Source organism: Xiphophorus maculatus, chromosome 8 (assembly GCF_002775205.1).
Source record: "Xiphophorus maculatus strain JP 163 A chromosome 8, X_maculatus-5.0-male, whole genome shotgun sequence".
In the NCBI taxonomy this organism is placed as follows: domain Eukaryota; kingdom Metazoa; phylum Chordata; class Actinopteri; order Cyprinodontiformes; family Poeciliidae; genus Xiphophorus; species Xiphophorus maculatus.
In genome coordinates, this window is record NC_036450.1 from 18567684 (window position 1) to 18685690 (window position 118007).

The 118007-nt window shown below is 39.1% G+C and overlaps 4 protein-coding genes across 12 annotated transcripts; 3 read left to right on the plus strand and 1 right to left on the minus strand.

Moving 5' to 3' along the window:
* Positions 1-9390: 9390 nt before the first annotated feature.
* Positions 9391-67609, minus strand: LOC102223543 (nascent polypeptide-associated complex subunit alpha, muscle-specific form-like). Of its 5 annotated transcripts, none has more exons than XR_002753164.1 (4): positions 59407-59763; positions 46386-50125; positions 43264-43484; positions 9391-10334 (listed from the first exon to the last, which is right to left on the minus strand). XR_002753164.1 is itself a non-coding variant. In XM_023338504.1 (4 exons), exons 2-4 carry the CDS (start codon positions 49340-49342, stop codon positions 10145-10147), a joined length of 3222 nt encoding a protein of 1073 aa, XP_023194272.1. In that variant the 5' UTR covers positions 49343-50125; positions 67530-67609; the 3' UTR covers positions 9391-10144. The 5 variants fall into 5 exon arrangements, 4 of the variants coding, with proteins under 4 accessions (XP_023194272.1, XP_023194273.1, XP_023194270.1 ...); XM_023338504.1 differs by lacking the exon at positions 59407-59763 and adding an exon at positions 67530-67609 and having other exon boundaries at positions 43264-43338; XM_023338505.1 differs by having other exon boundaries at positions 43264-43335.
* Positions 67610-67622: 13 nt separating this feature from the next.
* LOC102231309 (BCL2/adenovirus E1B 19 kDa protein-interacting protein 3-like) lies at positions 67623-76231 on the plus strand. The gene is made up of 6 exons (XM_005798653.3): positions 67623-67805; positions 72715-72865; positions 73046-73130; positions 73401-73474; positions 74059-74205; positions 75489-76231. Exons 1-6 carry the CDS (start codon positions 67763-67765, stop codon positions 75535-75537), a joined length of 549 nt encoding a protein of 182 aa, XP_005798710.1. The 5' UTR covers positions 67623-67762; the 3' UTR covers positions 75538-76231.
* A 12047-nt stretch (positions 76232-88278) lies between these two features.
* Positions 88279-105290, plus strand: LOC102223797 (thrombospondin-4-B-like). The gene is made up of 22 exons (XM_014468639.2): positions 88279-88550; positions 92030-92230; positions 92762-93012; positions 93118-93220; positions 93376-93458; positions 93543-93594; positions 93677-93828; positions 95038-95175; positions 97441-97518; positions 97629-97781; positions 97874-97978; positions 98046-98153; positions 98703-98862; positions 99590-99708; positions 100391-100443; positions 100524-100717; positions 101661-101839; positions 102795-102843; positions 102925-103121; positions 103229-103401; positions 103646-103785; positions 104471-105290. Exons 1-22 carry the CDS (start codon positions 88472-88474, stop codon positions 104527-104529), a joined length of 2826 nt encoding a protein of 941 aa, XP_014324125.1. The 5' UTR covers positions 88279-88471; the 3' UTR covers positions 104530-105290.
* A 778-nt stretch (positions 105291-106068) lies between these two features.
* Positions 106069-114125, plus strand: LOC102224054 (urea transporter 1-like). 5 transcript variants are annotated; one of them, XM_023337976.1, is made up of 10 exons: positions 106069-106153; positions 107651-107769; positions 107856-108045; positions 108225-108353; positions 109760-109889; positions 109982-110047; positions 110136-110283; positions 111411-111676; positions 111760-112006; positions 112160-114125. In XM_023337976.1, exons 2-9 carry the CDS (start codon positions 107655-107657, stop codon positions 111967-111969), a joined length of 1254 nt encoding a protein of 417 aa, XP_023193744.1. In that variant the 5' UTR covers positions 106069-106153; positions 107651-107654; the 3' UTR covers positions 111970-112006; positions 112160-114125. The 5 variants fall into 5 exon arrangements, with proteins under 5 accessions (XP_023193744.1, XP_023193746.1, XP_023193743.1 ...); XM_023337978.1 differs by having other exon boundaries at positions 111411-111545; positions 111627-111676; positions 111760-114125; XM_023337975.1 differs by having other exon boundaries at positions 111760-114125.
* The last annotated feature ends 3882 nt before the right edge of the window (positions 114126-118007 follow it).

Sequence of the window (118007 nt, forward strand, 5' to 3'; positions counted from 1 at the left end):
CATACTCCATAAAACCATGGATCATTGTTTAAATTTGTGTGAGATTATACAACACATTATAAAGAAATCTTTGTGTGTTTAGCTCTTGGTGGTCATGGCGAGTGATTCATTTCCTTGGCCTGGTCAAGGCCATCAGCTAGCCTGCAAGTTCAGGAACTAATCAACTGAAATTTACAAATTCACATATTCACCATTAGACCATTATTCAGGTGTAGAAAGCCAGTCATGTTTTATGTTTTGTTAGTATTTTCTTAGACATAATTTAAACTCCTTCTAATAACAGTATTTAGGCTTTCTGTGTTTCTAAATGTCTAAAAATATTTGTGCAAGAATATGCAAAGATTCTGAAGAAAACACCTGGCTCTTCAAATAAATATCTTACATTGTAATATTGGTTATTTTAAATTGGATTCCAAAGTTATCCCACACCTGTTCAACACAATGTCTTATGCAGCCCTTAACTATTTTTGTAACTATTAATTATAAAAAAACAATTAGGTCTTGGACTAATCAATAGTATCAAGGTTTATCAAGGCTTTATTTCCTAACAAACACACCATGGTTTAAAGTGTTTTTAATGAGATATCTGAAAATGTGCCAATGTAAATTCCCTTTCCTCTGGCCATATGTAGCATCGAGTAATGTAGTGTAACCCAGTAACTGTTTTTTTTTCCCTCTTCTTCTTTTTTGCTGAGTTGTGGTTATTTTTTGCTGGGTTGTTTACATTATAATTAAATGCAACTATTATCAGACTTTGGTGTTAATAGTATTTAGCCCTAAAGTAACCAGCCTACATAGAAAAAGGAGAGATGTCACACAAAGTGTTTACAGAAGTAATTGTGGATCCAAAATCAGATGAAATACACTTGAGATGGATGTTACTTAACAAAGTAGCAAATACATTTCCAATTTAGTACCAGCTATGAAAGTGACTTATAGTCTAACTATATGGAGTAGTGGTGTTCATTATGACTATTTATAGATTTTCTAAAAGTGGTACACTTTTGGTAAAACCGAATGATAATTACAAAAAAACAAACAAACAAAAACACATGCCACCATGTTTAAGCAGTTTTCTATTAGTTCCTCATTAACAAGGTCTAGTTCATTTATCATAATTGGTCTGAAAAGTAGTTTAACAATGTACATTATTTGCTGTTAAGCATAATTTGCATTGTCCCGTTGCCTGGCATCTGTTTAATTCCTTCCTGGTGTCTTGTTTTCCATAATGATTGAATTCACACAAGAACTCCTCTCATTTACAAAATTGATTGCTTTTATATGAAAATACTGAAACTTTGCTCAGTGGTCCATGTAGACTCGTTTGTAATTACAGTGCATTTCAGCTCTCTCTGGCAACTTCAACCCACAAATGAAGCAGCTGCCAGCTGAGTCAGTGTTGTTCTGTGACGTATCTCCAATGAACCATTCTGACTCCAACTTTCTCTTTGTGTATGTATTTTGAAACAAAAAAATGAACATTTTTTGCCATCCATCAAAACCAGTAGAGCGTATATTGACTTTTAATCAGGACTTCGGGAGAAGAATGTAATGTGGATTCAAAGCATGGAAGAAGACAAAGAGGAAGTGGAGGAGGAGCAAGGTTACAAGAATAATACGGTAAGGAAAAAGAACGTTTGTTGATTTTTCTTTTTTTGTTCTACCTTCTTATCCTTTATTGTCCTTCTTCTGCTTTGATGCCAAGTCTCGTGGTGGCTGTTACCTGATTATCTGGCCAATCAGACTAATCAGAAGAACCACCGCCCCCAACTAACCAATACGCCCACTAAACCCAGAGAGCAAACGCAATTTTCTGGTGAGAACGTACAGATGTGTTTACTGCTCAACATGCTGCATTCAAGGGCCTGCAAATAAATGGCATTGCTAGGTGATCTCTCGATTTGTATGCACTGTTGTGATACAACAGTGATCCACTGTTGGATCCACTGTTGGATCACAGTAAGACTGTTGGATCAACTGTTGTAATGTCTTACAACAGTAAGACATCACATGATTTTTGGCAGGAATGTGTCACCATAGTATATCTTCCTTTTGTTGTCATGAAGCGGGGTGTAGAGGTGGTGAGGCAGACGCAGCGGACCCAGGTAAGAAGAAAATGATGATTTTTTAATAAAGAAAACCAGGCAAAACTACGAACAGCAGGAACAAGGACACACTGACGACACTGAAGCTAACATTGACGAACATTGACGAGGACCCGACGAGGAACAAGGAACACAGGTGGAGTTAAATACACAGGAGGGTAATCACAGAGACGAGACACACCTGGGAACAATCAAGGGGAGGACAGGACAACGAAGAGACTCAAGGACACAAAAAACTCTAAATGAACACAGAAAACACAGATCCTGACATTTGTCTTATATCACAGCTAATTGAATGCAGAAAAGAAATCTTCTCATCCCAAGCCAAGGAGCATGTTATCGCTTGTATTATTTTACTCCACAGTAAGATGTGAAAAACTGCTAATGTTGACAGTTGATAGGAATTGGAGGAGGATTACCAAAATCTGTGATGCAACACACCCCAAAATCCCAGATAAATATGGCTTCATCTGCTTGCATAAAATATTATTCTTAGAAGATGGTAGATTGTTGGGCTTGTTTTTCCTCTGTTTTGTTCTCCACTTGTCTTAACAAAAAATAGGTTTTCCTTACATATTCTTATATTTTTATTACATCTTATATTTTTATTTTTGATACCACAACAATGCAAAAATCATTAAAATGTAAAAAAAAAAAAAAAAACTGGAAAGAATCTGATGAAACACATTTGGTTATTGCAAATGATGGTCTTCCTCTTTGTTGGTCATACTACAAGCTGTGGCTCTTGTCTGAATAGGCTTGGACGTTAGTGTCACAGAATGCTCTCTGCATAAACGCTGTTCCTCAGTTAAAGAAAATCCAACTAATGCTGCAGCACCTCAAAAATAATTATCACCAGAGAACCAGTGAGAATGCACCAGCTGTACAAAATTGTGTATGAAAGCAAGGCTGCAGCTTCCTTTACCAATACAGAAGCATTTCATTTTCCAGTTTGCTTTGCTAAATGAAGGCATCACTATGGCTAATTATTTTTGAAAAAGTAGCAGATGATCTTTTCTGTCAAACTTTGTTTTCCTCCCAGATATCCAGATTGGTATTAATTTTAAATATTCAAATATACCAGCAGTCAGTGATCATTAGCTGATGACTGGATATATAGAGTTTCTTATTCTTCATGTATTGTCACATCACCAGCATAAACTTCAATATATTTCATTGGTATTTTATGTGACAGACCAGCTAAAAGTTCTGCAAAGTTGAAATCTTTGGGGAATGGGGGAGGGCTAATTAAACATCAGAACAGTGTGAGATATTTATTCTGCCCCCAACTTGAGCAAATTCAAGATCAAATTTGAATATTTATCAGATAATTCCAGAATAAGGCAAAAATACAGATCAGAGCTGGGTCCAGGATGAAATAGCATATATGTACATTATTTTTTGAGAATTTTCTCAATGCTTTCAAAATACTCTGAGAAATTCCCTTTTTTGTTCTTTTTTTTTCATTTTTCCTTTTACTTAAAATGACTTTAAAGAAAATGAGTTGAAAGCAATGTAGCTTTTCATCAGCAGACAATCGAAAGACGTACAAATGAAAATTCCATCATTATGTACCTTTATCACCAGCGCATTTCAATGACTGATTTAGAAAGAAAAGAAAGCAATAATCCTGCCTCTGGGTGCACGAGGCAACCTGTCACAATATCTGCTGTTAAAAGATGTGCCAAACATCCATTGTGTCCTTGAATAGGAAATTACGTTGGAGTGTTTCATGATGCAACATGCAGTTGCAGTCACTATCATTTTCTCCACAATGGAGAGCAAAACAAGCCAGCAGAACAAAACAAAGGCAAAGCACCTCTTGGCGAAGCAGTCACAAGACTTTGAAGTTATCTAACATTTCTTCAGAGAGACCGACTTTGATGTTCAGAAAACTCCTCTTGAACAGTAACATATTCCCCTGGAAATAATTGTCAAAAATGTTCGTGAGCACCCTGACTGCCCTGAAGGCAGAATAGATTTGAACTGTTGTTATTCTTTGTTCAAAATGTTCTGCCCCCCTTTAAGCTCTTGTTTGGAATTATAAGGTTTTTATAGGCTTGTTGAGTTGAGAAATTCATATTTAAAAAAAAAAAGAAAAAATAAAACTCTCATCTGTGATCAGAAACAAACATCTTTGTAGTTTTGTTATTTTGTTCAAGTGAATAAATCAGGAACAATCTTTTGGTGGACCAAAATGATGTGGATCATGCATGTCGACAGAAACTGTCGACAGAAACATGTACGAGACTTTCCAGGTGTTAAACAATTTTTAACACTTGGTCTAGTATATATATTTATATATATATGACAAACACATTTTGATATGGCATTTTTTTGCTGTGCACTCACTGACACCTCATGCTGTGATAGTAACATCATAATTGATGTATTTGGTATTTTTTATTTTTTGTTTGTTTTTGTGGCACTATTGGCCTTTATTCATTAGTCTCTGGACATGAAGCAATAAAAGACCCACGGATGGGAAAACAAAACTGTAGACTCTGCATATGGTGTACCTGCTCTAGCACTGAGCAATGTGGCGCCCCCTATGAACTAATTTCAAACTATCCTAAGTATGAAAAAAGGTCAAAAGTACCAAAGGTTACAATAGAACTCAAAGATTGTTCTTTGTTTCATTTTACTAAAACATATTTAGTTCCTATGTTGTTATGGGAGTAACGCGTTTCAGAACAACATGTTGACTTTGCTGTCAATATCTCCAGCAGTGCACTTAACTAAAGCTAACTGTTGAATGGAGGTCCTTCTAAAATTTTATAACAATTAGAGCAATGTTTTGGTGAGTAAAAACTTTGAGGAGTTGATTAACAAGTTGTTTATTGAATTATTACTCAGTTTACCATATATAAATGTGGACTAAACCTGTTATCCAAATCAATTCAGAGAAAACACACATGCTTGTTTTTTTTTTTTGCACAAAGGGAACTGATCACTTGACATCCATCCATCCCCTATACCTGAGTGTTCATGGTTACATTTTATCTGTTCATATCTCATATGTCTTTGCACTGTTTGTGCTGAAACACTGTGGGAGTGGTAAATAGGGTATTGACAGTCGATTGCTCTTTCCTGAATCAGTGACAAGGGAGAGCACAGGGACGATCTAGTTAAGTGTTTATTAAAGCGGCACTTGCAGTTGGCTCAAAAAATTGGCAGGTCATTTTGAAATTGCTATGTTTTAAGGGGCAAAGCTAGGATTTGTCTAAGTGTACTTTGCATTCTTGATCAAAAGTAATCTCCTATTTATTAGCGAACCAATGACAGCGACATTCAATAAAAAGCACCGTGTGGGTATCACACTGGAAAAGTTCCAGCCCAGTAAATATTAACGTGACAGAGTTTGACCAAGCCACATGGCATTTGGGTTTGAAGTTTTCCTTCTTTTCCTTTTTAATTTATAAGTAAATAAGCAGAAACTAGCTCTTGTTTGTAGTACTAAGAATTCACTTTTAGGGGTTTCTGTTTGAAACAAAGAATAACTTCATCTAATCGTTTTGGCTATTACATAACTTTATAAAAGTCTTGTGTGTGTTTAACAACAAAATCTGTTTGAAATACCACTAAATGAAACCCAAGTGTCAATACTGGTACCTTTAGCACAGCTTAAGAACCACTGCTCCTTTGCAGTTCTTGTTATGTTATTGAGTATACAACAGTGACATTATTAAGACACTCAGAAAAGGGTTTCTGTTTCATCAGTTTTTGAATTAGCATTCATATAACACTGTTTTGCCACCTGGCTGGAGGACAGGCTGAGGAGCCTCTGCCTTCTCCTTCTGATTGACTGTGTAACAACCTGTTTGGCCGTAATGTGGTAAAGTGAAACATAATACCTTTGTAGCAGCCTAAGATCAATGACTCACGCAATATTTGCTGTGCAGCGTCTTCTCAGCATGCATGGCCTGTTGTAGCTGTTTTTACTTTTCCATTATGCATGCTGGTTGGTGCTGTGGGACATGGTTTTTCTCCTTCGTTTTCGGCCGCTCTTTGACTCATCATGTTGCACAGAATTGCGTGAGCCAACTTTGACCCTTGATATTTTTTTAAAAGAGCCCACAAAAAAAAAAAGAATAAAAAGCTTTTTCTCCGGTCTTCTGTACTTTATTTCTGTGTGTATTTTTTTCCAAGTGCGTTGTAATGACCAGTCTGGACCAGATCGGCTTGATCTGATCCACCAGAGTCGTGCCCTGGCAGTCAAACTTCCTTTCTGCGTAAAGCTTTTTCTATACCATTTGTGTGTGTGCAAGCAGTCTAGAGCAGCATTGCTGACAAAATAGTTACCTGTCTCACCCCAGAACGCGCCGACACAGACACACGTTTCCTTTCTTTTTGTGGATTCCAAGCCAGTCTTCTCTGGCTCCTTTGTTCCCTACTCTAGGCTGGGCTCACATCCTCTCTGCTCTCTGTAAGCCTGCTCCGCTCTGTCATCAGGATTACAGGCTGTGCTGTAGCAGATTAATGACTGACATCTCTACACTCCTCTCAGCATTGCAAGGCACACACGGAGTTACCAGGACACGGCAGCCTGTGCTGCGATGGAGAGAGGAACAACTGCGGGGGAGATAATGCATTGTGTTGGTCTGGGAACAATATGTTAGCAGTGAGATTCGACGCAACTTTGTGTGGGCGTGCGCGTGTGTGTGCACGTGTGCCCTATTGTGTTGCTTATTTTGAAGCCGCGGTACGTTCAGCTAGAGCTTTCCAACCTCCACACCTTGGTGCAGCACAGCAGGTTAGAGTTAAGTAGGTGAACCAGGCCTTTGTTGAGACAAGCTTAGATTGATGCATGGGTGTGTGTGTGTGTGCGTGTGTGTGTGTGTGTATTCACATGTGTGGTCACACAGGGATGTGTATTCCAGCCTTGTGAGCCCTGAAAAATGACAAACAAGAAACTTATAAATCCCAGGATCACAAACTTCTGCCTTAAATGCACGCCTGAAACCTCTTTCCTGTCCAATTGCTTTTTTTTTTCTTTTTTTTTGCCAAGACAGAACATTTTGCTTTTTATCTATTTGTTTAAGTCAGGGAGAAAAAGTGACAGCAGTGCAAGCAGGCAAACAAACCGAAAGCGAGCGCTTTGCAAAGTTTTGAATTAAATTAGGATTTCATACCACCTCAGAGCCTTTGAGAAGCAGCTTATGTGTGTCATGAATTACTAAGTAGCAATATTTGGGGCTTCTCACTGCCATCAAACAGCTGAGGCTTAATTTCCTGAGATTTGCCCTGGAGTGTCCATGAAAGTGGGCTGTCTGAGCTGCAATCTGAGGAATGAAAAGCCTCTTTCGCTTAAATTATGTCAAGAAATCTTCCTGGAAATCATAATTAGACTTAAAATTATGAAGTATGATCAAACATACATTTATATTTCAATGGGTTGTACTTAAATGAGGACTAAAAAGGAGATATGATGGATGACTAATGTCTCCCAAACCATTCAAGTGTTTTAGAAAAGAATAATCTGAGCCTTTGCTCGTGTAAGCAGTTAGCTACAATGGAACAAGAGGTCATATTTGACTTTAAATAACACATCACTTGTTCTCATGTTCTTATACAACACTTTGTGTTGTTATCAGAATCTTTCATTAAATGACTTTGCTACCAACTAAAGACGAAGGTGCAAGAAAGTGAACAGGTGAAACCATGGGAACCCCTCAAGACTCTTTTCATCGGTTCATTCAATGCTTTCTGAGTATGATCTGATATTTACAACCAATGTATGGTGTAGAATTTGACATAGACATAACTGTCTGTTTTTCTTCCCTAAATTTAAGAATCGACAGAGCATATGGGGACGGAAATGTAATGCTCCATCAGTACCTCCAAATGGAGCAACATTAATCAAAAAGTAGATCAGGCTGCCAATAATTGAAACATTCAAAATTTGAGTATGAGTGAATCTTTGTCAGTGCATTTCCATGCCTTACTATATGGCATAATGTTATTGGATAATTGTCGTTTGAGGAAAACTTGAATCAGTTCTGTAGCTCTGGTGCACATCTGTGATTTATATGACAGCTTATATGACATAAAGCTGTTGACATGTTTAAAAAAAACCTGCAGCTGATAATGAAACAACAGTGTCAAATGTGTAATAGACCATTGCAATAACTTGACTTACCAAAAGCGCAAGTGAGATAAAAGTTGAAGATAAGAAAGTCAGCTTTATCTAATTTCTAATCTGATAAATTATTTTATTAAAGTAGGTTTTATTTATGACAAGAAAACTTTATGTTCCATGTTGTAAAATATGTGCACTGTGCAGGATAAAAGAAAGAAAAATACATGTTTAAAGACAAAAAACAAGACTTGATGTCCTCAAAAAAGTCTCCTACATTGCTTTAAGCAAAAACAAATGTTTGTGTAAAACACCAGCATATATGGCAGCTTAAAAGTTAACATACATGACAGCATGTAATCAAGTTCGCAGTGCAATTATTTGAATCAGTTTAGGTGAGCTTATGACAAGATGATGTGTTGTATCCTCTCAGAGTATATCAAGTTATTCAGCTATTGATTATTAGAAAGTGATATGTGTGTTTATCTGAAGCGTGCCGCTGTTCCTATCATGATATTTAGGACTTTGGTTTTGTATTTTGCTGCATTTTAGTATTTTAAATGTACTTATATTCTGCTCTTTGTTCCCTTTGTCTTCTGTCAGACATTTCTTCTTTCTCCTCAGTTCAAATTCACTTACTTGTGTTCGCTCATAGCTGCACTCACTTTCTAATCAGCCACCTGCTCCTTGTTTAATCAACTCTTCAACCTAAATACCTCTGTTAGTCAGCTCTTGGTAAGATCTTCCTTTTATTCCAAGATTCCTCCTTGTATCTTTAATTTGAACATCTGTTTTTAGTAAAGTTGCTTATTTTCACCTGCATTCCTCCTCTGCATTTTTATGCCAGTAAATGACAGTTCTGTTTAAACCTTGATTTTGGATTAAAATGATGTATATTCATACTGTTCATCTACGGTATTTATGAGTGGAGGCTGCTGATCATTGTGGCCTTCCAATTCTAAAAACTCTCTATACAGATTTGCTTAAATAAGTTAGTAGCATTTAACTTAGTTCAGAAGCCATTACACAAATTGCTGAAAAATATTTTTCATTAAAGTAGCTGTTTTTCAATGGTTAAAATAAAAATAAAAACATGATTTGTTTTAAAGCAGTAAACATTTTGGTTATTTTCACTTTTGTCATTAACTTTCATGTTTTCCTTGTTTGTTTGTTTTTTCTGAGTGAATGACCACACATCCACCAAGCAGCTGTGGTAAAATACTTTTATAGAGCATTAATCCATATCTGAAATAAAGCATCCAAGCAGCTCTGATACATACAGAACTCAATTCACCATTTTTATCAATTCACATATACTTTCTTTGTAAGTATGTGGGATTTTTTTTTGTATGCACATGTAGACACATGTAATATTTCATCAGTTACAGTATAATGAAAGTTTTAAATCGGGTCATAATAATTTTTTTTAAATGTCACTTGATATAAAAGCTGGTGTGCTGACCCTCATTAGTCCATAAAAGAAAAATATCAGTCTCTTTCTCCCCTTCCCCATAAATTCTACTAATTTAATCTTTAATAAATATGCTCTCTTATCTGCTGTATTGCCCCTTTCTCCCCATACCTGGATAGTATATATTCTCTTTATGTCTCCTAATAGCTTCCTGACAATGAGTTATATGGCAGACTAAACTTTTGCATTTCCTTGAGTTCAGCATTTTTTCCCATCCTGCACCTGGATCAAATTTGTAAGTGCTGAAGATGCATTAAAAAAACAACATGTGCAGTCTAGTGAAATCATTTCCATCATGTCTAACAGAAACAGATTAAAAACTGTTTCTCCCTCATAGTGATTTGTTTGCATCTTAATCCTCCTGGTAGTTTCACAGTTTTTTAACCCCTCCCCAAATTTTTTATTTATTTATTTTTTGTAAAGAAGCGTGTGCAGTGCATTACAGTAACAAAATGTCTTTTTTTTTTTTTTTTTTCCCCCATCCCCTGACGCTCAGAGGAACCAAAAGCACTTCTTCCGGTTCTTCTTGGTGGAGGCAGGGGGTCGCATTAGTTGTGGAGAGTCTTGCTGTTGAGGTGTTGTGGCCTGGGAGGTGGGAGTCTGTGGTGAGCCCTCTGGAGGGTCACCCACCTTCCAAGTTCGTACCACCTGCCCTTCTTGCAGACGGAAATCGTGCTCCACACTGAAAAGAGGATTTTAAAACAAAGAGTTAAATATCAGCATTTCTCTCTGTTGGTCACATGAAGCAGATAGAAAAAAAATAACAAAAACATTAAAATAATCTTCTAAAAACTTCCCCAGGATCAATTATACCTTAGAATTACAATTTTATATGGAAATGTGTTTCAAAAAATGCATACAGACAATGAAAAAAATTACATTGTTACTCAATGTCGCATATTTAGAAAACACTTATCCAAGAAAATTAAAATCCCTCTCTGAGTCTCTCCCTTTGGGGTTGAAGCACTTTTCTATGCTTCCAATTTGTGTGAAAATATCTCTCTTCAAAAATAACTTACAGTACTGTAGAAGCATGTGTTATAGTTATTATTACAGCAATAGTTTATTATACACTATATTTCTCATGGGTTTTTGTGTTCAATCTCTCTAAAGGATTCATAGCTTGGTGCAGATTTTTTAATATATCTCATTTTTTGTCCTTGCGAACATTTCTCCAAGTCTTGTTTCTGTTTTGTATAGCTCTTTGAAATGAACCTGTGCTTGAAAAACAACACTTAAGTAATTCTGAGTGGTGCTGAGTCATGATGCACAATGGAAAGTTTTTGTATTAGTGAGGTTCACCTTGATCAGGAAACTACTTCTGAAGAAGAGTTGGGAAGAGTAAAATCTTTCAGGTTGCCTTTCGGTGTACATACAATACACATCCATTGGCACCAGAGGTAAAGATGTGTACAAATTCGAAAACAAATCCTTTTATCGAAGTAACAATCTGTCATTGAAAAAAAAAGTGAAAATATAACCTTAACTTTAAGTGCATTTATTCAGTGTGTAAAAAGAAACCAGGTTTAATTTTTAATTAAAAATAATAATAAAATTTAAAGGCACCATTGCCACAATTAGTGGGACCCCCTATTGTCACCAATCCCCTTTTTGGATAGTTCTTAGTCATCTCATGCAACATTTCACAAGGCTGTAGAGAACAGAAGGATCTTTGACCATTTCTCCTAGTTGAACCGTTCTTGATCCTTACCACCTCTTCTAAATTAGTGGATGAGACTGACATGGCCATGACAGGTTTTATGTTTAAGCCATTTCTGTGTAGATTTGGCCGCATATTTCGGATTAATATTCTAACAATGTAATAACTCCTCATTTCCATTTCTTTTAAAATTAAAACATTCTTGGTTTCTCTGGATTGATATTTAAAATCTCATGTAGTTACAAACATGCTATGCCGTGATCTAACAGGTTTCTAGAGCTAAGAGAAATAGTCAAACAGTATCCCACCTAGCAGTATAAACCTTTTTGTTGTAAACAAGAATCTAGTGATCTTTTGGAATAATGAATGAAGTTGGTGACACATCTCGACGGGGGACAACAAGCTAATGTAGCGCCCTATCAATAACTTACTCGCTGTTGACGATAAAGCAACAGCGATAAACATCAATCTCAAACTCCAGGGGCTCTTTGTCTGTGTGTCTAGGTGAGGTGGTTTTAGTTACTGAAAAGCTAAAACTTTTCAATCTCATTTGACTAAGTTAGAATATCGGTACCTACCATCATAACTTTAGATTTGTAATGGTAAGGCAGAAATAACTTTCCACCTGACTTTGTGAGCCCAAAGTCCCAATCTATAGGATAGCTCACCAACACTAATCTTTGTTTTATTTTTCTGTAATTTTTTTTTTTAACCAGAAAAATATTTTTTTATGGACACTGTGATGTCAAAATGCCACACTTTTGCATTTCTCTAAAATAAGAGATTTTTTTTCTCTCTACTTTGCCAGTTAACAGTTTTTGGTGGCTAGAAAAATGTGGATCATCCTCCAGTCATGTTTGACCAAGTTTCACTTTTAAAAAACACCTTAATAATTTTTCAAATTTGAAATATTAACAGGTTTTAGACAGTGGCCTCATCCTCGTAGTTATTTTCTGATTTATGAAAATCAACAAAATCTCTTCCAATGTAGAACTGTGCATGAAGTGAATATGAGTGTCTGGTCTGACTATGTTGTCTACTGTGTTGCTCATGCATGGCATGTCAAATCACCTTGTAACTCACAGAAACAAGCATTTCTTCATGTGTGATTTTACAATGTTAAAAATGAAATGTGAGTCTTTTCATACATCTAGTCAAAACAAACAAAATATCATGAAATAATAATGAAATCTATAAAATGTATTAATGACAATGCATGCAAGTTTCCCAAGATTGCATACTCTGCAAGTTTTTTCTTCACAGGCACAAAAAAAACATCACGTAAAGAGAGACCGTTGTGACATTCAGAAGTGTCTGGCACAATTTCACCTACTTTCAAGGTGTAAGGAGTGGGACACCTTGGATGTCTACTTGAAACAAAAGCCTTTTTTGAAAATCTAATTGAATCCGGATTCACCCCACCTCTAACCCTGCTTGCAAAATTCAGAAGACATGCTGGGTATCCTGAGGAAACCCGTTCGCTCTTTAAAATTGGGTGATGAGTCCCGCCCGTAGCTATGGTTGGGACACAACTCCAAATTGCTTTGATGTAAAGAGCAGATACTCGTTTAGAGAAAGGGAGCAGAAATTAGGTTATTTTAATGTTTTCCAAGTCATGCGGGGCTGAAAACAAAAGTAAAAAGAACATAGCCCATAACCAAACATCTTCTCAAAGAGGAGTAACAAAAGCTTATAAAAAAAAAACCTGAAGTGCATAGAAAAACCTTTGGGATCAACCAATAACCATTGGGTAAACGTCTTATATTTAATGCATTCTGCCCCAATCCTAGTTTGTTAAAGTGCATTTCATATTTTCCTTATATTTCCTCAGTTCTGTGAGGGTTTTTTTAGAAATAAAGCACAAAAATGTGTCTACATGAAGCAGTTCCTAACTGATGTAAAGCTGACTGTTCAGCCGTATATCTTTCAATTGTAAGATAAACTGATATGTTTTAAAACCATATTGGTTTAAAAAGGAACCAAAACAATTTCCACTGCTGGTTCAAAAAAAGATTGAACTCATTTTTGCCCAGAATCACATCTATTTATACTAAGAATCTGGAATTGCAAATAGATGAGTGAGGTTACTGCTTTAAAACCTTTTTCGACATCAAGTTCTCAGAAGGGTTGAAATCTGGACTCTTCAATACATGAATGAAAATGAAGTGTATTACACTCCCAGCAGTCTTCATTTACAGTTTAGGGCTGATCATTTCTGCGTAAAACACATTTATATTGGTCAAATCTTGGAAAATACAAAAGGAAGACATTGATTTCTGAATAATTTAGAGCGTTTTAAAACCTTGCTTTTTTTTCCACAACTGCATTTCTATTTCGTAACACTTTTTGAAACTTATGTCTGCTTGAAAAACAACACAAATAATTGTGAGTGGAGCCGAGTCATGATGGACAATGGAGAGTTCTCATATTAGAAAAGTTCACCTTGATCAAGAAGCCTATTCTGAAGAAGATGTGGGAAAGAGCATGGAGTCATGTCATAGCTTAGATGCATGTGTGTTGCTTTTTCCGTATGTTCCTTATAACGTGTGTGTGTGTTTGTGTGTATTGGAATATAATTCCAAGTTTTTCTCATTTTTTTCCGATGAAGGAAATGTATGTGTTTATACTGAAGTGCACCAAATGTTGTTTGTTAGAAAGTTTGCTGCTTTTCAATAGATACAGTGGCATTTGTCACTATCCCAGTTTATTTGCTTAATTTACTGTTTGGTCCTTTTAAAAGAAAACACACTTTCTTTACGTCTCTTTTTTAAATTAAATAATTGAGGTCACAAGAGCAGTCAACTTTATTTTAATTTTTTAGGAAATGGATTTTTGCCGAACCTAAAGGGAAACAATCATTCTTTGTCTAGTCTGAAAAGTTTGAGATCCATTGTTTTAGGAAAAAAATCTTTTTTCAATCTTGATCTGAGGTTAAATATTGATCTTTTAATTGGATTGTTTTAGGATTTTAAAGCTGTCTAATCTAGTTTTTTTGTTCTTCTGGCTAGTGATTACTACATTACGTTACCTCTATTTTTTTTGTTCTGCATCAGGCAATTAGTGAGTATTTAACTCATTATTGATAGTTGCATGTTTGCTTGACAAAGACAAATTTTGCAATCCATTCAATACTGAGTTGCATCACTTTTCAAAGGGTGAGATGGATACTCAAGTGGGGAAAACCAGTGAAAGACACTGATGAATCCACATCTGGTACCTTCTACAGTCCACAATGAAGACTTTGAAGAAGAAAATCAAGTGCAGAGAGGCTGAATATCATCGACTAGTTCCAACAGCAGAGATTCTGGGGTTGCAGTCGACGCAGACACCAAAAGAACAAGTCAGCAAGGTGCACTGATAGTCACGTGGCACCATAGCTTTGGGGCTTCACTGACAAAATGAGATGTGAGCTCTGATGCGCTGCCTTGGAAGCCATCAGTAAAAGGTAAGCAATAATAAACGAATGCATTTGCAACACAGGAAGAGGAAAATATCAGCTTGCTGACTTAGTTTTGCCAGCAGTTACATGTTTAGTAAGCATTCCCCCTATTAATGGATTCTTCTTTCCTCTTTTCCTTTTTTATTCACTTTTCTTCCCTGCTATTTTTGCTTATTATGCAGTGGCCTAGTTAGCTGGTGTTTCTCATCACAGCGCAGATGCTGGAAATAAAGAGGACTCCCTCGGCAACGATACAAGGGAAGAAATGTTGCAGAGGAAGCAACGAGGACGGAGCTCAGCAGTAGGAACTGAAGTTTTTAAAGCAAGAACAATGAGGACGTTCACATTCACATCCATCTCGCTCCACAACTCCCACACCCGCAGTCACTCAACCACTTTACTACGGATGCCCACTGCTACTCTAATGCGCAGCAAACCTAATGAAACCTCGAACTTCACAGAGCGGCACGATACGAGCAGAGTGGATGTGGACAAAGTAAACAGTGGGAAAGTGTGTGGGTTCAAAGAGCAGTGGAGAGGATTTCTTCCCTTTGCAATATTTACAGCAGGTGAGGGGAGTGGGGGGCGGGGAGGAGAGACGTTCAGCTAAACTCCAGTCTGGCAGTCAGGACTCCTTCACAGTGGAAAAAATAAAAAATCCTCCAAAGCTGTGTCAAACGAGGGAACAGTGTGTGGGAAAACAAGTCATGGAAGTTATCTGTGGGGTTGTGCTGCAATGAAATAACCCAAATAAATAAAATATACCATTCTGTCATCTTCACTGCCACTCTATTTGTGCCTCTACACACCCCGGCTCCCTGAAGATCTCCTCTGTGACTCGTCCCCAGCCTCTACTGTGTTCTCTCTTTGTGAAAATGAATAGCCTCGGACCATGGTAATGTGTGATCAAGGCACAGGGGCTCCGCGGGGGTCTGGGGGTGGGGGGGTGCTTCCTACCCTCAGCCAGAACTATCTACTCACTGAGTTCACAAACTGTGGCAGGCAGGAAGCTGTGAACCTTACATAGGTCTCCCCACTGCTCCTCTTTAGAGCGCTGCTCACATCTCTGATTCTTTTGCTCCGGGCTTTCCACAAACTCAAGTCCTGCCTGCGGGCAAGTTAGCTGTGCAAATCATGCAACCTGGTATTTTAGATGCAGACGTACCATGATCCAAAACATAAACAACATTCATCCAAAGGGCATATAACAGTAATGTTTAACAGTAATGTTTAACATTAATGAACGAAACAAAGGAATTTTTTAAATGAATTTCTTTTTCAGTATATATATATAGATATATCTATATATATATAGATATATCTATATATATATACTGGAATATACTTTTTTCTTTCTTTTTTAAGAATTAAACATTTAATGGGACGTCTTAATACTTTCACATGACTAGAGATTGCTCAGCCAAAATGTAAATAATTTATATTTGAGATTAACTTAGATAGATCATGAGAATGAATGGTTTATGAGTCTTAATCTCTCTCTTTAACAGCTTAGTGTTGCTGCACATTCAAGATCTTTGGCAAACAGAATATGTCACCAGCTTTTAGCTCCTGATTGCTTAGACCGACCTTTCATCAGTGTTTGGTAATACTCAACACTGTTATGTAAGCTAGCTTCTTATTTTTCGTTTGTAAAGCTAGCTCAAATGGGAGGATTATGCAAGATTCAAGGTAAAGAACACAGAAAAAAAATGCAACATTACATGTGAATCTCAGAATCCATCTTTTTTTAGTTGAAAGAAACTTCCTTTTAAATGCTCTAGAGGTTGCATAACCCTGAATAAATTAAAAATATTTTTTTTTTTATGGATATATTATCAGGAGTTATATGTTTGTTTTTTTGTTTTTTTAAAACATGTAACTTATATTTGGATTTTGGCATTTAGGCACACCAGCTGGAACAGATGAACATAAGTAGTTGGAATAAATCTGATCAAACATAATCAATACCAAACATTATACTTTAAAGTGCTTCATTGGACTTGAGCTAATTAACTTTTCCAAGGCACCTTCTCTCTAATATTCATAAATATGCCACTTGAGCTTTAATATTATCTCATTATTCTGGCTGTTTCTCAGTCCTTAAAAAAACTGTGTGGGAGATTTAGCCATAAAATTTAGCCATAAAACTTTCAGAGTTAGTTTGTTTTTTTCTTTCTTCACTTCTCTGGTCATTACATCTTTACTCAATCATTAACATGGAAGCAAATTCACCCACATCCTGGATCATTTGTGACTTCCTGTGTGCTGGTATATTTCTCTTCACAAACCTAATAATAATCTCATTTATTCTCATGCCCTTGCTCCTTCGTCTATCAACTCCTCTGCTATTCTGCAATTCCTGGGGATGTGCACACCTCCAACCAAGCTGTCAATTTGGCAAACTATTTTTCAATATATTTTTTTACAAGCCTCAATGAATTAAAACCAGCTTTTAGAGAAGTTGTGCACAGAGACTCTCTGAGCGAAATACATGAAATGTGATGGTAATGATTGTGGTTGCAACAACAGTTTTGTCAATTCATTGTTTTTCATGGTTTGTAAAATGATAAGTTGTAATTAGAAGTTTTACTAATTGGTAATTGGGATAGAAAAAGTTCAATCTTTGCATTATCCCTCAGTCACTTTCCTAAACTCAAGTAAATGCTACTAATTCATCAAATGTATTAAGAGGTTGTTTGGCTGAAAACATGTAGACTCCATACATGAATATTGGTCACGCAAGGACTTGCTCTATTGTTTCTGTGCTCTGACACAAATCTGCATTTGAGTATAAAAATTAAAGTGAGTCCAAAGTCAACCCTCATTAGCTGAAGTTTGTTGCTATTCAAGTCAATGGCATGCTACCTTTTTCCTATCGAGTGTCCTTACCTTGTTCATTTTAGTCTATCCTTGGAGATTTAAAACACAAGCCTCGATCTGGTTGCAGTTGTTCAGTTTGGGAGACAGTGACCTTGCCCAGGAGCTTTACAGCGGCACATCTCAACAGGGGCTTGAATCAGCAGATTTGTGGCTATGCCACACTATGAAATTCAAGGTTGTTTGTTTATTGTCATTCAGTTAATTAAAGGTAAACAAACAAGCGAGAGAATTAGCTTCACCATTTGAGATGAACAACTTTACGTTAGCGGTTGAATTTGTATCGGCGAAGCTGCTGCTTGTGTTGGTTTGTCACTGTGCAGCCGGCAGAAAATATACGATACCTGCAGCACACTGCACTTTGTGTAAATTAGGATGTTAGAAAAAGTCAGAATGGATTTGGGCTACTGTTTGACTAGATGAAAATGATATTTTAAAACTGTATTTCAGACACAGTAACCGGGCAGGGCCTCATCTCTTTTTCATACTTCCATCCATAAAACATTCATTCAGCGGCACCAGCAGGAGATCATCATTTCTCCTCCGTCTCTCATTCTATGAAGAGAGAGTTTCAGCTGAAACATAGTAGGGCAGAGGCAATCAACATGAAATATCTTTCCAATTTTCTCTTCCACCATATAGGCTGAACATCCTTGGGGAAAAAAGAGCTTTGCATCTCCTCAGAAGAGCTTTCAGTCTCTGTTAGGATCCGTGACTGTAGATCATGACATGTTTTTACTCTCTGAAATTCCATACCCTGCTTACATCCTAACACTCAAATTATTTGTTCCCTCCTCATACTTTTGCATTAGAAAACTAGCCACAAAAAACAAAGTTGAAGCATTAGGGTTTAATAATGAGTTATTCGCCAGTGATGGAGTCTCCTTGAGCAAGATGCAAGAGTCAGACTGCTTCTAATTCGCTTATCAGATTGTACTGACTTAAAGAATGCATTGGATAAAATGAGGAAATGTATTCTACTGGAGCAAATCGTCACCAAACAGGCTGAGATTCTCTCTAACTGATGTCCTTTCCCTGGCCTTATTTTTCCACATTTAATCTCTTTGCTGATCTGCTGCAATTTAAAATCACAACGTTCCAAGGTGGAATTGTCTTTGGCGTTGCATGTAAACTTATTTTATTAAATTTTTTTTTTCAGGCAAACCTTGTAGAAAGATTCCCGCATAATCATATCCTAACATATTCCAAAATCATCTCTCTAAAAGTTTGGAAGGCATCCTTACCACATCCCCAATCCACAACAACTTGCTTCTTTCAATCCAAAGCAACTCTGAATCTACCAGTTTTTGTTTTTGGTTTGAGGCACTCAGTTTCTCCCAGGATACCTTTTTATTTTCTAAAAGGTCATGCGTGTTTCTGCTTTGCTCTATTAAAGGCTAACACAGATAAAGACAAAAAGGAATTTCAGAAAGGCTAATTGAAAGAAAAATAATTAACTTGACATGCATGTTTCTGACCGATAGAGAAAGTTGGGAGTGTGAATGGTGAGGCCGTGGTGCAATACTTATTTCCTTCATACTCTCCCAACTCTCTTTCTTGTTTCTGCGGATGAGCTGCTTCCTGACAGGCAGCGAGTAAGATGATAAAAATCATTTCTGACATGAGGTCAGTAATCCCCAGTTCTCCAAACGGAGGCATCTTCTGTTTACTGCTCTTCTACCTCTATATCACCCACCATATGTCTACTGACCCAGCTGTCACACTTCTGAAATTTACCTGCATTTATCCAAATGACAACAAGTCTACATGGGGCTGTAAGCTCAACCTCAAGGTAAATTTACTGCAGGTATATTTGCTGGAGACTTTTGGGACAGTAGTAACTCTCTATAGGAACGCATTTACTACGAACTCCTTCATGTCCAGCAGCAGCCAAGCCACCAAATTTAGCGTCCAGGGTAAAGTCTTTAAATGTGAAGTGAGAGTGTAACATCAACTCTAAACTCAAACAAAGGATTTGCTTCTGATTGCAACAGAGAAAGCGTGGCCTACCACAAGAGCTTTTAATTTAGACATTGTAAAATGCAGTGATTAAATCATTCGTACATCCATTATGGTCTCGTTTGGAACAGCAACGCAGCAAGACTGAAAGACACTGCCGCGTATTTAAAGGAGAGCTTTATCTATGCAGAAAAAAAGCATAGAAGGCAGGAAAAATCATTGATGACCTCCAACATGCAGGATTCAAATGTTCATGGCAGTTTCCAATATGACAGGAATATAACTTTTTTAACATGTTAAAAAGTGTCAATAATCTACAAAAGCAACTGGAATGATATTTTCACCAGGTGTCTGTAACATCCCCAGAAATCTGCATGTGCAGAGATACCAAAACTAATAGGTCCATAAATTAGGACATGCTAAATACAGTGGAACAATAAAGAGAAGAGGAAAATAATCATAAGGGTTCTCTAAAATTTATGAACTACTCACAGGAAGAGAAAGAGGTGGAATTAGCAAGTGCTATTGTTTCAAAGTAAATAAATGTGTTCAGCCATGCCATGTGTGCATGGTCACCACAAAGGACTTTACTGCAGAAGAAGAAGAAGCCAGGTGAAACTTGTTTAAAGTTTCCTCTGAAACATTTGGGCCAGCCAATGAATTGGTAGTTATTGAATAAAACAATATCAGGCAGGCTTTAGCATTTAAACACCGAATTTAAATCACAGGAATAGCCTGCTGAGGACTGACTTCATCCGATTATCCACTGGATCCTGACTGAAGATGGACGGACGAACGGACGCACGGATGTAATGAAATACATCTCGTGATGACAGCCTCAAGAAGCTAATATAAACTTTCGTTAATTAAGTTGTTATCCTGAAGAATTACATCACATCTAAAGATCATGAGATAATTAAAGCAGCATCTCAAACATGACACCCAGTCAGCATAACAAAGTTTTGTTGAAACACCATCAATCCCTGTGTACCCACCGAGTTATCAGATGAGTTTTCATCGAGCTCAAAGGGCCGTAATTTATCAAGCTCAAAGGGCCCAGAAAGAAATCTAATTAAACATCTGAAGATAGAGGACTTCACAAACATGATAGTGGACTCCGGCAAGTAGCACCAGAGATGGATTTCCATGATAGACTGAGAACAGCTTGGCTGGAAGACACCGTGGAGCTGAGGTTGATTTCATTACATTTCTTCTCATCCGTACGAGTAAATGACGCAAACCGCTGTTTGCTTAAAAAGACGAGACGAAGGACCTGAAAGGTTTGAGATCAAAGAAAATCCCCCGCTTTGTAAATAAGCAGGCCAAGAAAGGAATGCTAAGGAAGCCGAGCATAAGGACTGAGGAAGAAAAGGCAGATGTAGGCCTGCAGCTTACAGCCCATTCAGAGTACCTGCACTGGCTGGAGAACCGACCTGCTCCTGCATTTCAGCGCTCAGTCTCTTGTGTCATCTGGAGAGCTCACATGACGAAAAAAAGGAAACGGGTGGAGGAGGGGTGTACAAAGTGCATAAATGAGACAAGATTGCATACTCTGAACAAGAAGCCAGGGGGGAGCCTCGCAGTCGTGAGCATCCAGGGTTTGTTGAAAGGGATAAAAAAAGCCTGTTTGCTATGAATTCCCTTTCATGACTTGTTTACTTTAGGAGGTGGCTGAGCTCACATGCTGCTATTGTCTAAATGCCTTTGTCGGGGGTTGCTGTGTGCATCTGATTATCTAATGTGGCGTTTTAGTAGAAACAGTAGCTGAGACAGATATGCAAGGACAATGTCACGCTCTTGTAAGAGTTACCATGAACTTGTTCAAATATTTTTCTCATTTTCTTTGGATGTGCCTGCATGTGCATCACCTGTCAGAATCATGGTCTGCTCACATTCTGGCTTACTTTCAATCCCGACTGCCTCAGATAAAGGCAACTAGTGACACTTGAGATTTAGAGAACAAATTTCAGTTCAGTCTAGTCTTGTTTGCCATAAAAGTGCAACAAATTTATTGATGGAACCTGACTTTATGCCGTGTTTTGACTGTTGATTCTATGTTGCATTGTGTTTCTGTGTTTGATATGATGTAAAGCACTTTGAAATGCTTTGCTGCTGAAATATGCTATACAAATAAAATTTGATTGATTGATTGATTGATTGATTGATTGATTGATTGATTGATTGATTGATTGATTGATTGATTGATTGATTGAACAAACCTGCAAGAAAGAAAACTGAATCTGGAAGACTGAAAACTATTCTAGTGAAAAACCCATTGAATGGTCGGTGTGACTTGACAAAAAACTATACAAATTTAATTTATTTACCACTTCAGTCTTTAATTAATAATGATGAGGGGGAAAAAATAAGTTATTTAAATATAAAGTGACTTTTTAATGCAACATAAACTATTGATTTATTGGTTTTTAAATGCCACTTGAAACATAAAGTGCTGACTTCCATCTGTGATTTATTAGCGAATACTTTGAGAAGGGGCGCTTTAACAGTAAATCTTTTCCATGTCCACAGTTTGCAGACACAGCACTGTTTCTGGACTGCTGAGCAGGAAACTTCGAACCAGGATGGTTAATCAAGCCTTCTTTTGTGTGTGAAGAATCCCAGCACAAGTAATTTTGTTACAGTTGTGTTTGGTGTAAATCTCAAAACTACCACACGGTATTTTCAGTGCAGGAGAAAAAAAAAAAGCGTGGATTTCTGTTGACTTTTAATGAGAAAAACATTTACTTTTGAGCTCCCCTGGGGCTGCTGCAACCCAAATTTAGCTCAGCATATGTGTCGAGGTGTGCTTCCCCAGTCTGTCCCAACATTCTAGCCAGGATTTTCCCTCGGCAACCGCCCACGATCGATATTCACCCAGAGCTCAGCAAGCGGGCAAAACAAAAGAACTGCACACCTTCCCTGTTTATTGCAAAAGTTGATTCACTGTATATTGTTTTTTTTTTTTTTTAGAATATTGTGATGTCGAAGCAAAGGAGCAGCAAGTCAGTTGAAGTGAATTAGAAAAAAAAAAGCAAAAGGTGCTGGCTGGCTGCACACAGCGAGGTATTGAGTGACGGCTGCTGGAGCGGAAGGCTCTGACGGATGAGTGGCTGTTGAGGAGATGTGACAGAAAGAGGTGTGACGGCATGATGGCAGTTTGCCACCTGAAAAAAAAACAACAGCTACAAGATAGCATCAATCATTCCCATTTCCTTCTAGGACCACTGATGAGGATAGACTAACACACTGGGGCTCTCCTCACTGTTTTCTGTGAATGAGTATGTGTGGCTTGGTTTCACCTCTTCCAGCTTTTTCAGATGCCACAAAGTTAAAGGGCTACTGTGAGTTAGGTTACCAGGGAGCCACTGCATAGGTATGGAAGGAGTGAGGGTTTTAGGAGCCTGATTTCAAGTCTGTTACATGCAATATTTACTCTAGATATTATGATGCATCTTATGAAAATCCCGCAAAACTATAAACAAGCTGCAACAACAAAGCTGACCTTTTTAAACCCACAAGAGACGGAATTTTGAGACGCACTGATAATATATGAGCGTCAGGAGCAAATATATATTATAGGGTAAAATTAGAGATCCGCGTTATGATGCTTTATATAAGCAACTAGCAAAGCTCTGGAGATGATAAAGACTTCATAATACCATGAAAATATTTCTTTAAACAACCCACACCTGGCTTTCTTAAGGCCTGGGAACTCATAATGTCCAGCTGCTGAACTGGACAATTTGCAATGATAGTCCACAACAATCCAAATTTCTGCTTTGAGTTTTATCTTATATATTCACCACAGCATCACCATACTGACTTAGTAGCAGAACCACTGCTTTGCAGCTTGTACTAAGTATTTTAGGCCCCAACATTACAAATATGTCCAGTTAGATGTTGCTGTAGTACTTATTAAAAACAAAAAACACAACTGTCTCCTATAGTGGATCCACATACTGACTGTTTCCGGTAGGTCATCTTAAAATCATCCTCATGTAATGGCCATATTCCTAGGTCTCTGTCTCCAAGGGCAACACATTCTGTGTATCCCCACTCGATCAGCAACTTAACAACTAGCAAGGCAGCTTCTCCTTTATAATGCAGTGTTTTTTAATCGCCTGTACATCATCAACAAGGATTCTGATCTCTAGAACAATTCAAAACATTTGATAGTTGTGCATGCATCTAAAATAAACTTACTATAGTCTAAACTAAAAGCAGTGCCAAAATATATATTCTACTCTAAGATTTTTAAAATTAATGAAATAAAAAACTGTATTTTAACTTTGTACTGGTTAATGATTCCAAAGTCGGAGAAAAAAACAAGCTGGTTTCAGATTTGGATAAAACTACTAAGCAAAATCCCAACTCAAATATAGCGTTGTAACTCTCAACACCTAAACTTTTACGTTGTTTACCCAGACCAATGAAAGGGCTACTACAGTTTAAGTAACATTCACCCATTTTCCAGGACAGGCAATCTGTAAGAAATGTAAAGTTCTGTGTTTTGCCCAAAGACACTTCAACACGAGGCAGGAAGTGACTTTCCAAACAACAACTTCATGCCTTCATGAAATGCTGGTGCATTTCTTTGAAAACAATTTCATTTCACTGTAAAATAAAATGGGACGAAGAAGTATGCACTTTTACTGCTACTTAGTCGACAGAAGCACTACTCAAATGTTTCAGCAATAACATTACTTAATTTTATTCCATGCTATGCAGAAAATCAATCTCTAATGAATACTTATTTAATACTGATACACTTATTGATGAGGATTCTTCAGGTTGGTTGAAAACAATATACTATGAGTTACTTTCTGATCAATTTGGCTCAAGTTTATTCAGCCACTCATTGAGTGTGTACATTAAATTGAACATTAATCTCCCCATAATTAAGTACATCAAAATCAATATGACATATTCTGCCCTGATGCAGTACAGTCCAGAATTTTACACCCCTTTATCTTACTGCACAGACACTATTAAACTACGGCACATCAAAGCACCATATGCTCTATTGTATTAGAGCACAATATGTGCTCTAATACAGGACAAAATAAGAAACAATGCAACACAAGCTATGTTGGGTTATACTAGAACAGTAGTTCCCAAAGATTTCCTGGGCCCCCCTATGGATTACAATAAAATCCCCCCCAAAAAAGAAAAAAAAAAATCAACTGGGCACACACATCGCTCCACCAGACATAAACCTATATACATATTTTGTTTTCAAACTCCACTGAAGTTTATTTCACACTTCAGGTTGCAACAAAACAAACTACAAACCATGTTCGCAGTGAAACACTTTTGTGTAACAGTTTTTTTTTTTATTCATCCATACCGCTGCCTGTGCCCCCCCTGCAATGGTACTGTGCCTCCCCTAGGGAGCGCACCCCACACTTTGGGAACCACTGTACTAGAAGAAGATATGCAAGGCAGTAAAAAGGATTTCAAAAGTAGATTCTTTCTAGAAACCTACTCTGTATTGATTTCGTTTTACTTCCCGGAAATTCAAAAGTGTTAATAACTGGCCTGGGACGCATTACTTACTGATGCATTATTCCTTAATAAATTCAGGAGCCCTCAGTTTTTGGACCTCTATTGCAGAGTAAGGCAGCAGACGCTATTAGTAAGTTGAAAAGAAATCTCAGGTTCGGATTCAGCATTTAATATCCCATTTATTGATCGCCTCTGATAATGACAGAGGCTCAGCGCCAAGCAGGAGGAGATTGAGAGTGGCTGCATGGTGAATGAGCTTCGGGGATCTAATTTAGCCGTGAATGTGATTCGAGTGTGATTAGTATTTATATGACACATCATCCACATTAGGCACTGCTTTCCTGTTCCACATGCCACTCTTGATCTTCCTCTCCCCTCCCTGTTCAGAAGACAAGGCACAACGGTGATAGGAACCATCTGGCTCTCCGCTGCTGGCACGAGTTCGGCTCAGTGATTATTGCCAAACAGCATGAACAAGGGTTTTCACTCTCCCTCGCTCCTTGGTGTGTCTCCCTCTTCTTCTGTTTCACACCCAGCACTATTTCTCTCGTCGCCTAAGCAAAAACAAACTCACGTGTCGATGAACACAAATTTGTGGGGACGTACAATAATTTGGTGGTTACCCATCTCCGCTAAAGCATCTTGTTTTTAATGTATGAACGGCCTAGGCTGTTTTCTTCCTTGCAGTTACTGAGTCAGGAAAAGTACGACCCGAATAATCCTCTTTAGTTCTTCTTTCTTATTTTCTTGCCATTGAAATCTATTGCTGCTGCTGGCTGATCCTTTCCTCTCTGTAGTTTCATATGAATAGGAGTGATGCCTACAATGTACTTTCTGCTCTTCCCCTGCGAGACGCCTGTTGCTCCACGGCTCAGCCCTGTAGTAAAGATGGATTACTCCACAAGAATTGCGTGCCCTGCCCTTTATGTATTTCTCACACACCAGTTCTCCATTATCAGCTTCATCCGCAGGGGGAAGCAAGGAGAGGGGAGAAACGTGCATGCACAGACACATGGGTGCACGCATGGAAGCTGCAACACTCGAATCCACACAGGTCTGAAAGCTTTGACAGGGTTGTTAACAGAGGGTCGGAGTCACGAATCTGACAAATCTTTTTTTTTTTTTCCAGGGAGGCATAGATCTCTTGAATCCAGCTAAAGTGAAAACACAATGGCAATTATTTTTCTTTGTCTGTCTTGTCGTTAGTCTGTATTTAACTCCATCCTTCTCTGCTAATATGTGGATAAAGAAAAAAACAAAACTGCATATCGATTTGTCAGCTAAGGACAACCTTGGTTAGAAAGCATTTATGAAAAACATTTTGAAATCCAGGCAGTAAAGAAAAAAAAATGTCTGACAGAAAAAAACTAAAGGGACTTGACCTCAGATTTCAGTAGATTTATTAAATCGTAACTGAGTTGTTTTTTTGCTGCTACCAGCATCAAAGATGCACACTGGAATACATTAAACATTTAGCACAATAATTTGGTAGCAATTTAAAACTAAGTGGTGAGCAGAAAGCAGTGGGATAGCTGTTTCTAGACAGCTATTTAACAATTAAATAATGCAATGTAATTAATTTAGAAATCTAGGTGTGGTAACCATATTGAAATGCCTGCCAAAAAATAATTAAAGAGGAAAACTCAAAGACAAAATAAGAAAAATGAAAGGAGGAAGAAAAACTATTCTCTTGAACTATTGCAATGGTTGCGTAACATTTTGGAACAGGTAACCTGCCTGGCAATTATAAAATGGCCTATTTAGTGCAGTATTTTTGGAAGAAAACTGGTAAAATGATACAATGGGGGGGAAAATATACTATTGGACTTGTAAATGGGTCTCTCATGGGGTTTTCCACATGAATTTCACACCAAATATTGGAACCAAGCAAAGTATTCCACATAAACAAGCAAATAAGTTCATATGTGTAATGAATAAGCTGACAGAGAAATAGGACTGGTCAAGCTTGATAAAATCTATATTTTTAAGAAAAGCCTTTGTTGCTAATGCCGGCTTCAAGACATTTCTTGTGTGAAGAAATTTGACTCATGTAATGCTCAGGCCCACTGGGCCATTTTTCAAGGTGCTGAGAGTCACTTCATTGTACTGTAATATCCAGCTAATTCCATAGATTTTCAATTGCATTTAAGTTGGGTGATTGACTGGGTCGTGGTAGCAATTTAACGTTCGATCTCAGACATTTTCTGGGGCTCTGTGCTTGCTATCATGTAAGTTATGAAAAGTCCTGCCTTGTTTCCTCTGCAATAGATGAGGACAATGTTGAGAAATGTTCTTTGAGATTTCTCCATTCATGTTTCCTTCAGCCATGAGGCCTGTCAGTGCTGTGTCTTGAAAGACAGTACTTGCACAGTGCCGGTCCTCTTTGAAATTTGGTACGTGCAATGAAACACACCGAAGAGATTACTTTTGGTCCCAACCCAGATATATGCTAGGTTGTATCTTCCTAGCATTTCGTTGGCTTGTCCAATAATTCTGAAACAAACCTTAAGCAAGGTTTAACATGCCTTTTCTTCTACAGTGGAGTGTTGTGTAGTGAATAGCTATAGATCCCATGGTGGGTGATGCTAGTAGTTTTTTGCAGATCTTTGTGAGCGCTCTTTGGCTTTTGGACAACACTTCTGAATATTCCTCTGTGACAAATATTGTGACTAGCTACTGGATGTCACCACGTCACAATAACCTGATTTTCTTTTCACTTTTGAATTACGGGGCCCAACGAGGCTCGCTGGAATGTTCAAATGTTTGCAAATATTCCTGTAACCACAGCTATCTGTGTTGCAGCAACTTGTTTGCAAAGGTCTTGAGAGAGACATTTTCTTTTATGCAATATGAGATGCTTCTTGTGCAATAGCTTGGTAATGAGAAACCTTTTCATACACCATTAATGAGTACTAAAGCAGCTGACAATAATTACTGATGGGTACAAGGCTTGCTTTATACATGTTGGGAGATTTTAAGTGGTTTGTCTTAATTTATTTGTAAGAATTAATTTACCTACTTATGATGTTAATTTTCTCTCAAAAGGCTCATTAGGAATATATTTACTTAGAAAAAACATTGAAGTCTTCAATCCTTATTTTTCTGTAGTAAATATTATTATTTAAAAGTCATAATGCTAAACTGAATGTAGCTTGCAGAGGTCAATTATTAGTCCTGGCAGAGGTCAAAACTAATAATTATTATATAATAGTACTGAGACATTACTACTGTTCAAAGGTGATGTTTTGGAAATGTGATATTTGTTAATTTGACCAGTCACAGGTCTGTGATTATACATTAAGGCTGCAAAGAAAAGACCCTGCTGAATTTATAAATAATAAAACAGATTACTAACCAAACATGCTTCTTTGTATTAAGAAGTCTAAAAATAATCCGAGAATACAAGTATGTAGGTACACCACAGGTAAAATTAGACACTTCAACAATTTTCTCAGTTAAAATGTTGGACTACAATTCACCCCAGATGTCAGCAACAACCTAAGTAATGTACGCATACAGAAATAAGAAATTAAATTTATTTACAAATGAAGCTATATTTAAAAATTCTAAATGACATGGAGAAAACACTGAACACATGAGGAAAACGGCGTGCAAAAGACACGGAAAGCCAAGAAACCAGCTGAAATATGTCACTATTTAGAAATAATTTCTGGTGCTATCTACAAATTAATATTGGTTAGTTTGGTATTAACTAATGATCTATTTAAAGGTTTCTAATTAGAAAAGTATTGCACACAGTAGCAGGTGCAATACTACTGTGGATTGGTAAAAGCAAAGAGACCTTCACTAAGAAGTGTTGCTAAACATATTAACATCAATTGACACCCAAAGTTACAATAATACTGCAACTTACTCCAAAAACCTTAAGCTAAAAGTCCCTCTTACAGCATATGATGGAGGGAGGCTTCTTGTCAGCACAGGATGAATGAGTAGAGAAATAGAACAGGAAATTCTCGATAAAGATCCAAAGATGAAACAAAGTGAAGACAATAGTCTGAAACACACAGCCAAGGAGACTCTTAATTGGTTTCAGAGAAGGCACATGAAACTGCCAAAACAGCCCAGTTCATCCCTTGAATAAAACCCATGAAAATATGTGCAAAGGACTAGAGATCTGAGTGCACAGTAAAAAAAAAAAAGGAAAATCTTTAAGATTTAACAACCATTTGTAGAAGGTGTACCTAAGCAGTGCATGTGCCAAATTTCTCCATATAGGATACATTTTGACATTGTCACAACAAAAGGTATGCTTCTTCACAAAGTATTTAGGAGGTTTATTTGAAAGTGTTCAAATATTTATTCCTTGTCGATCCATTTTTACCCACATTTGAATAAAACATGACCCTATATCTCACTTTGAATGAAATGACTGACTCATATTGTCATTCTGCCGATTCTTATACAATCAGAAATTATAATATAAAAGAGGAGTAACAATTTTGTGACTCCATTTAATAGTTGTTCCATACTGTTGTCTAAAATTAACATACTGCCAAAACCTTGAAACACTAATACCTCCACCATACGTAATTTCCCTGTTTCATAATATCTGAATGGTTTTAGTGTATTAAAGTATTGTGTTTCACCAGGTAGCAAAAAAAGCTTTTTTAACATGGCTATAGACTCTTCTGAACAAAATCAACACAATTCCGAACAAGATCATAAACTGATTCAGCATGCTTGCGATTTTTATGCAACAGAGTCATGGCAAAATGAGGTAGAAGTGAATAAAACATTAAGACAGACATTAAAAATATCTAAAAGTTACATTGTTCCGGTGGTTTCCATTGCTAAAAGCAGAGAGGAGCTGCACAGCTAATGTCACTCCACTGTATCTCAATTTTTGTTTCTGCAAAACTGCCACTGCCGCACACAAAACTAAGTTTTCTAAATGTCCACTTTACAGCTTTTTACAGCAGTTTTATGTGAACTCATAAAAACTTGAAGTGTACAATTGTTTCAGTCCAGATGGACACAATGTGCATAACCCAGCATGGCCTTTAAATTACTGCTCAGTCGAAGCAATGATTTGCCAACACCAAAACAAAAGAGACACACACACTTCCTACATTTGTCAGACATTGTGTGTATGTTAAGGCCTTTTTTATATTCCTAGGTACAATGTTTAATCATTCTGCCAATATATCATCAGGTTACTAAGCAGCAATGGCTGAAATACCGAGATAAATCGCGAAGAGAAACACGTACATTTGACAGTTTTTAACTAAGCTTCATGAGATTTAGAATTACGTTCAGAGGAGTTTTGTGGTTTTGTGGTCCAATTAAAAATACATGAAATACAACAGACTAACCCAACTCAAAACTAACCACAAATCAACACATCCATATTCAGATGTTAGAATAATTGCTTAAAATCTTGTCTAACCTAATCACTGCTTATATCATTGCAAATCATACATATTAAATTCATGCAATGTTAACATAAAGCCATAACACAATTTCAGAAATTATGAAAGGATGGTTTTGAAAGGTGCACAAAGTCACAGCTGGTTTTTGGTCTTGGATTGTAAATGTTCATGAACTTGAGAGGATGCAGGCAAGGGGATTTTTTCCAATGCATTGCTGAGCATGCACAACGGTTTTAACACGGCTCAGCTATCTGTGGGGAGTGCAATCAGAGGGAATCTAAAATAGGTGAGGGTTTGTGTTTCTTCCTCAGTCCCTCTTCATATAAAAGTACTAAGCTTGGAATTCTCCTTGACAACGGATAGAGTGCATTTTGAATTTAAATTGGACTAGAGCTTGGAGAGCACACACTTCTTAATCTCCCAGCACCCAGTGTGTGCACAATTTGGGGGGGTGCCTATGTGTTAAAGCTAGGTATTTAACAAAGTAGTCACATCTGTTTGCAATAAGCATAATAATAATGTGTTTCTTTATTTTATGCTCTTTCTTTTTTATGTATGGAGAACATCAATCTCCAAACAAGCGAGAAAGAATGGGTTTCCTTGTTAGATGAAACTTACAAATACTTTTTGCACTTTTTTGCCCACTACAAAAGCGGGCAAAAAAAGGGAAAATTTTCTGTTTTTTTTAAGGAGCAAATAGAAAGCACTGTACTTGTGATTTCAGACACTGAATGCAGAAATAGAGCTGCCATATTCTAAGAGGTCTTTTTGTAAATCACTTCCACTCTTTTACACAAACACTTAAGCGCTGTCACTGAAAAAATGCTACATTATTTTCACAATGCCATGCCCATTTTATGCCTTTGCTTCTCACATACTGATGCACTCTTTCCCTTTCATTTTTAAGAACTGTGTATAAGAGTCCATTTGATATTCTCTTCAGCTGGGTTCTCTTTCTTCTCTTATGATAATGCATGAGAATTGTCAATGTTTAATGAAAGACTGGAGGCTAGATACCGGCTGAAGAAATATCCTCACTATGGAACACGAGAGGTTCAATCTATAATTTTCTTACAAATTATAGATGAAAAATTTCAGAGAGCTCAAATAAATGTGCTCACAGTGAGGCCTAATTTATTTTTTGAGCGATTTCTGCTCATTTGAATACTAGCTGTCAAGAGTAAACAGCAGAGAAACATACTGGGTGAAGAAAGGCAACCAGAACCGTGAGCGACTGCCAAAGCAAACTTTTCCCGCTCACCTCCACATTCACCCCTCTTTTCCTGCTGCTTCCATACGCAGCCTAAAGCTGCTAGTTTGCACCATTTCTCCTCATCCCCATTTAGGCATGAAATGTATTTCTATTCACAGCAGTGAAAAAAGAGAGAAGAGGAGGGAGAGCAAAGGAAGTGACACAAGCAATCTAATGGAAAAACCGCCTCTGTCTGATGTCTGTAAAATTGCATATTCCTCTGGATAAAAACCAGGACAACAAGAAGCTGTCTGTGGCTACGGGACAGTCTTAGAACCATGTGGGGAATACTTGAATTAGACTTCTGTGCACTTATGGGCCATGTGAGAAAAGAGGAATCAGAACTGGTGAACCCTGAGTTGAAGGATGTGTCATTACTTGCCTTAAATAACAACAAAAATAACAAAGTCTTATTTAAAGGAGGTGATAAATGCATGGTTATGTTTAAACAAAACCAGAAAAAGCTGATGTTATTGGTCAAACTAAAAAAAATAATCTGAAAATTTAGAGAATATTTAAGGCAAGCTTTGGACAAAAAGTTAAATTATATTAAAATAATATCCAATAAAGAGCACTGTGTAATAATGATTATGTCAATCAGCTGTCAACATCATTATCTGTTATAGGATATATCCAAATAGAAATGTTCAAATCTTTACATAAAGTCACGTTTTACACCTACATCATCCTCCAAAGTCATCAAGACATCAGCGAGTGAGAAAAATCCCCCACCTCCACACTGAGAAAATTTCGTACTTAACCAAATCCACGTTTGGGTTGACTGAATTGATCAACTGCAAAAAGAAAAAAGAAAAGGAAAAGATTTTGCCTTCACTAATTTCTTTTGTTTTGGATGCTTTTTGTTACAAACCCATGAAGACAAGAATAAAAGTAATTGCAAACAAAATTACAAATAAATTATTAAGGGAAGTAGCACTCCAAACAAACCTGGTCCAATATGAAAAGTAAGTACAATGTAGATCTGATAACTGGTTGTTTAGTGGCAACAAAAGCCATCAAGCTCTTGTTTCAATGGTCGGTGTTTTATATCGATTTGGGGGTACTTAATTCTCTTCTTTGCTGAATTGTTTTAATTTATCTTCAAAGGATTTTTTGAGTATGAACATCCTGATTAAGATCATAGCCTCTTGATTGGATTCAAGTTCGGTCTTGGACAAGGCAGCACTTTTGAGATGTTTGAGATGTTCAGAGGTGGATTTGCTGGGATGTTTTGGATTGTTGTCCTGGTGCACACCACACATATCCCTGACTTTAAGGTTACAGACTAATAGTCATATATTCTTCTTAAGGATTTTTTGCTGGAGAGCATAATTCAAAGTTTCATTAATTAGAGGAAGTTGTCCAAGTCTTGGAGCAGCAAAACAGCCCCAGATCACCACACTTTCACCACCATTTATTACACAGTGGGTGAGATGTTGTTGTATAAAATGTTACTTTTTCACCTGATGATTCCAAAAATGTCTACTTTTGTCTTGTGATTCGAGAGGATAGTTTTCCAAATGTCAGTGGAATCATCAAGATCTTTTTTTTTTGTTTTTGTTTGATGACCTAAAATATTGAAGTGTGAAGAAAAAAATAAAAACAAAAATTGTTTGTCGTACAGCATAAAGCAATGATGCTTCCGATTATAAGGTAAGTCTTTTTAATTGTTAAGATAAATTAAAAACCACTTAAGAGAAAAAGAAAGATATTTTAGCACTTCTACCTAAATTTATTCTGTAGCACGTTCACACATTTTGTCAGAGCAGAATCGTTCATCACTCAGAATAAAAAGCAAACATTTGCAAACAAAGACACCAGGGACTGAGGTGCAGAACATGGAAGGTCTACTTGGAGAGGATTCAAGAAAGTTTGAATCAGACAAAAACCAGAACACATATCATCCCACAGTCAAAAGGAATATACTTCATTAATTGAAAAAATAAATAAATACTATAATTGTTCAGTAGTTTCATCTCAGTAACATTAACACAGTTTCTCATTTGGAGCAGCACAAATCTAATTCCTTTTCTTTCTCAGAACATGTCCTTCCACCTCTATGGATACATTTTGTAGCTCAATCCCCATCAGACTTCTAAGAGCAGCTGAGGAATACATGCATATTTTTCACTAAAAACTACACTGCAGCTCCCCTCTGTGTCACAAAGGAAGACATCGCTGCATCACGGTCTCAGTACACTACAGTGCAGAAACCTTGTCTTCTAAATTTTGCAGAGAAAGTTGTCTGCCAATATCTCTAAACATAAACTTTGGTCTTCTCTGTATTTTTTTTATAGTTCAACTTTAAAGAAACTGAGGATGTTCTAATGTAAATTTTGCCACACTCTGAACGGCACACAGTCAAAGTAAACACCCAAAGGTTGGGTGTTCAATTCCAGTGTCGTACAGCACATTTTATATATCCTTGGAAAATGCATCCATCCTCTCTGTACTGTTGTGTGAATGCGTAAAACTTGAAAATTGCTTTTCGGAGGCTTCTCAGAGCCTGAGAAAGCAATATCAGTCAGATTTTCAAAGCTGGTGGAGACACACTTTAAAATATTTGCAGCAAAAGGTTTTTATTCAGTTCTATTTGTTGACGTAGTTCAATTTACAACAAATGTCATCTCAAGGCACTTTACCAATAGAAGTAAATTCAATCCAATTACACTGACAGAATCCAAATCAGTTACGCATATTACAAATTATGAAACAATGCAGGCAACGTGAGAGTGGGATTCAAGTTGGTTAAAAGTTTTCCTACAGCAATCATTCGTCCTGGACGACCTTGTTGTGATGGTGGATTGTAGCGTACATGATATGTTTGACTTTGAAGCAATCTCCCATTCTGAGAATGCATGTAGCGACGTGTGGAAAAAAAGGTGTTTTAAAAAGTGCTGACTGAGTGGGGCTGAATGCAGAATAACACGAAGACATGTTTGCACTTCTGAAGGTTTTGAAAATATAAATTATTTCCCTTCCGTTTTGCAGTTATTCCACTATGTCTTGTTCCATTACATAAAGTCTCAATAAAATGGACTGAGGTTATGGCTCAGAAAACGTGGAAATGTTCAAGTAGTCTGAATTTCATTGAAACGCATTGTTTTACAACAGAATGAGGCTATAAAGAGGAGCTCATGTTTAATATAATGAATCTAAGCAGGTAGATGTCAAAACACAAATTTTATGAGGTTATTATGGTTGCCTGGATTACAACTGGGGTGTCATTGGCAGGATGGACGGACGGACAGATGGACGGAATACACGGATGGAATATTTTGTACCGGAGAGTGTGATAGCGTAAAAGTTTGAACAATACATGTGGACCATCCTACTTTTCCTTTGCATGACGCTTTGGGATAGCGCCTTTTAATGTAGAATATGAATCTTAAACACCATCTGAAAGACGTTTTTACAGTGTCTGTGTAATCATCCAAAGATTCCTGCTTAATGATTGTAATCTATCAAGAAATGTCAAAGAGTGAACCTTCATCCACACAGAGCCTAGAAAGACATGTCTCCAGTTCATCTTCAACACCATTATTACTTTTTAAAATCTTTTAAAGCCACAGCAATTCATTTTTAATGTGAATGAATATTTCACAGAGCTCTAGAGTTACAAAAGGACAGAGTGGGAGACTCCAGATGATATAAGAGATGTGTGCTACAGACACAGAAAGCTATAGCACTGAGTCCAATGTCTGTTCTTATATCCAGTTTGCAGCGTTACCACCTTACACTATGGTCTTAAATGCTACGCCGTGTCAGTAAGGATAAGAGCTATGATGCACTCATAATTAGTTTGTGAAGAACTGTAAGTTCTGCCCCAAAGTGTTATCTTAAATCTCTCCAACTGGATCTATCTAAAGCTTTCATTCTAAAGGTGTTAGAGACTCCAGCTGCAATCACCCACCTGCACTGCATCAATGCACCTGACGTGCTGTACATATAGGTATCACTGATGCAACGAGGAATAAAAATGAAAAGAATAAAGAGAAAACAATATTAGCGGGAAATGAGGCCACAGATAACAGTCAGTAAGCAGGGATGAGGGAAGAATGCTTCCTCAGCAGCCTTTTTTTCTCTTTTCCTCAATTATCTGCTGCTCACTGAAGACGATGATGGATCGCATTTGAAGGGGGTGTGCGGAGGGGAACTCTTAGTGGACTTGAAGCTTAGCTGAAACCGTATGGTCAAGAGAGCCATTAATCCATCTCAGAGTGGCGACCCATCGAACTCCGCCGGCAAAATGCGTGATCGAGCTGTAGACGGAGCAGTTGCACAGATAAAGCGGCAGAGTACAGATCTGATTAGGCTCCTGTCTCTGCACACTCCACGGGGATTAAACACAACAGCTCCTTGTTAGACCTCCCCACTTTGTTCCGTATGCTACGTTTGCTGTAAGTGAAAAAATATACCAGGGAGTACAAATCATCATTCCCCTCACTACTTCACACCCCTGCATGGACTCAGAATGTGATTCACACATTAATATGCAGCTAATTTGCTATTGGTGCTGCTTAAATAACACTGGATACATTATGTATTATTCATCCTTTAGCATCAGAACTTGATACCAATAAAACACTTATTTATAAGTCCTGGTTAGGTACAAACTGTTACACTCTCGCTGGTATCTGCATTTGCATGCCTAAAGTGTCATTTGCATTTTTACATAAGCTTTGCCCAGAACAATGTCCTGAGTAATAGAGAACAAAGCTCTGTGTGCAAACCCACAGTGGCACAGCATCAGTTCTTATTTAATATTCAACGATTGGAATTTATATTTAAAAGAAAAAAAGGCGTATTCTTTACTAAATGAAGCAGACATTTGATGTTTGAACTTATCAATCTCTCACAGTGATGTGAGGGAGTTTTGGGCCACTCTTCTAAACAGACATTTGTTTAAGCACACCTCTCTTAAGATTGCTGTGCAGCATCTCAGCCTTTTGCAGCTATTCTGCCTTAGAATTGCTGCCGTATTTGGGATTGTTATGTTCATAACCTGGTTTGGGATGCGGTTAAGCAGTTATACTGCTGGCCTTGTATGTGACTCTGCACTGCTTAACAGCAAAGTAAGTTTTGTCAAACATGTCGCTGTGTGTGATGACTAGTGCTGTCAGTCAATGAAAAAGCATTTCCATATTCAGAAAGTTTCAAAAGAAGTAATTTTGTTTCAAACATAATTTAGAAATGCTAACTATCAATTGGTTGTGATTTGTTGGAAGGATAAATTGCAATAAGTGGGCTACATACCAACTCGGTTTTATTTAAAAGTCCATTGCTGTGTTTTTTTAAACAGAAAGGCTTTTAAGTCATAATAGGACTGTTATTAATCTTCACTGTGCAATATTACCTTGTTAAACTTTTCAGATTTATCACATGCATTAACACATTAACATTGACAGTCCTAATAATGACTATCCATGGTTCCATACATTTTGGAGTTCATTTAGGATGTCAGTTTTAGTCTTTTTCCATTTTCATAAACGTTAACAGTTGGATTTTAAACTAGGCCCATAGATTCTGAGCATGAATTATTGGGTTTCTTTGCAGTTTTTCTGATCAGTGCACAGTCAAACTTTGGGTTTCTTTTGTTAAAGCTTATTGTGACTCTAGTGGCCTTTATTTTTGCAGTAACCAGACAGGAAATGGGGAAAAGAGAGAAGGAGGGAAGACATGCAGCAAAGGTCTCAAGGTCAGGAATCGAACCGCAGAGAGCTGCGTCGAGGACTAATAGGCTCTGTGTATGGGGCGCCCGCTGTACTGCTAATGGACCTGTTTCGAACGGTTTCCAATTGTGAATAATCTTATGTACTATTGATCTTTTAACCCTCCTTAACGTAATGGGCAGCAATAATTGCTTCTTTAAGGTGATTCTGGATATCATCTACTTCAGCACTGAGTTAGTACGCACCTTTCCCTTGGCCTCTTTAAATCCTTTAGAATAAGTAAGAACATCATTTGTTTTTCATACAGTTGTCTTATGTAATTGTTGGAAACATTTTCCTTCTCAAAGTAATAAATGAAACCTAGAGGCTTGCACTCAATGTCATTACCTCCTATGCACTACTGCTTAGCATGAATACATTTTAATTTAAATAAAATTAATTTGAGTGGCTTGCTGAAATTATCGTGCGTGGCATTAATTCTAGTAACGCCTGTTCTGGTAAAGTCAGTACTGTGATTTGTAAAAAAAAAAAAACAGCTCCCTACTGGATATAACAAATATGAAAGTGGAAGAAAATTTTATAATTTGAAGCTGACACCTTCAGTTTATGTGTTTATTACCTTCTGTACAAGAAAGTCTAATCTACAGGGAGGAGGCTTTGGAGGGCAAGTTAAAGAACAGCTGCTAAGGCAGCAGAAAGGATTTGCAAGATACATTCAGATAAACTTTTAAAGTCTCTTTTTTCCCCAAGGCTGATAAGTTCACAATAGAAGTAAAACAATTTTTTATGCTTCTATATTAACGATGTGAAAGATATGAAAGATGATATGACAGTCTCAGGACAAGAAATATGCAGGTTTTTAAATTGTTTAAAAGTTTTCTTAAAGATTTCAAGGAATTGGAAATTTGAATGTGTAAAAGTTAAAACAATTTGTTGTGTCATTATTGAGTTTACATAAGCACAATTTGATTTCACAATAAATCAGATTGCACTCATGTTAACATTGCTTTTAAGCTTAGCCAGTTAAAATTGGACACCTACTCCAGATTCCACCAAAAATGCATTTAAACGCTGTCAGTGGTGCTGATGTTCTTCACAGGAAGAGGAGCCCCAAATCAAATTTGGCTTCATACAAACGCTGTGTGATATATGACCACAAAACACCCATTACTTATGTCATATATTCTAGGTTGAAAAGTTGATATTCAGGCTTTTTTCTTAAAGTCTATGCCTGCTGAAGCCATGTGTGTAGAGAAACTGAACCAACACGTATGCATATGCATAATTCAGAGACTTCTCAAAAGAGAGTTGCAAATTAAAATCAAATGAGTTCTTCTGGCTTCACCAATTTTATAAAGCAAAGAAAAGGAGAAAAAAAGCAACAAAGGAGCTGTATATTCTTTCAGAAAACATCCAAACTCAAGAACCCTTCATAACCCTTTGGTACTTATTGTTTGAAAACTAAAATGTTCAAACTGAAGCAGCTTTCTGATCAGCTGTTATCCAACCCACCAGTAAGTAAGTAACTTTTACTGTAGGATATTTTAAGGGGGAAAAAAAAACACTTCAAGAGTGCAAAGGAGCACAAGACCTCTGAAAATTGTAACTGCGGAAACTGTCAAAACACGGTTTGAAAATAACCAAATTTATTTAAACCGACAAGGAAAAAGAAAATAATGGATTATATTAAGCATTCTGTGATGTTAAACGGGCTGTTCGGGGCGATATTTGCAGTAGTGCAGCCAATTGAACTCCCAACCCCATGGGGAAAATTAAACCAATAAACTGAAAAAAAAAACCCTGAAATGTTCAATAGCTTAATTCAATCACATATTTTTTCTTAAGTCTGTGTGTTAGTTATTAGAACTGTCAAGTGGTCCAATTAGTAAAGTTTTATGGCTATTTTCCCTTTATGTTAACTCATATAAATATTGTATATTTACTCAAAAACTAAAACCACTTTCATAAAATATAGTACCTACAAAATACAAATAATCAATGAACAGAGTTTTGCAAAAATATTCACATGCTTTTTATTTTAATTCCATAGACATAGTTATCCACCTAACCTGACCAGTGGGAAAAGGAGAGTCTTATTCAGCTAAGAAGCCAAGAGGTTCATGACAACTCTGGAGGAGCTGCAGAGATCCACAGCTCGCAAATCTGTCCCACGGACAGATATATCTAATTATGTTAAATTAAATAGCACCAACCTACAAGTGTCATCTCAATGCACTTTAAAACGCAAACTGATATATTATATACAGAAATGTTGAATCAAATCAATAAAATCATACAGACAGAAATAAATATAATACTTTTGAATTTGATCTAACACAATGTAATCAAATTCAGTTCAAAATATCAACTTGCAAAACAATCCTTTAAGGAACCCAACCTATTGAACCAGATCATTAATGTTGCAGCAATCTCTTAACATGCATGACTGTATAAAGGGACAACTCCCCTGCAACAGGAGGAAACCTCCAGAAGAACTTAGCTCAATGTGAGTACCAATCTTCAATTCAAATGGGAATTTGAGAAGACAAAGTAGACACACAGACTCACTGGTCCACAAGTACTTTCTATGTTTGAGAATATTTACAGTAAATGGAGTTAATGGCTTTTTAGTTACTTCATTTGGAAGACAAAACACAACATACCACATCATCTATGAGCCAGCGGAGCTGGAGCACCTTCTCACATAGGCTGCTCCAGCTCCGCTGTCGTAGGGACAGATACAGGAAATCCTTCCTGCCACATGCCATCTCACTGTACAATAAAAGCTAAATCATTGTTCTGCACTAATCAGTCCAATTTCGCACAACTACACTGTGGCACACTTGCTGTACATATATTCACATATACATACTGTATCTGCATTTTTGAATCCTTGCAAGGACTGCTCTAAGCTACTTTTTATATTGACAGCATGTTATATTTTATTTTTATTTTATCTTGTCTACAATTGCTACTCAGTGGTGGTTGTTGTGTGTCTTGTCTCTATGCTGCTGTAACTGCGAAATAATTTCCCTGCTGGGATGAATAAAGTAATACTATTCTATTATATTCTAATCTATAGGAGGAAACACTGAGGACATTCAATAGTGTTATAATCTGCAAACTTGGTATTCATGAAGAGTGACAGAAAGCATGAGATTGTTAAATGAAATCCATAAGAAGTCCTGTTAGCCATACAGGATAAAAACACGGGAGTGGGGGCTTTTTCAAAGAAGGACATGTAACTGAACTTGACATGTAAACTAACAGGGCACCTTCCTCACAATAAAGCACGGTGTTGGGAGTAGAATGGAATGGAGATGGTATTCTTCAAAAGGAAAATAAGATGGACTAATTTAAATACATGGCCCTGAAAGAAATAATGGACTTCTGAGTTGAGACAGAAGAGTTAAGACAATGACTTTAAACTCACAGCCAGAGCTAGAATTCATGTGTTACAGTCCTCTTAAGTCCAGACCTAAATTCAATCCAGAATCTTTGGCAAGAGTTCACAAACACTCTCCATCCAGTCTGATGGAATTGCAACACACATAGTTGTGCAATTATACATTACTATGTGTTGATCTATGAAATAAAATCACCTTGCAGTTTAAAGTTGTAAAATAACAAAACATGAAACAGTTCAAGCAGTATCAGTACTTCAACTGATACTGCTTGCAGCAAATAGTGTCTAAAGCTTTGCTGTTTCTCCTGGAAGTTAGATTTCAAAGAGCCTTTTAATTGATAGAATCTGCCTTGTCAGATTCTCAGGCATTACCATCAGTCATTCTTACCAGGCTACACCTTATCTCCAGATATTCCTCTCCAGCTGTCCGATTCTGTCTTTTTTTTCTTAACTAAACTGAACTCAAATCCCTGCGAGGCTGTGGAGGAAGAGTATATCGTTTTCTCTCTCGAAACAGGAAAGCCCTTCACTCAAACACAAGTGAAATGTGTTGACATGATTGAGAGATAATACTGCTTTTGACCACAAAAGAATCTGACTTAAAAAGTTGTGCAGTTTAAGAATGAGTACCAAAAAAGCCTCTTTTGGGAGGGAAAAAAAAATGGGTAAAGTAAGCACACATGCTTATCTTTCAAAAAAGTAATATTCAGACATATCAACATGAATTTGTATTTAGATTCTCAATAAATCGCTCCCTTAAGAGGCTCCTCTCCCCCGGCTTTCTTTTTGTCTCATTCCCTTTCAAAACTTCTGATCTTTTTTCCCCAGATCTTTTGAGCCATTTATATATTTTCCCCGCTTTTCCACTCTTATTCTCAGACACCTTCTTTCTTGTCTTCTGCCACTCTTCTTTTCGTCATGTCTTATTTGAGGATTGTTTTCAAACACAGTGAAAATAAATTACAGAGAATAAAGACTAATATATTACTTTAACTGAATCATTTATGTGGTGTACTATAACCAAACTTCAGTGGAAATTTCGGGCGTTTTTTGTTGTTTTTTTTTAGGTTGAAGATATTTTGTAGCTATGGGGAAAGCCTTCTTAGCTGTGCATAATAATGAATAATAAATTTGTGATTATCTGAGCACACAGTCTAAAGTGTGTACTTGTCATTTTTCTCAACAGCAGTGCACCATTACAAAGACAGATGATTAATGTTGACTTGATAATTGAGTTATGCTTTTCAGATTTATGAGATAACCAACACCTCAAAGCTGTTTACATCATAGTTTTAATAATCAGAGAAGTGCTTTGTTGTTGCATCTCAATAAGTTAAAAATATTTAAGAAGGAATATAATTACATCTTTAAAAATGAAACAACATGCATTACAGATTATGTCTCAGAATAAAACTGTATCGCAATAACAGCAAGACAGATAAAAGTATTTTTATTATAGACAATAGATCTTTAAAGGGGTGTTTGGTATTTTTGACAATGTGTGCAGGTGCAGAGTCCTGTTCACAAAGGAAGTCTCTCTTTGTATAGCGTGTGCATGAAAAAGGTTTCAATCTTTGAACTGAGTTACTGAAATGAATTAGCTTTGCTGTGATGTTCTATTTATTAGGAGATATCTGTACCAACAAGTTTCGCCACTCTCCTGTTGAAATATCTATTTATTCCGTCAGATTTTTTTTTTCCTTTCAACTACTCACATCTAAAAGTTTTCCGTTTCAAAGCTTTTCACAGTTTTCATTTGCCTTTTATATGGCCTTGTGCAAAGTGCTGTTTAAATGTGGGGAGCAGAATGATTTATACAACTGTGTCAGAATGTGTGTGTGCGTATATTTGATACGTTGTAAGGCCCATGTTTACGACAAACACTAGGACCCATTGTTTATGCGATCCAAAGCCTGGGCCCCATACGAAGAAGTGATGTTTTGGGGTAAGGGCTTATGACTAAGGTGTGAAATGAGTTTAGGTAGAAATGGTTAAATATCATAAATGTAGGGGTTACACTATAGAAATGAATGAAAAATGAATGGAAATCAAAGTTCCTGTGAAGATAGAAAATATGCGTGGGTGTGTGTGTGTGTGTATGCAAGAAAGGAAATGAAATGGGGGGGAAAAAATATGTATTTGCTGTTGTTCAGCTAATTAAATTTAAGCCATGAGGATGTTAGTTATATGTTATAATGTATAGATGCAGCAAAGTTTTGGTGACAAGTGGCCATTCTTGTGAGAGCTGCACCCAGCTGTGCTGTCACACGGTGCAGAACAACAATCCTGCCAAGCCATAAAACAACCTCTAGATCTGATGTGATTCAAAATGACAGCATGATGCACGCATAAATGTGCACTGAGAGAAACTCTGTGCTCTCAGCATTTAGAAGAAGAAGGAAAGGCAATGATAAAGCTGAGGAAATTCACACATGCTCAGGTCAAACATACCTGTAGATGATGCAGGCGCAGTCTCTGCAGGTCCCACAGTTCTCAATGTCCTGCCCCGTTCTGTAGGAATGTCTTCTGTTGAAAAGCACACAGATGACATATCAGGGGTAACAGGGGCATGTGTTGCTGCATATTTATTTGTGTAACCCTTCTGATACGTCAAGTTACCTCACTGAGCAGCATTTCTGGCACAAGGATCTCAGAGTACGCCAGTCTTCTTCCTGAAATCATCCCTGATCATTTTTTAATGAACTACACCCCCTCCAACAAGCTCCCTCAGTTATGTAAACCATGACTCGCAGTGTCACTCAGGGCATAAAATAATGCTTAGAAGGTGAAAGTCAAGTTTGCATGCATACAAACTAGAGTGGAGTTCTAATACTAGAATGGGCAAAATGAGACAAAGGAGCTGTCAGTCACATGCCTGGAAGTACAATCTCTGCATTAAAGTTGACATAATATTGTGGGATATTCTGTCTGGATACAGTTTTAGCCAGATATTTACATACAATGTTTGAAAAACCCTTTTCATTTCTCATGGTCTGACATTACGCTGACAACGCTGTTTTGAGTCAGTTGGGATTGCTGATATTATTTCTATTTACTCAATCTTAGAAGAAAAAGAAATCATTTTTTAATATTATTTATTTACTTAGTCAAAATTCTGAAATTGACATAAACTTCTGTTTTTTTGTCTATTTCGTAGAGTGATATTTTAAACTGTATGACTCGCACACACCTTTTCAGCTTTCCCTACAAATGTTTCTATTACATTGAGATTTTGACTTTCTGATAGCCTTCCCCAAACATTCAACTTCTTGTCTTTAAGCCATTCTCAGACCTATTTGATAGTTCATTGTCCATTTAGAAAACATACATGCCTAAGCTTGAGAATCCTAATTGATGTCTTGAGGTGTTGCTTGTAATGTCCACTTTGTTCTTTGCTTGTGATTCTATCGATATTGTAAACTGCACCAGGCTCTCCTGCAACAAAACACCCAATACTGTCACCCCCTTACGTCTCAACCGAGATGGTGTCCTGAGGCCTACACGTTTCTCCCTTTGCAACAAGCGTAATTATGGCAAAACACTTCACTTTTAGTATCATCAGACCACAGGACATGTCTTAAAAATTAAACATCTTTATCACTGTGTCGAGTTCTAAACTGTGATCTGTCGCTTTTGTTGATTTTTGGGGTAATGGCTTCTTTTTAATCTCTCTGCAAACATTCCTGAGCAGTATGATGAACAGTTTGATCAAGTCTTCAGGAAAAGGGACACATCTAAACATTGCAGGACTGTGGCCCTCGAGGACTGGAGTTTGAGACAACTAAATTAACCAATTAGAAGTCTACAAAGCCTTTGCATCATCATCTGGACTTTCCAAAACAGTTAGAGGTCAAATAGTCTTGGTATATGTAAATCCCTGATTTTAATTAAAGTTATGAGCAATTCCCTAAAATGTATGGCATCTATCATATAGAGATAATTTAGGAAATCCAAACTGACTTAAGAAATAAAAGATTTACAATGATTTAATGTCAGATTGCAAGACATAAAATGTGGTTTTTTATACCACTAAAAACTTTCTATGGATTCATAGACCAGCACCCATTTCCATATCGTTTCCTGTCCAAGAATGTTCCCACATCATATACGTACTATTTTGGTGCGATAAAGCGAGAGAAATTACTAAGCCGCTTACAACGCAGGAAGCAGATTAATTAAGTCTTGATGGGAACAGTAAAGGGTTTACACTAAGAGGCTTGGAACATCTGAAACCACCAACATGACGGCAGCTAAATGTTGATTTCTATCAAACCTTGCATGCTGCACACATGCATGAAGCTGCTTCAAATAGATGCAACTGAGCCCCCTAGACATTTCCTGTAGTCTGACGTGACATAAATTCTTTGACATGCAGATAATTTAAGCTTGAATGGCTGATATGAGACATCATAAAAATAGCTACACATTAGTATTCAATGTGGTATTTCTTCATCACTTTTCTTCACAAACCTAGATGTTTTACCTTGTTGTATTTCTCTTTCTAAACAAACTTACATTGTGTTCCATCCACTTATTCTTGTACTGACAATGGGTACAGCATAGAAATGAAATATAAATAGGGGAATTGTATCCCAGAAAACCATCAATTTGTAAGAGTTACCTCACATGACGCAGGAAGGTTATTACTGCCGACTTGTGTATGTACTTTTTGGTGAAGTGTATTTTGCCTTCAAAGAACCACTTTTTGCACCAGTAGATAATACATGAGATAACAAGCCAATGCCTTAGTGTAAAGTTAAGCATACATTACTTTCCTTCGTGGAGTCTGAACTTTGAAAAGAAATATATTGTTTTAATAAAACTATGAACTCCTAGGCTAGAATCTGACATTTACCTTTAAAGTCATACTTTCTACTATCATACCACTTCTTTTTTAGGACACCATCTTTTCTTTGGGTCAAAGGGAATTCTGGATGGTATAGAGTAGAAGATGGCCTTTTTACACCACTCTTGGCCCTGAGCTAAGATGTCGAGCCAGGGCAACATTTACAGCTCTGTTGGCCTGAGGGTTTCAGTCATTATGTATTTACGGCTTCAAATTCTGGATCACTCCCTTTCTGGCCCAGGGCTTTTATGTTGCTTTAAAAGTCAAACGAGTTCATTTCTCATGCCTTAATTTAACCCTGGGTGACAGGGTTGAACTATCACTAACACCTGTGGATTATTCAGCACCTGAAGCATGCCGTTATAACCACTCCTATTTCTGAGAACTCAAGAAAATGTAGGCCACAGAAGTAAAGTTTTGACCTCCCAGACTTAGAATTGTTCAGTCCAAATCATGAACATTGATATCACAAACATTAGAATTTTGGGGGGTAAAAATAGGACAAAGGGGAACACATATCGAGAATACCACAGTGCATCTCTTTAAATGAGAGGTGTCAGCTGTGTTTTTTATAATATGTAGAAGCCCGAATGCACCATGTAGAAGCAACCAATGTGGGTAGCTTAATAGAAAAATAATACACATAATTTTTTTTGTGGGTTTTCTTATGCCACAGATCAGAGTTGCCCCTTATAGTAACTTCACAGTATTGCATTGTCCTACTCACCCATCTCTCTCTGCTTCCTTTTTCTCAAGGTCTTGAATGACATCCAGCAGGACCTTAATCGTATTCTGGCTTGTCTCCAGGACGCCCTCCAAACTGTGAAGCTGGTTCTGCAAGCTACGAATATCATGCAGGGGTCCATTGGGACTCAGGAGCTTTTCCGTCACCCGTGATGGGTCCAGTTTACACCTGGCCCCAGACATCAACCCTCCAAGAATTTCCTGAACCTGTCTTAAAGTGTCAGCTTTTGTGGGACTCAGCGGCCCAGTTGCAGGCTGACCCCCAGAGGCAGAGCAGCCCCTGGCACCAGAGCAGCCCTGCTGGTTAGGTGGCAGCGAGTGTTGGCTGTTTGGTGTGTTGGGCCTGACGCTGGCTCCTGAGCAGAGCATTTTGTGTAGCACCCCAAGCTGAGCCTGGGCTGAGCTAAGACAGCTGGGCTTAAAACAGGCCTTGGCAGGGGAGGAGGTAGAGGAGCGCCTCTCTCCCTTCATCACAGCAACTGGCGGAGTTTGAGCTCTGTGCTTCAGAGAACTGGGTCTCCCACAGAACTTGGGTGAGTCTGTACACTTCATATCCATTGTATCCTCCTTTTTCTCTTCCCTCTCCATACCTTTTTCATTGGCCTTGCTCTCTGTCCTAAGCATGGGTGTTAGGGCTGTGGCAACTGCAGGTTCACTTCCTTTTTTCCGTGGTGTGTAGGGAGGAGGTGGTGGAGGAGGAGGTGGAAGTCGAATGCCCCTCTTATCCTGAGCATTATAGGGGGCTTGAGAAGGGGGAGTGTATGGTGGTGCAGCACGAAATTTTGAAGAGTACAAAGGAACAGCTTTAGTTGGAGTCCCACAAGCTTGAGCATTCTGAAGAGTGGACACATATGCTTTCACAATTGGAGGTGGAGAAGTGCACGATTCAAGTCTAGGGACAGGGGAGGGATAAAGGGTTATCCCAGTGCTGGCAGGGGGGTTGTTTTGCACTGTTTGGTACGGTATGTTACAATGAGATACTGTTTGTATAACAGTGGTGTAAGAAGGTGATGTTTGATTAATCTGGGGTGTGTGGGGTCCACCTGGATGAGTACTGGTGTAATATGATATGGATGTGCAAGACAGGGCAGTCTGAGTCACAATTGTACAGGGTGTGAGGTTTGTGAGTGATACATTATTTGTTGGACCTGATGGTGGTTGTTGATGTCTTACATTTGGGACAGCATTGGGCTGTTTGTTAGGTTCACAAGATGTTAAAATGGTGCTTACATTTGGAGTAGGGGTGGAACAGGTTAAGGAAGAGGATGATATTGATACTGGGGATATGCAGTTATATGATGAGGACTGAGGGGCAGTAAAGGAAGGACTAGAGCAAGCAGCAGTTTTGCTGGGTGGTGTTGGTGGAGACAAAACAGTATAATAAGGAATAGGGCTTTGGGCAGCAGAAGGTGCAGGAGTGGAGGAAAAAGGTAGGATGTTTGGTGGAGGATTAGTGACACTTTCTGGCTTAGTAGGAGATGAAGAAGCTGCCTTATAGCCTTTTTCAGTGATTTGTAGTGGTGCATTTGCCAGTGTTGGAGGAGAAGTACAGTAAGGCACAGTAGAAATTTTGGTGGTGGGAGGGTTTTCAGCTGCAGAAGCAGACACTTGTATGTCAGAATGTAAGCTGGGTGATGCAACTAAAGGTGGAGAGGCAACAGAGCTACAAGTTGGCAATTGTGTAGTGCAAGGTTTATGATTTGGGGAAGATGGACATGGAGAGTTTGCTTGTTTTTGAGGGGTACACTGCTCAACATTTTGAGGTAGGGTTTGACAAGAATTAGTGGTTTGAATTTGTGTTGAGCAGTGTTCGTCACTCAAATTTAGAGACTGATGTTTACGTTCATTTTGACTTTGGGTGGTGCAATGCTTTGAAGCTGGAGGTGAAGATGGACCCTCAGTTTGAACTTCAGTTGTACACAGTTTGGTATTTGTAGGAGGAGGCGATCGAGGGGGGCTTTCAGTTTGTGTGGGAGTTGTGCAGAAGTGCACTTCTTTTCCAGGATCACTTGTTGTCCGGCTTAGGCGCTTTCTCCTCCTTACTACTGAAGGAGTGCTACTTCCCTGGCGCTTGGGACCATCTCGGCAAGATACTGAAGAACTGTGACACAGATCACTATTGTGAAGAACTGAAGGTGGACAGCTGTGTCTGGATGGTTTTACCATAACACCTGACTTAATTTCTGTCTTTGATACTTTAGATCTTCGTTCTACCACAGTTTTATCCCCACAGCTCAGAGGTCTACTCTGATCTTTGGACCCAAGCAGCACATGGTTGTGGCTAAGGTACTCATCTTGAGAGTCATGCTCATCATCTCCATCCACACCAACTGAGTCCCCAGTGCTTTGGCTACGTGCATGGGTGGATGAGAGAGACTGAGGTTTTATGAGGCATGGTGAAGTCTGAATGGCTGTGCTGGTGCTTGTACTGGGTCTTCGTGTCATTGGTAAAGTTAGAGAGTTAGACTGTGGTGGCACCCAACATCTGCGTGTAGGACCAGGTGTTAGTGGATGAGGTGGGGCTCGTGCTAAAAAAGCAGCCACCTTTTCTATTGTACTTGCCATATCCCCACGCACAGCCCCCACCACAGAGGTTTGACCAAGTAGGCCCTCAGTGTGTGGTCTATCTGTCCATGGCTGAGGGGACATGGTGTTGTGTTTCCGGAGAGGATGTGGGCTGTCACGGTCCTTGGCAGTCCGTTGACGAGTGTTATTTTCCCCTGTTGCACTGTTGCCACTACTGCTACTGCCATCCTCAAGGTCTTTGAAGCGAACCTGATGGGTGCGGTTGCGACGGCGCTTGAGGCGACTTTCAATATCTGGTGAGTCTCGATTAAGCAGCACAGAGCGTACAGTCATTGTTCCAGGCAGTTTGTCCGCCAAGGTGCTCTTGCCGTTGCTTTGGCCTGTGAGCAAGTGATTAGGCTCCTTGCTCACCATTTCTCTGGCCACTCTGTTTCTTCCCCAACATTCACAGGCAGTTTGCCGTTTTAAAGGCCTTTTTGTTCATGTGTCAACAAGGAAAGTACGTTTTTCATTACTGTTTTGCTATAGTATTAAATGCATGTGAGAGCTATGTACTTTATTGATGAGTCCCATTTTCCTCATAAAACCGAACAAAGTTCGGTCAACTCCTGCAAAGCTTAGTCCATTTGTAGAATAATTGTCCTTAAGAAGAATTACTACAATGTCCACAGGTAAAGGTAAACCAACATCATAGACAGTAAAAAGGGTGTGTCAGATCACTGTGACCAATGCTAAGTTCTACAGCAACTGTGATATTTTACCTTCACTTCTACAAAAATATGACATATTAAGATAAATTAGAGAAAAGCAGCATCAAATTTTGTTAAAGTGAACATGTCCATGCTTTTATATGTCCTTTAAATATGTGCACATTTTCCTTTACTCCCATTTCTCCTAATTTCCCCTTGCAAATATCATGATGAGGCCAAAAAGGCTTGCAATGCCAATGGGCAGAGAGTCAGGGAATATAGCCTGTTCATCCTTAGGTTTGCATACTTGGCAGTCCGTTCTTGTACTCATGTTTTGTCCCCAGTAGCCTATGTATGGGATGGTCTTCGGAGGGTCTTCCCATAACGAGCTGCCTTTTGAAACTTATGTCGTCAAGACTGCTTTGTCTGTTTCGTTGATTTCACTTTCTTTTATTTTAGTTGTGGAGTCAAAGTGTCATTCTCCCATGGCTGAAGATGGTGCTAGCTCCTACAGAAAAGTACACAAAAAGGGGAAAAAAGAAGAGACTGTAGTTGTTTACAAATGCATATCTGTTTAAGCAGTTGTTTGAGATAGGATGACATAAGGTAAGCAGCTATTTTGAAATGAATAAGGGTACAGTCCACACAGTGGGAGGAAGAAGAATACATTAGTTAGGAGAAACGACTGAAGAGTTGGAGGTGGACGACTACAAGCAGCGGAGAAATAAACGCCCCAAACAAGTGAAAAGGGATTGTAATTAAGGCCTATTCATATTGGCTGAAGGGGATACTTATATTTTATGTCTATTTGATTTTCTCTGTATCATTAGAAATTGTTAACACGTGGCATTGCTGTAGAAGCAATAAAAAGTGTTTTTTCCAGCTCTTGGGAACACAGAATGACTGTTATCATATTTCCCATGTGCATGTGTCTTACAGATTTTTCTTTTCCTCTATGTTTTAACAGTCTGCAGCTCTGTTATCAGTTCTTGATGATCTGCCACGATGACAACCTCTCTGATTCATCTGGTCACTCTGTGGCAGTCTGTCTACCATGCTGTGGTTAGTAGTATGTTCTTGTCTCTCTGATGCTGCGGCATGTTTGTGACACACATACTATATATATATATATATATATATATATATATATATATATATATATATATATCACTTCCACTGCTTGTCCGTGTTGCTAGCAGTTAGGCGTGATGCTGTCGTCTGCCTTACAGGATCTATGGATTTCTTCCTTGTTATCTCCTCATGATAGCCCCTGACACTGACAGGCCCACGCGCTAATTCTGGGTGCGAGTGTGACTGTCCGTACTCTTATCTTCTGTGGGAGGGGTAATTAGTGACTCCTTCACAGCTCCCAGGTTATTTAGGGAGTGTGATACCCGAGGCCCTGCCACATTTATTTATGTCCACCTTTTTTTTTCTTGCTTTCTCTCTCTCTTTTTGTTGCTCTGAGGAGAGGGATCTTTGTCACAGCCGCACCCTTCCATCAACCTCTTTAAAAACATGGTTATTAGGATTAATTATGATTACAGTCACACAGACAGCGCCTTAAGGAAAATAACAACCATAGTGAATTATTAAACATACCACAAAGTTCTGATTCTTTTTACTTTCTTATCACTTCTATGTGTAAAGATGAGCTAAATCACCAAGACCACATCTCTCTTCGAAACGATAAATATTCTTATGCATGGATAATCTATTTTTCTGCTACAGAGGCTTAAAATACAAAAACAAGGATTTATCTTTAGCTCAATAAGGTGCCTTGCAAAACTATTCATACCTCTTAAAGGGGGCGTTATGCAAAATCAACCTGTGGGCTTTAAGTCATAATGTTATGCCCTCATCAAAAACATACCAAGAGTGCTGTTTTGATTCATTCATGCATGTTTTGAGGGATCATTGAATCTCCTGTGGCAACCAATTGAGGTGCCCTAACACGTTCTGCAATGTACCGCCTAATTCCCCAAAGTTTTGCCTTAGAGCTGCAGTCTCCAGCAAAGCACCCTCTCCTTGTACTTCCCCAGCACATCTCCACCAGACTAGCAGCAGTCAAAGTTAGCAAACATCTGGTGGAACTGTGCATCTGCTGAGCTTATCATACAAACTACAATACTTCTAATAACGGTTGTACAATGGACAGCATGAGAAGCATTGTTGTGTTGACATCCCTGAAGGGTGAGTGTTGGAAAGGGTAGGAGGTTTTTGATGAAATGGAGACCAATTTTTCTGTCTGATGCAAAGTAACAATGTTTTTAAGTTGTTTTTGACATAATACAGCATTTTCATAAGAAATGGAGGCAACATGCTTGATTGGGTTATAAAATGGCACTCTGTGCCTGGCAAGCACATAATACCCAGTCTTAAAACATCTTCAGCTTTTATTACTTTATAACCACAAATATCAGTTTGCTATAAAAGGATTTTATGTGCAGTAAAACAATTTGAATTTCATGTATCATTTTCCACTTTGCAATTATTCATTACTTTGTCTTTTTTGACTGTTAGTCTATCACTCAAAATCCCCCAAAATGACCCAAGGTTTGTGGTTGTAATTAGACTTGTGTAAAAGTTTGAGTAGTATATACAAATTTTGTTCTTTGTATTTGATATTTATATTATTTCACAACTCTACCAGGATAAAATTCTCTTCAGACTTTCCAGTTTCATCCATACACCGCCAAAGGAGCATTACCCTTTCTTATTCTATGGGCTGTCATCTTGAGTGTGCTCTCATTCTATCTTACTTGAAACCAGGCCTATTTTTCTCATTTTCACCCATCACTTGTATCTTCCTCTCCACCTTTACGACACTGCTGAAAATCTCCCGTCCACATCCAAATTCTTCGCTCTCAGCCTGCAAACTAGCCTTGGGTCAAAATTTATGCCGACAGTTTAATGAATCCATACCCTCTTAATGCTGCATGAGCTCACTCCAGGGGCTGAGGCCAGCCATTTACCCACATGTGACATTTCCATGTTAAGCTTTTATTGGCAGACAAGAAATAAATCACCAGGCAAGAGGATGAACGTGTGCAACGGCATAACGCCAACAGGGGTCATAACTCTCTATCGTTATTATTTAAGATTTACTCTAGCCCTCTTGCTTCCTGCTAGCGTCTGCGAGAAGGCTTTACTCCAAGTACAGGCATCTATCCCCTCATGTGGGGTGACAATAATGCCTGCATCGCATCCAACTCTTCTTTTCTAAACCACGGTTACTCCGAGGAGCACAGATCTCATGGACTCAAGAATCAAGAACATCCTGGATGTGCAAATCTGATTGTAATTTTCTGAGCCTGGAGTCCTACAGGAGTGGTGAGAATTACATCCATGACAATAACAAACCTTTGGCTCTCCCTGTGCCAGGGAGGTAGGGGGGTTCTGTGGTTTGAATTGTTATGTAAAGTCATGTCAGATCAGATTGTCTAAGCATGCCTAAATTTGTCAGACAGGACTAAGAGGAGGAGGAGGCAGGAAGAGGAAGGAGAAGAGATAGACATGCTTAGTTATATTTAGAGATGCTATGAGACACACAGTGAACTGCGAGGAGTGGGATTCTGAATAAGTAAAAGGGAGATGGGGCGGAGGGAAAAAGCAGGGGTGGTGGAGGGAGGGGTGGCGGGGGTGTGGGGAGAGTTGGGTTGGCAGGCCGCAAAGCAGGAGGGAACAACCCCTGGCAGCAGAGGAAATGTCATGGTTAGGGTTCAGTGAAGTGGTAAATCGGGAGCATCAGCGCGTCAGGGCATTTAAGGGTTTACTGAAGAGGAACTAAGAAAAGCTATATGATCAGTCATTGGCCCTGTGAACACAAAGAGGCTCCTGGTTTATACCTGTGCTCTGTCACAGGAATTAACAATGCTCTCATGGTTCTCACAGTAGATGCAACCCGCATCAGCCGTTGCAGTTCTCCTGCGGTCTTGTCAAAAGGGATCACCAATTCAAGAACAGCTCCCTGGGAGTTGCTACTAGATGCCTATTTTGTCAGGTAAGCACTGTGTTCAGCAAAGCGCAGCAAAGTCTCACGCAAGCGGGTGTTTCAGTTTGTTTGATACAATACAAGCAGCGAGTGAATTAAAAATTGCAAATGTACAACTTTGTGGTGACAAAGATTTCTCTGTAAACACAAGCACATGCATATGTAAGCAATCTTAAACCACACACTCCGGGAAATTATACGGATGCCTTTTGGAAATAAGGGAGTAAACAACTTTGACCTAAAGCAGCTATAATAAGCAGTTTTTTTTTTTTTTTTTTTTTGCTATTTAGGAAAATAACACATTCTCAGTAAGATGAGCATCCTTGGATTGTCCTGTGAAGGAGACAGAAGAGCTTTAAACCAGTTCATTTGCATTTAACATCCTTCACTCGACTTCCCCTAAATAAAATCCACTGCTGCATAAATGGCAGATTGAAGTTGACAAGGCTATTGTTGGACATGAGGAGTCATATTTTATGAAAAACATGTTTGAGTGTCCTGATAACGTGCTACATAAGTCTGATGCCATTTCATTTGTGGTTTGTCACAAGCCTACAAGTAGAACAGGTAGATGGCAGCAACTCAATTTTAGGATGTTTTTTTTTCAGTAGGGTCTGGGCTTGTCAGAGTTGATTACAAAATGTATAGATGTAAATACAGTGTAATATGTATTTTACATATAAAAAATACATTGGAAAGTCAACATTTCCAATGGAATGTTGACTTTCCAATGTCAACATTGGAACGTTTCTGTTAAAAAAAACAAAGATTTTTAACCATTTTTCCCCCTTTTCCACACTGTGGGCCCAAAATGGGTTCCAGAGTAAAAATTTTGTCTATTTGAGTGGACAATGAAATGCATCTTTTGTGAAAAAGGAGACGTATTAGCACAAACATGAACCTGACCTATAATCTGAAATGCATCATATGTGTCATACAAAAACAACAACAACAACGGTGGATTACATGTTTATAATGGCCCTGCAGCTGCTGCAGCACCTCATTAAAGGTAAAAAAGTTCCACAAAAGTCTGGTGAACGTTGTTCACCATTCTTGTTTTCTTGTGTTTACCTCTAATCTCTTGTGGCGGTGTTATGCACAGGCCCAATACTTGATATTTAACGCCACTTACAGGTCTGGAGGAGTAAAAACAACATCTTGTTTTTGTGTAGATGAAAACATTTCTGAAAACAGTCCCATGTGGACACGTGTATTTTTGAAACTGGGGCCAGAAGACAACCTGTAAGAGGCTCTCGTAGACTTGAGACTAGAGTAGACGTTCAACCCACAGCAGGACAATAACAGTAAACATACAGCTGGAATCCAATTGAGAATCTGTGGAAAAAGATTTGAGATGCACTCTATACAAATACAAGTTTCTGAGTATTATTTGACATGAATGTTCAAACAGTTCAGATTTTTTCTTCCACTTTACCATTATGCACTACCTGTTGAGGGTCTATCACAAAAAATCCAAATAATCTACACTGATATTTGTGGTAATAACAATGACAAAAAGTAAAAAAACATGCAGCATGAGTACTTTTGCAAACACTAGCTGGAAACACTGTTTGGTGTTGATGCATTTGACTGATCTCATCAATTCAACCAATCCAAGCAGCAAATCAAATCATGCAAAGAAAATTTTCGTATGAAATGCACTGCATGGGAACTCAGTGAGTACAACCATTATGATTGTGTTCAGACGCTGTTGTAATAGCCTGTTTGTCTAAAACGATCTCCGTGTGGCCTTTTAAAAACCAACGAGAGACACAATTCATGAGCCGAAGTGAAAGCATTGTACAAAACATGCCCACAAAATTACTTTTGTAAATAAATATACACTTATGACTCAAATCACTTAAGATAACGACGGAGCATTAAACCATCTGGTTCATTGTTTGAATGTGTTCTAGATACAAACCTAAGCTGTTAGTGTGGCAGTGCAGCCTGACGTGGCTTTTCTTGTGTCAGCCTGACCTATTTGTTTTTTCTTGCAGATTTTTACTGAAAGAAAATAGGTATTGGAGTGTTGCTCCTTAAAGCTGTACATTTTTGTGTGACACTAAAATGCAATCCAGATACACTAGTTGCAAATAATGAGCCTCAATCATTAACATTTGAAACAGCTTATATGATTCTATGAACTCTATTTGCCATTTAGGTGGGCAATCTAATATTTACAACTTGTCTTAGCTACCATGTAATGGTTTACTAAAGCACATGCTGCTTGTTTTGAGATGAAACATATCCTTATGTAGCTTTTTCTTTGTATTTGATGAAGAAACATCAAGCTGTCAAATAAGTCTCCTGGTTGTTGCTTAATATCTAGACATATCTCTGATCATAAATTGAAAATGTTTTATGCAAATTAACTTCTGCTGCCATTAATTATAATTTACATTAACATAAATGTTTGCAGAGTCATTGGTTCAGCTCTTCATGAGGAAGATGGATCACAACTGTTTGAGTTTTCCTTCCAGAATGTGTTTGCCAATAATGATTTGTTCCATCTGTCCTCCTCTGACCAAAATCCTTTGCCTAATTTGAAATTCCTATTTGTAGGCCAGTGAATTGGAGCAAGCATACTCAAGCAACTGTGTGCAAATTTGAGAATGTCTGCCTATCACAAGAAGATTGAGCAAACATTGCTTTCTCATTAGATAATTTATTATTTGGGTTCTGCATCCATCATTGCAAAAAAGTTTTACTGAAGTTTAAAGTTGATATTTTGTCAGGAACAAAGCAGAACAGACTAGGACGCTCATAGATTCTCTGCTTAGCTGCAGAAAAGCCGTGTCACTTCTTTACAAATCAACAAGTACATAATAGTGCATTGCCTCTAAAGCCAAGTCAATGTCAACTTTATGAAAACAGCTGGCCAGCAGACAGAAAAGCTCTCCAAGTGTTGAGAAACTGAATGACAGAAAAATGGAGATTGGTAAATACTTAGCCGATGGGAAAAGAAAGACAACTGAAATTGATTCTGTATACATGTATGTAACTTGTGCTTATTATGCTGACCTGCTGACAGATAATATGTTAAATAAGAAAGAAAAAAAAAAGTATTTCTACTCATTATCTACTTCAAAATTCCACACTCCCTTTTCTAGATGCTAATTTGCAAACACATTTTGGACTTAACCCAAAGTTAGTAATGGCAGATGGCAACTAAAATTAAGCCTGGTTTTACTGCAAGACTCGTCCTGTTAAAAACAGCAAAAAAAACATCTTGAGGTTCAGAATCTTGCCCAAGCATGTGGCCAAGAAAAGCCAAAATCTAACTCATGATCTTTCAATTGCAGGACGACAGTTCTTCTTACTGAGCCCTCTAAAAAAGAAAAAAAAAATCAAGGTTAAGTGAGAAGTAGACTATTCTCTGGAAGCTCCTAGTCCATCACAGGGTAGCATAGACACACACCACAATATAAACCAAGGTCATTTAAAATTGAAAATCAACCTTACAGCACGCATGGAAACCAACATGTCCACATTAGTTCACAATGTTTTACCCATTCATACATGGTTACGACAGGATCCAAATCTCCGTTTCCTCCCATAGTCTCAAAATAACCAAATTACGTTAATTGTGCAAGAGTAGATGTCTGTCCTGTGCATCTCTGTGTAGGCCCTGTGATGGACTAGAAACCTGGACATGATCACTTTTTCTTGCCCAGTGACACCACCAGCTAACACACTCAAAATAGAATAAATAGCAGGATACTACCATTAGGAGTAGCTTTAGGTTTTCTTGTCAAATCATTGGAGGTCTGGTTCTATATCAAAGGTGGTCGTCACTAACCCTGATCTTCAGGGGCCTCTGTCCTACATGGTTTAGATGTATTATTTTCACCACACATCTAATTTAAATGAATCTGTCAGGTTTCTGTATATCCTGAAGGCAGCATAGACATTGAAATAGAAGAAAACATTGCCTTTCACCTGAACAATGTGAAAATATGGTTGAATAGTGAAGACACGCTTGAAAGGTTATTGAGGTTGATCAAAATGGTAAAATACGCCTGAGTTTCTTCAGGCTCAATTTGGATAAAACATCTTGGCTTCAATTTTAAACACATTTCTCTGGGCTTCTATGGAGGTTCATGGTTTGGAGATCCAGAAGTGATGGACCAATTACACATCTAACACATGCAGATGTGTAATCGGTCCCTTGAGGACTGGGGTTGAAGACTAGCAACCTCCGTAAAGAATTAGCCATGGGGAATTATGCTATTAAATATTGTAATCAGAAGGGGGAAATATCTGAAAGAAGAACTGTAATTAACTATGAAAACAGTCAACTCTAATGGCATTTCCAAACCCTGAAAACTGACATTATGCTTAGGTTACTTACTTTTGCGTGCTGTTTCGTGGTATAACTGCACTAATTAATGTAACTAGTGAAGTGAAGCAAATCATTTAATAAAAAGTTTTATTTTTAGAATAGACTTTGTGTTTGTGAAGAATTGACTGTATGCAGTGGAAGATTTAAAGCCAAAGAGACTTAGGGATTTTTTAAGCCCTTTCATTGTTATTGCAATAAATATTCTGACAAAATGTGGTAAAATTTAAGTCTACTTCCCATCCCTAAAGAGCAAAACGTGTGTGGGGGTTTTCAAGTAACAGTTAAATTATACTAATGGCTGAAACTTTAATCATCAAGCAAAATGTTGTGACTATACACATTATTTATATACAATATATTCAGTCTGAAATGTTCTCAGCATTTTTTTTAACAATTATTCCAGTAAATAGATTATAAAACCAATGCTTGAAAATCAATAAATCAACTTTCTTTTTTCCAAGCTCTTCCGGAATGTCAAAATCCTCAAGTTTCTATCGGAATCCTGCAGGAATGTGAGGGAGAAACCTGTGCGACTTCCCTTTACAAAGGTGTGTGTAAGGGAATTTGTGTGTACATGAAAATGTAGAAATTGCTGTGACTAGGTGACTAATGCTACACCAACATACACAAGCCTTTTCTTATAAACACACACAGGTCTGTACAAAAGGAATTCCCTCTGTCAATACCGCCTCCTCTGGAAACTTACACCAAACACCACACACACACACACACACACGGCCTGAGTCATGACAAATGTGCAGAGAAGGAACACAGCTAGATTCCGCAAAGCTACATCAAGTGCTTTAACAATCTGAGCTCCTGGCTGTTTAAATCTTCTCACGGAGCAGCGCAAACTCGGAAAATAACTCCCACACCTGCAGTAGAGCAAACCCGTGTATCCAAATAAGCAAAATCCATTTCCCCAAGATTTCATTCTCTCTCTCACACACACACGCACAAAGGCTAAGGTGCACAGCGGGTTCAGGAACACACCTCCATTGTCAGTAGAAATAAGTGCACACGGACTCAGCTGCCTAAAACACATAAACAAAATTCGAGCATGCACGTGTACTCACGCATGCGAGGACGCGCTGCACTCTGCTTCTCTCCTTTTTGCAGAATTCAACAGAATGCAAACAGAAACAAACAAGAAGTGCGACGCTACTAAATAAGAAGAGGCGCTCGAGTTGTTTCTGAAATCTGTCCTCATCTTTGCTTCTTCTCACTTTGCCATCGCTATGGTGATGCTGAGAGGAGGCTGCTGGGTAGATTGCTGTACTATCTGCCATCAGGACACAAAACTGAGTCACACATACCACATCTACAACATCCCTCTTCCTGTTGCCCTCTGCGCTGACACACACATACACACACACGCTCCTCTTCTGTTATTCCTTCACGTTGCTTCCTCCCCATTCTTCCATCCCTCGTGTTTGCTTTTTATCCTCACCTCTCTGTCACCGCTGCATGGTGAGCTTCACGTTGCATCCTTTCCTTTGGTCCACCTGCTCCTCAACTCTCCTCTTCACCCCCTTTATCAGGTTGTCTTTTATCTCACCCTCCTCTTCTCCCGTGGATTCAAGCCTTTCTTTCACGTGGGAACCCTGCTCTCCATCCCTCACAGCTCTGCGCTGTGCCTACCTAGTTGTCTGAGTGTTTGTACTGTGAGTGGAAGTGAAAGGACAGGAGGGGGAGCAAGAAGACAAGAGTGAGCAAACAGGCAGTTACACTCTCAGATGCTCCTCTCCTTTCTCCCTTCCTCCTCTCCCCCGCTTCTTTCTCTCCGCATCTCTCCATCATGACCTCCTCTCCCCAACGCCATGCGAGCCCCCCGCGTATCCTTGTAAGCAAAAAAAAAAAAAAAACGGGGGGCGGGGAGGGAGTGAGAGGGAAAGTAAGGGGCTGGATGGAGCGTAGAGGAGGCAGAGGGAGGTGGAGCTATGCCGAGTCGGTCTAATTAAAAAGCAGAGTATGTACAGCTGCAGAGAGCAAAGAAGGAGACAGCAGGAGGAGGAGAGAGGAGAGGCAAGTGATCCAGGGGGCGTAACCGAGGGGACACATAGAGAGAGTGGAGGCAATCAGCGGGGGCTGGGAACGAAGGGGGCACGGGGTAGTTGGAGGAGAATGTGATGGAGAGCAAAGAGTGGTGTGAGAAAGGGAAAAGGGAAGAACTAAAAGGACACCAAGGTCAGCTGGTGGGGGATGCAGAAAGGTCAGGCTTGGAGAGGGGGGAAGCTGGAGAAGGAAGGAGAGGGCGATAGAAACAGACAGGTAGAATTATTCTACAGATATCTCCCATATGAGCGGAGGGCATAGCCGAAGAACCGTGACCAGCAGGATAATAGAGACACATGGACAATGGCTCTCTAAAGAAGAGCCACAGCCGTACAGTCACCGAAGGTTAAGCCGCTCTACTGTTTTCAGGCCACTCTTGATTAACATGCATGAGTGTTGTGCATGCAAATTAAAGGGCAAATCACCAGTATGTATTAAATTAATCACAGGTCTTTGCTTGGTTGGGCTCCCGTTCAAGGCTCCGAACACGAGGGAAAACTGATTTCCTCCATTGTTCTGGCTCTTGTGCATTGACCCCGTCATCACTGTAATGACTGTTGTCACCCCCGGCTGTACAGTAAGTAGCAGAAACCACTCTGAGATTGAGGAATAAAATAGTCTACACCTACATGCCTGGAGGGCTGAGACATCTCATCCCATTTTTATCAGCCATGATCACTCATTTCTCAGTATCACCTTGCTCTCCATCAGATTTGCATTAAAGTGTTTCATGTAGTTATAGTTCTCTACACTTTCAGAGCCAAATAATAGGAAATGAAAGGATTTCAAATATAATTCCATTGAAGGAGCACACCTCCCCCCTAACTGAATTTAGAGTAAGAGCTCAATGGACAGGCTATCCAGTGCACCACTGACTCATAATAGGTTATACAGTAATGTTCTGTAATACAGGATGACAGATTTGAATATATTTTTCAGCACAACCTAGCACAATGTGCACAGGCATTTCATGAGAGTTGTGTATTGCAACTCCGCATTTCAAAACTGTGAATATGTGCACATCTAACAAGAACATATTCAAACTTGAACATCTTCATTATAATTGTTAACGATCTGCAATATCACCATAATAATTAAATATTTAGATGCCAAAAGTATTTATACCTCGTAAAGTCCTTTTTTTTCAGATATTTCCACTTTACAACCGCAAACTTCAATGTAGTGGTCAGAACTAATGAGGGGATGGGTGAAGAGATTCTCACAGAAAAACTTATTAGAGGTTGCAAAACACTTGGACAATAGATCACCTGACAGATGGGACAATAAAATTATTTAGATCAAAGCAACTTCATTTTAGGATAGCTCAGTTAAAGTCCAGACCGAAATCCAGTCGAGATTACGTGGCAAGACTCGGAGATTGAGGTCTACAGGTGCTCTCCCGCTAATCTGATTTGACTATTTAGCAAAGAAACTTGTTATCACAGTGTATTTTGAATAAACCAAAAAGTTTGAATAAAGAGCTATACGTTTACATCCTGCATTCTAAAAGTATTAGTGGGTCATTCGCATAAACTAATGAGATGGTAAAATTAACAGAGAGAAAACAGCAACTTACCAAAAAACAATGCAGACGTAACAAAAATGGGGGTTGTTGCAAAATACATTGCTGTTTAATTATTTACCAATTACAATTTAAGGTCCTCAGTAACATAAGCATTTACCATCATTATTTCCACCATGGACCTTTTGTACACATAGAACAATATGCCAAACATGTCAGGAGGATTGAGTTCCACGCGTAAAATTAACAAGCCAATTTGTAAATATGAGGGTTTCACTTCAAGATTAGAGCAGAATCAACCTTTTGTTTTCTACGTTTCAGGAATAGTGTAACTAAGAGGAGCCCATGATTTGTACCTTCAACTCGACTGACGCATAGTAACACATTGTCCAAATGAGGGTGTTCAGGGTCTTTAGCTGAATAGGGAGTTTCACTTTGCGCGACTGCAGCAACTTTGATGTCTGCGAGAGCTCTGAACGACTACTGATGTAAGAAGTAACTGTGGCTGGTGGAGACTGTCGGCTCGGTGAAGCGGCAGATGGAACGGCGGAGGATAATTAGAGGAGGACAGACTCCATGAGCCGTCTAAACAGGCGGAGAAACCTGCTGGCTACAGAGAGGACCTTGAGTTTACAGACAACAAAGCGTGTCTGCTGGCGCTGTTCTGGGCGGGTTTTTCAGTAGATTGTCCATTATGTTTAGACGTTTGAAGCTCTCTGCCGTCTCAGCTGCTCCACTGGGGCTCCTAGTGAAGTTGTGTGAGGGTCAGGCCATTTTTAGTGACCTAAAAACTGTTTTCTGCTACAGATTCAGCAGTCATATGTGAAAGGGGTCGGAAATTGTCATGTCGTATTGATATTGTTTAGAGCTGTTCCATCTTTGTATTGTTAAACGGCGCAACATGGTACACTGGAATTAGAAAGACACCGACGTTAAAAAGTAAAACATAAAATTAAAGTTCTACATTTTAAAATTAGCCAATTGAAAGCCAGCTAAGATTTTCAGTGAAAAGGGGAATGGTTACAAAAACATTCAAAACTTTTACTTGTATTTTGTGTGCATTTACTAGCTTTAGATTTTGAGTTAATCTTTTGGAATCATTTTAAATATAAACTAATCTAATCCAAAGCCTCCTTACATGCAATAACAAGAACACTCAGGATTTTGTAAGCGGGACTATGTTAAAAGCTTATAAGCAATTGATATCTTATCTGCAGTAGCTAGCCCTCCTGGCTCCTTCAAACAGTATAAATCCATTAGCTGGTCCCAGAGGCTTAAGCCAAAGACTGGTTTAAAAGGGGCCAAGATCGAAGCAGGCTTCTTGAAACAACTCCAATCTCCAACACATCAATGTTTTTCAGGCAAATACTAGTCCATGAACCTTTAGTCTGTCATCACATTAGCATTGGAAATTATATACATAAGGACTTATAATTATTCATGCAGGAATTAGAGGTAGGAGGCGGCCCACCATCAATGATCCTTCTATATGGACTGAGAATGGAACATGAAAAGTGTTTCCAGTCATAGTTACCATATGGTATAAATTAAAGAAGAGTAAATATCCTAAATTTAAGTTAAGTGAAGGTTTAATTTGACACCATCTTGTTACTTTGACCAGAAATGCTTCGTGTGCAAGTAACGCCCCAATCCAAACATGGCAACCGTTTAAAGGGTTGGGGATTTAAAGGGTTTTAAATAGCATTTACTATGATCCAGAGCAGTCCTAGTAACAGTCAGTCCTCTTCATTTAGTATTTCCACCTTTTTAAGTCTCTAGTTTGTACGCTGCTACCCCAACACACGACTCCCTACAACAGAATTATGAAAGATCTGAAAACTCTTACTGCAAACACTGAAGAACCTGAAGCTCAACAGGATTTAAAGCCTGTAGATCCTGCCCTGTCCCTTGTTGTAAACATATCCATGTTGCGACCCTGACTCATAGAAAGTCTGAGGTGTATCAAGTGAAGAGGAATGATGAGAGTCCTCTGCAGTGCTCCAGTGCTGCGCCACAAAACCTGCAACATATTTCCAGTAGTTCTGAAAAACTCTTTAACCATCCCTTCTAAATAAACTTTTTTTTGTTTCAGACACTGTCATAAAGGGAACACTGAACCTTCCCCCGACTCTCATTATCTAGCCTCTGCATCTTCCTTGCAGCAAACAAAAAGCTTATATTTACACAGACCCTGAAAACTACCTTCAGATCAGGTCATCAATCATCACCTAATACAATGTTCCACGGGGAGGAGGACACGTCTCAACTGAGAAATCCCTCTGTAGCCATTACCTAAAAAGGGTTTTATTGTTTTGATGTCTTAGTTTCAAGCATGATGGATGAACGAGGCCAGTCAGTCATTTGCAGGACCTGAGTAAAGGTGGCATCTCCCTCTTTGATCTGAGCCATGCCCTGGACATTGTCGTAGATCTTAGGTTCCTTTTGATAGATGAGGGAACTTTTCCTGCTTTGTTTCCAAGCTGAATAATGACTTTCTGCATCTGTCCTCTTGTCTTGCAAAAAAAATAAAGAAAGAATTGAGGCTGAAGGTCAGAAAAGAAAAGCTGCTTGGCAACATAATAAATGGGAGACAGGATTTACTGTGAAAATAGAAAGATATCTGGCTGCTGTTATCTGCAGTAAAGGGCATTAATACATCGGACGAATCTTAATGCTTCCTTTTCTTGTCTGCCCCCACAATAAGTCTTTTTAAGGTGAGTTTAGATGGTTTAAATCGGCTGCACTTTAATTAAATTAGATATGCGCAGCATGTGGCAGATCTGGTCATAGAGCTCGTGGATAAAATTGCCTCAAAGCGTGATGCTTTGTAATGGCTGTTTCCACCAGGTGGTGATGTTGTTCATAAAGTGATGGGTAATGTTGCATGACAAAACACTTTTTAAATGATTCAGTAGAAGAACAGAACATATATTTTTTTTCTTACTTGGATGCAGGCAACTTGTCTAAATCTAAAAGGATGTTTGTTTATTGAACTGTTAATTATTACCGAGTTAAGAAGAAAGGGGCAAACAGGCGGATGATAATGAGCTGTGCTTCTGCAGAGAGCGGTGCGTGTGTGCGCCTCTGTTTTATGTCTCCTTTTGCTCCGGGCTGCATGAGTGAAATCCAGCACTGTGTCCTGCTGATGTCATGGATAGTGGATTTCTTAAAGAAATGCCACGAAAAGAGATTAATCACTGGCCAGGGGCGTCATGGTAGGGGGACAAAAACATAAAAAATACGAAAGATGCTGCTTATCTAATGCACGAAAGAAAACAGGTCTTACGAGTTTCAGGTACATGACACTGATAAAGTGTCGATGCAGCAACCATGAATGTCCCAATTTGTTTTAGTCTGTTTCATTTGATGTCTTTAAGGAAAACATCTAAGAGTTTCCTCAGCTGCATGTCTGGGATTTTAATTTTTTTCATAAAGTTTTGCTGTGACCTTGTTGAGAAAATACATTGTCAAAGATTTTTTGCTCTTTTAGTCACGTTTCAGTTCATGAAACGATTCTGACATCATACACATATAACCTGAGAAAACACGAGTTTTCAAAATAAAATAAAAAATTGGAAACATATTCTTCAAAAATATAATTTAATTGCGTTAAAAATATGTTTATCTGACTCAATTCATCAAGCCACACCCAGGCTTTATCACAACCTTGTTAAATTAAGGAATCCCTTAAACAGAACTTCTCTGTCAACATGATGTCAGCATCATGCCCCAAATCTAGGACATTCAAGAAAAGATTTAAAAAAGTCATTACAGCTTTGGGATCTCAGTGAGATGTTACAAAATAACCAAGAAAACCAAAGTAATCCATGTCTCCCCAGTTAGTGTCAATGGGCCAGAAATAAGCATTTCACACTGCTATTTATATTCAATCTGGATATCTTTGTTTGACATTAAACAAAATCTGATGACCAGAAACATTTAAGTGTGACAAATTAGGAGGAAAATACGCTTCCCCTGCGCTATGGGAAACTACTGTATGTCTGTTTCATTGTAAGAGGTGTTGTTGCTGGTCTTTTAAGTTCATTAGACTATATTCAGAAATTCCTACAGAATTTCCTTCTATATAAGCATATAGAAGGAAATTAATCATCAGCCAGGGATACCTCTATGGGGTTGATGAATTAAAATGGAAAAAAGAAAACATTTATATAGTGCTTTCCCAGTCATACTGATCATTCAAAGTGCTTTAAACTGAATCGGTATTCAAGTTGGGGTCAAGTGCCCAGGGGTACATTGACATGCGACAAAGGAGGATGCTGGATTCAAGACAATTACTCTTCTCATTGAGCCACAGTCACCCTGACAATGCCCCACTGACCCCTCGCTTAAGATGTTTCCCTATGTGTTGTCAAATCAATTGTAGGCATTAGAACAAACATTTTTTTCTCATGAGGACAACTGCATTATTCTTTTCTCTGATTTGTGTCGTTCATCCCTTATTGTCAAAACTCTCCCTGGCAAACTTTTCACCCACTCTACTCTCATTGCAATGAGAACAATTATAGTCTGGGAACATGATCTTGTCTGTTTCATTTGTATTTCTCCTTTTCTCTCCTCTAACTCCTTAAAATTGAGCTAAAAATATTTTTAAAAAAACTAACTAAATACTGAAATGATGCTGAACCACTCCAGTTTTTTCTGTTCGTGTCACGGTCAGCTGTAACAAATTGTAGGCACTCATAAGCAGTTATTATTATTATTATTATTATTATTATTATTATTATTATTATTATTATTATTCACAGTGAATAATGTACATGTAGGGCTTAAAGAGAGTCCTAAAAACCTCAATTCTTGTTTTTCATAGATTTTCTTAAATCACCATCTTGTCACTGTAACATGTTTGAAGATGTAATTTTAGAAAACCCAAAGAAAGTCTGACTTACCAGACTTGGTAATTTTGATCTAAATTACTAGTTTTGTTAATAATTCCCCTCAACAACTGTAAATTTAGTTATTTATAGCCAAATTGAACGTATTCTTGCACAACATCTAAACATTTTGTCGCTCTGCAGAGTCCAATATCAGTGGGTTAGTTGGGATTTTATGTGACCAGACCAATACAATGTAGCACATAATTGTCAGATGCAAGGAAAATGTTACATAGTGTAGACATGTTATAGATTATATTGTATCGAAATATGTTTACATTGCTAATCGGCACTGCAAAGTTTTGTCCATCAACGTAACTCGTAATCCATAATTCTTAGGGAATGTTGTGTTTACTTGTGTTACTTTCATTTTGTTTACTTTTTTGTTTGTATCAAAGCCCATCAACCTAAACCCACAAAGATGTGATTAATCAGAGAAGCCTCCAGGACACCATGGTAACTTTGAATGAGCTGCAGATCCACAACTCAGCTGGGAAAGCCTCTGGACAAAACAATTATTAGCTATAAACTCAAATCTGCCACAACCAATGTAGGAGAAACATCTTATTAGAAAGTTGCCTTGTCAGATGAGACCAAATTTTCAAAGAGGAAACCAACACTGGATTTGATCCCAAACATTTTCTTTCCACAAAATATGGTAAGGGCAACATCATGCTGTGGAAGCACTTTTCTTCAGCGGGTGAAGTTAGATGCTCAGAGTTGTTTGTGTTGAGCTATAACATAAAATCCCACCCAACTTCAAGAGTGAATACTTTTGAGAAAGTTTCAATATCTGAAGCATACAATGCACTAAAATATTTTTGTGATAATTCATATTATAGCATTGCTTTTATTCTTAATCCTATTTAAAATCATTCCTCCTTCCATTAGCGCTCTTGCATTGCAACAACTACTTAGGTTTGGTGCATTATGAAATTAGATTTTTAAAGGTTTGCGCAGCTTTATACAAAATTAAAACCATTAATTTCCATACTGAATATGAACACCTTGTCTCCAGTGATGAGGGCAGAACAATGAATGTCAAGACAGGATAATGTCGGTGAGTTTTTTTAACCTGCTGAGATTACGGGTTGTTTTGTTTACCTCTGTCCTTGTGACACGTGGAAGAAACGGGTGGAGGCGGGTGAAGCCGAAGAGAGAGTCCGGGCAGGGAGGGGAGGGAAGCGGATTAGAGCGGCGATAGTCCCCGGTGTCCACAGCGTTGGTCCAAACACAGGGTGAGACTGGTACAGGACAGGCTCTCTTTTTCACCTGTTTGTCTTCTCCGGTCTGCCAGCGTCCCTCCGAGCTCTTTTCCCAACCTCTACCCGGCAAGAATGTCTCAGTCCGACACAGAGACACCAGAGGACGGACTTTACGGTAAGTGATGCTGTGGCGTGAACCAGGCCACAGCTCGTCCTGCTGTATCATAACAGATACACGTTTGTCTTTCACAGCGGTAAGGCTGTTAGCTGTCCTAAGAAGAAACTACTTACTGTGTGGACGCAGGGCTTTGTTTCATTGTTGTTATAGAGCATATCCATGTAAATTGAATAAACGCATTTAGTAATTCAGTTAGAATACGTGTAGGTTTGATCAAAACAAATGTGTCATGTGTCAGAATAAGGAACTGCCACCTTTTTAGTTGTTATTGTTGTTGCCACTGCCTCGGTCATTGCGTAAACGGATTCCCTGACTCACCTTTTTGCATCTCTGTAAGCCAATTAAGCTGTGGAGATTTCCTGACACTTATAGCTCCTCTGTGCGGGCAGCACATTGCTTGTCACAAAGGATGCTGGGTAAAACATGTCGATCAGCGGAAGGAGGGGCCAAACATTGTGTTCATGTTTTGGAAAAATAAACTTGAGTGTTTGTTATAAATCCAAGACTGGAGCTGATTATTTCAGCACTATAAACTGTAAGCATTTTTTTTTTCTTTTTTTTATAAAGGTAATAGTTTGAAAGCAGAAAATTAAGACATTTGCAAATCCCCAAATATATTATCAGGCTTTTCTTAAATGCAAAATATTCACATTTAATGTTGCTGGTAGATATATCTACAAACTGAAAATAGTGGGAGTTCTCAGTTTGATACAATTGTATATGCACCAAACATGTCTGTGGTTTGTGTGTGAAGGTGATAAGGGGTCTCTGCTTGAATTTTGGTCAATAGCAAATTTCTCAAAAAATATAATGGACTAAAACCATGCCATGCATCAAAATAAAAAACATTAAAATTAATTCAAATTTGAAGCCCGAAAAGTTATTCCATTATTCTTTCTCTATTTTCATCACTTATAAAGTGATGTTGCTGCTGCTATGATGTCTTTTAAAAATTCTATGTTCTTGTTTAATCAGTCAAAAATACTATATGGTTTTGGTGATAACTCTCTTTCCTGTGGACGCTACAACTGAATGAAGAAAACTCAAATGTAAATATTTTCAATTTCAGTAAAATGTTTCATTTATGTCAGACAAAACACAAAGACTTTATTTCTAATGACCTGTGCAGACATGTTTGTGGTTTACTAAGAAAGAGAACAATGCTTTAAGCAGAAAACAACAAGGTTCAATCAAAGTTCAATCAAAGTTCAAAAGTGTTGAGCTTTTAATCCCCATCTGTTATAGAATATCCAGGATTTGGAAATGCTGGTAAAACTTTGTAGATCTCAGAGTTATGGTAAGCACCTCCATTCTGTAAGGAGATACAAGGATTCCTGTTTTGGTCCTGCTAATTATGCTAATAGCTAATCTAAGAGGCTAAAGCCAATTTGAAAAGTTATTATCTCAGTTAATAAAGTAAATATTTTTGTATTTGGAATAGTAAGGACCTGTTTTGCAATGACTTATCTGTCATACATATCTTCTGGTCTTAATATTAAAAAGTTTAACTGCATTTTTTTTTTATTTGATAGTTCTTAAGAAAAAATCAGAATTGGCTTAGATTTGTATCAGCAGGGCGCAGTGGCCTTGCAGTAAGAAGGTCCTGCATTTGAATTCCTGCCTGGGGTCTTTCTGTGTGAAGTCCGCATGTTCTCCCAATGTGTGCATGGGTTCTCTCTGGGTACTCTTGCCTCCTCTCACAGTCAAAAAACATTTACTGATCTCTCTACATTTCCCTTAGGTGTTGTTGTTTGTAGTGTGTTGCCTTGTGATAGACTGGGGACATGTACCCCGCCTCTTGCCCAATGGCTGATGGAGACAGGCACCAGCTCCCCCTGCAAGAACAAGCGAGGATAGACAACGGACAGATTGTGTCAGTAATCACGGCTCACAATAAACAGAGATCGGATGAAAAGAGGAGATCGGCCACAAAATTCTGATTTGCTCATCTCTAAATATTTGAGTTGGACTCTGACTGGATGATTCACTCTGCACTGCAATTTTAATGAGTCAGTTACAAAAATTATAATGATAAGAAAGATAAATCCAAACTCTCAGTCTGCTTCTGCAAATTCAGATTCTCTGATGACACATCATTAAATCGTTATAGCAGATGGGGTTGAGATGACATAATTTTAACTGGAGCGTTATGCTCCGTCTCCCCACCAACTTTCCTTGGAAGTGGCTTGGTGATTTCTTAGCAGGAAAAAAAAGGTAGCACTGAGGCTTAATGACACATTAAAGAATGAGATGTGGCAAATGTGATAAAATTTATTCTTATTAGTTAAAAGTGATTTAATATTTTCCCCATCCATCCATTGTCTATACCCTCTTATCCTTGAAGGGTTGCTGGAGGTTGGTGCTTATCTTGGGCATTGGTCATTTGGCAATACCTTGGACAGGTTACCAGTCACTGAGTATTTCACAAATTTAAATAAAATAAAATAAAACAAAAAATTTTTTTAAACATAAATTGATGTAAAGAAATCAACACTACAATTTTTGTCCTTTATTTTCAAAGGCACACACACAAAACCTTTTGTTTTTGTTTTTTGCTGTTGTTTTTGTTGTATTGCAAACCATGAATTTTAGTAAGGACAAACCTTCCCTTCCCTTCCAAAAATCCTTTAAGGTGTCACCTTTGCACCTTAACATTTTTCTAAACACGCATTTACAACCCAGGAAACCAATCATGAATGTGTTGTGCTGCAACTCATTGACTCTTTCAGCATCCAGCTCTGGTCCACATTACATAAAGCCGATTTGGCAGCTGCATGGATGACTGTGTATGGGACTGCATATAGAAACTGATCCAGAATGGCTACAGATAAGTCAGGCAGTGGCGCAGTTATGTCATACCAACCCCTCTGTAGCAAAATAACTAGGGCAATGGCACAGTTCCCTCTGCCCTCCCACCCCTATCCCACAGCAAAACATCCACTTGTGCTTCTGCCCTCTCAGCTGTTGTTTGTGCAGTTACACAGAATTGTAAGGTGAAGGAATGATGTATACATTTTTAGGACGATTCGGTGAGATGTTTTGAAGATGTTGTCTATGTCAAAGAGAGAAACGGCAATGCTGGAGAAAAACAAGAGAGAGGACGTGAAAGGATGAATGGCTAATCTGAAACAGAAATAAGATCTTATGTAAGCCAGCACGCTGTCAGCCTGAGTTAGCCGTGCCCTACTGTTTAGCTGTGGGCCTGTGCACGCCATACACACCAGCGTGCGTGCCTAAATCCTTCCTGCTCTTGCATTCAATAAGCCGCCGCATCCATTCATTCATGCATTCTGCTGTGGACATTTTCTGAAGTCACCGACAAAAACCACGTGTAAGATTTCACTGTTTTGGTCTTTGGCTCGTTCTGTTCGCACAAATGTGTCCAGTGCATTTGTTTTACCCAGCAGGTTTCCATTTAGCACAGTCTTGTAGGTCTTATAAGGTCACATCAGGATACTTGAGACATCTATGAGTCATCGTACGTCAGTGCACAACATGCACACGTTTAATCAGCCTCTACTTAACACTGAGGCGTTTGAAAGGGAACAAAGAGACCCTTTCTTCCACCTGACCTTTCTCTGTAACATGTTTGACACGAATATTGCAACATTAAATTTGAATCTACAAAAATATTAAATCAATATATCTAATCAGTAAACTGAAGGGTTTAATTTTACTCAACTCGGCTGGCATTAGTAAATGATTCAAAATATGTTACAAAAGCAAAAAAGCAACAGAGTAAAATAAAACTGAAGGCTGAAAAATTATTATATTTCTATAATAAATACATTCATGTTATTCACATAAAATAAAATAGAGTAGATTAGATTTTTGTTATTTGCCAACATTTTTTCTGACTCATTTGAGTTTGAAGGACTTGTTATTGCAATGAAGTAGTTTCCCCCTAGGTGGAACTGCTCTTTAAAAGACAAAGTTTTTTATGATTTCATTTCCTAATACGTTTTGAATAATTGTCCTGTACACGTGTTGTGAAATATTTGTTAAAATACATAGATATTTCACTGAGATTATTCTGAAATATTTGCAGTTTCGGATGTGTTGTAGACAAGGTATGCTTTTTAGCTTTTTTGCACTTTTAAAATCATACTTATTTTTGCTTATCTACCCATTCTTTGGTAAAAACACCACTGATTCATTTTTTTTTTAGAATGTTTTCATATAATTATTTTCAGATATATATTGGAAAAGGTGAACCCTTTTTTAATATTACAGGGCTTCCGCTCTGTTGTAATTTTTTTTTAAAAGCAGTATGCTTGCAAAATATCATGTTTTGTTTGGAAAAACAAATTCATCAGCATTTTCAGTTTAATTGCTGAAATTCTTATTCCTAGTTTCAAAACTCTTTCCTCTCTATATTTTTTGTGTTCCAATTTAAGACAAATTGTCTCTTCTTCTGTTTGCAATCTTCTCCTTGTGCTCAAGGTTCTTCTCCGTGGATGAAAAAACTGTCCACTTAGATCTCTGACCTCTTTACTCCCAGCTTCTGTTTGCTCTCTCGTGGACCAAAGTGGTAACTCTGCCTAGTAACAGCTTCAGCCAATAGAATGAGGTCACTATCTTCTTTAGCGTGTGCTCTTTTTAGAACGAATTTAATTCCAGATGATTACTGGAATTAACCACGAGTTTCACTGCTGACTGTTTCAAACGCACTCATTTCAGCAGTTTTTTGTGTCTAATACACGTGCTTCGAAACTTGCACATGCACACAGCTTTACTGAAATTGTTTGTTGTTTTACTTTCTTGCACCTGCCATTAGAGGGCACTGTAGGTTGTTGCATGAGTTGCAACATTTAAGACTAAATATATGGGTCCCTGTAAAAGATAGCCCATTCAGATTGTCATAAAATTTCTCTTTTTCACTGTGATGTTTGCTGTTCCTCTTCAGGTTCATGGGTTGAGCTGGAGGAGCTGATCGCAGCTGTGAGCCGAAGGGAAAGTTTGACAGGACCTCAGGACAGCATCTCCTCTGCCTTGCAGGGGGAGCTAGAGAGAATCCTCCTTGAGGCGCAGCTGGAGTGTGAGAGGAGTAGAGACAGGTGAGGGACTTCAAGGCTTTGTTTTGGTTGTTTCTTTTACAGATCTGCTCAACACAAGGAGAGACTTCAGCAATAATTCGCCTTTTCAAGTGTCCACATTTTTATAATTTTGGCAACATTTACTTTTCACACTGCTGTTGGTTCCTTACATGGTTCACTGCAACATTGTGCTCTCTGTAGTCCTCCACAGGTGGTAACGCCACGATCCACTAGTTCTCCAACTAGACCCACTAGTGAGCAGGACAGTGACTGTGTCCCTATACAGGTATTCATCCGTCACCCTCACACAACATGAAGTCCCTATGACAGAACTGTGCAACAAATAAATATATTTAAAATCATGATCATTTAAAGGACATATGAATTTTGCATGGTATTTGACAGTGTTTTCCCTTTTTATATATGTTTTGTTAAATGCCATTTGAGATATTCTGTAATAATTAATCTTGTTAAACCCTGTTTTACACATGAACCTTTGTTTGTGTTTTATTGGTATTATATCTGACTGTGATTTGATCGTTTTTGAATCATGCAGGAGGAAGCAGAGCGGCGGGTGGACACAGACTGGGTGTGGGATTGGTCCAGTAGACCTGAAAATATGCCACCAAAGTAAGACTATGATTGTTAAAGTAACGGTAACCTCAGGCGACAGAGGCATCAAAGATTTTCACAGAAGCATAGTCACATTATGCAAACATACAAAAAATGTTTCTTTTTTGAAAGATATGAGGTTAGACAACAGCTATAACCTCTGGAAAAAAAAATCATTTTTACATAATAAAAAGCAAGATTCAAGGAATTATAAATATATTATGATGTTTTGTTTTTAGTTGGAAATTCAGATCTGTTTCACTCACAAATCCCAACAAGCGATTTAAAATTCACTTTGCTTCGTGTGTTTGTTTGGGTTAACTTCAACAGAAAAACACGCTTTTGTCTTTATTTATGAATTATACCTTTGAGGAACTTGAATCCCCCTAATTTTTATTTACTCTGCCACATTAAATCTCCTCCACTATAATAAGCTTATTTGACAGGTAGCAGTTCTGACAGCTCTCAGATTGCCTGCATCGTTCCTCTTCGCAGTCCTCTCTTGTGCTCTCATTATCTCCGTTTTTTTGTTTTTTTTCCTTTTTCGGGTCTTTCATCCTAGTGCATCTTTTATATCTGACTTCTCGCTCTTCTATCTGCAGAGAGTTTGTGTTCCAGCACCCGAAACAGCCAGGTTCCCTCAGTGTTAGGAAGACAGAGGTGATGAAAAGAGGAATTTTCTCCTCCGACGTTCTCCTCATCCTTGTTCCCTCCCTGCTGGCTTCGCATCTGCTCACACTCGGAGTCGGGTGAGACATATTAACAAGACCTCACCTTCTGTCACTTTATGTTTTGAGGTGTGAAAGTCGTACATGAGACTGGCAAATGAATACATGTCTACCTGATCTTGTAATCCCTTTGCTTTCCGACAGATTTAGAACTTGTGCCGCTATCTGTGTTTGTTATATTTAGCTGCTGAATTGAAAGAAATGAGTTGTTGCAAAAGAAAATCAGAATCAGACAAAATCTACTTTGGAACTGGAACTAATCTAACTAATAGTCAGTCTCCATTGAGAATCAGCGTCTCATTTTCCCAGCTGAGGTCATTGAGACCAATATGTATCAACCTTGATTCTCAGGGCTGACTGTCCTGCATGTTTTAGCTGTTTCCCCTTCAGCCAAACACCTGACTGAAATGAATAGGTGATTTACAGGCTACTGCAGCACTTTGTGGCCAAGGAGGTAGTGCAGTCCTTTAAATGAAGTGTGCAGGAGCAGAAACACCTCTAAAGCATGAATGACTGTGGGGCCATGGGGTCAGTGATGGCAAACTCTGCTTGGACAGGTTTTTTTTGTTGTTGTTGTTGCTGCCAGTAAGATACTAATAATTGATAACATCAATGAAACCCAAATAAAAAAAAATTGAAACTTTCTATTGATCCGTTTGCTGAAATAGACTGGTAGAGTAATTAATTGAACATATATTATGTGTAAAACAAAGCACAACATCTCGGAAAAGTTTATTTACAACAAAAGTGGTTTTTTTTTTTATTTACATTTTTTTTAAAGTTAAAAGAGAATAGGAAATACTACATTCACAGTACTGAATAATGCAGACATAGTGACACTTTAGAAAATGTAGATTGTTAATGTGAAATGCAACAGTTTTGGGTATTTTTCCTTCATTTCATGTAAAATCATATTTTCCATGCAAAGAAAAGCATCATGTGATGGTTTTCTTACAATTTTGACTAATAGTTTACCCATTCCTTCTTGTTTCTTTTTTGTTTTGAGTTTTTTTCAGCAATTTTGAATTAGACTTTTGCGTCAACAAATATGTTCTGGATGAAGGAAAGAGGTACGATTCAACTTGACTGTGCCATTCAGAGATATAAAAATACATCTAAATATTAAAAGCATCTCAACTGGGCACTTAGTGCAAGAGCACACTTTGGTGGAGCTTTTTCTTTTTTTTTTCATTTCCACTTCCACTAAAAGTTTCCACTTGTGGTTAAACACGGGTAAACTTCGAGGAAGTGTTTAGTTTGGATGAATCATTAAAATCTATCTTTCTTTTTTTCTCCCTTTTCAGTATCTACATCGGGAAACGTCTGGCCACATCCTCAGCTAGCACACTGTGACGTTGGCTGTAAGATCATGTTACCGTTCAGTCTGTTCAGTTACAGTCTGGTCAATAAGGTCACAGTCCGCCCTTTCTCCCGCACTAATTTGCCTCGTTCCTTTGTCACGGGGCAAATGTAAGACCTGCCTCTATGTACCTCTATCCAGCAGCACGCTCTCTCTCTGTTTTTATCAGCATTTTTTTTTTGTCTATATGTACATGTGGTGGGGCCCAAGGAGCGGAAGGATGCTGACCAATGAGTCAGACTGCGACCACTATTACACTCCAGCAGTGTAACACTGATCTCAACCCCGTAAAACAGAATCAGAGGAAAGGGATCGCCAAGACACAAGAGGAGAGAGCAGGGGAACAATGCATCCTTTTGATCAGGGGAGATGAAAATGGTTTGATGGGAACAGTGTTCTGATGAAATGAGGTAGATAATACGTGCTAGCTATTCTCCCAGTCCAGTTAGAGATGTCTGTCATTTGTCAAAAGTAATGACCCTCTGTATGCCTGAGCTGCTTAAAAGGGGTCCTTGCTTGTTTTCTTTGTCTGTCCTAATGTTGAGTCTAACATAGAGACTTTTAGTTGGCTGAGTGAATGTAGAAATGGTCCTGATTGTGCTTTTTGTTCCAGAAAGCAATTAAATATGTTTGACTTATGACAAAGACAGTCACGATCCCATTAAACTTCACTCCTTTAAACCTTAATGCAACTCTGGCCTCTTCTCTGTCTTTCTTCAGCCCTAAGCACGGAAGTTTTTGGTGCACACATGTTCGTCTCATTTAGCAAATGCACCGAACGCATTTTTAGCCGGCGAAGCACAAAGGTTTGCTGAAGTAAGCCTTGGCGGCGGTACAACAAGTATTTTTAGTTTCTGGGTTTGGTTGTCTGGAGGTTATTTGCATGCCGTGCCGGATGGCTGGAATGAACCATTTTCACAACCAACTGTGCTGTTAGCAACTTGTAAATGAACCACAGCATCTGTTGCAACTTTATATCTGTTTCCACGTCAGGTAAATCACAGCAAATAACAGATTATATTCTGATAAAACCCTTCAGTGAAGGTGCGTGGGCGGGCATGCGTGTTTCCCAGGTGTTGTTTTTATCTTCCCTCCAGCCCTGAGGACTCTTGTCTAACAAAATCAGAGTAAAAATGCCATGACATCATACTAGCACGGTTCACTTCATCTGCATTTGTCATTATTTACCACACAGACAATTTTCCTTTTTTAATTATTTTTTTTACAAGCTGCTGCTTTAGCTCATCCTGGATTTGATATTTTATTGCCTATTTCCATAAACATGACATCTAATGTTTCTGGACAACCATATTAAAATATTAGGACTGGGAAGCACACCAAGTTTTTTGCTGGTTGCATATTGGGTGTAAGCAGTGCGCGTTTGTGGTCCGGATTGACCAAGCCCAATGAGTTTATCAGCCATTAGCAACTTGTTTGATGTCAGGCTTCCCGTTGAGCTTGTTAAGCCACTTGTAGACACCAAGCTGACAACACAGCAATAAGACCAAACAAAAACAAGCACAGAGCACCTGGTTTCCATTCAGACATCCGCATGGAACTCCCCAAAGAAACGCAACAACATTCTGTGCCGAGTTGCCAGAGCATTCAGAGTGGTGTAAAGGAATTTGCCCCCTTACAGATTTCTTTGGTTTTTCTTGTTTTTGTCAAACTAACATGCTTCGGAGAGACAAACACGTCTTAAATTCAGGCAAAGATAATAGGTGTAAATCTAAAAAGGTGTTTTTAAATTATTCATTAATTGAAGGTGAAAATTTATCCACACCAACTTGGTCCTGGTTGTTCAATCATTCCAACAAGCATCTAAGATTACTGGGGGGTTTTCATAGCTGTGTGGAAATATTTCTAACAGTCCTCTTTGCTGAATTGTTCTAATTTCCTCATATTGGAATCCGTTTAAACGAGACCAGCTTGTTTAAGCTCATGATATAAGATCTTAATTGGATTTTAATCCAGACCTTCACCTCGTCACTCCAAGCTTTTTTTGCTTGTTTATTTGCATCTTTGTTCCAGGGAGGGTTTGTTGGTATGCTTTGCATTACTGTCCTACTTCATAACCCAAGTGTGTTTCAACCAGACCATCACACTACCATGTTTAACTGGCACTAAGATGTTATTTGGTCTCTAATTTGTTAGAAATACAACCATAATGAACTAAACTACCAATGCATCAAATGTACAGTAAGACCAAAGCACTCACATGTTAAAAAAGGTCCCAATTTTCAGTCCTGCTTTTTGAGTTTAGATCCAGATTCAAACAGATCTTAGTCCTGGTCCATGGAAACTAAAACATTTCAAATACTCTACACCAAACTATTAATAGTGCTGCTGCATCTGTGTTTATGCATCTTTCTCGTGTTTGCAGATGTTCCTAAATATCAAATGTAAAGTGATTAAGGCCTGGAGACATCTCAACCAAGAGCAGCATATTAACTGCCTGTCAAGCACTCAGTCTGGTGAATGGGTTTCATTTTTGTACCCACTGCAGAACTCAATAACCATATCTTATGATCCTCTATCCTCAAACTTTAATAAAGACACTGAAAACCAGAAAAGCTCTTAGAGAGAGAGAGCTCCTGCCAAGAATAATACCTTACTTTGCAAATTTAAGCAAAGTGATACAAATCTCAACCAATATCAAACTGATGGTATATTTCCCTAAACAAAATCCAACCTTGTGATAGGATTATTTTGCTAACAGACAAGTAAAAGGGTGGAAAAAAATTGCCATATATTTTGACATAAAAGTACTCTCTGCTTGCCAGCCCCTTGAGCCATTTATCCTCGGCTAAAGACAAACAGACAGCCACAGGTGGAACAGACCGGTGTAAATCATCATGTTCTTAAAGTTATATCCCCCTTCACTGTGATCTTTTGTGACATCTTCTCTGCAGGGAGGAGCCTGTAAAAATCTGTCGACCCCTTTAATATCCTCCCTGAAAGACGGGGACAATTACTACAGAGAGCTGCTTTTAACACCATCTGTGATTTTCCATACATGTGTCGGAATAGGCTTTGGGAGTTGTGTGGAAAGAGGTGATAAAAGAGAGCTTGAGCACTTGCAGTTATGAAAGAAAATTGTAATCCTGTTCTTGAAAGTCGCCAAAGCTCCAACAGGACTTGAAAGAAGTCTGTTCATTTCCTGGACTCCACATCTGTCTCTCTGGGAAACGCATTATCTTCCCACTTCCATGCTGCTAGACAGGAAATCGCGAGTTCAGTTTCAAAGAATTTGGATGTAACAAAAGAATATAGTTAAACTTGCACAACGTCTGCGCTTTGACATTAAAACATCGTCACTTATTTGATTCGACGTCTCAAGGAACTCGACTTTACCATGTGTGCCAGTGGGCTGTTTCCCTTTCCTGAAAGACTTATTTTGAAAGATACTGAGTTATTGTTCTGCAGAATATGCCCACAGCTTCTCACTCAAAAATTAGACATACAGGCTACAGCAGACATATAATTCAAACCAGATGTTTACACGCACTGTACAAAAAGACAAATAGCCTTTTTTTTCACTGTCTTGATATTAAATCAGACAAAATATTTCCTGTTGTAGATCAGCTAGAGTGACCAAAAGTATTTCAATTTGCTTGAAAAATAACAAAATATTGAAGCTGGTGGTGATTTTTTATTACTTGCCTATAATGAGTAACCATATGCTCCTGAAATACTGTACGATACTATTGTATTTATATAGCATTTCATTAATACAAATAGCATCCTTGAATAACCTTCTCATAAAATCTTGCTAGTATTTTGACCCATCTCTTTGAGCAGAATTGATGCAATTGAATCAGATTTGTAAGCTGTGCTGAAGTGCACTTGTCCCTCATACAGGAAAAAACCTTTACACCATGATGCTGTCTCCCCTGTACTTTACACTTGGGGGTGTTGTGGTTCCCCCTTTTTCTACCAAATGTAAAGATGTTAGTTACGACCACTTCAGCTTTAGTTTCATCAGAACATCTCTCCAAAATCAACATGTTTGTTCCTCTGTGCATTTGCAACTGTAATTTGACTTCTTTTTCACCCACCACTGATAATCGCCATTCTATGGGATGATAACATCCGAAGCGGGTGTCTTTTTTTGAAAAATTGAGTAATGATTTCTGCCCTGCTGAGTGGCCTTTTACTGTATGTCTGACTAGACTTGTTTTTCACACAGCTCTCTTTTGGATGTTGTCTTGGACTTTTTTTTTACTTTGATATTATAGAAAAAAGCAGTGTGTTCAGGTGGTGCTTCTAATTAACCTCTCAGGAACTGTCAGGATCTGTGTTTTTCTGTGTTTATTTAGAGTTTTCTGTGTCCTTAGTCTCTTCGTTGTCCTGTCCTCCCCTTGATTGTTCCCAGGTGTGTCTCGTTCTGTGATTACCCTCCCGTGTATTTAACTCCACCTGTGTTCTTTGTTCCTCGTCGGGTCCTCGTCAATGTAGCGTCAATGTTAGCTTCTTCGTCGTTCTGTGTTTCCTTGTGCCTGCTGCTTGTTCCTGGACTTATTCACCATTAAAATCATCATTTTCATCCCACCTGGGTCTACAGCGTCTGCCTCACCACTCTCACCACCCGCACCCCATGACAGAAGGACCCGACCAAACCGAACGGTGAGGCTCGCTTTGAAATGGACCCAGCTGGAGCGAGGTTGCCTCCTGGAGGGCAGAGCGGCCCGTGGCGGAGGTCCGGCAGGGAGGACAGGGAGCTGGCGGAGGCTCTCGCAGACTTGCAGCGGGAGCTTTTCCGGGGGACGAGACTGGTGTTGGCACCCCCCGGATACGGCCCCCGTCGATTCCTCCGTCCGGGAGGTCAGCGACGTGAGCCGCCGGCAGATCCGGCCCCTCGTCGCTTTCCTGAACCGCCACCTCCGCGACCAGCTCACAGGCGGCGACGTGAGCCGCCGGCAGATCCGGCCCCTCGTCGCTTTCCTGAACCGCCACCTCCGCTACCAGCCCGGAGACAGCGACGTGAGCCGCCGGCAGACCCGGCCCCTCGTCGCTTTCCGGAGCCGCCACCTCCACGGTCAGCCCGGAGACAGCGACGTGAGCCGCCGGCAGACCCGGCCCCTCGTCGCTTTCCGGAGCCGCCACCTCCACGGTCAGCCCGGAGACAGCGACGTGAGCCGCCGGTGGACCCGGCCCCTCGTCGCCTTCCGGAGCTGTCACCCCCGCGGCCGGTTCCAAGGCTTCGCTGCGGCTCGCCTCCGCGGCCGGTTCCAAGGCTTCGCTGCGGCTCGCCCCCGCGGCCGGTTCCAAGGTTTCGCTGCGGCTCGCCCCCGCGGCCGGTTCCAAGGCTTCGCTGCGGCTCGCCCCCGCGGCCGGTTCCAAGGCTTCGCTGCGGCTCGCCCCCGCGGCCGGTTCCAAGGCTTCGCTGCGGCTCGCCCCCGCGGCCGGTTCCAAGGCTTCGCTGCGGCTCGCCCCCGCGGCCGGTTCCAAGGCTTCGCTGCGGCTCGCCCCCGCGGCCGGTTCCCAGGCTTCGCTGCGGCTCGCCCCCGCGGCCGGTTCCCAGGCTCCGCTCCGGCTCGCCCCCGCAGCCGGCCCCGAGGCTCCGCTCCGGCTCACCTCCAGCCGGCGCACCCGAGGCCGAATCAGCCGGCGTTCCAGCCGGCGCACCCGAGGCCGAATCAGCCGGCGTTCCAGCCGGCGCACCCGAGGCCGAATCAGCCGGCGTTCCAGCCGGCGCACCCGAGGCCGAATCAGCCGGCGTTCCAGCCGGCGCACCTTCCGAGACTCCCAGTGTTCCTTCCGAGACTCCCAGTGTTCCTTCCGAGACCCAGACCCCCAGCGTTCCTTCCGAGACTCCCTGCGTTCCGACCCTGACCTCCAGCGTTCCTCCTGAGACCCTGACCTCCAGTGTTCCTCCTGAGACCCTGACCTCCAGTGTTCCTCCTGAGACCCTGACCTCCAGCGTTCCTCCTGAGACCCTGACCTCCAGCGTTCCTCCCGAGACCCTGACCTCCAGCGTTCCACCCGAGACCCTGACCTCCAGCGTTCCACCCGAGACCCTGACCTCCAGCGTTCCACCCGAGACCCTGACCTTCTGCGTTCCACCCGAGACCCTGACCTTCTGCGTTCCACCCGAGACCCTGACCTTCTGCGTTCCACCCGAGACCCTGACCTTCTGCGTTCCACCCGAGACCCTGACCCCCAGTGTTCCACCCGAGACCCTGACCCCCAGTGTTCCACCCGAGACCCTGACCCCCAGTGTTCCACCTGAGACCCAGACCCCATGTGTTCCGATTGAGACCCCCTGTGCTCTGACCGAGACCCCGACTCTCTGTGCTCCACCAGAGAGCCTGCCTCGGGGGGCTCGTCGTCGCCGTCTGTGGGCGGCCCCAGGGACTCATCATTCCCGCCTCCAGCGCCGCCGACGGCTGCCGGACCGCCTCCGTGGTTCCCGCCTCCAGCGCCGCGGACGGCCGCCGGACCGCCTCCGTGGTTCCCGCCTCCGTGGTTCCCGCCTCCAGCGCCGCGGACGGCCGCCGGACCGCCTCCGTGGTTCCCGCCTCCAGCGCCGCGGACGGCCGCCGGACCGCCTCCGTGGTTCCCGCCTCCAGCGCCGCGGACGGCCGCCGGACCGCCTCCGTGGTTCCCGCCGCCGCGGACGACCGCCGGACCACTTCCGTGGTTCCCGCCTCCTTTGCCTCCGCCCACCCTGTGGGTAGTTTTTTGTTGTTTTTGGACTCTTGGCCCTCCCTGTGTTTCCGCCCACGATGGTGGGTAGTTTTTTGTTTTTCTGGACTCTGGCCCCCCCGTCCAGCGCCCCTCCGCCCACCCTTGTTGTGTTTTTGTTTTTTCTGGACTCTGGCCCCCCATCCGGCGCCCCTCCGCCCACCCTTGTTGTGGTTTTTTTTTTGGGCGTCTGGTAGCCGCCCTTGAGGGAGGGGTACTGTCAGGATCTGTGTTTTTCTGTGTTTATTTAGAGTTTTCTGTGTCCTTAGTCTCTTCGTTGTCCTGTCCTCCCCTTGATTGTTCCCAGGTGTGTCTCGTTCTGTGATTACCCTCCCGTGTATTTAACTCCACCTGTGTTCTTTGTTCCTCGTCGGGTCCTCGTCAATGTAGCGTCAATGTTAGCTTCTTCGTCGTTCTGTGTTTCCTTGTGCCTGCTGCTTGTTCCTGGACTTATTCACCATTAAAATCATCATTTTCATCCCACCTGGGTCTACAGCGTCTGCCTCACCACTCTCACCACCCGCACCCCATGACAGGAACTTATCAAATAGTATCAATGCAGTGTATTGTTCGTCTATGTAAAAATCTGACTTTGATTTCGCACAAAAAAAAAAGAGAATGTGCTTTAAACAATGAATAGAAACATTTGGTTTCAACTGTGCAACCAAGTAGTTCCATTGTTACACACTTTTTGTTATTATTTTGTACACCTAACTACTTCAAAGTAGTACAAATGACTAATAAGTTGATATTTACCTAAATACATTCCAAATTACCAAAGCTTTCTGCAAATCTCTGGCTCTTTCAATACCCATTTGTATCATTAAATATGACCTAGCACACAAGGTTGAATTGGATGGCTTGAATTTTTTTTTTTTTTTTTTTGCTAAACATGTGCTTGTCATCTTGTATCTGCTGCACATAATTATACACTAGGAAGGGAAAATAATTGCTTCCACATGTGGCTGTAGGTATACAGCTCTTTTCTCCTTCCAGCAGTCAGTCATGCAGGGTGAAGGTGGCCTGGGCATGAACATGAACTGCACTGTGTCTGAAGAAATGACACAGTGTGTTCCCCTTTCCTCTTTTCAGTTTCTCTCTGCACTGCAGACCTTTGTAACTCAGACACGGTCAGTCTTGGTGTGCCAGGAGTCCGACTGACTAATAAGAGCACATGGAATAAGACTCAGTGAAGCACAATGCACTGCTGTCTGCGCTTGTGTAAACAAGCGGCTCAGGATCGCGTAGGTGTTTATAGTCACTTCCTGAAAATGGTTCCACTAGTGTTTTGCTTTTGAGCAACCTTTATGAAAAATGTAGTGAAAATGAAACTGAGTGAGATGAAATTTGTGACTAATAAAGGGCCCTACTTTATTAGTAGGGGCCTTAACTAAACCATCCACTAAACCATCTACACCGTTTTTGAACCTTTTATGTCAGAAATATTCTGTAGAATTTAACAGAAAAACAGGGCAACAACATGTTTAACTATAGGTATGCTGTTCTTTAGGAGGTGCTTAGTGTTGCTGTTATTATGCCAAACATGGATCTTGACTTTGTGGCGCAAACGTTTAGCTAGTTATAGCAAATTTTCCCCTGAGCCTCTGTCTGCTTGCCCTACTCCTGACAGCAGATTTACGTCGAATGCAGTAATTTGTTGCCACATGTAAAACACAATTACATGATTTGTTGGAAATTCCTGCAGCTCATTCCCTCTAAATGCCATTCTCTAACAGCCTCCATGACCAATTTCGTTTTTGTGTCTCACTCAGTTCCTGAAAAAAAACATTCAGTTTTTGTCAGATGTCAGAATCTTCTCATGAGTTCTAATGGAAACAGACGAAGAAGAGTCAGATGGATTTATACGATCTATTTTCTGAAGAGTTCCTCGCACGATATCCATTAGCAGTTGCAAAGTGGAGTCTCTAAAAGAAAATATGAAAGACAGCAGTAAAAAAAAGTGCTGATAGTTTACACAGGGTGCTCTTGTGCAAAGCAAAGATGTATGTGCTGAGCCGTGTGACTGACTTAGTGTCAAGTATCGATGGAGGTGATTTATAACTGTGTCTCTCTACACTTTGAGGTGTCTGGGTGTCTGGGAAACAATCACTGAGGTGAAACGAATAAGTAATCTGAAGCAGCTGCTGTGAATGACTGAAAGAGCAGCTGTAACTTATGAAATTATCTGAAACTGAACTCATAGTTTAGACTTGGAGAAGTTATCAGTCAGACAGTGGGTTTGCGGGGGCTTTTATCAAGTACCCTTGCATAATACCAAGTAACTTCCTAAGATGCTTAAATCACACTGTTGTTTTGGAAATTATGTGTTCGTTCCCTGCACTTTATTCTCAGAAAACGTCTTCCACCATTAATCCTTCATCTTAATAGCCACGGTTTTCTAAGACGTGCAGCTTTATGTTACTGTGTCCACAACGCAAATGCTCCTGAGTGATTTTGCAGAGAATTATGGTGAAGTGATTCAGTAAGGTGAAAGGGATTTTTTTTTAAAAACTACAGCAATGATTTCCTGCTACTTCCAAAGAAATGGTACAACAAATTCCAATGAGCATGTAGCATTCACGCCAGCTCACAGAAACACATAAGAGGACATGGGATATAAGCTGTCAGTGGTGTTAAAATAACAAACCCAAAGCACAGTTCTTCTTAGAATAAATTTTGACTTTGAGCCAGAAACATTTGATGGCTGGTTTATATTCATTCCCTCTACTCTGTGTTATTCAATTCCAGGAAATTCAAGTGTTTCATCCACCATGAAATGCCAATTTGGCTGAAGAGCATAGAGACTAAATATGGTACAGGATGTGGGTCATTTCATGAATCCATTGCCTTAGGTTCAGAACTACTCAAATATATATACACATTTTAAAAATCAGGCTACTTAATGCTGCAATTTCAAGTTTTGGAGCACGTCCCATCTTTGGGCTGGTGTAAGATTTTGATAGATGCAGAAGATTTAATGAGGTGTTGGATCAGAGCCCTCTGATGTGCTGATGGACCGCTGTTACATAACCTCATCGGGTTAGACAGATCACAGCTTGTGACACTCTGAGTCCCACAGCATAATGAGCACTTGAGGACTGAGCAAAAGGAGCAAGGTGTACTCATCATGGTCACCTCCAGCTGTTGCTGTAAAATCCTGGGTCCATCCCGTAAACACGAGATTTCAAAAGGTTTCTGATGCAAGTTTTAATGTATAAATATTCTCGGTGCGATACTGTAATTTCTGAATCTTGCAAAGTTTCCGGGAAACTTGCATCAATCTCCAAGGGTGAATGGAAAATAAGTGGAGAGCTCTCTGGGCAATTTGCCTGTCCATCACAGGGCAACACGGAAAGATGCAAGATAAACAGTAATTCTCACTCTGCCATATGCCTAAGAGCATGATTTATTCAGCTAGCAGTCATTTTATCACTCAAGGGCATTAGTAGTCTTCAAGCATTGAACTCTCAGAAAATTTGCTTGTTGCTTGTTCTGAGATCCAACAGCAGAGAAACAATAAAAAGCCATAGTAGAGGTTAGAGTGTTTAAAATACAAGTTCATTTGTGACCTATAGATGGCAAAAACTGAATCCAATTAAAGATTTGACGAAGGGAGAAGTAAATTAGGAAAGTTGGTATTTTGGTAGGTTTGAAGATTTTTCTACTTGGTTCTTGTGGATAGTATCTGTTACACAAGAGTAGGTTCTTTAGAATGAATTGCCTTCTGTTTTATATTTTTGCTGTGTTTTGGGGGGATTGTTGGAGGGCGCACAGACAGGTAATAATTCCTGTAGCTGACCAGAACAACATGTGGAATCAGACTGACAAAACCTTTGCAGTAGTCACTCTGTGCAGCTCGTCCTCAACATCTTCTGCTAGACTCTAGGGGGCAGTGTAGGGCTCCTACAGCAATATGGCGTCCATAAACTGTGATGCATCTTTCTTGTTATTGCCCTTTTAGGTTTTGGAAGGAGTTTAGCAGATTAATTTATAATGGCTTGTATAAATTGGATATATATTTATATGTATGCAGTGCATTTGGAAATCTTTAGGTCCAATTTTATATTCACACATGTAAATTTCCTAAAAGCACACTTTCTTCATTTTCTTATGGCCATGGTAAATCAGTAGCAGACTCTACCAACCAAAAGGTTCTCAATGCAGTTTTTATATGGGAATTTTTGTGTGTGTTTGTCTAATTAGCAGACTAATTAGACAATTTAGTGTGCTGTGTTCAAATTTGAATTCAAATTAAAAACATACTTTATTAATCTCAAAGGGAAATTAAATGTTGTTGTAACTCATTAATTTAGATTCTTCAAACAGTTATTGAAGATACTGATGGCTGTACCTTCAATTATTTGTTGTATTCCTGCCAATACGGGTGCCAAGTGGACCTCGCGGATCCGTCAATCAGAAATTTAGCTGAAAGGACCTTACAAACCAGCAAAGTTTTCCTGGAGTCACAATGTTTTAACCTCAAGGTTGATGATGTCTGATAGGCAACATTGCTTCTCATCAGCATGAAGGGCTGATGGCTGCAACTCACACCACTTGCAAAGAAGACAACTCACAGAAGGGAAAGAATAAATGCACCCGAGAGGACAAGTGGAGATAATTAACTTGTATATATTATAAAAGTTAAATATATATTTAGCCTTTGCAATGAAATGTAAACTGAGGAAACCAGGAATTTCAACAAAATATTTTTTTCAAAACAGTTCAACGTGTTATTTGACAGTATTTGACAGAGGGTTAAACACTGTTAGCTTTTCATTTTTCGAACAGTTTGTCATCTTGACCTTCATCACAAGGCTGTTAATTTTTAGCCTTGTCTGGGGAGAACAAAAAGAACTCATTGCCGTGAAAATGTTCTTCTTGGTTTGGCTATAGCTTGTACTGACTCATTGAGTTACATCCATACTACTCTCTTTAATGTGATTTACAACTGTACAGTACAAGAAATAAAGCTCAGACCGTGTGTAAGGGTCCTAGGATTTGCTCATATCAGTATTACAAATAAAAATAGTCAAGGGATGCTGTCAGACACATTTGAGGTCTGGTTTTATCTCATCGCCAGCTGCACTGTTCACTGTCTGACCTCATCCACCGCACCGTGATGTGAGTCAGCCCTGCTTCTCCAGAAAACTGATGTGGTTTGTTGGGATCTTGGCTACTGCTCCCAGCCATGCACCGGGGATCTGTGGGGGCCCTCTTTAAAGGATCATTTTGAAAATCCACCCGAGTGACCGGGATGGAGTGCACGTCAATGTACAACAAAGAACTACCAGACGCAGAATAACCTCTAGATGTATGGAAACTATGAGTCACTTGCTGCTGTTTGTTGCTATAGACACTTGTGTTTGTGTTTGTTTGTAAAACCATGTGGTGACCCAGAAGACTTTCAAGAATGAAAGTTTCAAACATTTTCCGACAAATATTGTTTAATTTTTGGGGCTCAAAAGCAGCAGACAACCAACTGGCTTGCACTTTTATCACATAAAAGTGACATACAAACGTCATACAAAGGATGAATTAGGAAGAATTTGGTAATTAATTAGGTAAGAATTTAGTCTCATCACCTTCCCCAGACATGCCGACAACCTGGCCGCCTTGTGAGCCAGCCACTTGTCTGAAGCTGGTTAGCACGGCTTGTTAAGGTGTGAGTTCTGGAGCCCTCATTTCCTGCAAGAGCCCAACTATAGGAGAGGAAATCTGGGACATTTGGTAAAGGTGTTACATCTAATCCTCTGGAAGGGAGGTTAAAGAATTTCCCCAGTTCTTCACACTGTCTGAATATAGAAATCACATTTTCAGAGAATCCCCTCAAGCGTGACCCCATATTTCTAAATATACTCTTTGCTCGGTTTGGTTTGACTTTTTGCTCATTAACTTGGGATTCCGTGAATTAGGAGCTGCTCGTGATCGGGGGAATTGTGAAATAGCCTTGAGGAATCAGCAGCTCCTGCTAGGAGCCAAGAGTTTCCCCTGGTCACTCCTTCTCTGCATGGGGCAGTCTGAGGAAGGTTTAAAAGCAGGTTCAAGCCCCAATGCTCCTCCCTTAGCATCACTCCTACGATCTCCCCCGTCTTTCTTATTCACAAACCAGATACATACACACAAAATAGTCAACAGTTTAAGAAAGACTGGACATGTCGAGCTTGGCTGACTTCTAATCAAAAAAAAAGGAAACCAGTGCAAGATAAGCTTCTGCAGAGAACCTCCAGGTCTGACTCTGAAATGATTTTGTGGACATTCTTCATTCTGCTCTCGCAGCTGTTATTAAACCTGTGCTTACATGCAGAGGCCCAGGCTTTGGGTGAGTGTTATCATTTTATTTTGTGTTTCATTAGTATTGTCAATAACAACTTAAATAACTGGAGTAAATGCTTCCTTTGTGAAGACTGTTTTTAAACGTGCTTAGTCTGAATTTCAACCCACAGAAACAAATAAAATACAAGCATCCTTTTTATTTGGAAGTTTTTAAATTCACTGTTATTGTGCAATTTTCCCTAATATGTCAGAGAAGATTTAATGGCTCCACCACTCACTGCCTCACCACACATTTGTTAGATTTAATGGGATAATGGTGAAGCAGACACTGTGAAAGCGAATATCATTTGCAGCCCCTGAGAACACAAAGGCTCAGACGTTCTGAGTGACACTCACAGAGGTGTGAGAAAAATGCTAAATATTCCTGTCAAGCGTTGAGAAGATGAGATGGTCAAATAATTCTTTGTGTTTCTGACAGGAAGTTGAAAACGAATGAAGGCAGGTGAAAGTTTTCAAAACCGTCCTATTGAAATCCTGCGAGCCAGAACTGTTTGATTAGTTCAGCTTTGAGGAGTTTCAGCTTTCTGGCTTGCGTTTATTTAAATGAATTCCTAGCTTGGTCAAACACACGGGAATAATCAGGGATGATCATTTTCTGAACTCCACACTCTCCACTCTCTCTTTGTCTGACACGCACTCAAAATCCAACATGCGTACATCACCAAAGTCCCACACCAAAACAGAGCTGCTGACCGTGAAATGTTTGCATTTCTTAGCTTTGTACTGATCACACCAGGTGATTGATGGCTCACCTTTCAAGCACTCATTAATCCCCCACAATTCCATGGTGCCTGGCGTTATGTATACAACCGGTCCAAATTAATCAGCTGTCATTTCCCTTGCAAATTGCAGCTTGCTTGACTGGAATTCACTGAGTGGTACCAATTTGAAACTATTACTCCAGTTTGATTTTAATAGGAATGATCGGTGCAATGGCTTTGCTGATTGCTGAAGTTGGTGAGTTTTGAAATTCCTCAGGAGGTACAAAGAATCTCTGATGAAAAATAAATAAATGATGTAATGAGAAGGGAGAAGGAGTCCTTCTTGCAGTGAAAGTATTTCCTTTGTTTAGTTAGGTAGCATGATTAAAAAATATGGTTTTAGGATTGAATAGTAATCTGGGCCTAAGCTGTTGTTTGAATGATTTGAAATTGTTAAACAGTTTGATTGAGAAGAAAGGATTTAAGGCTAGCCAGATATAGCAACTAACCAGTAACTTTAGCTAACCAGCAGCAAAAAACGCTGTATTTTAAAATAAGATGCGCAAATGAACACAAATCTTCTAAATGTTGTTGACATACAACCATTACAGACAAGAAAAAAATCTGTGACTAACTCACCACTTGTTGTTCCTGCTGACTTCCTGCTGACTTACAAGCTAGCATTGTCACTTTAACACTGTAACACAGCTAGCTAGATGCTACAGGAAGTGAGTCTTGTACCTGGCCCTGTCAGCACTGGAACAGATATTTAAAGAAACTTTGAAATAAGATTTTCTTTCCATTTGTACCACATAAAAATTGAATGCCAATAATAATTGCCAATATTGTTTTTTTTTAATCAGCTGCCTAGATTGTTCTTAGGACTCAGTAGTCTTAAGAAATCGCCACGAAATGTTAGCGAGTTCTAGCTAACATGATAAAAGCTCCTTCTGCAACAAGTTTTTACTGCCAGTTTTATTGTGAAAAAAGAACACCAAAGATTTTATAGGAAAATGCCTAATTATCATCATATTCATCCATTAGAACATCTTTGCTGAGCTCAATAATTTAACCAGCAAAAAATAAATAAATAAATTATTAAGACTAAAACCGCTTTTCCAAAAGTGACATTGCTTTTTCAATGTTTGTTTTTAATTTTACAGGAGTGGAAACATGAAATACATAACATTAAAAGCACACATACAAAATATAAAAATAAATAATAAGTGGTAATTGGCCTCTACTTGTGTAGCACTTTTGTCTGCTTCGACGATTTCAAACGCTTTACACTTTAATCAGTCTTTCACCCATTCATGCACACATTCACACACTGATTGTGTCAAGTTGCATTGTAGATATAGTAGATAAGCGATGCTAATGAATTAAAATCATTAAAAAATATGCTGCAACATGTGAGAGTATTACCCACTAATATCCATAAAAGTACTTTTACCCTGACTTCACATTTTGCTTTCAAGCCTTGAGTTTTATATCAGTTCATTTTCATTAGCCAGCATAGTAATTGCCTAATGAGATGTCAGACAGTTTATGTAAAGTGTATTCCAATGCTGATGATTTATTTCTGCCATTACACATACAGTTTGACATCATTTAAAAACAAAACAGTGAAAAAAAAATCTGTTTTTTTTATTTTTTTTACACAAAAGCTCAAATGCAGAGAATTAGGTAAGCAGCAAACCAAAGAATGCTTTTACCATTTGCTTCCTTAATAGTAAACTAACCGTATCTGATTTATGTGCTGCTTCTAAGGGTAGGACATGACATGTCTCTGGATTGCTTTGTAGCTTTGAACTGATCTTGTTTTATGGAGCTTGAAATTTGAGGTTAATCAGGAGGGTGAAATGAGGTACTTTCTCTGGGTATCTTGTGAACGATACCATTGACCCTTAAACGCCTTCAGTCTGGAAGACTCATGAATAACATCTTTGAATGAGGTGTATATATGTTTATAGTGTAGAGATACTCTAAGGGCCTACAGTAGATGTTTCTTTGGTATTTTGTTTCGTGAGCTTCATCTGGTTTGATCATAAACACAGCTGCTGCACTTTTTTTCATACAAAAAGTAGCATAGTTAAAAGAAAAATCATACATTTAGCGACTCAGTCCCATTTGATTGCTTACATGTCTGTCCCGTGAATTAGAAATATATGTTTCAAAGTAAAATAAAGGAGAAACTTCATCTGAGGGAGTCTTGCAAAAAAAATTGGCTAGACTTTGAAATCATTTGGGAGTAATTTTGCCCCGTCTCTACGGATGCCCTTGCTGACTGCTTTATGGTACTTGTGCATTCACAGTGTTTGCAGATGGTGGACTAAAGAATCAATGCCAATCCTTCTGTGGTCGTAACAACTCCCAAGTTACTTCATTAAAGGGAAATTCTAACCATGAAAATTAGTGGGGGTGGCGGTTTGTAATATTTTGTTCCTCTTCTGCATTTGCCTTCCAAATTCTGCCATGCTTCTGACCATACATTTACTCAAAGAAACATTCCAAATCTCAGTCACTTTTATTAAAACTAAGGTTTGAGTCCACAACTTTGATTTACTTCAAGCCCTATTTTTATGTGGTTCTTCTGATCCTGCCAAGTTTGCACAGAAATCTCCAAGAACAACAAACACTCGGTCATCATCAACCCATTCTTGTCGACTCAAAGTGTGTTTACACCCGAGTGTGGTTGCAGGTAGCAAAATATTCATTCCTCATCATTCACTGCTTGTGTGCTTCATTTCTCTTTCCCTGTCAGCAGTCTACAATCTGCTCACCTCGCCTGACTGCTTGCCAGACCTGCTGCAGGGAGGTTTGGCAGAACAAGGGGTGAACGAGGCTTTCATCTTAACCACCTTCAAGCTGCAGCCCAAGACTGGAACCACACTGTTTGGCCTGTTCAACCCAAGGGACAACAGCAAGTATTTTGAGTTCACCGTAATGGGGAAACTCAACCGGGGTAAGTAGACAAGAAACAGGAGCTGGTACTGCAAAGCTGCACCGATCAATATTTTTGTATACATATTTACGTTTTTTAGGAATTCTTCAGCATCAGCAATTCTCAAAATTTTTATCTTTTGACCCGCATTTTTTAACAGTGTAACTCTCAGTTGAATGCTATTTGACAACTGTTCAAATACAACAGGGAGTAAATGCAAGACAAAAACAATCAACAGTCAATATTGTGTTTACAGAAAAGAAATTGTGTTTCTTTGTTTGGTATGTGAAGAGATTCTCAAGACGCTACACTTTTTATATTTACATCTAAAAGACATTAACCTTCTGTCAAAATAACTTTAATTTTAACCTGCACTTGGCAAAAGGAGCATATTTTGATCATTTTTTAGCATAAATAAAGTGGAAGAATATAGGAAACATTAACAACATAACATAATTTACATGTTGGCATGTAACTGTGATATTGTGAAAGTAAATGCTCTTATATTTTCCCTCTTTTTCCTGTCTCCTACATGGCTGTAACTTCCCGAAGCTGTGTTACGTTACTTGCGGACTGACAAGAGAATGAGCTCTGTTAGCTTCAACAACCTTGTGCTGGCGGACGGCCAGCAGCACCGGCTGTTGTTCCACCTGAAGGGTCTGCAGCAGCAGGGGCCAGGCGGGGTGGAGCTACATCTGGACTGCAGGCTGGTTGAGACGGTCCGGGATCTTCCTGCCGTCTTCCAGGGTTTGCCAGCAGGGTACGGCATGGTGGAGCTAAAGACAATGCAAGCCAGGGATCAGGTAACACGTTCCTTACAATAACTCCATACTAAAGGCCCAACTTTCTGTCTCTAACATGTTCAAAGACAGACACACAAAGCATAACCTTTTGTGTTGCTCTAACAGGAGAGCTTAGACGAGCTGAAACTGGTGGTTGGGGACTCGTTTGAGAATGTTGCATCATTGCAAGACTGTCATTTTCAGCAAAGAGATTCGGTTCAAACTTTAGGTAAGAATCTATTTGGTGAGTAATTGCTCATTGAGAAGGCTAAATACGTCCCCTGACAACATCCCTAGTCATAAAAACAACATCCAGAATCCAGTTAATGAGGATATCCCCCACTGTTGTTCCGGTTAAGCAACATAACATTCCCTTTCTTGTAGGGGTCAACACAAAGCAGCTGTCAAATCAAATGCTGGAGTTAACAAAGGTGATAAACGAGCTTAAAGACGTTCTCATCCAGCAGGTAACTTACTTCAAACAGTTTCTCTGAGTCTTCTCCATCTCTTCCTCTTCGGCACTGACCTTCCGACCGGACAATCTCTTTCAGGTTAAGGAAACATCTTTTCTCCGAAACACTATTTCAGAGTGTCAGGCTTGTGGTAAGAACATTTTCTTGTTTCAGTTTCATTCACCAACAACAAACATGATGGGAAACCACTGTGTTTTGATTGCGATTTCAAGGTCTGGGTGGAACAGAGGTGGTGAAACCGAGATGTGCTCCTGGTGTCTGTTTCCGCGATGATATGTGCATTGAGACAGCAAATGGCGTGGAGTGTGCACCCTGTCCTGATGGGTACACTGGAGATGGCTTCAACTGTGATGATGTTGATGAGGTGAAGTTTAACTCAATGGTTTGTTTGTCCTTCTTCCTACATATAAATCAGTTAAGTAACAATAAATGTTGGCCATATTTATCAGGAGGGACATATTATCTTAGCTGCCATAGGCACACCTGTTATTTTTTGGTTCTGATCATGTTACACACAGTAGCTTTAGATTTCTGTTAAATACCTTAATTCTGTTAAACTAGGATTGTTACACCACTCAGCATACTATAGAGTGTCTTCCTTTCATTTTGATGGTGTAGATACAATGACATAGAAAAACAACATTTATGCATACTTTTCTAAGCATTAGACATTATAATAAAGACAGCATATATAAGCTGCCACAATGCTTTTGCACGACAAAAGTTTTTGCTGCATGAACACCGCAACTCACAACAAGTTTATGCATCTAAGGTTTACCACTGCTTTCAAATTGTCACAACTATTACTTCTGTACACATAAAGCTGAGGGTGAAACTGACTGGATGATCTACTTTTTGATCAACTGGACAGTCAGTCCAGTTGATCAACTGGACTGACTGTCCAGTTAGACTAGACTAGTCCAGTCTAGATCACTACAGGATACTCATAAAGTCCTGAAAATCCATACCCTGTCAGTCACAAGATCCTGAAGTATGAAAAAGAAATGAATAAAAACCAGATGGTGTTGTCACTACTTATGTGACAACACAGTGAATTCCACACCACTGATTCCTATTCAGAAAGGAAAACCACTAACAGGGATGTCCATTAAATCAAAGCAAACACATTGGCCTTGCAGAATATTGTTGTTTTTTTAATCGCTGTTTTCTTGCATCATGAGTGATTTCCCATACCTCTTAGAATTCATTATAACTTTTTTGGCCATATTGGGGAACTTTTAGAAGCAGGTGCAAACAGAAACTGTCAGAGGGGCCATCAATAAGAGGCATAGGGTCTGATGACACTTAAAGGGCCCAGACATGGCATAGAGGTAAAAGTGCTGGAAAGAGATAGCAGTTAGTAAATCTTCTGAACATAAGTACAAGAAGGTGTGTGTGTTTCTCTGTTTGTACTGGCCCATTTCAGAGGGCTGGCCCCTTCAGCCTCTTTTTTTTCCTCCTCCCTTTCATTAGCAAAAAGGTCACCAGGTCCAGAAACTTTTAGAGAGAAGCCCTGTGAGGAACACGTACATTTCTGCTGCTTCAGCAGAGCTCATGTCCTCCTTTTCTGCAGTGCCAGTTTAACCCCTGCTTCCCTGGAGTGAAGTGCGTTAACACTGCCCCTGGCTTCCGCTGCGACGCCTGCCCGCTGGGTTACGTCGGCCTGCCAGTGGAGGGTGTGGGCATTTTGTTCGCTCAAACCAACAAACAGGTATGAGTTAAAGATGAAGGAAGCAGCACAATTTAACAATCACTTTGTTTTGAGTGATACTTTTTCTTTTTTTTTAGTGAATCAAAACGAAAACCTGAAATCGATCTACTGCTTAGTGTGATGTTTTTATTTTTTATTTATTATGCTTGCAACATTTGGTTTACTTTCTGTTTTCACAAGACTGAAAGTTTCACTCTAAGCTAAAATCACTAAACATAAATTTCCAAATCTTCACTTTGTCTCCATCAAACAAACATGAAGTACATTCAAAGTTAAAACGCATCTTCACAATAACTGAATCTTGTGATTTCCCAAGAGAAATAGCTGACTAAAAACCGGTTCTCATAAAAGCAGGTACAAATTAAAAATTAGAAAATGTCCCAAAATGTGGGGAAAAAAGCTAGGTTGATTGAAGAGGACTTTTCAGTAGGATAAAAAAAAAGAGAAAACAGCATGTTGGATTCATGAGAACAAGATGAGACAAGATTTTAACAATGAAAAACAAAAGATCCTTTTTTTCTGTTTGTTATTCATTTTCTAAACAAGTGTACAATATGTAATCAGGGTAGAATGTTGTACTTTGTAATGCATTTGTATATACTCGCTAACTACTTGAACAGTAAAATACTGACTTGAAATTCTAAAACAATTTCAAGTAGCCGTCATCACTTACCCAGTGACAGCATGGGCACAGAGTTTACAATTCTTTCATCATATTTCCTGTCCTTGTTTCTTAATATGCTCTTGAATCACTGCCAGATAAACAACGTAAAAGTAGTACAAGCTTTTGTAAATGAATGCTGTGAGCCAATCCAAAGAGAAGTCTTTGCTCTATCAAGACAACATAAGAACTATTTCTTTGTTAATTTGAAATCTCAGATTATGTTCTGCACACAGTTAAAGCCCTATTGATGGTACTCAGATTCACATATGGGACAGTTATTTAGCAGACAATGTCATGCTGTCAACAACTAGGTAGCACATGCAAGGTGGCTTTCTCTAAGATGAGAAACAATGTGACATTTTAATATCACAAGGTCTCGTGCCATTAGAACTCATTACATATCTGTTTCTCAGTTTGGAAACTTTCAGAAAGGTATTACATTTACAGTCAAACATTTGATGAGTACCTTCAATTTTAATGTGACTAAAATCGAACCCAACTGGAAACCTAATAATAAAACCCAAAGTTTTATTAATTACAATATAAACCATATTTTCTGGTTGACAATCTAAGACCTAAAGTAATGTCTGCTGCATATGCATAGATGAACTGTACAAAAGATGGACAATGGTTGTTTTATAATCACACATACTGTAGTTGAGAGCTCATTTCTTGCATTTTTGCGTCCAAAAATAATTACTTTAGTCTTTCCTGCATTGAGTTAAAAACCTTTGACTTACCCACTCATACCTTGGATACACAGACTATGAAATGGTGATTACACCAAAATATAAATGTTAACACCATAGATCCTGAGAATCTTGTAGTAGTTCACAAAGCCACTGAAGATGGCTGAGAAAAAAGTGAGCTGAGAGTGGTTCCTTGAGGAACCCCTTATGCAATCTTTGTTTGGTCAGATTTTAAGTTGAAAGCCAACACAATATGAGACAACTGCCCTCTTTCAAATCTGTTTATAAAAATTTTATGATCAATTGAGTCAAATCAGTGTTAAGTCACGACTCATTTAAAACTTATTCCACAGGCCTGTAATTTCTTTTATTTTTGAGGCATTGAGGTTAAAAAATGTTTAAAAGATGATCAATCATTGTGAGAGTTTGTAGAAGATTTTGCACACAACAACAAGCAAACTTCTTGTAATTTCATGTGATATCAGTTTAAAACAATATGTCTTTATAACACAGAAAAAAAATAATTTTTGTATTAGCCATGTGTCAGTTTAAGACTGAACCTCTACCTGATTAGTGCATATTATTTGCAGCTAATGTGATGGTTTCCAGTGTAAGGTCAGACTGTTATAAATCAAGTCTTGAAGGACTACCAAGCGGCGTTGTTTTTAATTGAATTTTAAATGCAGCCATAATGTAATATACATGTGGAGTTCAAATATTTACAATATTCTACGTTTTAATTATTAACTCTGTAATTTGTTATTCACCGACTCCACATAAGGGAATACTTTTCGCTGTCGGGGGCATTTTTAAACAGATTCATTACTGAAACAATGCGTTTTGTAGAATTTGTCACAAAGCCAAACACTGTAATTCATTTTGGACTCATTTGCTCCTTTCTACCCATTTCAGGTCTGCGATGACATTGATGAATGCAAAGGACCCGACAATGGTGGCTGTACTGCAAACTCAATCTGTCACAACTCTGTGGTAAGAATACACTCCAACCAACACATGCGGATCATGCTGGGTATATTCTTCTCATTTTAATTCATATTGCTGTTCCAAGTCATCCACTGCTGCTCTGATTTCTCCCACAGGGCTCCTTTTACTGTGGCAGCTGTAAGACTGGGTTCACAGGAGATCAGGTGAGGGGCTGTGAGCCAGAGCTCAGCTGTGCAAACAGCCTGACCAACCCCTGCGACATCAACGCCGAGTGCATTCGAGAAAGAGATGGCACTATTTCTTGTCAGGTAGGATTTAAGCCCACATTTCTGCACTCCGGTGTCTGACTTGGTGGCATATTTGGTGCTCTTTCTGAAAGGTGTTTGATTTGCTTTCTCAGTGTGGAATTGGCTGGGCGGGCAACGGATACCTGTGTGGGAAAGACACGGACATTGATGGATACCCGGATGAAAAACTCAAGTGCAAGGACGCAAACTGTAGAAAGGTACGCAAAGTGGATGTCTGTCAAAGGTGACATGAAGGAACTCTATCTAACTTTCTTGTCTCTGCAGGATAATTGCATCTTTGTTCCTAACTCTGGTCAAGAGGACGCTGACAGGGATGGCCAGGGAGACGCCTGTGATGACGATGCAGATGGTGACGGTATTCCCAATGAGCAGGTCAGTCAAACTCTGACTGGAAGTTCATCAGTATTTTTATTTTTAATTCATTAATAAAGTGTCTTGCAAAAGTGTTCTCTTAAACTTTTTGCATTTTGTTACTTTACAATCAGAAATGTCAAAGTCATGTGCTAATCTAATGTAGCTCTTACGTCAAATAAAACAGTAACAGGATTTATTCTTAAGGGTTAGACATTAGAACGTGGCTCAGAATGGCCAAGTCAAAGTAAAGTTCCAAATCTTTAAAGTGTGTGTTCACAGAAGTCCTCCACCCAGCACTGACTAAGACTGTGCCATTTCTCAAAGACTTAAATGTAAAGAAGATCAAAATTGATAGACATACATCATCTGACTTACAACACACACCACAATTTTAAAGTTGTGTTGTTTTTATAGTCCAACAGAAACTTTATATTGTTCAATTTCATAAAATCCCAACACAGTAAAATCCTCGTGGCTGTAACCTGCAAAATGTGAACATTTTCAAGGGGTGGAAATTCTTTTGAGAAGCACTTTGGATCAGACGTCCATGTCTCCTGTATGTCTTAGGACAACTGCCGGTTGAAGCCCAACGTGGATCAGAGGAACAGTGATGCAGACAGCCATGGCGATGCCTGTGACAACTGTCGTATGGTGAGCAATCCCGACCAGCGGGACACTGACGGAGACGGCAAAGGAGATGCCTGCGACGATGACATGGACGGAGACGGTATGAAGAGAAATTACATCACCAACACTGACGTTTGCGTTATATAACCAACATCACTGAAGGCTCTTAAAGTTATCTGCGCTGTCTTCCATGTTTCCACATAAATGTTTTTACGTTAATTTATGAAGAGAAAAAAAGGAGACAAGCAGATGAGGTTGTCCCACATCCCTCTAAATCACGTCTCAATGCATCACCGGAGACTACTGTGATAGGATTCACGAGCAAGCAGAGGCGGAAAAGGACTGAAAATGGGGGGGGGGAATAAGTCAAATCCAATCTCAGGCTGACCCAAGAGCAAAAATACGCTTTGATCATTCACTGGTATGATTACACCTCAAAAAAACCCTGCAGGACAGAAGATAGCTTGTCTTCCTCCACTGCTGTTTGAGCTGCTTGACCTTTCTAGGTTTGTGGTGCAGCTACTGCCTCCATGCGATGAATAGAAATACAATCAGGGCGCAAACTGAATGAACGCGTACAGCAAGTACAACAGTGCCCCCAAGTGGTCGATGTACAAAGAACAGTTTAGAATATGAATTAATTTTAGTCGTCTGTCCATTTTTCTCTTTGACTCATCAATAAGGCTTTCCACCTTAATAACTGCATTAGTGAAATCAGTTCAATCCATAAATTATTGCATTTTTGTGCTAAAGCTGATTTTTTTTTTTTTCTTTTAACATATTTATGACAAGAATTCATCTATCCACTGTGTGTGTTGTGTGAATAGGTGTGAGAAATTTCCTGGACAACTGCCAGCGTGTCCAGAACAGAGACCAGCTGGACAGGGATGGAGACGGTGTGGGAGATGCTTGCGACAGCTGCCCTGACATCCCCAACCCAAACCAGGTTGAGCAAAGTCAGATAGACATAACCCATAGAGCAACTAATTCTTCACATATATACACACACACACACACACACACACACAAATGCCTGTAATGTCAAGGTCATCTCATAAAAGCATAGCATATGTTGTTATAGTACAACCTTGCACTTTAATGTATTTTATAAGTATTTTATGTGATAGACCATCAGAAGGTAATAGTGGAATAAAAATTATATATGATTTACAACATTTTTAGGTTAGTGCAGATAAACTGAGCGCCTGTCTCTCTGAAAATCCAGTGCAACCAATTTATTTCAGATATCACCCAGTTAGTTATGTATTCCACTAACTGGGTGTAATAATCTCAGTACAAATACAATTTTTATGTGATGACCTCTACTGTAAATGCACAATACTGATGGAAATATACCCCAAAAGATTTGCAACTATCACTGCTGTCAAAGTTTTTCCACAACTTTTTCTGCAAAGGATTGGCTTAGAATGGCTGATACAAATTCATGCCACGATTTGCTAATTATTAATTGTAAAAACATTGTCAAACGTGTGAAATCATGCATCATTTCCCTGCCACTTCACTGCTGCGCACCACTTCATGTTGGTCTGTCTCATTAAGTCCTGGCGAAATGCATGAAAAGGTATTGTGTGACGTGTTGAATTAAACGCCTTCCTTTTCCCTTTCAGTCTGATGTTGATAATGACCTGGTTGGAGACTCGTGCGACACAAACCAAGACAGGTAAAAACCCCCGTCACCATGTGTGCTTCTGTGAGGTTTATTATTGTTAATGCCATGTTTCTGTGTCACTTCCCCTGTAGCGATGGCGATGGTCACCAGGATACCAAGGACAATTGTCCACTAGTGATTAACAGCTCACAGCAGGACACAGACAAAGACGGGCTGGGAGACGAATGTGACGATGATGATGACAATGACGGGATCCCAGATATTCTACCGCCAGGACCAGACAACTGCAGGCTGGTGCCCAACCCCGACCAGATCGATGACAACAGTGAGTTTAAGCAGATGAGAATTATCTGCACCTCGCAGTAAAATTTGTGCAATCACTAAATTGTTCTGGAGTGCTAAGACCTGCATTTCTGTTCAAGACAAATTTAACTCAGTGTGCATATCCTCCATGAAACGTAGCTGGCTGCCTTTTTTTTTTTTGTTCCTTCCTCTGTGCTCCAGTTTTACACCCACACAGATCAAGAGCTGGCAGCCTCGAGCAGATTAAGCTGCGATTTAGGGGGGAGTAAGAGCACACTTTTTGCGCCTGAAATATTTGCCAATTTTATAAGTCGCTGTGACATTAGTCTCGTTAAATGGCCTTCGAGAGAGACCGAGTGTCTGTTAAAATTAAGTGGGTCGACAATGTTTTGATGGGAAAGTTCAAAAGTGCATCGCAGACAGAAACTTTCAAGATGTTTTGCAGGGTCGGATGATGACTTTTATTTGATTCACCAGCTGACCCCAGCATTTTAGCTATTGCTTTTAGTTCTTTACCATGCTTGTTTTTTTTTACCAGCTTTTGTCTCACCAACAAACACTTTGGGAAGTGCTGAACATTTTTAATTGTTTTGGTGTCAGAGCAACTGCATCAACAATTGCTTTTCTTTTTTTTTATTAATGCCCGTTGAGCTTTTTCATATTTTGTCTCATTAGAGACACAAAATTCAGTGTCTTTTATTATGATTTTAAAGCAATGATGAACATGAAATAGAGCGTAATTGTTGAGTTGAAGAAAACAAGTAATCAGAAGACACTCACAAAAAGTTAACTGTTTTGTGAAGTACTTTTTTGCAGGGCTTTGTATCCTTTGCTCAGTTAACACCAGTCAAATATGAACAAATTCCCAGAGCAAAGAAAGTAATGGCCAAGCTCACCCTGAGGATGGTGAAGAAAAAGGTTGTGGTCACTTTAGCTTCATTTCCTTCCCCTCTGATGTTCATCAGATGATGGCGTTGGAGATATCTGCGAGTCCGACTTTGACCAGGACAAAGTGATTGACCGGATTGACAATTGCCCTGAGAATGCAGAGGTCACCCTGACAGACTTCAGGGCCTACCAGACAGTGGTGCTGGACCCGGAGGGAGATGCACAGATCGACCCCAACTGGGTTGTCCTCAACCAGGTTAGATTATTGCCTTCTGAGAGTCTTAATGTGGTCTAAGTTAAAGCATGATTATGGTTAGATATATTAATTAATATGTGGATATGGAAGGGAATGCATTGTAGTGAAGGATTTGCAAAATGTTGACAGCTCTATTTTTTATGTTCTTTCTTTTACACTTTTGACTTCTTTATTTGAAATTTCATAATCTTTTCTGTCTACAAAAATGGCCCCAAAACAGCTCTATCAGCTCAGCTACTGAAATCTAAACTAAGGATTCAGGAGTTTTGTTATGATCTGGTGATGCCAAACCTAAATTCCAAAAATAAATACAAACAAGTGTTTACTAAAAATCTGAAGATTTTTTTTATCACTAAGAGTAAAAATAATATTGTAATATCAACAAAAAAATGACAATCAGAAGAACATTTAAGTTTTGGTTAAATCCAGAATTAAATCAGACACCAAACATGGTTGTTGAGCAGAGATGTTCTCTTAGTCTGACAAGTTTTGCTCGATGAGGTGGAAAAATATTGCCAAGTCAATTATGCGGGATGCTGACAGACAGAAAAATGAATGTTCAATCTGAGACCAATGGTCCTCTAACAAAATATTAGTAAAAGGGTTTGTAGACTATTGCAGGTGGGTTTTTCTACCGTTATTTTTCAATATTTTTCCCTGTGACAGTTTTGTTTGTTTTTGTCTAATTGCACATGATAAATGTCACAAAAGGCTTACAGAGTTATTGGGTGTCTATACACTTAATATATATTTTGTATATGGTCTTATGATTCCTTATAACATTACTGTACATTAAAATGAAGCTCAACTGACCACATAAATCAAAATATATTCAGTTTCATTGCTGAGCTTTTTTAATTACATGATTTTAGATTTTAGAAAAACAACCCTTATTATTAAGACATGTAAAACTCCCAAAGTGTCTAATCATCATATGTGCCTTGTTTCTAAACAGGGAATGGAAATAGTTCAGACCATGAACAGTGACCCTGGACTTGCTGTTGGTAGGATCCACATTCCTTAGTCAATGACAAGTCAGCTTTTCTGAACAAAATCCCATCTGAACATGCATGTTCTTGTGTCAGGATACACTGCTTTCAGTGGAGTCGACTTTGAGGGGACTTTTCACGTGAACACGGTTACCGACGACGACTATGCCGGCTTCATCTTTGGCTACCAGGACTCGTCGTCCTTCTATGTGGTGATGTGGAAGCAGACTGAGCAGACTTACTGGCAGGCAACCCCTTTCAGAGCTGTGGCCGAGCCAGGCATCCAGCTTAAGGTGAAAGCAGGAGGGATTTTCCATAGCAGCAGTAGAGCATTGCCACTGTCAGCTTGTCTAAAATGTGTTTCTGGTGCTTTTATCATTTTGGTTTTTCTGTGTTTTAGGCTGTAAAGTCCAGGTCAGGCCCTGGGGAACACTTGAGAAACTCACTGTGGCACACAGGAGACACCAACGACCAGGTCCGTCTGCTGTGGAAGGACCCGAGGAACGTTGGCTGGAAGGACAAAGTTTCCTACCGCTGGTATTTGCAGCACCGTCCACAGGTTGGATACATCAGGTATGATGAGCACTTTCTGGTTTTGTGAAAGAAGTCTTTAAAATTTTACTTCTTACTAAGCGAAACAAAAGAATACTCTGCGCATGATAAAGCTCTTTTCATATCCTAGCAGGAGAAGTAATGTCATGTTGCGAGTTGTCTGAACAGAAATTTAAATGGAGTTCTCATGTTGACTTGGCAGTCAACATGAGAGAAATTTCATCAAAGAGAGGAGCGACAACATTTCCCTTTTTCTCTTGCTCAGAGTGAGGTTTTACGAGGGAACTCAGCTGGTTGCAGATTCTGGTGTGACTATCGACACAACCATGAGAGGAGGACGACTCGGCGTGTTCTGCTTCTCACAAGAAAACATCATCTGGTCCAATCTGAAATATCGCTGCAACGGTACAAAAATACAAACACACTTCTACATTGTTGCTTTCTGTAAGTTTATGTAATAATACATCCACGGTTACTATGCAATCTGGAAATGTATAAAATTATCTCTTTAAAAAATGCATTAAAATGGCACTTATGGGGCTTAATTTAGCTTCCAGACTTTTTTAATGTCCAAATATATTTTTTGAAATACGTAAATGGAAAATATTCAAGGTGGTATTTACATTCAATAAATATGTAATTACATATGTACACACAGCTTAAATTCTTGTCAAGTTGATTAGATTTGTGAGTTATTGACTGAGAAGCTCCAGGTAATTAGCTGTTCATCAAATAGTAAAAAGCAATTAGGCCACTGCTTTTTTTATTTCAATAATATATCACACTTAAATGTCAGATTTTATACAGTAGATAATATGAAATAGTCACACTTAGTACACAATGTCAGCTGTTGTACAAAGCTATCTAAGGAAGCCCCACAGATTCCAATGAGGCGTTAACTTTCAATGGTTGAACTGCATAGTTTTTTTTATTTTCTACATGGTTTCATAACGAGCGCTGACACTTCACTCATCAGTCTCAGCATACACTTTCCTGTGAGTTGTGTCTGAGAAAGTGTTTTGTCTGATCTTGTTGCAAAAAGACTATTTTCAGCCCCCCCTCATGATCTGCGCTCTAATACTTCCCACAGACACCATCCCAGAGGATTTCCAGGAGTTCAGCGCTCAACACACCGTTGACTCAATCTAAAGTCAAGACTTTTAGATGACTCCAGATCCACAAGGAGGGGCGTCTCTGTGTGGGTGCATCTGTATGCATGTGAGCGTGGTGACTTGTGTGTGTCTGTTGTTTTTTGTGTGCAGGTGTGTGTGTGTGTGTGTGTGTTTGTATGTTTTTTAACTGTGTTACAGATACAGAAACATATATGACTACAATTTTGTGCTGTATGATTTATTGCTGTGCCCTTTTATTCAAATGTGGTCTCTCTAATCCTCTTTGTAAAGGCCTCAGCTAAGCAAAGATAAATGTTGTTTATGTTTTTAAGTATAATGAAGTTTACACTTAATGCAACAAATATCAGAAGGACAGAAACACGCTCCAGATAATACTTAAAGCTGTACTTTTTGGGTGGAAATGTAAAATAAGCAGTTGAACCACATGAGCAACCTGCATCGTTTGATTAAAAAATATGTATCAACCATTTTCAACAACAAACATCCTGTATGTTTTTCAAATATATATTTCAAATATATCTTTGTCTCCAGCGGACGGCAAGTGTAAATTGTGGCTGTGCAGGAATTTCCCATATAATAGACTATTTTTTCTTTGGTCTCACTTATCAAAATGTCAAAATTTTAACTGACACTCAGCAATCTGCGAGTTCTTCCACAAAAAAAAGGGAAAAAAGTGTCTAGGGGGAAAAGGTCAATCTCTCAATAAAATACCTTGTTTTAAGAAGATGGTGTTCACTTTTCTGCTTCTGTAAAATAAAAAACAAAATCTTGTGTGCATTTGTTGTTCCCCTGATTATTCTATGCTGCACTTTGTTCATTCTGAAATGACTGCTGTCTTCTTTGTCCTTTACTCAGACGTTCACACATCCAAATCAACGACGCAAAAGAAAATGTTACCTGAGTTCAGCGGGAACCTGAAATGAACAAAGACTCTGTAAAACAACACATACCATTTTATCTCAATTAATGCCATTAAAACCCATTAAAGTTTTTGTGATTAGGTTGTTAGGATTAACAAAATAGTATCTAACCAAGTTAGTTCTATTAATTTGCTGTTTTGCCTTAATGATCAGTAGAACATTTAAAGGAAAAATGCTGAAATTGTACGCCTGACACCGCCATCAGTCAAACAAACCAACAATCCAGCCACATTGGAATTATGCAATGTGGCTGGATTGTGCACATTATAACAAGTTTTGGTCAGTAGCTTCTGTATTATATACTCTAAATATTAACTACATAATGTATATGTTGAACAATTTTAGAGCTAGCAATTTAGTGAAACAACTTGTTTGGATCTTTCTTCCTCCAAAGAATAAGTTTACTCAAACCAAAGGGTATTTTTTTTCTAATATTTTCAGTGTTTTCTATAATTTTTTATACTTCTTTACCACGAAACTAGGTTACTGACCAGTTAATAAAAAAACTTTACTTCATAGAGCAGATCTTTATTCCCAGTAGGACTGTGGAAACAATAACCACTGCACTGCTTAGTCAGGAAATCCTTTTTATAGCTGATCATCTGCAGCATGGGGCCAGCTTTGTTCTCAGGAATCTTACAGAAAACAAGCAACAACACAGCATCTCAAATTTAGCTGAGAAAGCTGAAAGATCTGCATTTTCATCGTTAACACAGAAAGGTAAGAAAATTGTCTAATCTGGTTTTTGACACGGCACTAACAGATCTCAGATGCACGTTCTTTCTCCTGATATAAAGGTTTAGTTGCAAATAACACAAACTACTTATAGTACTGTGAAAAATATTTCTCCTAAGTAGGAACAAATTTATTTTATTTAGTTTTTTTTTTGTTTTGTTAAACTTGAATGTTTCAGATTATTATGAAAATGTTGTCATTAGGATTTTATTTATTGAGAGGAAAGAAGCCTTTAAAAACAGTAAGATCTGTGTGAAAAAGTAACTGAACACTTTGCAATAACACTTTTGTAGAAATGTTTTATTTCAACCCCGTTTTGGAGGGTTTTTGAGCACAAACTGCATCTCAGTCAGGATATAAGAGCCAATTTTGACTCCAAATGCTGCTTTTTTGTAATTATTTGAGTCATTCAAAAGTGGCTTAATGTCAATAAACTGATAACTAGAAATTCTCCTTACCATACCTGAACATAAATATATGCAAACACTAATAGCTTCACAGTCTCAATTTAATAGTAGAACTATCTGATATGTTGCTTGCTAGATAACAGTCTGTCAGAGCGACTTACGGTCATAGCAGTTTTATCATCTTTCAGTTTTGTTGTTCAGAGAGTTCTGTTGAAAAGCTGCTATATTTGTTGACTCTGGATGTTTTGTCACAGAACAAAAGAGTTGCACATCAAGAGGTTCACTGCTCCCTGAACAGCAACAATAATAAAAAAAAAAGAAAAGAAAAGTTTTTTATGTAGAGATCCGTGGCTGAGGATGTAGCAGTGGGAAGCTTCCTCACAAAACTGCTTTGATTGTTCCTTCAAAATAAATCAAAAGATAAATTAAAAACCAAAAATAGGACAGAAGGGACTGAAGGAAATCAATGCAGCAGACGGGGGAGGGGGCACAGGTTCAGATCCCAGTTCTCTCTTTTCTGCTGGAGTTATTTCTACTTCAGGGAGCAAAAAAGGGAATCAACTTCACACAGATTCAGTTTGTGTGCACCGAGGTGTTGACTTGTCAGCAATTTGCGGGATGCATGGCACAGATTAGAGAGTTTGAAAAACTGCTGGATATCTATCTGTCAGTCTCTATCTATCTACCTGCATGCCTTAATCTCTTCCTTTCTTTAACCATTTGCACTTCTGTTAACCCAATTACTGATTTTATTTGGATGTTTATAGAAGACCTGAGGTCCACAGCTTAAGGGATACTAGAGGGAGTCCTATTCACAGTTTACCACAAGGAGACACAGTAAACACTTGGGATACTGTGCTGAACCTTTTGATCAATTTCTTGACCAGCAGGGACAGGAAATCTGGTCAGATGGAAGTAAAGCTGTTAGAGACTTAATATTGAAGTGGAGATTCAGGAAGTCTATGACCCTAAACATAGATGAAAGCATTATGATTAAAAGCCTCAAAGGGGATTCTGCAAATTATGGACTTGAACTTACTGTAGCTCTGTATCTGTGTTATTTGTCATTTTAAAGAGAAATGCTGACAAGCACGGGACCCAGCAACCAACTTTCAGCAGAGCCTTCGGGTCGTTGCCTCAGAGCTGTCAGGTTTTTCACAGGAGACATGCGACAGTGTGGAGAGTGGGTGAAAAGTAGGTGGTATTCAGTCTGATTTTAATATTTTTTAATTCTGCTTAATATTTTAATCAAAAGAAGTTTTGACTTTCTTGTCTGACAGGGCAGGTTCTGATAATCCAGCTGCTGGACGGTATTTTACGAGGCACGGCTCAGGTCATGTTTGTCAGTAACCCTGTCAGCGGACTTCTCATTTTGACTGGCCTGTTCCTGCAGAACCCCTGGTGGGCTCTAAACTCTCTGCTGGGAACTTTTGTCTCCACTGTGTCGGCGATACTCCTCAGACAAAACAGGTCAGATGGCTTCATTTTTTCCTTTTCAACAAAAAGGGGGGAAAAAGCCCCAAAAAGATTCATGCTATTCTACAGAAAGATTGTGTTTCTCCTCTAGTTAGCTTCAGATTCAGTGAGATTTTATTTCTCATCTAACTGCTTTATACTCATGTTGGCTTCATGTTTACACCTCACCTCAGGGAAGCGATTTTTGCAGGGCTTCATGGATACAACGGGACTTTGGTTGGTATGCTGATGGCCGCGTTCTCCTCCAAGGGAAACTGGTACTGGTGGCTTTTGTTCCCAAATGTGTTCATGTCCATGTTGTGGTGAGTCAAAGAAGAAGAAAAAACAAAAGATTTTCTGCAGATTGAAAATGGAAAGTGGATAAAGTAAGAAGGAGCAACTTCGCATATTGTTTCTGCCGTTGAGATTTTCACATAAAGTTCCATCTTGAAACAACATCCTTCACACTTGTTAAAGACAAGTAGAAATGTTGTAAAAGAAAATGCCTATTTTCTCATTTTAGAAGCACAATCTCACACAAAAACAGTTAAAACTATTGAAGAGGGGAGAAAAAAAACCTTCAAAAAATATTACATTTTAATCAAATCCAGTGTCATCCCTCGGCAAATTAATGTAACTTTCTTTTTAAAGTTGACCATGTCTTCCGGTAACCTTTTCCAGTTTTTCCTGAGGCACAGCTTTGTAGCTCAGTTTCTTTCAGTCACATTTTAAAACAGGGAAGGAAAAAGAAATATGACATTAAAATATGGCATGTTGTCTGTTGATCTTCAAAAATCTGAATATTTTTTAAGGGAACAGCTACTCACCTAAACATTTCTGTACATAAAGTCTCAGCGTCAGCTTGAGCTGTCATGAATAAGACTGACAAAAAAAAACGAGCTCAGTGTGAGAGAACCACAGCAAAGTGAGAAAAGCTTGCTGTAATCAGGTCTCCATGGCAACCATTAGATGCCATCTACATGCCGACCGCTTGATTGGGCTTGCAAGACAAAACAACGCTTTTTTAGTCATACCATCATATCCCAATCCATCTCAAATCGGAATATTTGGGTTTTGTAAAAAAAAAAAAAAAAAGAAAATCTTCTGGATATTTGACACAAATTCTGACTGTGAGATCAGACTGAGGTTGAGTTTTTCAGCAACAAACATTCCAGTGGCGCAGAGGCGTGAAACCATATCTGGAAAAGATCGGAATGCTCAGTGTTAAGCATGGTGGAGGTTCTCCGATGCTGTGGGCCAGTTTTTATTCCAAACAACCCAGAAGCTTTGTAGTCCAGTTCTTTAAAATACTTTTAAAAATAAAATCTTGTTGCCAAAGATAAGTTGTTGGGGTTTTTTTTTAGCTGTACCATGATCCAAAACAAGTGGCAAAATCGACACAGAAATAATTCGCCAAGCTTCTTCCTTCGCCACCTCACTATAAAGACCTACAACCTATGATAGACCTATGGGGAGCCCACAAGTCTGGCAGGAATAATTTCATTAATACAAATATTTAATCGCAGTATATCCCCAATAAATTTGTGCACACAATTTTACTTCTTCAATATGAAATTATACTACTGCAAAACAATGCTAGCGTCTTTAAGCCTTTTAAAACTCTATCCACGGTCCCAGTACTGACAGAGCTTGATAAACAACCATTTAATGTTTTGATCGCTTTTCATTTTTCTGCCTTTAACATGTTTATTTGTTTCTCTGTTAACAGCCCTGTAATCTCCAGTGCTTTGTCCTCCATTATGAGCAAATGGGATCTCCCAATTTTCACTTTGCCTTTCAACATCCTGACTTGCTTACACATCGCAGCAACAGGAACCACTCACCCATATTTTCCAGAGGTATGTATTAAGTCTCACTTTATACATACATTTGAATTTTCTCAGGTGGTTTGTACTATAAGAAAAAGTGAAACTATTTTTTGCACCTTTAGGTGAAAATTCAACCCAAAGTACATCTGCACCATAGCGACTCTCTTGCAAACCTCAGTATACCACAGGTGGATGAATACCTGCACATAATCAAAATTCCTGCAGAACATTTTGACACTCCACTCAGATGCAGCGCTTTGTTTTTTTTTTCCGCAGCTATTCTTGTCGGTGCCAGTTGGCGTTGGCCAGGTGTTTGGCTGCGACAGTCCCTGGACGTCGTGTCTCGTCCTTCTGGCCTTGCTGCTATGCTCGCCAGCTATCTGCATACATGCATTGTTGGGCTCCACTGCTGGCCTGTGCACTGGTAAATAGACACTGAGTTATTTGCAGAAGGAATGGTGGAAAGTTAGATGCGTTAAAATGTGCCAAAACCTGTTTCCTCGAACACAAATATGTTGACTGCATGCTTATTTGGTAAAAAAAAAGAAAACTAACCAAAATGTGCATACTTTACATGGACGACAAAAATGCCTCGCAAAAGTTGTCATTTCTCTTCAACTTTTTCTTGTCTTTGCATTAAAAGTGGAACATTTCCAGTTTATTTGTATTTAAGTTGAATTTTAGAGATAAACCAAAACAAAGTAGTTGGGAATGAAAAAGCATGCATGATTTTCTAAATGTGTTACACATAAACCCTTGGAAAGAGTTGTATCCTGACCTGAGTTCCAATGAGTCAATACCCCATAGAACCAACTATTGTTGCAATTTAAGTCTTTTTAGTTGTCTCTACCAGCTTCGTACATAAACATTAACATTTCTCCCCATACTTCTTTGCAAAATAGCTGAAGCCTAGTCTAAGAATGGCCCTAGGAAGACACATTTGTAAATATTAATGTTCAGTCTTGAACTGGAGTTTGATCAGGACTTTAACTGGAGAACTACAGAACATGAAATTGTTTAGCTAGAAGCTTATCCTTTGTCCCATTTTAAAGGAGTTGTTGCTTAGTAACAGATTTTTCTTCCATTGTTGCCTTGCATTTAGCTCCATTCATTTCACCATGAGCTGAAGAGAAGCATCCCAACAGCATGATACTATGACCACAATATTTTCCAATGGGCATGTTGTGTAAATATGGATGTGTTGTTTTTTTCCCCCCATGCATGGTCTTTTGCATGTAAACCAACAAGTTCCTTTGTCTGACCAGAGCAGCTTTAAAAGGGTTAACAGTTTTACTAAAAACATTTTCCACTTTTTAGATTTCTATTTATTAAAAATTGATAGAATCACCCAAAAGAAAATGTTATAAGTTCTGCAAAAAGAGGTTGCACTGAGTTTTCCTTCAGGAGTGCTGAGTAGATTTACGGAACATGCTTTTCAAACATGCACTGTTTCATGTTAGGCTGTCACATAAAATCTCAACAAAATGCTTTGAAGCCTTTGGCTGCACCTGATATGACCACTTGTTCAAGGTTCTTTGAAATTTGGTGCAGGACTTGCATTAGCTGCACCTCTCGAAGACGTCTACGCAGGACTTTGGGGATATAACAGTGCACTGTCCTGCATTGCTATTGGAGGGGTCTTTTATGGTTTAACATGGCAGACACACATACTGTCTCTAATATGTGGTAAGACTGAAAACCGAATTTATTACTCTTCATCAGAGGTAGAAAACCGCACAATAAAAGGTGTTTTGATGTCTTTTTCAGCACTTTTCTGTGCATACGTGACCTCAGCGACGTCAAAACTCATGTCTGTGGTAAGTTCGAAAGTTTCTTACTTTTGGAGGCCAATCATAGACAACGTGTCATGCTCTCCCACTTCTGTACCATCCCCTATCAGCTCGCGTTACCGGCCTGCACGTGGCCATTTTGCCTGTCGACTCTCATCTTCCTCCTACTTTCCTCGGAGAACCCGGCCATCTGCAGGCTGCCCCTGTCCGCTGTGTCCTACCCTGAGGAAAACCGTCACTACCTGAGACATTTAAGGATGTCAGAAAAGGCTCTGAGCAGCTGCAAGGGAGAACAGACTCCGGAGAGAATGGAGGGATGAATTCTTAGCCAGAAATGTGAAAAGCAGTTGCGATTGGGTCTGTAAGAGAGATGTTATTTTGCATCAGTTTGAATGTGGCTGTTGTGTTGTTCATGTTTTCTGCTTATATAACCAGATCAGTTACATAAAAATGAGTGTTTTCTGGATGAAAAATGTTTTGCTCATACGCAGTACATCTTGTGCTCTGCAGGTGGCGACACACAACCACAAAAACATAAAGCCAGGCCGGATAGAAAATCAGGAAGATGTAAAAATGCACCTGCACTTTTAGTTGCAAGTTGTTGTGAGTTATTTCATTAAGAACATAAAGTAGTTTCTACCATGTGTGAAATCATTTAGAGCTCCCATAGGGAGAGGGGATGTGAGCATTCTTCTGCTCATCATAGCCCAGTTTTGGTGGGTGCTTGTGGAAGATTTAATATTCATCAGTCTTTCATCAATGCAGACAGTAAGCTGTGGGATATTTTCCAAATTGTTCCCCCTGCAAAACCCTTTCTCACTGAAAGCCATAATCCATCACTACATTCCAATCTGTCCTCTTGTTTTTCAATCATTTCTCTTTGCTTCTCCCTCGATTCAACCACTTTTTATGAACCGGTTGTGTCGCTTATCTTTTGTTTTTCTCTTCATCAGTTATCCGTCTTCTCTTCGTCTCTCGGATGATAACAGCCAATCTCGCCCCTTTCAAACAGAGCAAGAATATTTCAGTCGTTTTGAAAAGAAGATGACAGGCTGCACACCAGGAGTTCTGTCTGGGTCGATGTTTGCCTGTGCATCTTAATATGTCTGTGCCGCCATTTGGCTGTCTGTCTGTGCATCTGGTGCACTGAAGTCTGGCCAGAGTGAAAAATCAGAGCCAGTCACACTTACAGAAATGTGTGGGAGATGCAGACCAGGGCGGTGGGGGGAGAGAAAGTGTGAGACATGACAGGGGGGATGGAGTTGAGATTTTTTTTTATAGTACATGTTGTTTCTCTTTGTGTTGTTTTAAACTATGTTGATTCATCTGCTGCCCTTTGAAGGGCAGGGTGAGGGTTGGGAGTAGAATGATGGGGGATGAGGTTGGTGTCACATACTCTGTGCCGGTGCTGTGTGCTCACAGCAGGATGAATCATTTTTTTTGTTTTTTTGTTTCCCGAGTCCCTTGCAGGAAGCACTCGCCAGTCCCATAAGACTTAGCAACAAGGGATGATAGCAGGCTGCAGGGATGAACTTTCCTCATCTATAAAGTCTCTCACATAATAGCAGCTACAAGATCTGATGGTTCCTCATAGAGTTTGTGTATAAAACAAAAAGCCATTTTAACTTTAAAGGGCAAAACAGTTTTTACGTTCTGTCAGGGTCACATGTAACATTGAATCTGTCTTTTTTCTTATTGGTTGATCTCTAACTGTCCAATCGGTATCAGGGTTAAAGACAGAGAGATACTTTGATTTTTGCTGTTTCAGAAACACACGTAGGTTTTTGTTTGTTTGTTTGTTTGTTTGTTTGTTTTGGGGGTTTTTTTCAACATCTACGAGGAATGATGAACATAAAACGAGTGTGGACATTTCTGAGAGACGATTCCAAAGCCAGAGCCAAGGAAGCTCTCAAATGGCCTTGGAGAAAGAAGATAAAGCAGCTTGATTGGACCAGCCAGTCACCTGACTTGAATCCTGTTGAAAATCTCTGGAAAGAACTAAACATCAGAGTTCATTGAAGAGGCAGGAGCTTCCAGATTTAAAGATAATGTAGAAGAATGGGACAAAATGACACCTGAGCCATGCCTGCCAGTAGTTTCTCCAAACAGGAGGCATCTTCAAGAGGTCATTACCAAAGTATATAATAAATATCAGTAAACGTGTTCAATACTTCTTCCCTATGTCGTTTCACATTATCACACATAACTTAATTCCTGAACTTATTTGTTTTGGTTTCTTTCTATGTATGGATTACTTGGCTTGTTACCCACACCTGGTAAACATTTTATGCCAATAGCAACTTTAGAAATATATTTACCATGAAAAATTGCGATGTGTTCAATATTTTTTTATCCGCTGTATAATTGTCACAGTTCAGGTTAAAAAGAAAAAAAAAATGCTAATTCAGTCTGGAAATGTGGTCAAAACAATCTGATAGGCGTTCTTAAGTTTAGTTGACAATAAAATAAATACTACTTGATGCAATTTGTCTAATAAGTTTTGTTGTTGGTTTTTTTGCTATGTAAATGAATAAGAAAATAAAGTGATTTACTGAATGATGTTTTAATTTATCCAGGGCATAAATTAAACAGATCAGATGCCATTAGAAACATTACAGCTACTGTATGTTCTCTGCAATAAGAAAGTGGAAGCTCCAACAAACAAAGGGATCAGAGACTGTCAGTGCTGCGAAAACCAAATGTGTGAGAACAGCAAACATGATGAGAACAAGATGCATGTGAGCCTTCTCGCCAACCAACAATTACAGTGTCACTCCTGCTTGATGCTTTAAATGGCGTTCATTCCTGTGAGACTGACAGGACACTTTGTGTTTCTGCGAGAAAGAGAGCGAGATTGTGTGAACGTGTTAAAAGGAAGGAAAAAAAAGACAAAAAAAAACAGGCCAAATGCAGCCAAACTGTTCCTGTGGGCTGGGAGAATGAATGTCGCCTGTTGTGATTCACTCCATCCTGCTCGATCTGTGAATAGTATCCAAGAGCTGCTATCTGGCGCATGACGCTCCGGGGTGATCATGTTCAAACCAAATTTGTCTGCTGCTTCCTGTAAGACGACAGGAGAATCCCCAGGAAACTCCATCTTCCATTGGAGGAAGCTTCTACAGAGGAGGAGGAAGTATTGCCATTTATGTACGCTCCCTGAGACTATGCCGCACCGATCCATGACTATGGTACAGTGTGTGTCGTAATCCTGTAGTGTGTGTAGTGTTGCCTCAAATAGAAACGGCAGACTTCAATGGAAGGAAAATGGCAATAAGGTAGATGCTGCATTTTAGCAATGTGTGACCTTCATCTGCTGGCAATTTTATATTCATAATAAAATGTTCTATTCTCTATGAATTAGTTGAATTGCAATTTTTACTTAAGCTTAAGCTACCACTATGATCACATTTTGTATAGTTTTCCCATGTGTGAATGAATGGAAGAGCAAGAATAAAATTCCTATTCATCAGACAGATTCCAAATTATGGAGGTAAATAAGACCTCTTTATTTTCTGTTACCATGAATTATGGGGTCCCTCAGGGTTCTATGTTAGGTCCGATTCTCTACAGTCGAACTAAATTGAATAGGCATGAGAGGTACAGAGGTGTCTGAAACAAGAAACCTTTTTGCTAGAGGTACAAACACTTCTGTGGGTTAGAGCTTTTTATGTCAAATGGTTCAAAAATAAAAATAAAAACAAGATGGTGAGACCCCAACAACGTGTTTGTGGACAAGTCAACACATACGCAAAATAGAATAAGATATGTAACTTCAGAATTTTTTACATTTTCATTACAACAGGTAATATATAATATTCAACAAAAAAACTAATAAATCTGTGTAAAAAAAAACAAACTAAAATAAAGCAACTTACTTGATTCAGTTCCAGTGTTGAGTCTTCTTGGGTAGACTAAACACCTTGCATCAATTATGATCTGATAAACCTGATAAAGAAGAAATAAGGTTCAGTGATCCCAGAAGGATTTTCTTGAGATTTGATTCTTTAACTGAAGCCACTGTTTTGTAGACCGGCTACAAAGGATCAAAATTTCACTGTGCAAAGGTAACAATCAGGACAAGTACACAAAGAATCCATAGTATTACATGCAAACCGTGGCAACATAGCAAGTCGTTGACGAGAAGTGAAAATATTAACAGCAATGCCATTACTGAAGTTGGTAATTTCTCAAATACTGGTTAAAAATTCACGGCAGAAATAAGTCACCGGTGGCTGAATAATTTGCAAAATTTGTACTGGAAAATTGTGTTCTCAAGCTGTCCTGGACGAGATCTGATAAAAAGGTATGAACTCTTATGCAACAAGATTGTCGCAGCTTTTCACATTTTTTTTATGCTTTTCACTCTAACAAATGTGCTTGTTAAATGTCACAAATTGGATGAGACATTTTGAAATGATTCATCAGTCTCAATTTTTTTACTCCTCCAAATCTTGACATTTTTTTGTCCATTGTGCTCAGCTTTCCTTAGTTGTAACCCCCCCACACACACACACACACTTATATAAGCCACTAATATTCAGTTAAGTGATTCTTAGCCTTAGACTTAGACTTAGACTGACTTTATTGTCATTTTGCATGCACAGGGTGTATACAGATTCTGTGAAAGTTATCCCATAAGATATCAAATGTTCCACCAAGTCCTGTGATTGATGAGAGTTTATTAATTGTGCAGACATGCCCTTCTGCTCTTCCTCCTCCCTGACAGTATTAATATCTTCTCATTTTACCCTCCACCAGAAGCAGACACATTTAGGCTCTGTTTCTGCCATTCTTTTTGTATTTTTATTTATTTTTTGCTACTTTAACTTGAACTAAAATTGACATATATGTCTTCTTATCTTCAAAATCTTCCCATTATCACATCTGGAAAGCGTTTAAATCAGATGGCATCAAACTTGTCAGCGTCTCAAAATTTCACACATCACAAAATGTCCACAGTGGCATTGCAGGCTGGGTTCTTTTTTTTTTTTAACACATTGGGTTACATAACATCAGACTGGCTTTTTACTCCCACAGCTGCCTGTTGTCAAGTGGCCCGTGTGCGTTGCTTTGCCTTCATTTTCATCCAGTAGCACCATTTTTTTTTTTTTTTTTTGCTGGCTCTCGTAGGCGGTGCATTTATATAAACCCCTGCTTGGTCCATTGCTTTCTACACTCACCTGCAAACTTCAATAGCTAATCTGAGGTGCAGAAAATAGCCTTTCATTGTTGGTCACTGGAACATTCTAACATTAGAATTCAATTGTGTTCTTTTTTTTTGTCTTTGTGTGTCATGAAGTCCGAGGGATAATATTAGATGTGGTCTGAACTAGAAAATTCAAGACTTTTCTAACATATTTCGTAAAATAAAAATTTCATAAGGATTGTTGTTGTATTATCTCTCTCTCTTTCTGTTTTACATCTGCTCCTGCACACCTGGCTTAAAATGAATGCTCTGTCCTGATGTTATGCTTCAGTAGTTTGTCTAGCAAATGCCTTTTTTTTTTTTTTTACTTTACTAAAACTATTTCTTTAATCAATTTTAAGCCAGGAGCCTTTGACCAATATTCTTGTGTGTCTAGCAATCATTTTTATTATCATTCAGACAAGAATAAAAAATAAATGATTGCTTTATCTCTTACACTTTTTTCTTGTGTTTTTCTGCTTGTATAAATGGTGGGCAAAGTACTAGAAATACTGCCTAGATAAAAATTTTAAAAAAGATTTTCCAAGAATATTAAAAAAAATCTAGAAGTAATGATCTGGTGTCATATTGGATAGATCGTGTATGTTTTTGGTTTGTAGTTTGATTACTTATGCAATGTCTTGCAAAAGTATTTATTCTCCTTTTTAGGGTATATATTTTTGACCAACTTCAGATATCCAGAGAACAGCGATTTTGCTAGTGATTCTTTAGAAAATTGCTTAAATTTGGACAGAAAGAATCTGCAAACAGCCATTAACAAGTCCTTCTATATTCCATATGTAACTTGTCACACCAATGAGGCATGTGATGAACTACAAAGGAGATATTTACAGTGGTTTTCAATAGCGACTTGCTTTTTGATATTTTTCCTCATGAGGCAGGTTTTCCTATGGCCAGATTCTCCCACCAGATTGATCCAGTCAATCTCTCCAGCTCTTCCACAGTTACCATGAGCCTCTTAGTAGTTTCTCTGATTAACGCTCTCCTCGTCTTAGGTGCCGACGATGTCTTGGCTGGCTTGAATATGGGTCATCCATGATGGATTGTTTAAAGTTAGAAAGTTTTAACAGCCTAACCTGCTTCATGCTTATCTCCTGCATTTCTCTGTCTTCATGTTGCTGTTTGTTTATGAATATTTTCAGCTGAAATTAT

Bases quoted from the DNA above. Each gene is read 5' to 3' on its own strand.
- LOC102223543 (XM_023338504.1), bottom strand. From the start codon at position 49,342: ATGGTGAGCAAGGAGCCTAATCACTTGCTCACAGGCCAAAGCAACGGC. The intron at 43,339-46,385 runs GTGAGTAGGACA...GCTTTTCAACAG, and splicing joins AAGGAAGCAGAGAGAGATGG to AAGACATTCCTACAGAACGG. The intron at 10,335-43,263 runs GTATGTTTGACC...TCCTCTTTTCAG, and splicing joins TGCGCCTGCATCATCTACAG to TGTGGAGCACGATTTCCGTC.
- LOC102231309 (XM_005798653.3), top strand. From the start codon at position 67,763: ATGTCTCAGTCCGACACAGAGACACCAGAGGACGGACTTTACG. The intron at 72,866-73,045 runs GTGAGGGACTTC...TGCTCTCTGTAG, and splicing joins TGTGAGAGGAGTAGAGACAG to TCCTCCACAGGTGGTAACGC. The intron at 73,131-73,400 runs GTATTCATCCGT...TGAATCATGCAG, and splicing joins GTGACTGTGTCCCTATACAG to GAGGAAGCAGAGCGGCGGGT.
- LOC102223797 (XM_014468639.2), top strand. From the start codon at position 88,472: ATGATTTTGTGGACATTCTTCATTCTGCTCTCGCAGCTGTTATTAAAC. The intron at 99,709-100,390 runs GTTGAGCAAAGT...TTTCCCTTTCAG, and splicing joins ACATCCCCAACCCAAACCAG to TCTGATGTTGATAATGACCT. The intron at 103,402-103,645 runs GTATGATGAGCA...TCTCTTGCTCAG, and splicing joins CCACAGGTTGGATACATCAG to AGTGAGGTTTTACGAGGGAA.
- LOC102224054 (XM_023337974.1), top strand. From the start codon at position 107,655: ATGCTGACAAGCACGGGACCCAGCAACCAACTTTCAGCAGAGCCTTCG. The intron at 108,046-108,224 runs GTCAGATGGCTT...ACCTCACCTCAG, and splicing joins ATACTCCTCAGACAAAACAG to GGAAGCGATTTTTGCAGGGC. The intron at 110,048-110,135 runs GTGGATGAATAC...TTTTTTCCGCAG, and splicing joins CAAACCTCAGTATACCACAG to CTATTCTTGTCGGTGCCAGT.